This window comes from Lichenostomus cassidix, chromosome 4A (assembly GCF_008360975.1).
Source record: "Lichenostomus cassidix isolate B80296 chromosome 4A, HeHo_3.0, whole genome shotgun sequence".
NCBI lineage: Eukaryota > Metazoa > Chordata > Aves > Passeriformes > Meliphagidae > Lichenostomus > Lichenostomus cassidix.
This window is the reverse complement of record NC_139485.1, coordinates 3,632,879-3,771,042: the sequence shown is the minus strand read 5'-3', so window position 1 is coordinate 3,771,042 and position 138,164 is coordinate 3,632,879. Positions and strand designations below refer to the sequence as shown.

Here is a 138,164-nt window from a genome sequence, read left to right as displayed (position 1 = left end):
TGGTGACTTGGGAAGACAAACTTAGAATGTCCCACCTTCCCCCTCCCCCAGCTGTATGTGCTGAGGGTGATGCCATATGGTCTGGGATATCCCTGGGGTCAGCTGGGATCAGCTGTCCTGGCTGTGTCCCCCCAGCTCCCTGTGCCCCCCAAACCCCTCACTGGTGAGGGTGAGGAGCAGGAAAGGCCCTTGGCTGTGTGAGCTCTGCTCAGGGATAACTCAGACATCTCTGTGTTATCAGCCCTGTTCCTGCACAAAGCCAAACCCAGCCCCACACCAGCTGCTGGGAAGGAAATGAAGACTGCCTCAGCCAAGCCCAGCACGGTGATGTACAGAAAACAGACACTCAGGCGCTAGTGAGAGAAATGGGCTTTGCTGAATGAGGAGGTGGTGAGCAAAGGCCAGCTTTGATGCAAGCATCCATCAGCAGAGATCCGTGAGCCTATGGAAGCGTTCAACAGCCTGTGAACAGTTAGCAGGCTTCATATTCTCACCTCTCTGTGTCTGACATCAGCAGCGAGACAAAAATATATGCTCCTTACAGCAAGACATGGGTCTTCTGGCATTTCCTGAGCTTATTTGCTTCCCTCAGTGTGAGGAAATAACACACAAAGTAGTTCTGTGATGAAATGTTTCCTAAATGGATGTAGCTTGGCAAACTGCAGCTATTAATTTTCCTTAGATAAGCTGGTATCAGAATACTTGGGTTAGAAACCTGGCACTTCTCTTCAGCATCTTTGAAAGCTCTCTCAACGATGCCTGTGCCAGGAGTTGCTGCCAGAGTAGTTTGGGAGGATTAAGTTGTGTAGTGGATATAAACACCTATTGGAGGTGAGGAGGTCAGAAAGGCATCTTCAGAGATAAGGCTGTTTGGCAAAGCCTTCTCCTCCCAGAGCTCTCAGTGTCCACTGCCAGTACCATGCTGTGCCCCATGAAGTCCTGGGGCTGCAGCCAGCAGCCCTGGCAAGGCTCAGGGGGGACCCAGCCCGTCCTGCCCTTGACCCCAGCACTGCATGGGGCATAAGCAGGAGCAGGCAGTGCTGCAAAGAGCCAGGGAAGAGCAGCGCTGTGTTGCCCTCAGCTCATGCTGCTGAAAGCACTGGAGCTCTCTTCACCTCACTGCTGAGCTGGGAGCATAAGTGCTGTGTTTCCTGGGTGGCTTCCCTCTGCTTAGCAAAGATCTTCCATGGGAAAGGGCAGCTGCACTCAGGGACAGCTGAGGGTAAACTTGTCTTCTCACATAAGACTGGGATGCCTTTACACTGTGTTTTTCCCTGCTTATTTCTTTCTATTCCCCATGCAGATTTTACTCAGTATTGAAGTTGGGTGGATTAGCTGCATCTGCCTGTGACCTGTGTGGTAAAACAGATCTATTTTCAGCTGCAGAATCCCAAGGCAGAAATCAGCCCCTTGGGATGATGGTCACCCCAGAACATCTGGGAGACAGGACTCCCTGAGCTTCGGGAAGGAGGCCATAACCCTCAGCAAGACTCTTTGTGAGCAGGCCCAGGGGTGTCAGCTACAGGGACAGGTCTGCCCAGGCTTGTGGAAATTTATTGAGAGTTAGCAGGCTCCTGGCAGCTCCCTGCTCTGGGCTATGGGCACTTTGTGCTGGCACCCACTTTCTTCTTCCAGGGGCTTTGCCTTGCAGCAGGGAAGTCCTTCCCCTTGCTGAGTATGTCCCTGGACCCGAAGCCTGCTCTGCTTGCCTTGAAAACAAGGAGCTAATTGTTTTTACCCCCGATATCTCTTCCCCGCCGCCTCTCTGGGCAGCACGGAGGTGGAACGAGCCTTGCCCCGGCCAGCAGCCAGGCCTGGGGTGAAACATCCTGCCAGTTCACAGTCTGGAAACATCATGAAAACAGAGGGTGTTTGGGAAGGGCAGAAGGCTGAGGAGGAGGCATTCAGTCGTGGGAGGATCAGAGGCTCCCAGTGCTCTGTGAGATGTGTGCCTGGCTTCTGTGGCAGCAGGGAAAGAACCAGAGGCAAAGAGCAGCGCCCTCCTTCCTGTGAAAGTGTACTGGAATAGCTCAAAAGGCACAGGAGCATCACAGTGGTGGAGCCAGGGATAGCTGAGGTCAGCCCCTAGCTCTGTAATGCCCACAGTCTCTGGGCTTTTCTATGCTGTGAAAAATACTGAAAGCTGGAATTGCACCCACCCCCTCAAAAGGAAAGGGCTAAAAATTTGGCAAATGAAAATGGATCCATTGGAGAAATCTTGGGAACACCTGTCAGGTAGAGCTGGTGCTGTGGGACTTTGCTCCAGTGACCTGAGAAACCTAGAGAGACAGCTTTTCTGGGAAAGTGAGTTCGAGGTAATCATGCTGCTTCTGACGTGAGTCTTGTTCTGCTTTCAGCCTTTTTTAGCAGGCTGGACATCCCAGAAATAGAGGGTGTTGTAAGTTCTGTGAAAAAAGACACCTGACAATGAAAGATTAGGTTGCCAGTGTGGGAAAAACTTCATCCAAAACACACCCTGAAATCCTAAGCAGTGGCAAAAGGCAACCCCAGAGCCAGTGCAGCTCCCCTGGTTTCTTTGCTTCTGGGATGGCTTGTTTCTTCCAGACTCCTGGTGCTTAGCAGACAGCTTGGAAGGGCGCGGCTGTGCCTGGGATCTGAGAGTCTTCTAGGTATGAACCTTGGATAGCAACTGCCAAAATGTTGGTGCCTTCAAGCATGGAGATGACAGGACGGCAGATGGGACTGCTTGGGGTGACTCTGTACACTGGCTAAGGTGGTTGCAGCTCAGTTTGTCCATGTCAAGGTGTTTGGGATCCTATGGTCTTCCTCTCTTCTGTCCACTGTGGTGCTATGGAACCATCACTTGGCAGTGGAGCTGTTGAGGGTGCAGGACAATTTCTCTGCAATTCTCTAAACCAGTTCTCCAAAGCAGATTTTGGTGGTGGAGTATGTATTTCTGTAAAATCCCTGGAAGAGCTTACATGTACCACTATAAAAGTGTGTCTTGCTCACCAAATTGGTGTGGATTCTACTACAAAACCTGCTCTCGCTGCTGCAGATTGCATGTGCATGAGGTTTGCTGAGATCACTGACCTGAAGCTCCTCCAGTAGAGATTAGACTCAAATTATTATGGAACAATCTGATTGTGATGTTAATGTAATGCCTGGAAGATCAAAACTCCCTGTCCTCTCCACAGGCATCAGTTTTTCTAAGATAAACACCTTTTATAACCCCTCTGATAGATTTCTGAGCTGTTGTTCAAACAGGAAGGTGCTTTCTAGCAATCTCCTTCAGTGCACCTCTGTCCCCTGTGGTGTCATGGAGTTCATTCTGCCCTGTTTCCCTTATATCTTTCCTTAAAGACAAAAAGATCCTTTAAAGTGCCTTTAAACAGGTCTCCTCCGAGAGGCTGTGGAAAGCCAGCTTTTCCTCTGATGCAAGGTGTTTCTCCAAAGAGGAGCTCATTTTTCACCACCCCCCACCTCCATTGCAAGGTCTCCCATTAGGACCAGAAGCCTGTGTTGCCTTCCCTGACTCCAGACAGGGCCATCCCCATGGCTTCAGGAGGGCAGGAAGCCTTTGGAGGTAAAATGTGAGTGCAATTGCCAGCCGAGCACCCCAGCTGCCCAGAGGTGAAGCCATGAGGCTCTTTCCTGGGCTCATGTGGGTCTGGGGCAAAGCTGGGGCAGGAAGTGCCTCTCCCATTCCCACCAGTGTGTGACTTGAGCCCAGCCTGGGAGTCAGGATTTGAAGTGACTGACAGCAGCCCCTCTCCACAGCATATCCTCTGTGCTCCTGAAAAGGCTGCTGCAAAGCCATGGGCAATCTTCCATATCAGTCCTGGCTCACTGAGGGGCCAAGAGGCTCTAACACAGCGTGGGAGGCAGCTGGGAGTGTGCTCTAGCTGGGGAGAGGATGGAGGAATGTGTTGGCCCTTTCCAAGTGCCACGGCCCAGCAGGAACTTGGCCTGAATTTCCTTCCCTCTCCCATCTCTCCTATGTGAGCAATTCCTGGGGGCTGCGGGCAGAGATGGGCCCTGCCAGCGCATGGCCTGATACTCCCCATGGATTATTTGCTGCTGCTTCAGGTCAGCTCTGCTAGGCAGAGATGAGAAGCAGCTTGGGCATGCCAGAAGCTGAGCTCTGCTCGCCTGGAGGGCTCCAGGGAGGCGGGAGGTGTGTGATCCTGGTGGGTCTGGGGCTAACCTATGCCTTTTTCCCCTGGGCATCTCTGCATGAGAAGAGGCTCCACTTGCACTGGGTTCTGCTGGGCCAGAGGTGCTGTGGGGTAGTGCCTGGTGGGCAGGGGGTGGATACAAGGGCCTTGGAGATGGGCTGTGTTGCTCCCTCTTTGGAAGAAGAAGCCGTGACTTTTTGCATGTTTCTCGTGACCAGCTGCTGAGGTTGCAGCCCCTGACCCAGGGCTGTACTGAGCATTAATAACGCCTCTATCGCTTTTGAAGATAAGGGCACATTAGTACTTTATTGCTCCCTTTCTTCCATCAAGGCATCGTCCAGAGTGAGAAGGAAAGGACTCATTTCCTTATGACAGGGGATTAGTCACTCCAGCCTGGCCCTCCAGTGAGGGGCTGCAAGGCTCCCCACTCCACTCGAGATGGAGCAAGCTCTTCCCCATCGAGCCCTCTTCCTACTGCTGCTTTCACCCTGGCTGCATCCCACTCTTGTCCTGAACCTGGCTGTGCTCCCCTGTGCCTTTCCTGCAGGTAATCCTGGAGCACCCTCAGCTCTTCCTGTGCTGGTGAGGAGCCAGAGGCCATCTGAGGGTCTGGCTCTGTGCTGTGCTGGCTGGCTCAGCCCCATCCCTTTGCTCCCGCTTGCCATGGGCAAGTTGCCCCCCAGGACAGTCTAGGTTCCTGTTCTCTCTGTCCCTAGGCTGGGCCACATCCAGGCTGCCCTCAAGGACCTTGTTTATCGATAATGAGGAACGTGGCTATTGCGTGAGGCAGAGATAACCACTGCCACCCCAACCGTGCACACAGTGTCCTCCCCTCCCCTTCCCCATCCTTCCCAAGTGGAAAATTTGTGTCAACCTGCCTTGCCCTTTAGCCAGGTTTCACATCTTCGGGTGCATTCACATTGAAGGTCAGGAAAGCTGGAGGGGAGAAACATTCCCTCCCTGAGCCCAGGCACTGCATAATGCAGGGGCTCCCCTGGGGCAGAGCTGGTGGCACAGGGCCTGGGGAAAGGCTTGTCCCTGTTCCAGTGTGATGGGTGTTTCTGTACCCAAGCTCTGAGCTCTGCCTGCCTTTGCCTGTACCAGCTGCCTTTCTCCTTCTGGGGGAAGCTTCTGCTCCTTGAATTAAAGCATTAATAAAACCACCACCAATCAAGCTCTGAACTGAGGGTTTCAAATGCCCCTTTGTTTAATTAGCGCAGCCTCTGCCTGCAGACAGGGGTGGGAGGCGAGGGGCAAGGACCCAGTGCCCAGGAATTCCTCCTCTTTAAGGTGTGACCTTTTGTACCAACCATTTTCTCTCCCACTCTCTCCACCAGCTGCCAAGAAACAAAACGTTTATGGCCAAAGGACCCTCAGAACTTGCGGCATCTCCTGGGGGGCTGCAGCCAGCAGGTTAGGCCTCTTGCATGCCCCAGGCCTCTCATTTCCCCAGAGCAGGAATAAATAACTCAGCTGGTCCAGGGTTGAGGCTGTGCTTTGTCCCTCGGCCATGGAAATGGGGTCACTGGCCTTTGCCTCCCTGGTCCCCTCCAGCAAGTGTCACCCTGGGGATGGGTCCCCATGTGGCTCCTTGCTCTCTGAGGAGGGGAGAAAGCATGACCCAACGTTATCAGGAGCATGTTAACCCCATAGCAAACATGATTTCACTGGTGCAAGGGTGACAGCAGTGACGTTTGAGTGGGGAACATGGTGCCTTCCTCTCCAGGACCTAATCTAAATTGCTTTATGAGGCCTCCTGCCTCCTGCCTCCTGCAGGGACAGGAAGCCAGGGCAAGGGAGTCCCTGGGTGGCCCTGAGCTGTGGCACAGCAGAACAGGTGTTCCCTCATGTCAGGCAGGGGTACAGCAGATGGATTAAAATGTACTTGCTCCTTGTTGGGCTGGGAGGCTGGGCTGCTTGCACCTCCTCTCCTCCTGCCATGGCCTGATGCATGCCCAGCATCCCCCAGTGCCACCAGCAGCCTGTGTGAATGTCGTGCTGCTGCTCCTGTGCAGGGCTGCAGCCATGCAGCCTGTCCCTCCACAGCCTTGGCCCCTGCCTGCCCCTGCCTTGCAGCTTTCCAGTATCATTGGTGGCATTTTTCCTCCCAAAATAGCACCTTCAAGGACCTCAGGGCTCAGCACTTGCCTGTGAGACGTCTCTGCAGCTGCGTCAGGCTGCTCAGCCTCAACCATGGCCAGCAGCTGCCTCTTGGGACTATGTTTGCCCCGGGGGTGCCAGTGCTCGCTGGGATGGAGATGTGGGAATTCCAGGGCCCCCAGTGCCTGGCAACTTGGATGTGCCACTCTCAGGGGTAGTGAATCCCCCCGTCTCATCACACCTGCCCTCCTAGAAGCAAGAAGGGCTGGGGGGACAGAGGGAAGGTGTTACCAGCTATTAGCCCACAGGGAGCTCTGCTTGCCCCTGCTGGCACCCGGGCAGTAGCGGTGCGTGGCAACCTCCCAGCGTGGTGCCCGGGGACAAACTGTGCCAGGGAGTGGCCCTCCTCCCCCTCAGCAGTGCCCCTGCCTGCCTGGGCCCCGGGGGGCAAACCCATGAGCTGTGAGGGGGGGAAGGCAGGCCAGAGCAAGGGCCAGGGTCACCTTTCACACCTTGGCCCACACCACAGCCCCCCTTCTGTCCCCTACATGTCAGAGAAAAGCTCGGATACAGTCTGGCTAGAAAGACGTATTTATTGCGACATCGGTTTGCAACCAGCACTCAATGCTCCCAGCAGTGACTCCAGACCCACACACATACCCTTGACCCTGCTGGGATGCCTCCATGGCCAGTGGGCTGGTCCCTGGGGCCACAAGCCCACTCCCCCCATCCAGGTAGTTTCATTGGGGCTGCAGGCTGGGGTCCCGCTGTGCCAGGGGCTGCCTGCAAGCTGGCAGAATGGAGTAGGGAACAGAAGCAGGATTCAGGGTCCTTCATCAATGTAAGCCGCCAGCTGGGATCTCCAAGCAGTCACAAGGCTCTCAGAATCCCAGGGAGAGAGCTGGGTCAACCCCCCAAGCATGTGAGAGGGCTGAGCACGGGCAATGCCGCCGTGTCCTCTGCTCTTACCACGTTCCCTTGGTGCCAGCCCGGACGCCGTGGGGAGCCGGGAGAGGTGCCAGCCTGGTTCCCACCTGCAACCACTACACGTATCCCGTCAGGTTGTAGGAATTGACTTCACTCTTGGTCTTCTGCACCTGGCTGACAGAGGGCCGGGGGCTCTTGCTCGCCAGCAGCTGCGGCTGGTAGGCGCTGGAGTAGGCGGTCGATGGGTCCCGGGCAGGGCAGGAGGTGCAGAGAATGAAGCCGCCGATGAGAGAGAGGAGGGAAGAGATGATGCCCAGGTAAAGAGCCTCCCCGAGCTCGAACTTCATGCTGTCGGGGATGACGGGGTTGCGGAAATCCCGCAGCACCACGTGGATGTTCCACACCAGCGGGATGAAGCAGAGCAGCCCCCCGAGGACGAAGACCACGCCGCCCGCCACCGCCACCCGGTCCTTGCCCGGCGAGCCCTGGCTGAAGACGGTGCACCTCATGCCCACAACGGCGAGCAGGCAGGCGAGGGAGGACACGGCGCAGGAGCTCACCATGAGGGCTTGGGCCGCCTGGATGTCAGCGGGCAGGTTGAGCAGGGAGCTGTAGATGTCGCACTGGGTGATGCCCGTGCTGTAGGTGGCACACTCCATCCACAGCCCCTTGGTGAAGCTGACGGCTGTCACGATGCTGGAGCCGATGTAGGAGCTGGTCTTCCAGCTGGGCAGCAGCGTGGCCGTCAGCGTGCCGATGTAGCCCAGGAAGGCCAGGGTGTAGCCCAGCAGCTGGAGCCCCATGGACACCATGGTGGGGGCTGGCTGTCACCTATCCGAGGCTCGCAGCTCCTCGCCCAGGTCCCTCCCGTGTGCTCACGTTCCCATGGCCCTGCGAGAGGCTCCGCTCGCAGCGCTGCAGCTCCACCCCGCTCCCGAGGGTGCTGGTTTTGTGCGGGGTGGGAGCCGCGGGGAGGTTACCTGCGAGAGTGGAAAGCAATCCCTCCCCGATTAACGATTGACCCAAACCCGCGGAGGAGCGCCAAGTGCCCTTTCACCTCCGCTATCTCCCCGGCCAGGCTCCAGAGGCAGAGCAGCGCTGCCCAGGAAGGACGCCAAAGCCCTCCCCTGCACTGACGCCGCGGGCAGGGATGGAGAGCCGGCTGCTGGTGAGGGGAAAGTGCCTGCTGCCGTCCTGGAGGTCCCTTGTCTTCTGTGACACCCCGAGCTGAGGAAGCCAAAGAGCTATGGCTGCACTATGTTATTTGGGACCTGCTGGAGGAGATTTTAGTTGGTGAACCCGAAGCTCCCCCAGCTGAGGAAAGGGCATGGCACCTCCATCTGCATGGGGCTCATCACCTGCAGGCACCCACGACCCACCCTGAGCTGCTTAGGCTCCTTTGGGCACAATGGGATGTGCCCGCCTGAGGTTGAACCATGGATATCAGCCTTTCTGTGCTGCTAGGGACAACGATGGAGAGGGATGCATGTGACAGTGACACCTGCATCCCCAGGAGAGCCTGGAGGCCCACGGAAGGCAGAATGACATCAGGGCTGGCATCTCCTTCGGGATGCTTCCTGGAAGCACCCCAGCCAAGCAGGGTGACCTGTCCTGTGGAGGGGTGAGCAGTTCGGGGTGCAACTCCTGCTGGGTTTTTCTGCTGGTGCCACCTCCTGCCCACAGCCTTGCACACGGGCGGGGGGGTTGGCAGAGGTGGTGGAGAGGGTTGGTTTGTTTTCCCTCTGCTTTGTTTCAAAATTCCCCCTCCTGCAGTGCCTTGCGAAATCAGACTGAGCCCCGGCACCGCGGCCAGTGGCCTCCCTCACCCTGGGAACGCTCCTGGCTGAGCGCATTGCCACCACCCAGGGCCTCCCCCTGCTCCCATCCCCCCCGCTGCCACCTCAAACGCTTGGCACCAAAGTGTCCCAGCCTTCTGTCTCCTCTCCTGTGCCCTAACCAAGTCCTCCCACACCGTCTCAGTTACTGGAAAAGAAACACCTGGGGTGCTTAGGGTGCCAGCAGAAAAGCACGGGAGGGAGCCCTGTGGTACTTACAGAGGTGGCTGGACGTGCAGGGTGGGACCCAGGGTGGCTGCAGCCGGGGGTCACCCAGGACTGGAGGTGGCTGTTCAGGGCAGGGTAAGCAGCCAGGGACCCAGCCTAGGGGATCAGGGGCTGCAGTTGTTCAGCTGCAGCTTTGCACAATCCACCTGCAAATCTCCGCCTGGATCAGAGGCTTATTGCAGATCAGAATTAAACCCTTTGGGCGTCGGGAAGGACTGGGGAGCGGGGATGCCTTGCTTTGCTTGTTGTCTATGAATTATCAGGGTAGGTTCACCTAATTGGTTCAGGTTTGGGGCTTGCTGTCACCCTTCTGGGCAGCCTTAGTGGCTGGCAGGTGACTGTGCCACCATCCTTGTGTCTGCTCTGGGCTGGGCTGCCCATACTGGGTTTAAAGAGGCAGTGAAACACCAGCAGGTTGAGCTCCCCACTCCTCAGAGCCAGCCTGGGCTTTTGGTTTACTCTTCCTGGCCCTGCTTGTCCTCCACGGGGTTTGTTGTTGTAAGACTACTGGCCCAAATGAGGAGCAAATGGGGAAGGTAATGAGAGCTGTGCTGGCCCCGTGCCCCCTCCTGCTCACCGGCTGCCACAGATGGAGAGGGGCAGGGAGGGCCCCTGGTGACAAATTGTGCTTGGAGCAGGGTCTGGCCAGCGTTTGGACAGCGGTGTTTGGATGCTGATAGCAGAGCTACAGTATGGACCATTTGCTATTTTCTTTCCTTGTCCCAAACTGAAACTCTCCCAGGAGCAGGAGATGACCGGTCTGTCAGGGCACTTTGCCCAGAGAGCTCGAACATGAGCAGTGGGCAGGGATGGGATGGGTGGCAGTGCTGGGGACAGGAGAGGGGGCATCAGCCTTGCACCCTTGTATCAAGAAGTTTTTCTGCACCTTCTGGTGTGGTCTACATCTCAAAAACTCAAAGCAGAAGGCAGGGAGCACTGGCAAGTGCATGCTCTCCCATCTGTGGCAATGGGATCTGGCAGCTCCCTGGGGTGATAGCTGCCTGAGCAAGACAATTGCCTTGCGAGTGCCTGGGGTCCATCCCTGCCACGTGTCTTCGCTCCCTGTCCTCTCCTGAGCCTCTCTGGAGTCATCACCTGCCTCCTGGTCGCTCTGTGCTTGCCACCACTGTAGCCCATCACACTGACCCCATTCCAAGCCCACCACACTGTTCCCATGGCATGCACAATGTGCAGTCCCCTCTCAGGCACATTGCACGGTCCCAATCTCATACCCACCATGCTGTCCCACCACTCCCCATCCCTTCCCCATCTCCCCCCCTCCCTTATGCAAATAGCTACAAAGAGCACTTAATCATCCTTGTTAATTGTCTCTACCCTCCCCTGTTCCCCCCCGGGGATTTTCTCACAAATGGTGTCCAAATTTTCCCTTTTGTGTTTTGCTTTTCCACCAGAGATCGCAACCCCTCCGCCCGCAGCCTCCCCCCGGCCCTCTGTTTACACAACTGGGACAAATTTCACACCGCGGGGACGGCTGTCTCCACATCCCCAGCCCCTCGCTCCCCTGCCCCAAAGAATTTGTGAGTCACTGCCGAGGCAGAGCTATAAATGTGTCCCCACCAAGAATCTGCAGGGTCAGAAGGGACAGTGTTGCCTGCCACCATGCAAGCTGCTGCCTGTTGCCTGACTGCCCGCGGGCTCCGGGTGCCTGTGGCCAGTGCGTGCCCAGCTCAGGGGCTGGAGCAAGGAACAAGGTACTGGGTGCTGGGCAGACTGGGGGCAGCGGGGCGAGCAGGGGAATATGGAAGGTGGGATGGGGAGGCTCCAGCTGGGTTTGGGTGAAGGCTGCGGTGCTGGAGACCCCGCCGATGCCAGCGGCCATGGGTGGGACACGGGGTGCCGGCACCCGGGCAGGAGCTGGCCGGGCGGGCGAGGCTGTGGGGCTGCGGTGCGTATGGAACAAAGCAAAGGGAATCGGGCAAGGGTGAGGGGCTGTGCCGCTGAACCTCCTCTCTCACCTAGGGCCCTGCCTCTCTGGAGACCGTGGCTGCCCCGAGCCCAGGAGGGACCCGGGACACAGCGGGAGGAGATGGACCCTGTGAGTTTGGCACTCCCTACGGTGTCTGTCCCCACGCCCATGAAGCTGGGATCCCTCTTGACAGAACCCACCCTCTCGCCCCAGAGTCCTTTGCCCCGGCAGTGCTGTGCCCACCTTCCCTGGAGAATCACCTCCCGGGCAGGGCCAGGCTGAAGCCCCGGGGGGACACGGCCAGAGCAGCCCCCCCAGGAGAGTCTGAAAGGGTCGCCTGTTCCCAGGCCGGGCGGGCATTCCTCAGGGGGTTAGTGGGATGCCTGGGCACCAGCTCTTGAGCACGGGGGAGAGATTACACTGGCAGAAAGCCTCCGCTGTCGGGAGGCTGTGGGGTAGATGCCAGCTTCCTTGCGGCGTGTGAGTGCCTCAGCTCGGGGGCAGGGGAGGGGGGATGCCGGGTCGGCGGGGCACAGCACAGGGCACCCTGCTGCCAGCCCTGTGCCCCGCGGGGAGGGGCGGCGGGAGCCCAGTACCACCCGGCTGTGTCTCCTCAGGCTCGGGCAGCGGAGAGGGACGGCGGTCCCGGCAAAGCGCTGGCGTTCTTCCAGCACCCGGTCAGGTAGGTGCCCTGGCGGCTGGGCCCGGGCGGGCGGGAGCGGCGGGCGGGCAGGGGCTCACCCCGGCTCTCCCCACACAGGCTCCTCTGGCCCAAGTCCAAGGCCTTCGACCACCTGTACAGCGTGGGAGAGAAGCTGCTGGAGAACTTCCCGGTGCAGGCCACCCTCTTCTTTTATGAGGACTCGGGCAGCGAGGAGGAGGAGGAGGAAGAAGAGCAAGATGATGAAGCGGAGGAGGCGGCAGGGGATGTTGCCGCGGGACACCAGCGGCATGCTGGCAGCCCCGGGCTCAACAGACCGGCGTGAGGCAGCAGGCGGGGCCAGGCAGACACCGCTGCGTGCGGCAGCGAGAGCAGACCCGCCCGGGGCTCCGGCCAACTCCCGGGGCCGCCCCTGGGGCCGCGCCCGCGCTCCGCGGGACCACGGCAGGGCTCCGGACTACGAATCCCAGCGGCCACTGCGGCACCGCCCGGCAGCCGCAGCCCGCTCTGATTGGCTGGCAGTGTGTCTCCAAGCCGGGGGCGGAGCGCTTGGCCCCGCCCATCTCCCTCCACGCGTTGCTATTGCAGGAGGAAGGCGGCGCGCGCGGGCTGCGGAGGCTCGCGATTGGTCGAGAGCAGGGAGGGGGCGTGTCGGGGGCGGTGCCTCCCTCCCCTGCCCGTCGGCGGGAGGGAGCGGCTGCGGCGGGCGCGGGGCCGCCATGAGGTACCGGCGGGACCGGGGTGCGGCAGCGGGGACGGGGGGGCGGGAAGCGGAGAGCTGTGGGACTGCGGCTGGGGGGCTGAAGCGGGAAGGAAGGGGCTGGGCCCGCGGAGGGGGAGCCGGCAGCCGTGGGGCTGGCGCGGTGTCTGAGCGCGCGGCGAAGAGCAGAGCGGCGGAGACGAGGGGGACGTGTCGGTGGGGCGGGTAGTAGGGCTGGACAGCCCCCGCGCAGCCGGGTGGGTGGGCTGGGGTACCGCTATGGGGTGACAAGTGAGCTGGGGGACCCCGCTGTGGGGTGACAGATGGGCTGGGGGCTCTGCCATGGGGAGGCATGTGAGCCGGAGGACCCTGCAATGGGGTGAACAGTGAGCTGGGGGACCCTGCTATAGGGTGACAGGTGAGCTGGGGGTCTTGGCTGTGGGGTGACAGGTAGGCTGGGGGGCTCCGCCATGGGGTGGCACTGAAAGCTGAGGGGGGACTGGAAAGCCCCCACACCCCTGGGCAGGTGGGCTGGGGGTCCCTGGGTAGGGTGACAGATGAGCTGGGGGGTCCCTGCTGTGGGGTGCCTCTGGAAGCTGAGCGCAGTGGGAATAATTTGGAGTTGGGTTTGGGCACAGAGGGGCCGGGCTGGGGGCTGCCGGAGCAGCGTGAGGACCGGCAGGGAGCAGGACAGGGAGAAGAATGAAGGCTGATTTGGGAGGGCGAGGCTTCCTGCGGGGATCCCGCGGTCCCTGTCGAGCGTAGCCGGTGTAGCCTCTTCTCGCTGTGGATCTTGGCACGGAAAACCCCCACTATTGCTGGGATCCAGCTGAGCCGCTGGCACCGCGGCTACGTGATGCTGGCACAGTCAGCATCCTCCCTGCGCGCCGTGGCGCGTCACTGGGGCTGTGGATCCCCTCGACCCCTACCTGTGCTCCCCCAGCCTCTTGGGGAGGTGCCACCTCCCATTGCGGCCCCCCAGGTCCCCTCAGGGTCTGCGGGGAGCCGGCCCCACGCACGCCGTGTTTTCCCGGCACGATTTCCTCTGGCATCAGTGACGGGAGCGGGGGCGGAGATGGGGGGAGCCTGGGGGAGACACAAATGTGCGACTGCAGCATCCTCACTCCCAGGGCTGCATCCCCCGCTCCTCCTCACGGTTGCCTTAGCAACCTCCTATCGATGGGGTATTTATAGAGGATGGGAAGCTGGAGAGGGGGGCTCGGGAATGGGTGGGCGTCTGCTAGGTCAGCCTCCAGCTTCAGGCTTCTCTCAGCCTGTGTAGGGGCAGGAGGGATGCTGCTCCCCTTGGCGTCAGCGTGTGCGGGGCTCCAGCTTTTCTTGCTCACTGGAGCTGGGGGAGGCGGCCAGGAATTTGCATGTGGAAATAAAAATAAGCATCTGGGGCGTCTGCCCTTCTCACCGGCATTGCTCATGCTTCTAGGCTTATGTGCACCTCCCCGATTGTGGCACTGGGTGCATTGACACAGATACTTGGAAGAAAGTAAAAGACTGTGAATTAAATTAAACATTACATTTGTTGCCTGGTGTATGATGCGGGAATATCTGTATTTCTGTGTCTTTGTTCTCCTGTCCATTAGAGGGAGAGAATGCCTGTAACAACGAGGGTTTGTGTGGAAACTGGCATGTTCTCTGTGCTGTGCTTTCTTTTATCCTGGGGCTTTGGGTCTCTTTGTGAAAACTGATGACAGCAGAAGTGGGTCAGGTGGTCCCTGCTCAGAGCCTGTGGGGGAATGCAATGATTCAGAGCCCTCTCACATCCCCCAGAAGGGCCCAGAGAAGTGGGGTTGGCCTGTGGGGCACAGGAGGCAGCAGATCCCTCCTGTGTACTTCTGGTGCTCTGCTGCCTTCCCTCACTCTTGCTTCAGCTCCAGACTGAGGTTTGCAATCTGAGCATCGCAAACTGTTGGGAAGGAGTTTCTTTTTCCCTCTGGACACAGCTCGAGGCTTACTTGCCCTCTTGCCACTTGTGGTGTAGGAACCTTGGAAAGCACGGGAAACCTGATATCAGCAGGGAGAAGTGCTCCATTTACTGGCAGGTAGCTTTTGTGAGGCGTGCTGGTGTGCAGCATCAGCCCTTCTGTGTGCTCGAGTGCCTGCCTGTGAAAGGAGAAATGTGTTTCCAGCCCCGCTGACCCTGTGAGTGGCTCTGTGCTGTCCCTGACCTCACTCCAGCAGAGCAGATTCAAGTGCTTTTGGAATAACTGGATATCTAAAGTCATGCACCTGAGACCAGTGTGTGGTTTCCTGTTGTTCCTGCTGTTTCTAACCATGCTTGCTCCTTCATCCACAATAAATCACTGTAGGAGCTGGGCAGTTCTGTCCCCTCTGTTTCCTAACAGAGTTGTGGCTTTGCCACAGGAAGTGTCACATGCAGCAAATAGTCAGTCCAGGGTAGTCTGATCCATGGGGCATTGAGCACAGGGAGTAGATAAAGCATGGAAAACAAGCAGAAATCCTCTGCTTCTGCAGGGCTTTGTGTAACTTCTGTGGCATTTTGCTTAGTTTAGTTTTGCTTTTGAAGGGCAAAAGGTGCTTTTCCAGCTGGAGAGCTGTTGTCCTGCGTGTTCAGGGAGCTCTGTCACTCTTGCTGCTGCCCTTAGCTTGGCCCAACAACCAGATTGTGGGTAGGAGTTGCAGAAGTGAGAACTAGCACTGCTGTGAAGTTGCTCTAAAATAGGATGATTGCTTCACCTGTATCCATCAATCTCTTGTGGAGGGAAGAGCACCAGGCTGCTCCCAGCAGTCTCTGACACACAAGTTGTCTTGTCTGCTGGTGAGAAATGGGGTCTATCCTTCATCCAATTTTTTTCCCCTTCTTGCTTTGCTAGTCTGCAAGGGCTCTGCTCCTACCTGGGACCTGTGCCAGCACTCTGGGAGCTGAGGGTACCCTGAGCCCCTCCAGCCCCTCCATGCAGGCTAAGAGTGGGGAGGCAGCTGGAATCCTTGGCTCTCTGCAGGGGCACTGCTCGGCTGAGATCTGTCATGGGTCCACTACTCAGCAGCCTGCTTTCTGCATGAATCTGACCCTGGGTGACGGAGGTTTGGGCTTTGAGGGGTTGGAAATTCAAGCTGTCAGTGACTCTCCTGTTTTCTTCCCTGCAGGTAGGCAGGAGCCCCCCTTGGCCGAGTGAGGCAGCATGGCAAGTAAGTGCTCCCCAGGCAAGACGGAGAGGTGGTGGTGGTGTTGGAGGAGAGAAGGGGGATGTTTGACAGCCACCTCTCAAGAAAGGGGTGCCTGTGCTTTTTGGGGGGTGTTACCCTCTGTGGGGAGCAGCTGCCATCAGCTGTTAGCCCTGGGTGAGGTCTGGCCTGACTTGTGCTTCTCTCTCCCCTCTGCAAGGTGGGAGTCGAGAGGAGGTGCTGAAGGTCTGACCTCTCCGGGACTACCTGGAGGCTGCAGGATTTCTGTCTTTGTGTGGTGCTTGCTGTGCAGGACAGGCCTCCCCAGGGCTCTCTGGGCTGCCTGTCTGTGCTGACATCTCCCATCAACAGTGCTCCTCATGGCCCACAGCTGGCACCCTGCCAGTGCCCATCTTAGGGGCCATACTGCCCTGTGGGGCTGTGGTGGCACTGGGGCTCTGTGTTCTGTGGACAAACAGCTCCTGAGCTCAGCCCCACCCAAGCAGTGCTGGGCCAGCACTGAAGATGGGCTGAGACTGGTGAGGGTGCAGAGGGGTGTGTGTTCTGTCTCAAGCCTCCCTCCTCGCTCTCCTGGGCAGCCTGCACGGAGGCTGCATGCCCTGGTGCGATGGGAGCGGCAGGAGTGAATGGGGAGATGCAGTGATCTGTCTGAGATCTCGGGATTTGCTCGGAATGTTGCCGGAGCCAGCTGTGAAGGTGGAGGCAGTAGCCACGCTGGGGAGGAGGAGGACCCCAGGGATGACAGGTATGCCTTGTTTCATTATCTGTGCTGTGCTCGGTGTGGGAGGGAGCAGAGATCTCCAGGCAGTGTTTTTAAAAGGCAGCTTTAATCTTCACTTAATGAGGAGGGTGTCCAGCTGGGTCCCTGCCTTCCTCCACTGCTGCCTTTTCTCCTTCCCAGAGCTCAGGTGCTGGCTCACCAGTGTTTCCTGGAGATGGAGGGTGTTCCCTGTGGTGGCAGTGTCCCCTGCCAAGCAGTCCCCTTCATAGTGACCCTGATGTGCAGGAGGGGGATGTGGCAATGGACAGGCTCTCCACCCCATCTGCCCTGGCAGCCCTGGCTGTCCCTCTGCAGGCACAGCCACAGTCCTTCCCAGAGAAGCAGCCCCAGGGTGTCCCCCAAGCAGAGCAGCTGAGATGGGTGGTGTCCACCAGGGGCCAGCAGCACCCCAGGAAACCCAGCAGGGATTTCCCTTCCTCCTGCTTCCCCTGCCTAAAGCTCTGATCTTTCCTGAGCACCGGTTCTCCAGCTGGTGTGGGGAGGCTTGGAGAGGCATGGGGGATCAGCACTGAGGCTGCTGGGCCTTGGGAGGTCCCCTCGGCCCTGTGGTCTGGGGACAGGACCTGCTGGGCTGTCTGCTCTTCATGTCAGCTGGGGACTCAGCTGGAGATGAGATGCTCAGTTCCTGAAGGCCACCGGTTTTCCTGCTCTGGTCCCAAGCCACTGGGAGCTCTTTGCACTTTCAGGGGAGGGAGCAATGACTTAGTTTCTGCTCTCCTGACATTTCTATGTCCCTGAGGGAAATTGCATGTGGGAAGAGACACAGACCCCTGTCACAGCATGCTTGCAGTTGGGACAGTGCTTGTGATACCTGCCTGCCTGTGTGTCTGTTTTTATTTCCTACCATAGTGGTCAGCTCAGCATGGCAAAGCAGGGAAGGGGTCGAGTGACTGCTTTCTGCAGGGATTGAAAACTCTGACAGTGAGATCTGCAGCCAAGCTTGTTGCTCCAAGATGTGCTGAGGAAGTTGAAATCTGAGTCTCAGGCTCAAGTGCCGAGGAGGGGAGAGTTGATACCATGGCCTGATCAAGGTGGGAGGCAAAGAAGGTGAGGCCAGACTTCTTCAGCAAAGTATGGGACGTTTGCAGAATGAATGGTGTCTTTGTAAAATTTCATCTCCTTCTGGAAAGGCTCAAGAGAAGGTCAGCCTGTTCTCTCTCCAGCCAGGATAGCCCTCCTCAACTGTGAAAACCAAGGCAAGCTGATCCCTGCCCTTCTGCAAGATGCCTTCTGTGCTTCTTAAAAATGCTTTTCCGGTTGTCCTTGTAAAAAAAAAAAAAAATGGTTTGCATAATAAAGTCGATTCTGAGGGAAGATCTGTGACTCACATCATTCATGCTGCTCTTCATTCACACCTCAGTGGTTCAGCCCTCTGCAAATGCTCTCACAGAAGCAAGGCATTAATAAATCACGAGGGGAAAATGCACCTACACAGCCACAAAAGGAGCTCAGTGCTTCCAAGCCAGGATGGTGTAGCTCAGTAGTAGTTGTTTTTTTACACCATGATCTTGTCCCTGTCAATATTTCCAAATACTCTCACAGGTATCTTGCTGTATTGTTTTAGCAGCAGGATACATGGAAGGTAAAGCCAAAGGAAACTTGCCTTTCTCCCTGGCAAAAGGCTCCTAAGGAAAGAAGTTTGTGGCTTTTCACTGATTGCTTTGCTTGATCTTCACCAAGCTCCTTGTGAAGCCAGTATTTTGTTAGTGCCAAGCTGGTCAGATGGGAGATTCTGTCCCCCTGCCTCCTTTGGTGCTGCTGCTGTGTGAATGGGTTCACCTCGTTGATCCTAAGGAAGACAGCCTGAGGGTGAAGGAGGTAAATAGGTTTCTGTGGATCACCCAGCTGAACTGATTCATCTCCCCAGGGGAAGCAGCAGGATTTTGTGGCTTGGTGGGAAGAGCTGGAACCAGCCTACAGCTGAGTGTGTTGAGCTGCATTGTGGAAACACTCATTCATGAAATGCATGTTTGGATCCTGGAAGGATCATGTTTTCTGTGAAGTTTCTGCTCTCTGAGCAACAGCTTCCTTGCCTCCTGTGCTGCTGCAGGTGCTGGCAGGTGCTTGCCTCCTGTGCCATGGAGGTGTCCATCCTGCAGGGAGAGGCTTTGATGCCTCTCTTGCAGGCAGGAAGGTGCTGTTCCTGCTCCCTTTGGCTTCAGGACTGCACGCTCTGGAGACTTGAGGAGTCTCCCAGGCTTTGGGAGCAGAGGAAAGTTTGTGAGACCTCTGCATCAAAACACGGTGGGGATGAGAATGGGATACCATGTGAGGAGAGGTTGCTCAGGCCTCATGACCCCTTGTGCTGCCCCTGTTTTGGGGATGTTTGCCCTGTGCTTGGGAGAAGACACAGTGGTTTCTCTAGGGCTGAACAGAGTCCTGGACTCCACCTGAACTTGCATGACCCCTCAGCAGGTGGCAGCAGGGACACCAGCAGGCTGTTGTGTGTTGAACTGTGTGCTGTGAGTCCCTCTCGGTGCTGGCCCTGTGTCTTGGCAGAGCTCAGTGTCCCAGCCCTGTGGGGTCTTGCTCTCCTGGTGGCATCTCCCTTGCCCTGCAGCAAAGGGGCAGAAAGGTGGAATCCATCAAGGGCAGGAGGCTGAATACAAGTATTTTTTGAGCCTCCTGTCTCTTCCTCAGTTGCCCTGTGTGGCTGCAGCTGCTTTCAATGTCTCTTGCACCTCAGTCCTGATGGAAGGGGTCCTGGTGCCATATGTCTCTGGGCAGACCCTAAGAGTCCTATGCCTCTCTGGGTGTCCTACCCGCTGTCCTACCTGTTTGTAGCCCTGGGTTTTGGTGTTGGGGGTGCATGTAGCACCAGGAAGCCAGGTGGGAAAGCCTGGCTGGGCAGAGGCCAGGTATGGCGTTGTCCCTGCTCAGCATGCCTCTGCCTTGTGTGTTGCAGTGTTCTTGGGGGCCAGGAATGCCCACTCGCTCCTGAAACGCTTTCCCAGAGCCAATGGCTTCCTGGAGGAGATCCGGCAGGGCACCATCGAGCGGGAGTGCATCGAGGAGGTCTGCAGCTATGAGGAGGTCAAGGAGGTGTTTGAGAACAAGGAGAAGACGGTGCGTTTGCCCTGCCCTGCTCCCCAGTGCTCGTGTGAGGGCTCATGCCTCAGCAAGCTGCAGACAGAAGGAAAGCACAGGGGGAACAGCTTCTCCTGTTCCCTTTGTCCTCTTCTGTCTGCAGGCAGCATGTTGTGGCCTCACTTCCCAGCATGGCTTTCCCTTCCCAGGCAATGGTCTCACCTTGGTTTTTCCAGCACACCCTGCCCACAGCTGCAGGTCGAGCTGGTGCTCCCATGGCATGTGTGGCAAATCTGTGGTGTTGCACAAGATGCCAGTTTGGGGTTGGTGTGGACTAAATTTTTCTCTGCTTGGTGTGGGGGCTCTTGAGGGACAGTCCCATGACCTTTTGTGTTTGTTCCCACAGTGCCTCAGGTGAAAGGGGTGGGGGACATCCAAAAAGCTGCCCCTTTTATGTGCCTGGGGAGGGCAGTGATTATTGCTGGTGGTGGTCAGGGGGTACTTCTCCCACCTGCAGCATGTGATGGCTGTTTCTCTGTTCCTGCCGCAGATGGAGTTTTGGAAAGGCTACACCAGCTCTGTGTACTCTGTCAAGGACCCCGGGCACAGCACGGAGCGCTCTGACGCTATGTACGTGGTGGTGCCCCTCTTGGGAGTGGCTCTTCTCATAGTCATCGCCCTCTTCATCATCTGGAGGTGCCAGCTGCAAAAGGCCACCCGCCACCGCCCTTCGTACGCCCAGAACCGTTACCTGGCCAGCCGGACGGGCCGCAGCCTCCCCAGGGTCATGGTGTACCGGGAGCGCTCACAGAGCCAAGGGGAGACCCAGTACCAGCGGGAAGCCAGCAACCGGGGGGCTGGGGATGGCAGAGCTGGGGGCACCCCCCAGCCAGACAGCACCCTCTGCCCACCAGAGCATTCTGTGTCTGTCCTCTCCAGACTGTCCAGTGCCACCCCCCCACCTTCCTACGAGGAGGTGACGGGCCACCCGGAGAGCAGCAGCGGCGAGGAGACCAGCGTCTCCTACAATGACCCTCCGCCCAAGTACGAGGAGATTGTGGCCACGGCCCCTGCCACAGGCAAATAGCGGGTCTGCCTCCCTCCTGCCTCTTCACTCACTCACACTCACCCACCCACCCTCCCTTCGCCGTGCCTGGGACTCCTTTCAGGTGTCCGTCGGGCCCTCGTCTCACCTGTACAATCTGGTGCCATCACACAATAGCCTTACCCTCCTAACCAAAAATAGCTGTCCCCAGGTGGGGTGAGGCAGGGCTGTGGGATGGCTCTGAAGCCCACCAGCCCTCTCCTGCCCCTCACTCCCCACTCACGTAAGTGCTGTAGCAGCCAGAGCAGAGCAGCAGCTTGTTCCTGGCTCAGCGTGGGGGTCTCCCCATGGTGCATTTGATCTCCTCACTTCCCCCCCAAACAGGCATAACATTTCCCATGATTAGAGCAGCCTCACTGCCTCTCTGGGCTGCTGCTCAGCCTCACCCCATGTCCTCACCAGGCCCTGTTCTGCTGTTCTGATCAGGAGTTGGGGACGCAGGATTGGTGTGGCAAATTGTTGTCCACGCCTGCAGTTGGTGGGACCAGCTCAGTGTTTGGGGAGATGGTGCTTCCCCCGTGTGGATTTGTTGCCAAGTGAGAGTGGGGAGCCTGCTCCACGCTGTGGTGCCTGTAGCAATATTTGCTGTGTGGAGATCGGGGAGGTGCTCTCTGATCTCCTAGATCCCTTTGGAAAGGGAGAAAGGGCTTGTGGTGGTCTTGTACCTGAGGTAAGTGACTTTGGAGCCACAGGGCTTTTCCCGGATGCTCTCTGCTTTCCCCCCGTGGGTGCTGAGCAGCTGGAGGTCTGGCTGCTGGAGAGCTGGTCAAGGGGGTCATTTCTGAGCCCCAGGTAAATGTGGTCTCATGGCTTTAAGTGGTGGGGATCCTCCTCTCTCCTGGAGCGTGGCCTGACTGGTCCCAGAGGTGAGAGCCTGCAGACAGGCCAAACCTCCCCTCTCCCTACCCCAAACCTCTCTGCCCTGCCTGGCCCCTCCCTCTGGGGCTCTGTCCTTCAGAGCAGGTAAAGTGGAAGGCAATACCCCACTCTCCTGGCCCCTCGGGTGGCCTGAGTGTTTGGTGTCCAGGGCTGTGGCATGGAAGTCCTGCTGACAGGGTGGGAGCCACAAGACTATGCCTTGACAGTCAGGAGCAGGGCCAAGCCCTGGTCGGGTGGTTGTTGTCCCAGGGCAGGGCAGAGTCAGGTGCTTTGCTGTGGGATCAGAGTGTACCCTTTTCCTGGGCAACTGCCTTTGGGGTGCAGGCAACAAGACTGCCCTTCCCCAGTCATGTCTGATGGATTAAAACAGGGGCTGTGCTCACCACCCCACCAGAAGCAGCCCAGAAACTCCCAGCACTGCCACCACCCGGTGTTCACCCAGCACCAGTCTCTCCACCAGCACTAAGGCTATTGTCCATCCATCAGTGGCCTGCATCCCGCTTGGCCCCAGAGATGCTCTCACAGCTGGTGGCCTCAGCCCAGAGCTGAGGCTTGCCCAGCATGGCTCTTCCTGGGGCAGGACATGCTGGCACCTTATCTGTCACCTCCCCAGCCCTGGCAAGTTGGGGTTGTGGGGAGATCTGGCAGTGAGTGTCAGGGCCAGAGCCTGGAGAGCACCAGAGGGAGACACAGGGGTGCTCCGCATCCTCTGCCTTTGATGCTCAGTCATTATCCCTGCAGTTTGTATTCTGTAAAACTTGGTATATTTCTGTGCAAAAAAAAAAAAAAAAAAGGTATTTATTAAAAAACCCTCACTGTCTGAGTGGCACAGGGTGGCTTTTTCCCAAAAAGGGTGTTGTGGGTGACAATGACACCAATAGCCCCTGCCACAGCTGCAGGATTCTCCCCAGTGAGGATGGGAGCATCTGGGAGTGAGCCTCACACATCCAGCTGGAGCCTTGAACTTCACCTGGGCATGTGCTGTACCCTCTGCAAGAGCTGAAGAGTGTCCTGTGAGCCCCATCCAGTCAGCAGGTGAGGTGCAGAAAGGTCTTCCGAAGGTCTTTGAGGGGATTGAGGTGCACACGTTGTCCTGCTGTCCTCTGCGTGCTCCTAAACCCCTTAGATAATCCCCTTTAAATAGCAAGAGCAGGGCAGCGGGGGATTTATTTTAAGTCCTTTCAAACCCAGATTTTACGGTCAGGTCTTGGACCCTGTCCCCATTCAGAAGTGTTTAAAACTGCCGTTAATCCCAAAGGGATCATTTTATCGCTGCGGAGGGGCAGAGATTAGCCGTGGCACGGAGCGCCCCGGGGCTGTGCCGGGCAGGGGGCTGCGGGGAGCGGGGTTTGCCCGCAAACGTCCCGGGATGGGGGCATGGGCAAGGTCCTGGGTTTGCTCCCTCTGCTCCAGCTCACGGCTGAGCAGGGCTGGGGACAGCGCGGCTCCCGGGAGAGGTGACACCGGCATGAGTCGCAGCGCGTTAATTACCGACTGCGGCTTTAAGCGAGGAGGGACCGGCTGGCTGCCGGGGCGGGCTGGATACCGGGGGGGCGGGCTGGGTACCGGGGGGGCCGGGCTGGGTACCGGGGGCAGGGCTAATTACCGGGGGCAGGGCTAATTACCGGGGGGCTGGATTGCCCCGGCCGGCACCGCCCCCGTCCCGGCAGCGGGCGCGGCTGTTTACAAGTCCGACAAGTTGCGTCGGTCTGCGAAAAAAAGTAAGTGTCCCTCCCTCGATCCGCACTGTCCCTTTGTCCGGCCGCACCGCCGGGCCGGGGCTCTGCTGGCAGCGCGAGCCGCTGCTGTCCCCCGGGGCAGGGCGGGATGTCCCCTCGGGAGGGCGTGGGACCTCTCTTCGCCCGCCGTGTCCCCTCAGCACCCGCGGGGACCAGCTGCCCGGAGCCATGCCGGGGGCAGCGGGCTCACCCCGAGCCGGGTGAGGAGCCCCTTCCCCTCCCGGTGAGCGCATCCCGAGCCGAAGGGCAGAGCTGGGAACGAGCCCACTGCTCCTTCCAGCACCTCACCCCGAGAGGCGAACGGGGGGTGCTGGACCGGGCTGATCCCCCGCCTGCCTTGTTTGGTGTGTCCTGGGCTGGAGAGGGGCAGAGAGAGGAAGACTGTGGAGTTTCCCTCCCCAGGGCAGGTTTTCCTGGCTTGCAGGACTTAAACCTACTCTGGCTTAGTGAGCCGGAAATTCCCTGTCACTGCAAATCCAAGGAGAAGTGCCAAAGCAGAGGCTGAGCCTCTCCAGGCGAGTGGGGGGTGCTTGGCAAGAGTTCGAAAAAGCCCTAAAGAAAGTTAAAGGAGGAAATCCAGCCACTTAAGCATTTTGTTCTTATGAGTTTTGACAGCTGTTTTTTTTTCCTTTCTTAATAGCTTAGTATCTCAGAGCCTGCTTCTCACTCCTTCCCATCCCTCTGTTCCTTGGGAGCTGCAGTGGTTTCACAGGTGATTAGAAAATGAACCGATCTGCCCTCTCCAGATTTACTGTTATTATTATATGCTGCCTTCCCAGAGAACAGGCTGAGAATGCAACACGGGGTTTTGGCTCCTCTGAAGCACCAAAAATGTGAAGCAAAAGCTGGTGGTCTCCATGGCTGTGGATCATGGGCTGGGTGTCTCATTCAGGTTTCTCCTGGGGGACTGACACCCTTTGGGACCATCCCAGGAATTTCTGTCCTTTTTCTGAGCAGGGGGTGGTTCCTGCAAAAATCCACTTTCTTTGAGGTTTTTGGGGACAAGCAGGTGCATGTTTATTGTGAGACCCATGGATTGGGGCTGGGCAGGGTGGTGGGGATGGTGTGGGTCCCCAGCAGTGCCTCCAGGACAGACCTGATGCAGGGACAGGGATGCAGTGTCTGCAAGGCTGGAAGCAGGGAATCATCACTGCTGATGCTGGGCTAATCCTGTGTAATTAAAAGGTTTTTAATGACAGAGGAGGAGGGAGCAGCACGAGGTGAGTGATCACTGGCAGTGCAGGTTATGGCAGGTGCAGAGCTGGTTCTGCCACCCTGCTGTACCTGCTGTCTCAAGGCCTGGCTGCTGCAGGGACAGGTCCTGAGATCCTTTCCCAGGGATTTCCTTCTGCTCCTCTGCCCTGGGTGAAATCCTAAAGGATTGCAGGGGGCTAGGGAAGGTGAGAGGGTCCAAAGTGCCCTGAGGAGCAGCAGCAAGGGGGGTGGTGGGCAGCCCTGGCTGCTGCTGGCCCCTCTTAGTGTGGAGATTTTTTTCTAGAAGCAAAGAAGGACCTTTTGGGGCATGGTGAGCTCAAAAGGTAGCAGCAAGGTGGGTGCAGGGATGCTATGCATACATTTCTGGAGTGTCTTGGCAGTGCTGGGGTCTGGCAGCCTCAGCAGCTTTCACTTGGGGTTTTCTCCTGGGCTGCAGCTTTTTGGGAAAGAATGAAGGGTGCTTATATTGGAAGCCAGGAAGATGTCTTTTGGGGCTCCTCTCCCAAAAGTGTACATTGATTGCCCTCTGCCTGCATTGCTCAGTGAAGGTCTTGGGGCACTGTGGCCCCAGAGTACTTCTCAAAGCCCTCGACAAAGAGGAAACTGAGGCACGGGACCATTGTGAATCCTGAGAGCTGCAAAGCCCCCAGCAGTGTCTGTGTCCCATGTCCTGGTGCCAGGCTGCTCCCAACAGCTGTGAGAACTGGGGGCTGTGTCCCTCCGTGGTGGTGCTGGTCACCTCCTGGAAGAAAGCTGAGTTGGGGGCTCTGCTCTGAGCTGAGGAAGGTAATGGGTGCTTTTCCTTCACCTCTGGGAGGGTGATTCAGCACCTGGCAGCTCTGCTCAGGGCAGAGTCCATTCTTGCCTGGTGTGGGTCACCTGAGGAGATCATGGATCCTGGGGGGAATGGGATATGGCCCTGGGGATACTGCAGTGAACATCCTTGTGGAGAAAAACTGACCACTAAAGCCTTTCCTGTGGTCGCCAGCAAGCCCATCACCAACATGTGTGTTTTGCTTTTAGAAAACCTCATTTTTCCTCAGAGGTGTATGTGAACACAAAAATGTGATCCCAGCCCTCCAAAAAAATGTTACTTCTGGATGGAAAAGAATTATTTTTCACTAGTTTTTAGGTCACACTGAGCAGTGTGCTGAGCTCTTTCCTTGCTCTCAGTTGAGGCAGTAGGTGCTAAGATCAGATGTGGTTCCCAGGACACCTGCAGTCTTGTCCCTGCCAGCTGAGCACTGTGGCAGACAAGTTCTCCCAGACAACTCCTGTGTGTGTCTTTTGGGTAGTTTCTGCCTGTATTTTAGCTGTCTTACAGCACCTCATGTTGTCCCTGTGCAGGTGCTGGTTTGGAAGAGCTGCCACTGTTGCCACTTTTCATATTTCTTTCCTTCTGTGTGAAACCCCAGGGTGCTCAGGACCTCTGAGAACATCTGCAGAGATGTGGCCGCTCTGGGGACTGGACCTGAACCGAGTCCGCTGTGACCTGCTCTTCACAGAAGCCATCAACCAAAGGATGCAGGTTCCCAACAGGCTGAAGGTGGCAGAGAGCTGCAGCCCTGGGGACAGGAGGCCAGTGACAGAGGATGTCCCTGCATCCTTTCGGATGCACATCCCTGATAGGATTTCTCTTGCAGGTAAAGCCCTGGGTTGTGTTTTGGGGTGGCTGAAGGTTGGTGGGGCATGACAACATCTAAGGGAATAGGATGCCTCGATAAAGCCCCCGGTTATTTTCTTTGCTAGATGAGAGGGTGGGGGTAGATAATGTAGTCAGCTTTCTTCAGGAATGGAGGACAGGGAGGTGGATGGCTTGGGGAGAGGTGGGCAAAGGTCATCAGCAGAAGTCAGGAGGGGTCTTAGTTCCAAAAGATGAGGGGCAAAATGTGGAAGCATCTCCCTCCACATCTGTTAGAGTTCCCCCTTGGCCTTTGGTAGGGTCCCTGCTTTGGGATGCAGGACATTTGGCCCTGTCTTTGACAAACCTTGCTGTCCTGAAGCCATGGGTCTGCCTCTCTGGGCTGCCCAAAAAACCCAGGCCATGGTGTTTGTACATCTGGCCCTAGACACAGGCTTGACTGCCCTGTGGCTGCACCTCTCTTCTCTCCTGAGGCCATTCAAATCGGCTTAATTCTTCCCTCTCTCCTTCTGTAGAGATACCAGACACCAGTTTGAGGCCAGTCCTGTTGACCCAGCCAAGGAAAGTCCCCTCTGTGGTGGTGCACGTGTCCCCAGACCCCTGTGAGGACCTCCCCTTCCTGCCCTCAGCCAGCAGAGCCAGTACCCAGAGACGCAAGCGATCGGTACTGTACGGGCAGGGACGGGGGTGCCTGTGGTGGGGAACGGGATCAGTCCCAGATTTGGGGTTCCCCAGATGGCTGTTACAACCCCAAGCCAGGATTCATCTTCCAGGAGGCCCTAGGAGTGAGGGGGTAGGGGTGGTGGGATCTCTTTCTGTCCCATAACCAGAGCACACCTGTGTGCTGGGATGTTGAATAAGCCAGATCTGCTGCTGCATTTTGAGAGCAGGGGGTAGGGTAAGGTAGGTGCAGTCCAACCACAGGCTGCTGCTGCTACTTTTAAAGTCCCTTTTCAACCTGTTTTTCTTCTTGATGAAGTATGAGGCAGAGCTGGTTCATCCCTGCAGTGTAAAGGGTTCTGGGGTCAGAGCCAAAAGCAGATTTTAACCTTGTGTGAAACTCTTTCAAAGAGAGGTCCCAGGCATGGGCAGGCAAAAACCTGGTATGGTTGCTGGAGCTGCTGTTCTGCCTCCTCAAGTGCATTAACCACCCTGAAATTCCAGAGCTGATCCTGGATGGGTTAGGTTCAGGGTTTTTGATCTGGGTAGAGTTCAGATCAGCAGGCTCATGCTCTGTCTGCTCTGAGCATGTCTCCCCACCTGCACCAGCATCAGTTCACCAGGCTGGGGCTGCTGTAGTGCTCCCACCACTGAGTACTCTCCCCGTGCTGATGGGCCCCTGGCCCTGCAGCCCACACAGGGCACCAGGCTGGGCTCAGCTCTGTGCTAACCAGCTTGTGTTTGATTCCCACAGGGCCATCACAGCAGCAGGTCCCGGCGGGAGAGGACCCCGAGTGACTGTGCCCAGCTGGCCTTGCCCAGCCCAGGACAGCACCATGAGGGGTGAGCCCAGGCCCAGAGACACCTGGGGTGGGTGGGGATCAGCATCTCCTCTCACTGGCCTGTTTTGGAGCTCTCTGGTGTTGGGGGATCCAAATCAGAGGAAGGCAATGCCTGGCAAGTCCTACACATCCATGAGAGGAGCATGGCCTTTAGTGTCTGAGATGTTTGTGCTGAGCAGATTTGAAGGCAGCTGTGTTGGTCCCCAGGCTCTGCTCGTGACCTTGGGCTCCAGAGTCTCTGCAGTGGGGAAGTTGTCTCTGATCTAATCCTGGAGCAGGGACCACTGTCCCACTAGAAGTCCAGAGTTGTCCTGGGTGGCAGGACAGCAGCATGGCACATAGCCATGGTTGGTGTTGGAGGAATCAGGCAGCTGCCTCTGAGTATGGGGGCTGCTGGAGAGGGTTCTTGGGGTCTGGATGCCAATGGCATTGCCCAGAGATACTTGGAGCTGCTGAAGGGGTGAAGGGCAGTGCCTAATGCCAGGCTGTGCCCTGCTGTGCGAGGCCAGGGAGTAACAGGCTTGATTCTGTGTGTACCCAGGCTGGACTCGTGTCCCCTGCCCGCTCCCAGTGCCCCACTCCCCCTCCTCATGGAGGCAGGCAGGATCTACTCCATGCAGAACATCTTCCAGACCGTGTGCCTCCTGGGCCAGGTGCTCTTCCACCGTGTCCAGGACTCCCTGCGAGACCCAGCGCCGCCCAGGTGACTTCAGCTTGTCCTGAGCCAGCTCTCTGTCACTCTGCAAGGACTGGCCTGTGCCTGCTGAGGCATGAGCCAGGCACAAGCTCTGTAAGCTGTGGGCTGCAGGATGGGCCTGCATGGTTGCCTTGGACTTCCTTTCTCATCTGTGCTGTCTGCCAGCTCTGGGTGCCAGGCCTTGGTGCACCTCACTAACCCAGCCAGGCTTGAGTCTGCTGCTCAGCTTAACACCAATCCACTGGCCACTCTGAGTGACCCAGTGCTGCCTGGGACATTGCTGGGGCTTCACTTCCAAGCAAGGACTAATTCTTCTGTATGCTTTGATAGCTTGTTGGACAGGGGTGTGTGAAGGGAGTCAAAATCCAGAGCAGACAGCCTGACCCAGGTCTTGTCCCTTGTCCCTCCTGCAGCCTCCCAGTACCTTTGGCCATGTCTTGGTGACTCTTAATTAGCCTTTCCATGAGCTGGTTGCACCCTGTTGCTCATCCCACAGCCAGTGCCCCTGGCCAGGGTGTAGGGTGCCTTTGTGCCGGGTGTGCAGTGGCCTCAGTCCCTCCAGATGTGCTGGAGGAGCCATCTCCACCACCCTTCTCTGTGCCACTGCAGTAAATTCTGTTTATTCCTAGACATCCTTGCAGCCTTAAGGTGTCCCCACTGCTCTAAGGCTGCTCAGAACCTGGAGGAACATCTAAATACTTCTCATTCTCCTTGAGCAAAGCCTGCAGGCAGAAAGGGAGGAGAGCGAGCATCCATCATCACATCCATCATCAGTGGCACATCCTGCCTTCCCTCCCCAGCTGGCTGCAGCTTGCTGGGGATGCAGAGCAATGTCTCTGCTTTTAAAAACAGTTGGCTGAGGCTGTCTTCAAGCATCATTTTAATTTCTTAATGACCAAGAGATCTGGATAGTGGCGACATAAGACCTTCTCCCTCCTCCCTCCAGCAGTGGAGGACATTCAGGCCATGATAGCCTGCAGAGCTGCTGTAATGCAGTGGGATGACTCTGGGGCCTCTCCCCAGGTCTTGATCTCCCTTTGAAACCAGGCACCCTTAAACACCTCTTTTAGTGCTTTGCATCCCTTCAGATGCAGACAGCATCTCTTCAGTAAGATACCTTTGTACCCCTGTGCAACAATAAAATAATCAAAAAAGACAGTGCTGACTTGTTTGTCCTGAAATTTTGGTAAAGAAAAGTCTGGTCTCAGACAGAGACTGGAATATCTGGCTGACAGTGACCTCTTGAAGGGTATGAGTCATCAGAAGATAATTTCTGGTCTCTACTCTAAAGGGTGTTCACCTGTATCAACTGGGATTTTGAGTCAAAAGCTGCAGGATGTGTCCTTTTTCATGGTTCTCTACTGGGAAAAATTGCATTTTCTTTCTGTTGTGACTGTCATTTTACACTGCAGCAACATTTTGTGGAGGTATTATCTCACAAGTGGAGTTTCAGATGGACATTCAGTGAATCTCCACGTGCTTGTCTGGCTTGTCTTCGGCAAGATCAACATCATGTTGCAAACAGGAATAAACACCCTCTCGTCTCCAGGGTCACCAAGGAGTGGGGTTAGGTGCTTGTTAACCCCTGTGGGATCTGTGTGTGCCTGTGTGAGTTATTGGTGTGCACAGGGGAGTTTTGGTTGTAGAGGAGCTGATTTTGGGCTAGCCTGTGATGGCAGGAATTTTTATTTTTCTCACTGTGGATCTACTTTGTGACTCAGTGCTGTGGCCCTTGCAGTGAGGCTGTGCCTCCAGGGACTGCCCTGGAGATCAGTGCTCTGCCAGTGCAGCAGCTAATCCCAGTGGGGGCCCCTGTGTTTCCAGGAAGGGAAGAAAGTGGTGAACGCTTGGGTCGCTTGTTTATGTTTCAAATTGCAGGTAAAATTTGCTACAGGAGCAAAAAGTGATAGCTCCCTCCAGCTGATGGCAGCTTCCCACCTGTGGGATCCTCACCAGCTGATGTAAATGAGATCATCCCTCCATATCTGCACTGGTCCTGTGATACTCATTTACCTGACTGCCTCTAAAGATGATTTATCCAACCCTCAGTGAATTCCTGGGACTACAGAGCATGGATGCTTAGCAGATATGTTTTCTCCCTGTTGCACCACTAAAGAAATACAAGCATGTGTTTCCCCTGGTACCTATCTTGGCATGTGCTGTCTGTTTGTCCTGATCCCTTTGGGCGCATGCTGGAGGGGTACAAATGTGCATGGTGTGGTTAAGAAAAGATGGGTGGATGCTGTGCAGGGGCTCTTTGCTTTCTCCTGATGCTACACCCAGGCAGCCCAGCCTGGGGACATCCTCTGCCTGCACGGCTCAGCTCCCTGTGGCTGTGCTGCGTTTCTGGGGAGTCAGCTGCATCCTCAAGCACTGCTTGTCCACCTACATCTCTGCTTTCCTTTCCCAGCTCCCAAGAGTCCATCCCAGCTGCAGAGAGCACCCTGGAGGAGGCTGGAGTTACAGAGGTGGCAGCCATGAGAAGGCAGGTGAGATGTTTCCTGGGAATGCCACAGGAGGGTGGGTGAGGAGACTCCAGGGGTCCTGCTGGGCTGGTGCTGTCAGGCTGGTCCTGCCTGGTGGAGGAGCAGGAGAGGACTTCCATGGGTGTTGATCCATCGGGCTCCTACCCCAAGGGGCTGCAGGACACAGGCAGACCCCTCTGTCTGGTGGCAGTGAGAGGCTCAGATACTCTCTGATGGGAAGAGCATTTTCCTGAAGCATCTGCTGCACACCTGAGGTGTTGCTGCCAATCCTCCCACACAAAGGTAGCTGCAGCTTTAGAAAAGGACCTGAAGGAGGCAGCAGCTCTCATCCCTCCATCCCATCCTGGGGTGCTTCTGGGGTGCTGGCAGTGTCCTGTGCTTTGCTGCAGGGCTGACAGTGCCCCACTGCTTCCCTTGCAGCTGGCGAGGATCTCGGGGAGGCTGCGTGTGCTGGAGGAGCAGTGCCATGCCTGGAGGCAGAAGGAGGCCCTGATGTACTCTGTGATGATCTCTGCTTGCCTCATCAACACGTGGCTCTGGCTCAGAAGATGACTGCCTGTGCCCAACCTCCCCTGCTCACCCTGGCAGGGAGGGTGAGGGCAGGGAGAGCAGTACTTGCCAGCAGTGAAACTCTTTCTTCTTGACTAGGACTGCTTTTTGCACTGTGGGCCCTCAAGAATCTGTGTCCTTCAGGCCTTGATGGCAGTGAAGGTGTGAGAAGCTGCTGTGAAGAGCTGAGGTCTCCTGAGAATGTGGTGGCTGACATGTGAGGTGGCTGTTCTGTGCAATTGCCCTCAGGCTGCCAGAGGAGATGCAAACCCAAGGTGCTGGGTGTTTGTGGATGTGGGGTCCTGTTAAAGTCAGAGCCTGTGGTGGGCCCAGTCCCCTGGCCACATCCCACCCTGGAGAACTCAACTCTGACCCCATAAGAGCTCTCAGCTGACTGCTGGGGTCTGCTCCTCATCTTCTGTAGAGTGACTGAGTGTTTCTAAACTTCTGGTGGGTTTTCTTTTCTCCCTTGTGCAACTGCTGTTTGGTGGAGGTGGTACTGCCATGTCTCCTGTGCCACAGCCTCTCTTTCAGGAATGGATCTGGAAGGGCCAGGAGCTCCCATCCCTGCAGCTGCTGCTGTGCCACCACCCCTGTCAGCTCCCATCTTGCTGGAGGCAGCTCAGCAGCAGCTTGGCAGATACTCAGATGCAAAGTGACTGTAAGAGCCTTGCTGACATCTGGGCTTATCCAGGAGCTTGGTTCTTTCCCAGAGGGATTTACACGGGAAACCTCCCCATGATGACAGTCTGGTTTATAAAACCTCATACCAACAGTGATAGCACCAAACAGGTCAGGGAAAATAGATATTTGTTAGGCTCCCAGTGCCAGAGGGGAGTATTGCTACCAGGTCTTGCTGCCAAGCTGTAACTTCAGCGATGGTGCAAGAACACAGGTGAGGGAAATTCCTGACCCAGATGCTCTTTAGCTGTAAATAAGCTCAGTTCAACAGCTTTTCTGTTTGTTTCCTTCTCTAGAGTTTAGGAACACTTGATTCTGAGGTGACTTTGAGATGTTTTTGGTGGTTCATCCAGCACATCTGCTGGAGTTGTACCTGCAGACCCTGGGGGCAGGTTTTGGCAAGGCTTAACAGGACCTCTCTGTGCCACCTAAACCTAATTATAGCTGGATCTACATGTCATCCAGATGTCCCAATTGCTTATTTACAGACGTCAGGGCTTGGGTGTTTTCTGCTTGACACCGCATCAAGCGTCCGTGACTGTAAATCTGGCAGCTGGACAGTGACTAATAAATAACTGTCCCAAAGTAATTGCAGGTCTGAACCTGTGGCTGATTGCTGAGCTGAGGAGAGCGCTGGGATTTATTGCAGACGAGAGGCAGGATGGTGTGGTGGGCTCGGTGTGCTGTGCTGTGGCAGGGGGGATGTGCAGGACAGGTGGCTCCTGTGGCTTGTGGCTCAGGGATGTGGTCAGGGTCACCAGAGCACCTTATGTAAGTGTTATGTGTAAGGGGGTGTGAGTGGTGCCAGGAAACGAGAGAAATTGTCTGTTTTCCCTCTTTTGAGAGGTGTTAACATGCTTTGGAGGAAGCTTGTGTTTGGGGTTTATTTTAAGCTGTGTTTTAGGGTGAGAAGGGATGACTTTGGGAGGGCACGCCACCTTCGAAGTGTGGCTTGAAGATGTTTGGAGGAGAGGTGGTCAAACTGTATGTGTTCTTGTGGGCAAATTACTGGGCAGGTTGTGGAAGATACAATGTGACTTCTATGTCAGGCATAAATTCTGGTGTAAATCTGGAAACACTGACCACAAAACACATATTTTAATAAACTCTGTGTGTTCTAGACGTGTTTCTTTTCTTTGGAGTCTGATTCTGATGTCCCAGTAGATGGGAACAGGTAAGGTTTATTCCCTTGACAGCAGGACTGAGCTGCTGCTGGATGTCTCAGCATCCAGCTGAGGGGGGTCTGGAGGAGGAGAAGAGCTTTTGGTTAATGCTGTCGCTGTTGGAGCGTGATGCTTTTATTTCCTTTTTCTCTTCCTTGCCTCCTCCTCCTGGCTGCTTTGTCCCAGGGCAGCGCACGTGGCAGGGCTGGGTATCCCCAAGGGCCACAAGGACGTGCACAGCAAATAAAGTGTCTTGTTCATGATGGTGCTCCAGGGAGCTCCGAGGGAGCAGCTCCTGGAGCTCCTGTGTTCCTTTTGAAGGCAGCTGCAGGCAGGGAGCAAAAGCAGAGTTGGAAGGGGGATGTGTTGCTGCCAGTGCTGCTGATGAGCTGTCAGCAGTGTGGGGTCTGTGATGTGGGGACAAAAGCAGGGTGACAAGTCCTGTACTGCTGGGTGCTCACCCAGGAACCACCCAACACTGCCTGTGGCCCCAGACAAGGCTGAAAATTCTGTTTCTTCCTTTGGACTCCCTGCTGTCTGGGTGCTCAGAGAGATCAGAACAAGTGGAATTTAAGGCTTTGAAGGGGAAAGTAAAAGGTAAACCTTTGATAGCAAAGATAAAAGAGACTCCCAGTGCTGGTGCTTTCAGATCAGCTCTGCACAAAGTGCAGGACTCGATGTGCTCCTCAGGGATGGATCCAGCCTCAGCCACTGCAAGTGGTGAAAAGCTGACCCCTTCCTCATTGCCTTGGGGATGCAGATTTTTACTAACTGATTATTAGAATGACTTCCCGAGCAAAATAAGAGGGCAGAAACTGGGGAAAGGTGCATTTCATGATCACCTTCAAACTCTGCAGCTATCTTTTGTGGGACTCCAGAGCAGCACTTTCGATCTCCTGCTCCATGAGCATGAGAAGAGGTAAGTGGATGTGAGGGTGCTAAAATGTGCCTACTTCTTCCAATTTTCCATCCTAGCAGTAGCTGTGGCACAGCCTCCGAAGCAGGGAAATAATCACCATATTTATTTTTCCCCAGGGCAGGGGGCTGGGAGGGGAGTGGGAGCAGAAGCCTGGGGAGCAATCGAGGTGCATCCCTGGTGTGGCAGGACCTGAGCCCATCTGGGGGGTGCTGGCTGTGCCTGTCCATGGGTGGACAGTGACCCTTCGGGGATTCAGTGCCCACTGGACACAGAGCTGCTCAGGATGGCTGCAATCAGGCACTGCCCGGGAGGGGTCTGGGGTCCCTCCAGCCCCCGAGGATGTGGTGGGTAGGGGGAGAAGGGAACATGTGGTTAGGGAAATGGAGCATCCCAGAGCAGCACATTTCCCTCCTCCCCTTTCATCCCCAACCACAAAGCCGGCTGCTGGCAGCTCCTCTGGAGTGCCCCTTGCCGCTCAGGGCATCGAGGATGCTCGGGGGACGGGCGTGCGGGGCGGTGACAGACACACGGGTGTGTGCAGTGTCCCTGCTGTCACCACCGGGCTGCTGCCGCTTGTGCTGCCCTGGCTCTGTGCTTTAAAAGCCGGAGCGCTCCGGGGGCAGCCCGGGAGGCTCCCGGGGCAGGGATGCTCCCCAGCCAGCCCTGCCAGCCCGCCTGAGGCAGCAGCACAGAGCTCAAGGCTTCGGGGGACGCCGGGCTCGTAAGTGGACGCTGGTGGCTAGTCGGCAGTGGCACTGCTGCCCCAGGGAGAGGTGGAAAGGAGGGGCAGGGAGGGAAAAGGGGGGCAGTAGGAAAGGGAGGGGTAGGCAAGGAAAGGAAAGGCAAGGTAGGGGTGGGATAGGCGAGGAAGGGGTAGAAAAGGAAGGACAAGGCAATCCAAAGGAAGGCAAAGGACGAGGAGGCAGGCAAAGCAAGGGAGGGGTAAGAAGGACAAGGCAAGGGGAGGGGTAGGTAAGGCAAGGCAGGGGAAGGCAAGCGAGATAAAGGAGAGGTTGGACTGGGAAGGGCAAGGCAAGGGAGGGGCAGGGAAATGTAGGGAAAGGGAGGAATACACAAGGCAAGGAACGGGAAGGGGAGGGGCAGGCAAGGCCAGACAACAGAGGGCAAATACGGTAGGAAAGGAAAAGGAGAGGTAGGGAAGGGAAAGAATAAGAGCTCTTCCTTTGGCAATGGATGAGGAGCCTGAATGATGAGAAGAACATCTTTCACTGGCCACAGGCAGATGTGGGATCTCTTGGAGAGAACAAAACGCCCTGCAGGACTCTTCTTGCATCACCAGCCATGGCTGGTGGTGGGAAACACGGGGTGGGCACATGCCATGGTATTTGACCCTCTCTTCCCACTCTGTGCTGGATTTCGGTGTTCAAACCATGTGATGTGTCCTGTGCTTTTTGCAGGTCCCTGGGGCAGGGTGTGTGCCCGTGCTCTCCTCACACTGAGGATGCCAGCCAAGAGCAATGGTCTGCACAGCTCCCCAGCCAGCCACCAGCCCGAGGGGGACATGGAGGGGACAGGGCTCAGCACCAGGAGGTCAGGCTGGTCCCTCCTTTGGACGAGGGAGGCAGTGGTGGGGCACAGGAGAGGAAGGCCTGGTGTGGGCAGGGCTGTGATGCCCAAGCTCTGCTGCCAGCTTCCTCCAGTTCTCCTGGCTGTGGCAGTGCCATGGTGGCACAGTGTGGGTGTGATCCCCCTTTTCCTCCCCCACAGGACCTGCTCGACCCAGGATGACACCTCCTCAGAGCTGCAGAGAGGAGCCAGCCCAGATGGGGAGGAGCAGAGAGGTGACCCTGCTTTCCAAGGCCAGGGAGCCTTGGCCAGGTACCTGTGTGTGCCACTGGCATGGGGCGAGCCTGAGCCTCTTGTGCCTGACTTTGACACTGGGCCCTCCTGTGGGGTCAGGATCCCCTCCTGCTGGGTGGCATTCAGGGGATGCAGGGATGAGAATCTGTGAATGCTGTTTTTTCTGGCCCAGTGCCCATGGAGAGGGTTGTGGTAGGGGATGGCTTCACCCCCACGGGGGCCTCAGGAGGGCTCAGGGCTCATTTCCCTGCAGGCAGACTCCCTCTGCCCTAGTCACCCACGGATTCCTCCTATTCCTGTGGGAATAACATCAGGATTGAGGGAGAAGCTGTGGAACTCTGTCAGAGTGATCTCTTTTGCGTGTATATTTTTGGTCCCACATCATCACTACAAGCAGTAATAAATATTAGGACTTGAGAGGGAGCTGTGAGAGTTTTCCTCTTGGCTGTAGCTCCCCTGATGACTCTGAAGCTTTCACTTTCTCCCTGCTCTATATACAACTCCTGCCTCTGCCTCTCCCTGTCCAGGATAGTCCGGCTGGTGCTGGTGCTGAGGGACTGGGCCAACAAGAGCCTGCACGAGGAGCAGCAGAGGCCAGACCCCTTCCTGGAGCGTTTCCAGGGCCCTGAGCTCCTGACTGTGGCTGCAGGTGCTGGCGGTCAACTTGAGGATGAAGAGACTGAGGAGCTAAACAAAAAGTAAGGTCTCTTTCCTCTTGTCCCAGCCACACTTGGCTGGGGATCAGCTGTGCATGGAGCCAGTGGGATGGCTGATGGGGATGGGAGAGAGGGATGTGGAAGGCAGTGTGGGAAGGGTCCTTGCTGCCCTCTCCAGCCCTGTCTGGGCAGCCAGCCTGGCTTTGCTGGGCTGTTTTGCTGGCAGGACCTGGTGGTCTCTGTCCCTGTGGGAAACACCTGGCCTGTCCCTCAGCATTGGGGTCTTTTCTCTCTTGGTCCGTGCCCTGTTGGGAAACACATTTTGCACGGCTTAGGACAGCTAAAACACCTCCCCAGGTTCACACCACTCCCACACTAAGGTTGTGTTTGGAGCCAGCCCTGGGTCTGTAATGAGACCAATAAATGATCATTAAAATCCACATTCAACATATAATTTTCACTTACAATTACAAAAAACCCCAAAAGAACAACTAAAGTAAACAGAAAGAAAAGAACAAAATAGTTCCCCTATATCAAATCCACAAATAACATCACAACACAAGACAAAAAGACAAATTATACAAAATCCACCCCTTGGTCCTTCACTACAACTACAACACAAATTTTCAACTATCATTCTACATAAAAAGATGATGTAATACTTGTTTTGCCCATTATTTCTCCCAATTAGTATTGGAAGATATTGGGAGTACTGTGCATACAAGGGGCTGGACAAAACAAGGGATGCAGGACTCTACCCAGCAGCCACAGCATCCCACCCAGGAGCCACAAACATGGGATTTGCCATCCTCATTCATCATCTGCATGATGAAGGGAGATGAAGAGAGTGTGTTTGCTGCCTATGCCCCCACAAAGAGCAGCTTTGTGAAAGGCTCTTTTAAATCCAGCCCTTTCATCTCCTCAGCTCACACTCCTGGTGAGAAGCAATAACCTGGCTTTTCTTCTGCCGGCTAATTAGAGGGCAAAGCTCACAGACTACTCTGGACCCTTCCATTATACATGGTAATTAAAACACTGAGAAATAATTGTTTTCTGTAGGAGAAAAATAATCTGAGCCTTGTATCTGGGCCTTTACTAGTAATGGAAGTAAAAACTGTTCTGCCCTGTGAGGTTAAGGGGAACTTGCTCATGAATAGAAGGAGCTGAAGAGTTCTGTGAAATGGCTGCTCAGTGCCAGTGGGTCCTGAGGATCCAGTGGGAACTTCTGTGATTTTCTAAGTCCTCAGCTCCACAGGTAAGAAGATCCCCAATCTGGTAACTCCAAATGTGAGCTGCTGCTCATGGCTGTGACAGGCTCCAGGCCCAAGTGCAAAGCCTTTAGGAAGATGCAAATAATTATTCCCTCTTCCTGGGTTTACTCAGAGCCTTGGTTTTCCAGTCCTGGCCCCACTGCCAGCATGATGTCAGTGACTCTGGCCACCTGTCATGGCAGCTCCGTGATTTAAAGCTGAAATTACCAACATCATTAACAACATTATTGAGGTTATTAGTGTTTGTGGGTGCTACAACTACCCGGGCTGGCTGCTGGTGGGTCAGAGTTTTCCCTGTGGCAGTGCTGTATGTCCTAGGGAGCAGTCCCTTTCTCAAAAAACAAATGTTCAAGTTGCACTTTCTGGTCTAAAAACCTGCCCTTTTAATGGGGAGGCTGGACCACCACGTGTCTGTGGGTGCACACAGAGTAAACATGAAGGAGTGGGGCTGGCTTTGTGCCATCCCCACACTCCAGGCACTGCCTGTGCTCCGGAAAAGGAGACTTCCAGGCAGGGGTTCTGCCTTTGAAGCTGCTAGAAATAACGGGGTGGGCATGGGGAATCCATTGGCAAGTGGGTTGTGTTTTTTCCTATCACTGGAGGGAGTTTTGCATGTTCAAAAGCTGGAAGGGAGGGAAGGAGGGATAGGGTGTTTTAGCCTATCAGGCTGCAGCAGCTAAGCCTATCAGCCCAACCACAGAGTTTCTCTTCCCCAGCTTCTCCAGTGAATCTGGCAACTGGAGCATACACTTCTTATCTCAGAGTCCCAAGACGAGTGGGATCAAACACTTGGGAGCAGTTCAAAGGCTGGACCCTGGGCTGTGCACGCTGCAGGAGGCACAGTGAAGGCAGCCTTGCCATGCCAGCTGCCCCCAGGGCCACTGCTCTGAGGCTTGGGCAGCCCTTCCTGGTGCTGCCACTGATCTGCAGCACACTTTCCTTCCTGCTCCAATTAATCTTCTCTTCAGATCTGTCTGGCACCAGTCCCTACCTGGTTCAGGGAGAAGCAATGCCATGTCACATCACCAGAACTTTTCTGATCATCCCCTTCCATACATCTGTTCCTGGCTCTGCCTCTGGGGTGCTGTGTCATGTGGGCCACCTGCTTTGCCTTGCCATCCTACAGTTTCCTCTTCTGCTACATTCTGAGCTCAGTTTTAGGCATAAAGGAACTTACACAGTGCTGGGATTCAGCACTGCTGGGATTGGCTTTATCTTACAGACTGGCACCCAAGCTGCAGCTCTGTCTGAGCCAGTGCAGTGCAAAGGATGAAGGATGTGGCTCAGATGGTTCCTTCCAACCCTGAAGGGGCAGTGTGTGTTTTCCACACACACTGCCAGCTCTGGCTTTTCTCTCTGCTTCCAGGTGGAAATGGCTGTTCTTTGTGGTGGACCCTGCAGGGGACTGGTATTACCACTGGTTGGCTGTGATTGCAGTTCCTGTCCTCTATAACTGGTGCTTGCTCGTAGCCAGGTGAGCTGGGAGGCTGTGGGGTCCCTGGCTGCCTTCTGTGATTCTCCTCATCCCCTGCTTGTTGTGGCTCAACCAGCATTGAGCTGACACTGATGGTGCTGGGGCTGGTGGCCACCACAGGGAAAGGGACTCTCCACTGTCACTGTGAGTTCCATGGTGCAAAGGCAGAGCATCTATCCTCTGGCCCAGGTGGAAAGGACCATGATTTCAGGATAAAACCACAAGGTGCATTTGGGAGGTTGTTCAAGATATTGCTTTGCCTGCATCAAGGGAGGACAGATTTTTCAGAGAAGGGGGTTTGAATTCCTAGAAGAGGAGTGGCCAGTGGCCAAGCTCTGTTGCAGAGGTTGGTGCCTCAGGATCAGCCTACATTCAGCTGTAATAGTTAGAGAAGATGTGGGGATTTGTGCTCTCACACCTTGTTTGATGACCTTCCTCCAGGGCTTGTTTCACTGACCTGCAGAAGACCTATTTTGTCCTGTGGCTGGTGTTAGATTACATCTCAGATGCTCTCTACCTTGGGGACACGGTGATCCGCCTGCACACAGGTGAGCAGGAGCAGCATCCTGGCTTTCCTTTAATCCCTTAAAAGTGGACATGAGCTGCAAGGGACAGGCCTAACCCACAGTTCCATTAGAAGGAGGGTTTTGTCTACCTCGGTGTTCACTAGTACGAAGCAGTCACCAGAGAAAGAATCTAATTAGAAGATCTGAGAGACGGAGTGAGTTTCAATATGAAAGATTAATCATCCCAGCTTTCAACTTCACCTTTGAATAATTGTACAAAATTACCTGCATTACTATTAGTATTCGGGCATGGTTGAAGGTCTGTATCTCTGATTTTGCATCAGTTCAGCTAATGAATTATCTACATGGAAAAATGGTAGAATTTAATGTTCTCAGAAGGCAGCACTTGGCTGTACGTTTTCTGTCAGAACTGCAATAATTCATGACCTGGAGGATGGAAAGCTTTGTGTCCCTGTTTCTTCGTGGCAACAGACTAAATCTCTGAGTTATATTTTAGGTGGCTTTTGCCAGATGAAGGGCTTGAGTGAAAACAAAAGCTTGTTTACTGAGTAGAGCAGGTGGAACTGGTAATATTTGGATGACCCTGTGTATTTATACACACAAATCCATGGCACACCACAAACTGTTGCTGAGGTGCTTACAAAACCTACAGAGGAGTCACATATAAACCAGGATAACCCTGTAATTTGCTTCTCTTTAGGATTCTTGGAACAGGGCCTCCTGGTTAAGGACCTGAAGAAGTTACGGGATAACTACATCCACACCCTGCAGTTCAAGCTGGATGTTCTCTCCACGCTGCCCACAGACCTGGCCTATTTTGCAGTGGGGTTGCACTGCCCCGAGCTGCGTTTCAACAGGCTGCTGCGCTTCTCCCGCATGTTCGAGTTCTTTGACAGGACCGAGACCAGAACCAGCCACCCCAACATCTTCCGCATCAGCAACTTGGTTCTTTACATCCTGGTCATCATCCACTGGAATGCCTGCATTTATTATGCCATCTCCAAGGCCATAGGCTTCGGGGAGGACAGCTGGGTGTATCCCAATGTCACAGACCCTGAGTATGGGCATCTGACCCGGGAGTATGTCTACTGTCTTTACTGGTCTACGCTGACTCTGACCACCATTGGGGAGACCCCTCCCCCTGAGCGGGATGAAGAGTATCTCTTTGTGATCTTCGATTTCCTCATCGGTGTCCTCATCTTCGCCACCATCGTGGGAAACGTGGGGTCCATGATATCCAACATGAATGCCACCAGGGCGGAGTTCCAGGCCAAAATTGATGCCATCAAACACTACATGCAGTTCCGCAAGGTGAGCAAAGACTTGGAAACCAAAGTCATCAAGTGGTTCGACTACCTGTGGACCAACAAGAAGGCAGTAGATGAACGGGAAGTCCTCAAGAATCTCCCTGATAAGTTAAGGGCAGAGATTGCCATCAACGTTCACCTGGAGACACTGAAGAAGGTGAGGATTTTCCAGAATTGTGAGGCAGGGCTGCTGGTGGAGCTGGTGCTGAAGCTTCGCCCTCAGGTGTTCAGCCCGGGGGATTACGTGTGCCGGAAAGGGGACATTGGGAAGGAGATGTACATCATCAAGGAGGGCAAGCTGGCCGTGGTGGCGGAGGATGGAGTGACACAGTACGCTTTGCTCACTGCAGGGGGCTGCTTTGGTGAGATCAGCATCCTCAACATCAAAGGGAGCAAAATGGGCAACCGGCGCACAGCCAGCATCCGCAGCTTGGGCTACTCTGATCTCTTCTGCCTGTCAAAGGAAGATCTGATGGAAGCAGTCACAGAGTATCCTGATGCCAAAAAGATCTTGGAGGAGCGTGGCCGGGAGATCTTGATTAAGGAAGGGCTGCTGGATGAGTCAGCTGCAGAGGAAAGCACAGAAGGGAAGAGCATGGAGGAGAGGCTGGACAGGGTGGCCTCAAACCTGGACACGCTGCACACCCGCTTTGGCCAGCTCCTGGCAGAGCACAACGATGCTCAGATGAAGCTCAAGCAGCGCATCACTGCTCTGGAGTCCAAGATGAGGCAGGAGGAACTGGAGGATTTCTTCTCTGATAGCTCAGACAGTCTGTTTGAGGATGAGGAGAAAGTTTCAGCTGGTGGGATACCATGAAGGGGAGCAGAGATCAGCTGGGTGATGTCTGACCTTGTGCTGAGACAGTGTTTGCTGTTTCACAAGGCAGACCCTGTGGCTGCCTTGCCAGGGCCTTTTCCCAGGTCCTTAGCATTGCTGCTGGCACTGCCTTGATGGCAGCTCCTGAAATGGCTCCAAATCAGGGGATTGTCCCGGCTCCTCCTCCAACCTGTCCCTTTTCTCATTGCCTTTTGGGTTCAGCCTTTGTAACTCACCTCAGGTAGTCAGTCCCCAGTGAGTGTCTGCAAATGCCCTGTCTGCACCTAGAGACTCTTTCCCCACAAGATCCCAAAACTCAGCTAGCACAGGCTGAACTGTGCCTCTGCCATCTGCAAACGGAGGGGCTTGTCTGCATCACTGCCACTGCCCTCCCACTGTGGGAGCAGCGTGGCTCCCGTTTGGGCTGGGGATGTCTGGAAAGCCAAGTGCAATTCAGGGGTACAGCGCCAGCAGTGCTATGAGCAGGAGTAAGACAGAGCCTCTCTCCTCTATCTAATGACAGCCAGATGTGCCAGGAGAGGTTTGACTGAAATGACATGTTTTTAAGGAACAAAGCCGTGGTGGGAGCCAACTGTGCCCATATTTGCTTTGCTGTGGGTAGCTCAGAGAGAGCGCAGAACACATTTATTTTCTTAGGCAGGGGGTTTTCTTGTTCTCAGTGGGAGTTTCGGGGCTTTGCAGGCTGCAAAGGCCCCTGCCTTCTGGAGGAGAGATGAGTGGCAGAGCCACAGGGACACGTGTGAGGGTGGAAACGTGGTACCACTGCGAGTGCTGGCAAAGCTCTGCCAGGCTGTGCTGCAGCCCTGGGGGCTCCACGGTGGGAGCAGCCTGATGGGGAGGGGACAGGGCAGTAACAGTCCCCAAATCCCTGCAAGCAGCAGTGTCACCATGCCTCAGGGTACAGGGTGGGTGCTGGGAGAGGAGTATGACACCTCATTTCTTGGTTCTGACCCATGTGTTGGCACCCATGGGGTGGGCTTGGGCTGGTTTCCAAGCAGGAGAATGTTTGGTGAAAAAGAGAATTCATGTTCTGGGTCAAACTGAGCCAAGCGTTTGGCTAAAACGATAGGTTGACATGGGGAAATATCAACCCAGAAATGTTCATAGTGGAAAACTGAGGATATTTTCTTTGTTCTTCCCCTTGAAAGTAAAAGTGCCTCTCTGTGTTTCATATGAATGTTTTCCATTAAAAAAGAATGGCCTTGCTTTTTGGGATTGTGGGAGTAGGAATGGTTGCACTATCAAAATTAGAATCTGGGGTAACAGTAAGTTTTGTGATCTCTGAATTAAATTGCAGATCTTCTGGCTTTGGTTCTTTTTCCTTTTATGATCAAGATGCTCTTGGCTGACGTCGGTGTGGTTGCAGTTCTGCTACTCCTTATAACGCCACGAGTCCCAGCTCTCAGATTCCCCATTTCCCTGTGAATTATCGCTCCTGGATTTGCTGCTTACAAAGCCCTCCCGTTCTCCCCCGCACCGCCCGTGTGTCCCGCACCGCCCGTGTGTCCCGCACCGCCCGTGTGTCCCGCAGCGCCTGTACTCCCGCACCGCCCGTTCTCCCGTACCGCCCGTGTGTCCCGCAGCGCCTGTACTCCCGCACCGCCCCTGTCCCGCACCGCCCCTGTCCCGCACCGCCGTGTCCCGCACCGCCCGTGTGTCCCGCACCGCCCCTGTGTCCCGCACCTCCCCTGTCCCGCACCTCCCCTGTCCCGCACCGCCCGTGTCCCGCACCTCCCCTGTCCCGCACCGCCCCTGTCCCGCACCGCCGTGTCCCGCTCCCCAGCCCAGCGCTGCAGGGTGGGTGCGGGTGCGGCGGGCAGGCGGCAGAGGGCGCTGTGGCCCGCGGAACCGCCGCGCCCGCGCGGGACCCTCCGGGCAGGCGGGACCCTCTGTGTGGGCGAGGAGACTCTGTGGTGCGGGCGATGGGACTCTCTGTGCGGGACCCTCCTGGTGGGCGAGGGGACCCTCCGGGCCGGAGCCTCCGTGCGGGGACCCTGTGTGCGGGACTCTCCTTGTGGGCGAAGAGACCCTGTGTGCGGGACCCTCCGTGCGAACTAGGGGACCTTCTGTGCGGGGCCCTCCTTGCGGGCAGGGCGACCAGCCAGGCGGGAGTCTCTTTGCAGACGGGACTCTCCTGGCGGACGAGGGGACTCTCCTTGCGGGCGAGGGCACCTTCTCCGCGGGACCCTCCGTGCGGGCTCGCGGCCCCAGCCCTTGGCAACGCCACCCGAGTGTTCCCCGATGCCTGCCCCGCCCCGAGCCGCGCCCAGCACGGCGGGCTCTGCTCCCCTGCCTGTGCCCTGCCCAGCCCTGCCCCGGGCCGGGAGCTGCGGGCAGCTGAGGGAGGTCTGCCTCCCAGCCGGGGATGGGGAGAAAAACCAATCTAACCCCCTCCCTCCCCCAGTGTTAATCCGAGATAATAATGCACTCGGGAAATTTTAAGCCTTCAGACAAATGACCCCAGGGGATGGCTTTGTGAATTCAGAGCAGATCCCGCTTGTTTCCTCAAGGCGGCAAGCCAGGAAATCATAGATTGATGAACCGCTTGACGGGCCTGCTAATGAAATTAGCAGCAGCTCCGTGTTTTTTTTCAGCGAGCAGGACAGGCAGATGTTGGAGGGAAGCACACAATGGCACAGCTGCACTTGCAGGCTGCCTGAATTCCCGGCAGAGCGGACACGGGGCTCAGCACATCCAGCTGTGGCTATTGCCCCTTTTACGGGTGGTTGCCCCACTGAGGCTCTCCTGGAGATGGGGAGCACAGAGCTGCTAAAGGCATCCAGATGGAAAACCCCACTGAAAGGGTCTGCTCAGCGCCCTGCAGAGACATGCCCATGTGCCACGATGCATTGAACTGCCTTGTCCATCTATTATTAATTGTTTCCTTCTTTTAGCTCTCTCATTGCCAAAGATAGCTTCTGTTTGACAGGGGCTTTTCTCAGTTGTTTGTTGAGCATGGGAGACATCAAATATGGAGCAAATATATTGACTTTGGGAGAGCTCCTACAAGGGGGAAACATGTACTTCACCAGGCAGCCACCCATCAGACCAGGGAAGCCTCCTGACATCTGCAGCAGATGTTTCCTGCTATCCCAGGATGCATCTTCAGACCTTGCCTAACTGTACCAGAGCTGCAGGAAAAGGACTGTGATGCTCAGGTGAATTAACCATGACTGCATTGTGTGATACTGGGTTTCCCTCCCCTCTGAGCATCACTTCCAGGAATGAAATGATCGTCACTGGATGATACCCAGAAAAAGCTCTCTCATCGACCTCTGGGAAGTGCAAGTACCTATTTCACAGCTGGGGAAAATGGAGACAGCCTGCCAGGACACAATGGTGATAACTGCTGCCTCCCGGCTGCCTGCTTTTTGTTTTGCTTAAGATGTTCGTGAGGAGGCCATTTTGGTGGCAGTGAGTGAGCCCCAAAATAACCTCCTCTTAGGCTGTGGGCAGCAGGGCTGGAGACTGCAGCACGGGAGACCATCTGGCTTTGCCCATTCTCCAGAGGTAAGTAAGGTCAGAAAGCTGCAAGCAAGGTTTGTATGAGTTTGGACCAGTGGATTTAGGCATTGCAGAGAGGGCCTGGCTTTGAGCCCAGAGTCTGGCATGAAGCCTGAAGCACAGCAGGCTCAGCCTGGTGAGAAGATCTGTGTGCCAGGGGAGTGGTGCGAAGCCCAGGGGCAAGCTCCAGCCTTGCTCTGTCCTCCTGACCACACTGTGTCTCTCCTGTGGGCTGGCTGGACCAAAGTCAAAATTAAGAAAGTTTGGAGGCAACTCCTGGCTCTCCAGCATGGGCCTCTCTTGGAGCTCCCCAGATAGCTTTTCCTCCCCCAGCTCCTGCCTCCTCTGCACCCAGGGGAACCAGGGCTGCTGCTGCTGCTGGTGCTGGTGCTGCTATCCCAGGAGTGAGGCACTGAATGCAGAGGGCTGCTGCAAGCGAGATTCCACCCATTCTCCAGGGGCTGGGATGTGGAGGTGGTGTAGAAGGTCACCAGCCTCCCATGCAGCTGTTTCCTGGAGGGGGAAGTATCTTGCTCACGCTCCTTTGGATCCAGTGGCTCTGAAATCAAAGCACTGCCTGCTTCTCCTGCAGGTTGGAGCGAGGTTCCAAGGAAAAGGCTCTGCACTCAGCTTGTTCTCATGCTCCATGGGTGATGCTCTTGGGAAATGGCTGGAGCAGGAGCCACTGCCAGAGGGGTTTTGGTGGTGCTGGGCAATGTGTGTTTTCTTTGCAGCCCCTGGTGAGTGTTAGAGGGGCTTTGGAGGGGAAGGTTGGTGCTGAGCACCCAAAATGTCCCGTTTTTGTCCTGTGCAGCTGAAGCCCTCTATCACCCCATCTTCATGTGGGGTCCCAGTGTGGTGTGGGGACTGTCACCATCCCCACAAGCACATCTCCCAGCTGTGAGGAGCAGAACCACAGGGGATGAATGCTGCATCCCTCTTGTGGGTGGCAGGAGACTGCAGACCAGCACATCATGCAGGTCCAGGTCAGCCTGTCTGTGAGCTCCCATGCTGCTAGTCTGGCTTGCTCCCCTTCTTCTCTCCTGTTCAAAATACCAGGATGCTGCCTCTTTCTTGGGTAAACAAACAGGAGTACTCAATCCTTCCTGAATCCAAGCATGTGTTGCCATGACAGCAGCTCAGGGTGATGGGTGAGCAGGAGGTGAAGCCATCTCAACCATCTCCCTTGGAGGGATGGACTGAAGATCTTGGGATGCTTTCCCAGCACCCCTTCTGTCCCTGACCCACCAGTCTGGGGCTTCTGGGGGGTAAAGACTTCCTTGTCCCATCATGGGCCTCTCCCTGGTGCCCTCCTCAGCCCAGCCCTGCATATTCCTAAACATTGCCTTTTGGTCTCGGCCACACGTCACGTTACATCTTCTGGTCTAGAGAGTGGAGGGGAAGTACAGCAGAGGATTTAGGTTTATCCTTCTAGGAGCCAGATAAAGTCTGTCACAGCCAGTGAATCCCTCTGCCTGCTTGCCTGGATGGATTACCTGCAGCTGTAGCAGGATCTTTGATCTCCTCCAGCGTGTGGTGTGGGATGGGGGCAGGGGGTGCTGAGAAGTGGCCACTGGCCCTCTCTGTGTCTGGCTGTGCTCTAGGAAGCTCTGCCTGGGTGCTGGGCGAGGTGGGATGGTCTGCAATGGCTCGGGTGGGGCAGGCTGCTCGCTGGGGAATGCAGGAGAGGAAGGAAGCAGAGAAGAAGCCTGCAGCCTGGAGCTCAGGGGAAGCCATGATTACACCCCAGGCAGAGGGTGGAGATCCCCTCAGGGTCCATGCTCATGATGTGGGTGCAAACCTCGCTGAGGAGGCTGCCAGGGCAGTTTTGAAAGTCAGAAAGTACTTTGTCACTTCTCTGAGAAGCTTTTGGAGCATATTCAGAGCAGAAGTCCTTTCCTGCAGGTTCCTCTTTGCTTCTGAGTCCTCAAATGGGGATCATTCTCTTGGGGACTCTGCTCCCTTTGTTCTCCAGGCCATAGTGGCATCTGCTTGGTGTGTGAGGTCAGAGGGACAGGGACCAAGCTTTCAGTCACAGTTTCTGACTCTTTTATGATCCCATGAGGACAGCTGTCAGTAGCTAGGCAAGACAGAGGGATGAGGAGATGATGGGATGGGAAATGCAGAGCAAGAGAGCGACAGTTTCTTACCCGATGCGTGGCTGTGGATGTTTCTCAGTCTATTCCCAGCCCTGTCTCTGGCACAGCACTGTCTAGATGCTCTCCACTTGGCTTGTCTCTTGAGATGCAAAGTTTTTACCCTTGTGGGAAGTGAGGATTCAGCAGCTGCTTTCCCCTCCAGACAGACCCACACTGGTCTGGCTTAGGCAATGCCAGCTCCTGTCTTTCCCTGAGCATTGTCATCTTCATAAAATCGTAGAATGGCCTGGGTTGGAAAGGACCTTAAAGATTATCCAATTCCAACCCTGCTGTTGTATACAGGTTGCTTAGAGCTCCATCTGACCTGGCCTTGGACACTTCAGAGAAGCCACAGCTTCTCTGGGCCACCTGTGCCTCACCACCCTCACAGAAAGAATTTCTTCCTCACAGCCAATCTAAACCTACCCAGTCTCAATCCATTCCCATCAGCTCTCTATGAGAGATACCTGCCCACAGCAGACATCAGAGACCTTGCTGATGTCCCCATCTTTCCCTCTCCCATTCCCAGGTGAGCGATAGGCACTGACTTCAGTTTAAAAACCATCCTGTGCAATGGTGTGCAGAGCAGATGAGCTGGAGGTTGTCTGTATTTGCTGACCCCAGGCACCCTGTGAGTCCTGCACGTACTTGAGTCACAAAGACAAACATCTCCCGTGTGTTTGCTCCGCTGATGTGAAGGTCAGAGGGTTCTGCAGGCAGTGACCTTTGAGAGCCTCACTGCAGAAACACATCCTGGCTGTGCCTTTCCCCCATTTCAGGGTGGTTGTCTGCCTGCTGTGAGGCAGCCTTAAAAATACATGGGGCATGTCAAACGAGGCTTCACACAGAGCTGAGGTAATGGGAATATTGGAGATCTCTCAGGTAGAGAAAACACCAAGTGTCTTAGGGATGGTGCCTTGTAGGAGAGGATTGGGAATACAGATTAGTACAAGGGTTCACTTGACTGCAGCACTTCAGTCTTGCTGCCCCTTGTTCTCTTCCAGCCTCTACATCCCTCCTTCCCCACCCTGACTTGGTCCAGCTAGTTTTGAATGCCACATGAATCGATACTTTTAATTAGCTGCCATTTCTCATTTATTCCTTATTGCTTGGATAAGCAAATTACAAGTGAGCATGCTGCAGTGAACTGTTACCGTGGGTGGGCTGTGAGCACAGGCTGTTTTTTGCCCCTGGAAGCCCTGGGATGCTGCCAGGCACTGGGACAGGGGCTGAGGGGAGTTGCAAGGAAGGGCATGCAGAGGAGATGGAGAAATGCCTGGCTTATTTCAGCTGCTGGGGGAAGCTGGGCAAGGTCTCTGCTTGAGCTGAGGGACCTGGGGCTAACCAGCTCTCTGCCAGGTGGCCAAGCTCCTCTGTATCCTCCCTTCATGGTGGGAAAAGCCTCCACACTGAGAAGGTACAGCTGGCATGGGCACACAGATGGGCTTTGCCAGCCCCACACTGGGGCAGAATTTGCGGGCTGTCAGGCCCATGCCAGCCTTTAGGATGGTGTCTGTCACATCTGTCCCCAGAATCATCCTGGGGAAGGCTGCAGCAGGTGAAGCAAGCAGGGATGGACCCTGTGTGAGGTTGGTGTGGGGCTGAGCTCTTGTGGTCAGATATCCTGAACTCTTGTGGTCTGATATCCTGAACTCATTCACTCTGGGGGCAGGGCTGGAGGTGTTGTCTACCAAAAGCCAAATACACCTCCTTGCCAAGCCCAAAATGTATTGTTTTTCTAATTAAAAGTTTTAACAATATAACCAAAAATGCAATGAACAGTTGTTGTTATTATTAGTCGAGTTAAAATGCTACTAACACTGACAGCCTATTGATTGTGCAATCAATACCTAACAAATGCCATCAGCAGTGCTGCAGTTCAAGCTGCTGTGCAAGTCAGAGCCAGGATTTCCCCTGTGCCCCTGGCACTGGGCTCCCCCAGGTGCCTCAGGGTGCAGGCAGTGGGGGCAAAGAGCCACCACCCTCCTCAGCTCTTTGCCAGGAGCACTGTGCCATTCACCAGAGGGTTTTCCTCCTTCCCTGGGGGTTGGTTTTCTGTATTTTCCAGCAGGCCTTATGCTCAGCTTGCTCTTCACTGGTCTGCAAGTTCATGGGGCATCTGACCTGACTAAACCCTGCACACCCATGGGCAGCTCCTGCCTGATGCTCCTGCTACCCCTGAGGGGGTTTTGCTCAGCTCACAAATTTGCATTGCCATCCCTGAGATGTGGAGGGTCCCACATCATGTGTGCCCACATCTTCAAGACTCAGGCTCGTAATACTGCCTCTGCAGCTTATTCTGGGACCTCAGGGAGTTCACCCTACCTCAGCTTTTTAAATCATTTGTTTATATCATGGTGATGAACAACTATATGGTGCTAAACTCCACAGTGAGCCTTCTCTGCTCCCTGACACTCCCTCGTCCCTCCTACCCAGTCTCTGGTCCCCCAGGTCCAGGTTGCTCTCCTGAGATATCCCTGGGCCACCCCTTGCACCCTCAGTGAAATGAATTTGGGCTGCTGTGAGCCTAGGCATGCTTCCCTTCCAGCAGCTCAACAAAAGGGAAGTGTAAATGATTACTCTTAACTGTGCTTGCTGACACAACTCTTCTAGGAGCTGATGCTGCCACATGCACAGTTTCTGGTCTGGGTCATCCAGCTGCAGTCCCTGCTCAGGTACTGTCCTCTAGGACTGGCAGGAGGAGAATGAGTTCCTCATGGAGCTTTTTTACCATGCTCAGGGCTGGAGGAGGACCCCACACCCTGTGACAGGGCACTCCTGCCAGTTTTACAGCCAGCTGGTGACACAGAGACATGTCCTGCTCCAGACAAGGCTTCAGGAGCCCTGCCATCTCCTGGTGCTTTCCCCTGCCTGCTCACCTGGGACACAGATAGTCTTTCTCATCTTCAAGCTGTTGTGATCTCTGTGTATCTCACCATTATCTGGCTGCTCCTAAATTTGGGACTGTCCTGTACCCTCTTACCTGGATAATGTCTGCTTTGAACTTTCCTGCCTTTCCCTGGCAGTAACATGGATTGTGAGACTTCTCCTGTGCCAAGTTCTGCCTTGTGCTGGTGCTCCCTGGTTTCTGATAGTGTGCTAGCCTTGAAGGGAAAACTCCATTAGGGGAATTAAAAATGTTGAATGTAAAACCTTGAATGTAGCTGGGAGGCAAAATGTGGTCTGACAGATCCTCTGGCTTGTCAGAGCCCCTGACTGATGGGCGCCAGTGGGCTGCTGTCTGTGAAAATGACCTTTAGGGAAAGACAAATTGAGACAAAATGTCTCATGAAAAAAACAACCAAACCAGCAGTTTGTGGAAATCTTTCTACTGCAAAGCAATGGCAAAGGTTCCCTGTGAGCTGGCCTTGGCTTGATTGCTTTCTGTCAGACACAGAGAGCGTTCTGGGAGAGCTCTGACTGACAGACCCATTCGCATGGAATAGTTGGCTGTTATTCCTTTTCCCTTCTCCAGCCTGGGTCTCTACCAGGAGGATGGTGAGGCTCTGCTGCTGGCAGACTCAGGCTGAGGTGTTTCCTACTTGCTCAGGTTGTGTTGTCTCCTGAGCCCAGAGAATTTCTCAGCTGCCACCTCCAAACCCAGCTCTGGCCTGGACTAGGAATGCTCCAGTGTCCCCAGAGCTGCTGATGGAGTTTTGTGCACTGACCCACTGGACTCTCCCTCTGGCTCCAGCACAGCATGTTCTGCACTGCTTTCTGCCCTGGCAGCTCATGACTTTGCCATGCAGCAAATGAACTGTATTGATGTCGCTAGTGTTCTCTGTAAATTCAGAGGTATTAGCAGATCAACATTTGATGAGGCTAATTGAGGCTGAGTAACTTCCCTTTCCCTTTCCCTTTCCCTTTCCCTTTCCCTTTCCCTTTCCCTTTCCCTTTCCCTTTCCCCCTCTTCACCTTCCCCTTCCCTTCCCAGTGTGGATGAGCATTTGGGTGTGGATGAGCATTTAGGTCCCTAAAACACCCTGTCCCCAAAGGCTGTCCTCTGCTCTCCTGCTGGTCACAAACCAGCTGTGGCCCATGCTGGAGCAGCTTCTCAACCAAACAAGCCAGCCTGGCTCCTCTCACCCTGTGCTGGTGCTGGAGATGTGAGATATGAGGAGATATGAGGAGAAGGATCTGGTGAGTGCCTGGCTCCTGCTGGAGGTGCTGGGAGTGCTGTGTACCTGCTGAAACCTGGCTGGAGCATCCCTGCAGGACAGGGACTGAGTCACCATGACCAGTCTGGCCTCAGTTTTTCTGCCCAGGAGCCTGTCAGAGAGCACCAAGCAGGGCAGTGGGTAAGCTCCTGCGTGGAAGTGCAAACATGCACCCTCAAATCCCTACAGCTTGCAAGGAGCATGCATGGGAGTAATTGGAATCGTTGGTTTTGAAGCCCTGGACTGCAGTTTTACACTGGAGTACCCAGAGCCAGGGCATCCCATCCACTTTTTTCTGATATTCCCAAGAACCCATCAGGACTTCTTAAATGGATGTGCCCTTGCAGCCTCATTGTTATTGTCCTTTTCCTGTAAAAACAGTTTCCATCTGAATTGCTGGGACTACAATGTGGAGACAGTTTTTACTGGGGGCATGAATCTTCTTCAGCCTCCCTCTGCCATGAATGGTTGTTTCCTCATCTCTCTCTTTTGTGGCTATGTCAGAAGGACAAAAAATGGTTTTTGCCTCAGTGTCTTTGCATGTTGCTTGACCAAGCAGGGGCAAGAAATGGAGAGAGGAGCTTTTCTGCCCCTGAGCTGCCATAGGCCATGAGGTGCAGCCCGAAATTTCTATTGCACAAGGCTGCTGTGACTCAGGACACACCTGCAGGGCTATTCCCTCCTGGTTGCCATCCAACAGGACAGTCTTCAGTGTGACCCTAAGCTTTTCTGGACAGCATTGCCATGTATCTCTGTTCCCACTGAGAGGGGTATCAGCCCCCTTGGCCATACTGCCATGGAACTGCATCTTCCCCTTTCAGAATTTATCACTGCTTCACGCTGTGCTCCTTGGTGGGGTCAGGGTTTGGGATTTTCTGAGGCCTCTGTCTCATTCAGAGAGGGCACAGGGTTTTTCAGGTAGTTTTCCAGGTGATTCCATGCTCTGGATGTATTGCCTGGAGGGCAGGGTGCTTTATAGTTACAAACCATCCTTAGGAAAGCTCCGTTTCCCTTTGTGAGGGTCTCAGCCCAGCTGAGCCCAGCTGTCTGGACAGTCTGGGCATGCATCAGCTCAAATCCTCTGAAAAGTGGCTGTCTGCTGAGTAGGGAGGGACTCTATTTCCTTGCTCTGAGACAGAAAGTCCTTCTCCTTCACCTTGTTCTGCTTGCCACAGCATGGCACACATTAAGGATAATGAGTTAACCAGCCAGGGTAAGTGAGAGGGCTTTGTTCTTGCTCTCTCTTTCCCCAAGTTCACCTTTCGAGACATGAAAGGTGAAAACAAAACAGGAGCAGCTCGGAGGGCACACCTTCATCCTCCCCCTTCCCTCAGTCTTTTTTTTTCCCTCCATTCATCTGCTTTTCCCTGTTCCTTGCTCTGCTGTGATCCGGCAGCCAGTGTGGAGAACTGAGGCTGCTGACACGGATGCCCTTATCTCCAAGGGTATGGCTGGTGTTTGGGATTCAGAGGCAGCGTTAGGACAGACTTCTGACTAATCTCCTCAGATAAGGTGTGTCACAGCAGGAGTTGCAGGGCAGAAGGTCTGACACCACAGCTCGGTTTCTATTTAACTGCCTCCCAGGAGCAGTCAAGGGGATGTTCCAGTCTGCCAAAGGGGGTTTCTTCTGGACAGAAAGCAGCTCTGTTTGCCAGGCTGCTCATCTCCCAGCTGGGTGGGCACTGCAGGCTGCCCAGCAGTTCCCTGCCTCGTGTCCCTCCTCACCAGGGAAGGGCAAACGTGGAGAAAAGGGGCTGAGATGAGCTGCACATTGTAAACCAGGACAGGCGTCCTGCAGTAAATCGAGTGACAGGCAGGAATAAGCACAAAAGAATGAGATGGATAGATAGGAACGAAGGATCAATAAACCAAGACTAAAGATAGCAAGAGAGATGCATGGAGGGCTGTTGACAGAGAAATAGATGTTGCAGCCAGAAAGATCCTCGAATAAGAGAAACGTCAGATGGAGAGCTGAAGCTCAGAGAAGGGTCATTTTAAGTGCACTTCACTGCTGGGCCAGGATTAGCCCAGCCAATGTGTTTTAATGCTTCTGTTTTTCTCTCCTGGTTTGCAGCCCCCTGAGTGGTGGGATGGGAGCAGCTCCACTCATGCCAGTGAACTCAGACCTCCCTGTTAGAGTCAGCTCACTGCAAATTTTGGAATAATCCTTTCTCAGGCACCAGCGTAGCTAGGGAAAGGCTACTTGGATTAATCTCATGGAGCCAGGCTGCAAAACTGCTGCTCTTACAGTCTCTTGATCAAATCTGTGTGCTCTGTACCCATATCCTGGATTTAAATCAGCTTAGCTGTAATTGAGACCAGCTTCTCTCTCGACCCTGCCACTGCCAGCTATAAGGAGTGGCAGTTTTGGAAAAGGAAGGAGGTGTAGAAAAGCAGTGCTGGGATGCTGAGGTACTGGGTGTCCTGGAGGAGCCAGCCTGACAGAGATGTAATTTGGAGATGTCTTTGGTGTGGTAAGGAGTAACAGCTTCCAGGTGTTGATCCCTGGCATCTTGACTTGCTGCACTAAACCTGGATTTGTTTTTCACTAATGTGACCAGTGAGCTTGATACAGAGTCCCTGTGGTGTCCTGTAATACCTGTCATGAGAACCTGCTCCCCACATTTCCAGCACACCTCTCTGCCTAAAAGCCTGCTGAGTTTGAGAAAGCCTCATATTCTGGAATTGCTTTATGTCTTAAGGGCTGGTCTGAGAAATGAGCAGAAGAGTTCTGCAGCTTCATAGCAGCTGTTAATTTCCTCTTGTTTTATTAATTAGGCAAGCTACTCCCCATCTCCCTCCTTCTTTGCAGGCATTTGGTTAAAACCTGTGAAGCCACTGAAGGCAGAGAAGTCCACCCTTGCTCTTCACAGTCCTGGGAGGCCCAGGCAGAGTTGGCATCCCCCTCTGAGGTCACTGTCCTGGAGCCCTGCAGCCCAGCTGGCATCTCTGAAAAGCAAGGAGGACTTGCAGGGGTTCATCCTCCCCAAATCTGACGTGAAAACACATATCCAGACACGAATCCAGAGCCTGAGGGAGTGATTTATCCGAGGATGGCTCAGCTACCACCTCCAGGAAGGTGCTCAGTGGAAGGAGCAGGGGATGGGAAGAGCTGCAAGGGGGGAATGAATGAGCCTGTTCTCCCTGGGAGCTTCCTCCCTCCCCAGGCACCTCCAGTTTATCACAGCACAGCCCTTCCCCAGGGAAGTGTCCATGCCCAGGGCACTTTGTTCGACAGCCTCGCAGTGCTCAGCGTGCTGGAGCCATTTATCAGCCCCAATGCATATTTAATGGTGAGCAGGGGTGGAGTGGTGTTTGCTGACAGGCGAGCTGGGGAGCTCTGCCACGGCCCTTAACGGTCCTGCATTAATTATGACAGGATAAATAATTCACAGGGCTAATAACAAAGGCTTGTTTTTAATGGTTATGGAAATCCCAGCTTGCTCCTTGAAGCGGGGGTGAGAAAGCAATGTCTGGCTCTGCCTCTGAGCCAAGGGGACAGCAGAGCACGGGGCTGTGCTGGTGACATTTGGGGGATCTGTACCCCTTGTTCTTACCCAAGGATGTAAGAACTCTTGCCAGCACCTGCCAGTGTGTGTGGAAAGCCTGGGGGATGAGAGGGTGAGGCAGCAGCTTCTCCTGTGGGTCAGGCACCTGTTTTGCTGCTGCTCACGTTGAGGAGCAGTTTGGCAGGCACTTCCTTCCCCAGTGCTCCCTTCACACCCCGCTCAGGCCCAGGACTGAACGTCTCCTCCTCCCCTCCATCACCCTGCTCCTGCTTCCCCTCCCTTCTCCCACTTGGTGCCAAAGCTTGCCTGGTCCTGCCTCTCCTTTTCACCTTGCCAGGCAGGAAGTGTGAGGACCCTGAGTTCTGCAAGGCCATCAATCCCACAGGAATCCTCCTCTGGGAGAGACAGCTCCCACTCAGCCCCTGCCTGGCAGCCCTGGGGTTTGTCCTGCCTGGATCTTCTCTGCCTACCCTTCAGGCCAATCATTTCTCCCTTCCTTCTTCCCATAACTTGCTCATTTACTTCCTGAGACATAAATATGGATGTTTTCATGTGCCACTATTGTCCTTCAGCTTAAATAGCTTTCCCCCCCCTCCCTGGTGTTTGGCCTCCAGGTGTATTTATAGAGAAAAAAGTCACATCACTGCCAGTTCGCTTTATCAAGGCTGAGCAAGCTCTGTTCTCCTACAACACTTTTATACCATGGGTCCTCCCTCCACCAGCTCACTCAGGTGCCCTTCTCTGCTTATTTTTAACCTTCTTGAGGGTGCAGAGCCTTCTGATGAGTGACCCTGGGCAGACAATTTCACTTTTCCTGCCTTGGCTTCCCTACCTATAAAAAGACAGTGCCCCATCCTGTGGCATGGGGTGAGCCAGGTGCTATAGGGGATCCAGGAGCTTTCTCTTTCCCAGCCCAAGTCCTTCATGTGGGCTCATTTCAGTACTCTGTGCATTCACATCTCAATAGAAACACAAACAGCAGAGATATGGGACACCAGCCCTGTCCCAGATGATGGCAGGCAGCTCAGAATAGGCGAGCAATCCAAATGAGCATCCAGAGCAGGCTGGATGGTGGTAACACACCCACACATCACCAGACATCTCCTGCCAGGAGCCTAAAACCAAGGGGAAAAGTCATGACAAAAATGTTTTCTAGTGAAAACAACAGCAGCTGGGGACTTGTGTGATGTCACCATCTGTTGAGGCTGAAGGGGTTCCTTGGGTGTCTAAGAGGACATTTTGACCCCATAGACATTTCTCTCTCCAGGCATCCCATCACACTCATAGTTTATCAAAGCTTTCCTGGACTCACTGATTTAAATAATTTTTTCCTTGGCTCTTCCCCATGGATGAAGCCTTGCTGGGCAGTGCAAGCAGCTGTTCCTAACCCCACGCTCCTGAGCCTGAGCCCTGCATGTTGTGCCCCTCATTCCCCTCCCAGTGGGCTCCAAGCTGCCCTGGGCTCTTGGCTGTGCAGCTCCATCTGCTCCTGCTGCCTGCTGGCCCCAGACCAGCTTCAGTGCCACCAGCACGAGGTCACAAATGCAGACACTGGGATGGGTCACAAACCTGCCCTGCAGGAAGCTCTGCTGGCACCTTCCCCCCAACCTCATTCTTCCCATTTCAGGACCCACTTCTGGCTGGTTTTGGCTTCTCCCACTGCCCATGTGGTCCTGCTTTGGTCACCATCTCCCACGGAGCACCAGCACTGTCATCAGAGAGGGGAAAATACTCTATTCCCTGTGCCTTTCTCTTTCAAGACAGTTATCACATTAGCCTGGGAGGATAAACCCAGTGTGTTTTAGCCCTTTTTCTTTTGTGTCCATGCTGTTGATCATCCTTTCTTGCCACTCCTGCCTCGCAGACCCATCGACTGAGATGGCACGAGGAACAGAGTGCCTCTAAAAATGGATAAATAAACACCCTCAGACTGTTCCCATCCAAGACACGAGACATTTCAGAGGAGTCCAGGACAGCCTCAAGCACTGACTGTTGCCACAGGAGAGTGCAGCAGATTTCACCTAGAAAGTGGCTGTTTCAAGAGAGGAGTGCAGCACCGCTCAGAAGTGCTTATGTCTGAGGAGCTGATGTTTACACAGGGGAATAGCAACCCTCACCTTGCTGTTAGAGCACAAAACAAATGTTTGCCCAGGTAAGTGCAGATCCCAGGCTCAGGTTTGCTCTGGGTGTGTAGCTGTGAAGCACACACACAGGGAGGCACTGTCTGAGCGAGTGTTGCAGGTTCATTGTCCTGCTCTGAGAGCAAACCAGCAGCTTGAGAGCTGCTCCCAGTCTGTCACTGGAACAGGACTGGCTCTGGGCAGCTGCAGCCACAACCAAAGCTGGGCTGGGAGAGGCAGGACTTAATCTCATTTCTCAAGAATTGAAAGCCATAGGGTGTACACTGGTGAAAAACTGCTTTTAATGCTCTTATTAGACAAATTCTCTCTCCCTCTCTTGTTCTTGTTCCTAGAGGACTTGGTGAAGAAAATTTCTGACAGATTTTGTCTCCACTCCTATTGAATCAAATGAATACATTTTCACATCACCAAATACCCATCACATTTGCCCAAGCCTTTGGAGAAAGTTTTGGGGCTGGCACCTGGGCTTAAGCATTGTGGGAATGTGGCAGCTCAGTCCTCTTTATGCTCACCACTGGTGAGACATGGCCGCAAGTGCTCTGATAGTTCAAAAAGAGATATCCCTGTCTTCCCTGCCTGGTCACACATCACAGTTCAGATCCTGCACTTGCCGTGGCACAGAGCTGCTCTGGTGACAGAGAGCTTCTCCCGTGGTACTGGGGGGAGAAAAAAGGAAGAGATTGGAAGGTGGGGTGGCTCCTGGTGGGCTGGTGGATGTGTGGGGTGAGGCCAGGACCCCCAGCAGTGAGGCTGTGTCCCAGGGAGATGCTCTGCTGCTGATGGAAGGGCTCATGCTGGGAGTGCTGTGACAGGGTGGACAGATTCCCCTGTGGCCACTGTTGGAGTTTCAGAGCAAGCATTTCTAGAGATCAGATAATAGGAAAAAATTTTTCCCTGTGAGAGTGGTGAGGCCCTGGCACAGTTGCCCAGAGAAGCTGTGGCTGCCCCATGATCCCTGGATCAGGTTGGACAGGGCTTGGAGCAACCTGGGATAGTGGAAGGTGTTCCTGCCCATGACAGAGGTGGGACAAGATGAACTTTGAGGTCTCTTCCAACCCAAACCATTCTGTGACTCTATGATTTTAGACTGTTAACAGGAAAGCAATCAGCTCTTTTCTGTCACGGGAGATAACAGGAACAAAAGGTACCAAACAGCTCCATGAGGACTGGATGGTGTTGTAAGGCAGCCTGGCATCTCCTTGGACCTAAATGTGGCAATCACTGAGGTCTCTGGGAAGCAGCACCTTCCAGGGACTGAAAGCCTGGCTCCACCCTGCCAGAAGCCTCTCTCCCTCGTGGCAGTGCCTGGGAGGCATGTGGGCAGCCAGGTCAGTGTGTGTGGGCTTTTGTTGCAGCACACATTGGGAACTGTGGGGATCAGCCTCTTGCCAGACGGCTCTGAGGAGGGCTGCTGTTGTGCTTCCTGTGCTGGAGCCCGTGGGCTGGCGAGGAGGAGGCAAACCAAAATATTTATACCACAAAATGTGCACTTTTTTTTGCGCTGAAGCTTGGGCAGCGTCCCAGCCCCTCCATATGGGCTTGTAGACATTGCTTACCTGATTTCTTTCTCTCTTGGGGACAGATGATGAGGCTGCTTGGTGGCACAGGGGGAGGCAGGCAGCTCTCATGGCCTCCATCTGTGGGTGCAGGGGCTGTGACTGCTCCTCCCTCGTGCCCCTGTGTCCCTGGCTGGAGCCTTCCTTACCTGCAGGAGGTGGCAGTGACCCGTGTCCCCAGGCTCGAGGAGAAGCCCCTGGGTTGCTCTGTTGCTGGCTGAGTTCACATTCCCAAGGCCCTGGCTGTGAAAACTCAACCCACTGGGCATATCTGCTGGTCTATGAGCTGTGCAAGGACCTGAGGGCTGGGCTGGAAGTGAGGGCACGTGGGGAGAGCTGTCATGGGTGCCTGGCACTTGGCCACTGTCCAAACCATGACATTTTTGGTGGAGAATGCGGGCAGTCATGAGGACTTTCAGATAAGGATGCTAACTAGGAGAAATAATGGGCAAAACAAGTATTAAGCTATGTTTTTAAAGTAGAATGATGGGGAAGTATTTGTGTCGTAATTGTAGAGATGGTTCTAGGGGTGGATTTTGTGTAATTTGTCCTTTCTGTTCTGTATTGTGATGATGTTATTCTGGATCTGGTGTGGGAAACTTTTTACTTTTCTACCTGTTTAGTTTAGTTGGGTTTTTTTCACTGTTTTAGGTTAAGACTGTGTGTTGAATGTTGATTTTAATGATAATGTGTGTGTGCCCTCAGCTTGGGCTCTGCTCAGTGGGACCTGTGTGATGCAGACACAGATGAGATACTCAGAGGGTGGGCAGAGGTTCTGTACATGTGGTGCTGGGAAGGAAAGGACTTCCTCAGGATCTGGGCCTCTCCAGCTCTGGGATGCTGCTGTGGGGCTGTGTCCTATTTCCTTGGCTGGGACAAGGGGCACTGCAGTGTCTTTAGTCAAAGCTGAGGGAGATGCATGGGCAGGACCAGCGCGGTGCCCTCGGTACCTGAGCCTTTGGGTGCATCCTGCAGCAGGCAGTCAGCACCCTGACCCTCCCTGGGCTTTGGGAGAGATGCTGGGCCTCTTTGCAGTGCCTCTGGTGTTATTTAACCTCCCTGGCCTGGCGCTGGAAGGCATCCCCTGCCCACGGAGCAGCCGCCAGAGTGGGAGCTCATTTTGTGATTACGCTGCGGAACGGTGGCGTTAAATCTTCCAGCCTGTCCACTGGAGACGGTGCCTCTCATCCTCTCCCTGACAAGATTTAAGATGGTCACGGATAACTGGCTTTCATTATGGCTGTGCTCATAAATCCTTCTGTTATCCCCTTTTGGGCAGGCTCCTGCTGTCCCCCTTGCAGTGGCCACTTTCTGGTTCCAGTGCTGGGTGATGTCCCCCTGCTCCCCTCGTCCCTGGTCCCTGCACATCCCTGCTGACCCCACTCCCCTGTGCCACTCACTGTTGTGTCCTTGGTACCTCTTCTCTTCTGGTTCTCCTGCAATAGGGTCAAACTCACAGTGCTGGCTGGGCAGTTTTCCCTGTTGATCCTTGTATGGTTTCCCATGGTTCCTCCACCCTTCCACCTGACGTCCAAAGCCAAGGAATTCCCTGGTCTCACAGCTCCCATCCTGCTGGGGCTGTTTAGCTAGGCAGGCCATGATTCAGCCCTTTGTCACGCCTTGGGGTTTTGAATGACATCTGTTACTTTCTTTTAATTCCCACCTCACTTTTGACATGGTTTTGGCTCTGGCTGCCCAGTGGTATTGATTAGACTTCTTATGGATTGAGTGCTTTTTTCTGTCTTTACTTCTCATGCTAGACATATTTCTATGGTACAAGAGGTATGCAATTAAAACAAACTGAAAAAGAAAAAGGAAGCAAGGAAGAGAAAATGGGAGGGAGAGAAAGAGAGAAAGAGAGAGAGAGAAAGAGAGAGAGAGAGAGAGAGAGAGAAAGAAAGAAAGGAAGGAAGGAAGGAAGGAAGGAAGGAAGGAAGGAAGGAAGGAAGGAAGGAAGGAAGGAAGGAAGGAAGGAAGGAAGGAAGGAAGAAAGAAAGAAAGAAAGAAAGAAAGAAAGAAAGAAAGAAAGAAAGAAAGAAAGAAAGAAAGAAAGAAAGGCCTCCACATAAAACCAGACCTCATGTCCTGCTCCTCTTAATTGCCTGTGAGAAGAGATAGCAAATAAAAATTCTTCAAGGCTTCTTATTTCATTTTAAAGAGCATTGCATTTTACAGACCTCTGGCCCTAAACACAGGCTGATGAAGGTTTCATTTGGGTATATAGAGAAGACCACAATGGTTTCATCATCCCCTGAGAGCATGGTGACCCCACTCCTTTCTTTTCTCTAGGAAGGGGAGTAGTACGGATTAGTGATGGGAGTTTTACTGCCACAGGCACTGGCTGTGTGCAAAGGATATTACAGATTTGTGTAGTGCAAGACTGGTTTCAGTTTCTAGGCCTTGGGATTAAAGGCAGCAGTAATATCCTTGCAGCCCTTCCAAGAGCCTGCATTTGCTCCTCCATCCCAGGACCTGCCAGATTTAAAAGAGGGTGTGAAGGAGGCACTGAAGTAGGGGAAATGCAGGTTTCTATGGCCAATACTTTGGAATACTGCCCTGGGAGTGAGACCAGCCCTGGGAGAATGTGTGGATGCCCAAAATGCAACTGAGGAGGAGCCCATGAAGGCTGCTGAGCATCAGATTTGCTGCCTGCAGGTGAGGAAATCCCAGGAGCTGCTGTGGGGCAGACCCCCTCCCTGGCCTCGATGGAAACAGAGTCTCATCCACTGGGCTCACAGCCACTGCTGCCCAAATATTTGCATTCCGGGTATGGAAACAGGCCAGGCAAATTTGGGTTGGCCCGAGCAGCTCTCTGTAGTGGCCAAACAGCCCCAGGAGATGGAGCAGGGCTTGCTCACCATCTGTCTGAGCTGGTGGCAGGGCTGTGATGCCAGAGCCAAAGGGAGCTGAGCTTTGTGCCTGCTTTGGGGCACAAAGGCTGTGTCCCCCACCCCCAGGCAGCTGTGCCAGGCCACCAGGCAGCAGGGACACCCCATCCCACCACCTGCAGCACAGGTAGAGCCAATAGCCCCTGGCAGTGCTGCTGTCCCTGGCCACAGCCAGCTGGGCAGGGGGCTGGTGGGGATGCCAGGCTGGAAATGGAGAGGAGTCCTGTGTTCTGTGGGTGCCAGTTTGGAAGGAAAGCACTGATCCCGGGCCAGTTTTCCAGTCCATTTGGTTTCTCTGTGGCTTGATGGGGACATTAAATGGCAGGTGTCATGTGCCAAGCTTGGGCATCTCATGCCTGCGTGGAGTGGCCTGTGATGAGCAGTTCTCAGGCATGGGCACAGGGAGAACCATGAGCAGAGCTGCCTGTGGTTGTAGAAAGGAGTCTTCCTGCAGTGACAGAGCCAGTGCTCCCTGCAGGAACTCATGGTCCAGTCCTTCCCCAGCCCTGGGCTTGAGACAGAGGGTTTGATTTGTGGACTGCAGCAGTCAGGGAATAAAATGCTTCTGCAGCCAGGCTGTGCCTTGCTGAGCTCCAGGTGAGCCATCCCCTGTGGCTGCACATCCCCAGGGTGATGGTGAATATCCCAGGGACAGCAGAGCAAGGGCTCTGCTCTGCCCCAGTCCAGCCCCAGCATCTGTCTGCTCCCAGCCATTGAACTTTAAACAAGGTATGTTTTTCCCCTACACTTGCCTGTTCATTGACTAGATTTCAAATAAGATCACCACAGGTCTTAAGCAGAGTTTCCTAAATTAATCTCCTGAACATAATCATCAGAGAAAGCCTTGTTTCTGCAAGGCTGTACCTTACACTCGTTAGGAGGTGAGTGGCAGCAGCTGTCACTGAATAATCGTTCTCATTAACTCATCTTTGTACCTTTCCTTTGCCTGATGAAATCCTCTCTCCAAAACACAGCCTGGAGGGCTGCTCAAAAACAAAGCAGACAAACAGGGAGAGACAGGGCCAGGGAGGCTCAAAACTCATCCACCTCCTCCCATAGAAAAAAATGTAGAGGGAGAACATGCCCCAGGATCCTGTTTCCTGCTGGGCCTCATAGGAGGGACCATGCACAAGCTCCTGGGCATGGCCAAGGTCACCGTATTTCCCATCCCTTCATCCTTCCCCCTCCTGCGAGTGGCTCCAGCAGGGACCTCATTAGCACTGCCCCTGCACTGGCCTTGCTTCCAGCCCCGTGAGGTCTGTGGGGACAGCGCTGGCACAGAAGCTGTGAGGTGACGGTGGCTGTCCCCCTCTGCCAGTCCTCAGCTTTCCAGAGAAGCAAGATCCCATCAGGACACGAACAGCTCTCTGCCTCATCCTGCTCTTCCCACAGCATTTCTCCAGCACACTGACCAGTTGTGACTTTTATTTGACCAATGGTGTGGCACTGACAAGGAGCATACGGCCAGGGCCGTGCAGCAGGGGTAGCCATAGATTATCCCTAATTGCCCAGGACAGATGGAGTGACCTTCAGAGAGCACAGCCATGAATCTTCACACAATGCACTGAGTGCCACATGGATTTACTGTCCACTAGCGTTAAAGCTCCACCAACCCTCTGCTGCTCTTGCAAGAGAAGAAGAAGGGCTAGAAAGATCTGCTGTGCAAAGCCCTGATTTACAGATGTCCCCCAGCCACAAGGCATGAGCACACCAGAGCTCTCAGGCATGTTTTCACTTTCAAGCTGTTCACAGCTAATGGACAAGAGGGAGAGCAGACAGATGGACACAGAACAGCAATGTTTTCTATAGCCTTCTCTGGAGAAGGTAAATCTTCTCTGTTATACCAGGAGCATCGTTAAAGAGCTCTAGAGGAACCTGTTATTTTTTTTTTGGTGGAGTTGATGCCTTTATAATTCAGCTTGGGTGAAGGCAGAACACCTTCCAAATAGTCATAGGAAGTTGAACAGGAAGATCTGTGGAGCCTTGGGTTGTTAAGGAGAAAATATCCTACAAACCTTGCAGTGCTCCATCACTGAGGCAGCAGGGACCAGCTGAGCTGGGAGCAAGTGCCACCTCCAGAGCCACCTGAAGGATCCCAGATTCCCTGCTGTCACTAAAACAGGATGCTGTGCTCCTGCCAGGACAGAGGGAGATGGCCCAGCATCTGCCTTTCCCTAACCTCACCCTCCATGGGGCTGGGAGTGGTGAGCAAAGCTGCCTATCAGTCTGGCTGCAGGGAGAGGGATGAGAAATCAAATGTGTAGGGTCTTTCTGCATGGTTTCCACTTCTGCAGTGCCAGTAGTCACTGAGCACACGTTGCTGATCTGGGAGGATTCCTATCAGATGCTTGGTCACTCTGAATCAGCAAGGCAGTGTTGATATGTACCCACTGCAGCCTGGCCCCTCCTGCAGACTCTTGGTTGTGCTCAGTACCAGCTAAGAGCCAAGATACAAATAAAAAAGAGAAGGAAAAAACAACCAAACGGAAAAGCTTTGCCACCCAAGAGCAGCTCTGTGAATATCAGCCAGTTTCTTTGTGGGCAAAGCCAGAAGCCCAGCCAGGGTTTGTATGACTAGTTCAGCATTTCTGATGAAGAGCCAGGGTGTTTTTATCCCTTAGAACCTGGGAAAGGCATCTCACAGGGCTGCTAGGCCAGAACAGTGGGTGACAAGAGGGGACAGTGTGTTGACAAGGGACAAACCAGCGTCTTAGCTGCAGTTGGAGGATGACAATCTCACTGGGAGCTGTGTGTGCATGAGGTTTCCTCACTCCTGCACTGCTGTGTCTCAATGTTCATCTCTCCTCTGCTCTTTCTTGGGGCAGGAACAGACCCCATGGAATAGGAGAGAGAAGCTCTGGCCCTGCAATGTCAGTGCACTGCCAAAACACATCTCCTGAGGAGGGGAGGCAAAGTTTCCAGAGCACTGCTGGCTTTGCTTGTGGGCAGAGCAAGCTTCTGCCTGGCAGCTCCATCGTTTGCCATCTGCAGAGGGTTGGGGAAGGAGAGGAGATGGGGAGTGACAGCTCGACCCTCTGGGTGGTATCTCCACAAAGAAGGCAACCACAGACAGGAAAGGAAACCTTGGGGTCATCTGCAGTGCTGGAGGCTCTTCTCATGGCAGGAGGTCACCTCCCAACTCACTCCCACCTAGGGCTGTCCCACAAATTGCCTCAGGATGCATGCAGAAGTGTTAGGGGGTGATTTTGATGGCCACTGAAGCAGTGTTTCAACTGATGCACCCACATGTGCCCTGTGGACTCGCCTGCTCAATCCTACATTCCCAGGGCGCCCATTCCCACTGCAGCTCAACGGGGCCCCATTTTCCATGATCTTTGCTGCAGCAGGCTCACTGCTGGGCTGCTTTCCTGCCCTTCCTGAGCTGATCTTCCTCCCTGGCTCAGCATCCACCATGGTCTTTCCCATCCCGAGGACAAGGAGCAGTAAAGGAGCACAGTGCCTTGGGATAACACATAAAGGCTGCACTGCCCTCGACAATGGCATACAAAGATGCTTTTGGGCACAGTTGTGCTGATTTGTGTTTGCTCTGCATCCTCTCTAGAAAAAAACCCAAAGCTCTACTGTGGGCCTGAGCAGCTGGTCTGAAAGGATTAATCTAACAGCAGCTTCCACCTTGTGGTTTCTTAAAGATCAGGTTGGTACCATCAAGAGATGAGTGCAGGAAACATCTCCTCCTAAAGCAGAGGCATCTACAGCCAGGGATCTGGACTGCCCTGACAGCCTGGATCACCTTCAGGGGCAAAGGGAGCTCTGCTGACTGCTGTCCCCAGGCAGGCAGGGCTGCAGAGGCCTCTGGCATGTGGACACAGGATCCAGACTGAGGCACTAGTGGTTCTTTTCTCCCTCTGTCACATCTCTCCCAGGTCCCAGTTAGCTGCCAGGCACAGCTCGGCCTTTGCAAACTGATTTAGTGCTGCTGTACCTAAGGAGATCCACCTAAGAAACCCAAACCATGGTGCTCTGTTTGGACATCACTGCTCATCCTGCCCATCCTCAAATCCCAGCCTAAATCCTCCTTGGCTTTTGAAATCCAGCTCTGTGTCACCAGGCCTCCTTTCCCACCATCCCTGCTCTGCTGCCCATGGAATTGTGCACAGAGGAGGACCACAAGCCCCTTTGTGAGGAGGGAGAGTGGCACCTTCAAAAGGCCAAATTTTGGGTTCTTCTGCCAATTTCTCCCCTTCCAGTACTTTCAGCAGTGGCTGCTGCTTATGTATTTTTTTCCCAGGCTTTCCATGGGTTTATACAAACTTAATATTGTAAGTATGAATTAAACTGGGGACTTCTGGGTTAAATCCTTTGAGTGGTTGTTATTTTACTTGTTCCACTTGGGATTTCTGGAAGAATGCAGTACTCACCACACATTTAAATTACAAGAAAGTGCAGGAAACATTGCAATCTTTTCTACCTCAATTTCATTAACCTCTTTGCTCTCTGAAGGACTGGCAGCCCCATAGGAGAGCAGATTTTCCCAGTACAGGGTCCTTTTTTCATGCTTGTCAGGAAGTCCCACCAAAATTCAGAGGCTGACTGCTTTTACTTTTAATGGCCTAAATATTTATATATAATTTTTTATTAATATTGGTGGGCCTGGCCACCTTTTCAGTCATTTCTTCCACTTTCAATTGACCCTTGGTTTCCTCCTTGATCTTGCTAAGGAGCTTCCCAGTTCAAGACAGACAAGAAATTGTTGGAGAAGGTCAATCCTTGTATTTCAGGCTTTCCTGAAGAGTCTCCCTACTGAGCAAGCATAGCAGGGGAAGGCTGGGAAGGAGGGTGCAGCATATCTAAGCATATTTCTATTCTATTTCTATTATATTTTCTAAGTGGGTTTCTATTTTGGTGGGGATGGAAGTTCACTGGGGGTGATGACTGATTGGGAATTATGCTACACCTTCACTTATCTGCCATCTTTTTCAAAACACACCTAAGAAATACCAAACTCAGCAGTCTTGGCCGAAACAACTAGCCCTTTAAGCAGTCAGTTATTAATCCTTAATCACCTGCAGCTTGTCATGAGCCTCACAACTGCTTCCATTACTGGAGGGGAATGAGGCAGCCCTAGCCACAGCTGCTGCACCCTGATGAATTTGAGAGGATCGTGCTTCACAGCAGAGTTAAAAGGGAAATATTGATAACCCAAACTATTCTGGGAATAGCACAATGGGTGCAGCCCAATGACTCCCAGGCCCCTTGTGCTGTGGAGTTTCTCCAGGGCTGGCAAAGAGGGGTGATGCCCAGGCTCTGAGATCTCTCTGGGCTGGGAAAAGTGCAAAGTTTGGCTTCTCCTGCTCCTGCCCACTGCTCTGTTCCTCACACATGTGGGATGGCTCTGCTGCTGCCTTTCCCAGGGGCTCACCCACACACGGCTTGGCACGTCCTCTCCGATACAGAGGGAAGGATGGAGGAGCAGGGGGAGGTGAGAGAGGAGGGGAGCTTGAGAAGTTTTTCAATCTGGAAAATTATTCTAAAGCCAGAAAATGGAAAGCTAAAATCCCCCACTGGGAAACCCCTTGGAGGATATCATAAAATGAGGCTGAGTAGTTCCTTTGGATCCTGAGGAATTTAACACAGATTTGTCATCTAGCTGTCAAACCCACTAGAAATGTCTCACTCTCTATTAATAGTTTCATAGATTTGAGAGATTTTCCAGCTCAAAAGACCATTCTGTTCATCACTTCTTGCATAAAATTGGCTATTCCTGTATTAAGCCCATCCACCCTGGTCAAACATAAGCTTATCTTTCCAAAAAATCTCCTCTGAGATTTAAGCACTTCCAGGCACAGAGAATCCATCATGCACCTGGTGAATTCTTGCAGAAGCTAATTGCTCCCACAATTAACCATGTCTTTCTGAACATACCCAGCCTTCCAGCCAGTGCCTTTGATCCTGCAGGGGCTCAGTGGAGTTGAAGAGCTCTTAATCATGAGGTTCCCCCTCTAGGGATTTCTGCACCTCAGCGGCTCTTAGTCTGTGTCCTGCTGACCTGTGGGACTTCCCTCAAGGTTGCAGCAAGGAACCTGGCAGCAGCTGCAGTGTCAGGAGGCTTCAATCAATTGCACATGGGTCACCACCAGAAAAACAGCAGAAGAAAGAGCCAAAACTGTTGATTTGTGAGTCTTTGGAGGGTTAGAAGTGGGCTGCAGTTGTTGCAGTGTCTGCACTCGTGTGGGGAGCTGCTGCTGGAGGTGACGCAGTGCTGGAGTGCTCCTCCTTGCTGTTTCCCAGAGAACAAGACACAGAGAGTTGTGCCAAAGCTCATAATTAAGGGCCAATAAAACCTTCCCTTTGCTGCCATGGCTTCTCCAGGGGGCTTGTTACAGCTGCATCCCAGGAAGCTGATTTAGAAGTATTATTGGGACTGGGACATTTTTATGAGGTGCTGCTTTCACACCCCACTGCTTGGGAAGCCCAGGCTGCCTTAATTAAAGACTTGGAGGGACACAGCTCCAGCTGCTGGGCTAACCAACACCCATGACCCAACTCCCAAAGTGGGATGGATGCTGCTCTGGGAGCCCCTGGGGCCCAAGGGTAGGGCTGGTGCCTGTGGAGGGGAAGAAGAACACATTTGTAGTGCAGAATTATTTTTCAGGCCTCATTTTCCCCAAGGCTCTGGAGCATTGTGCTGGTTCTCCCTGGGGATAATGTGTCAGGAGACAAATCTCTCTCCTGCACTGGCCTGTGCTGCACAGAGACTGTCCTTGGAGAATAAGTGGATTGGATGGATGACTACAGCAAAAGTGAGACCCAACAGGAAATGAATTCAGCTATGGGCTGGAGTGGAGCTGCTCAGCCTTTTGGTTGGATGTATCAGCTGTATTTCCTTCAAATTAAAACACATCCCACTCTGCCATACCTCTGTCTGTTCTGCCAGTGGAATGCTGGAACCCACAGAAATCTGGGCATGGCCTGTAATTAATACATGATAACGGAATCTGTTAATTTGGTTAAATTTCTTGAGACAAGCAGCCCAGGCAGACATGTCCAATGAACAGCTGATGACAGAAATTTCTATTTTTCAAAAAGAGAAGCAAACCTGATCAGTCCTTTCTGATGGAAAACTTCATGAATTGTACAATTTCCAAATGCTCTTTAGTCATTAACCCTAATTGCTGGAGCTAGTTACACACAAATTTACATTTGCAACGGGGGCAGCAGGAAATCTCGATATTTAAAGAAATATATAGAAGTGTCAATTTTACCAGCTCTTCTTCTCGCCACTGAAAGCTGTGTGATCTGAAAGGCACAAAGTCCAGTGTGTGACATGATGGCTTCTAACTGCCAAGCAGGTATGAGCTGCAGAGCTTGGCTTCAGTAATGAAACATCTTCTTTTAGTGCATTAAGAGCAGGTTAGAGGTGATGTGATAATGGTCTGGAAGTGCCTGCATCCAGGGGCAGCTTCGGAGAGGCTCTTTAATCTCTCAGACAAGAGCATCGTGAGACTGAAGAGTTAGCCAGGAAGAAAGGTTAAAGGTATGGCATGCAGTGCGAGTTTAATTACCCAGAGGAGCAGTTCCCCGAGGGTGATGTGTGCTGCTTTCAGCCAGGCTGATTTTGGAGGAGTGACGCAGAAGCAAGGTAGGGATCCTGCAGGGAGCCCCGGGAAGCAGCTCTCCGTGAGCCATCAGGGTTTATCTGGGAGCTCATCTCCATTCCCAGCCTTCCAGGTGGCACTGGCTAGCTGTATATTTGCCCTAGGGTTCTGGAAAACGTCTTTATTTTCAGCTTGCCAGGTGATGTGTGGTTCAAACGGTTCCTGGGAATTTATGATAGCCTGGGAAGAGCTGGTGAGTCAGGAGGCAGGCAGTCATTAATTCCCAGTAATGCCTCAGACTGAGTTCATTACTGTTACCAGAAGATGAAATGATGTGAATAGTAGATTTATTTATTTTTCTGAGGCTGGTGCAGTTTGCTTTTGGAAGACACTGCGCTCTGGGGAAAAGCAGCGCCAGTGCATTGGCAAGGGAGGAACCTGAATCCTCTTGCAGCAGTTTGTTCAACGCAGAAATGTTCACTGTGTGTTTGAAACAAGAGGTTGTATCAAGGTCACTCCACTGAGACTCAGCTTTGCAATCTCTGAAAGGAGAGCTCTTGCTCTCGCTGTCCTCAGAGATCTTTTTTTACTCCCCTCCTCACGTAAAGGGCAGGGCTTGCAAGCTCTGGCAGGAGGAATAAAAGGTTTTCAGAATGGGCACTCTCACAAAGTGTCCTGCTATAAAGAGCTGCTCTCTGTCAGAAACTGAATCTGTTCCAGAAAGTATCTCTGTCTTTCTCACACACTCCCTCCAGGTTGAGCCCTTGCCTCTGCTTTGTTGCCAAGGGAGGACTTTGTGGTTGCAGAGGTGATTCAGGTCTGTTCTTCTGGCACCAGACCCTCGGGGTGCCAAGGAGGAAATGGAGAACTAATCCATTTGAAAATCTTTTAGCAGCTTACATTAACATTAATCTGGCAGTTGCCATAAAACCTTCAGGAGCTGTTCTCACTGAGAGCTTCCCTCCTCTTTTTTAACATCCCATGGAGGATGCACGGACAGTGAGACCAGCACTGTGTCCCACTGCCCTTCCAAGCCAAGCAGGACTGGCAGCACTGTTTAGTTCCTCTGCTCCCTGTGCTGTCCTGCTGGGCTCAGAAAGTCAATCTTGGGCTGAATTTCATTCCATTCCAGCAACCTAATGCAGGCAGAGTATATCATGGTCACCCTGCTGTTCCCAGTTAGGGCTCTGTTGATGCCACAAGAAGGGAAGCAGCCTGGGATGGGTTGAGCCCAGGAGTGCAGTGGTGTTGTTCTCACAGTGACAGAGCCCCTGGATTAATTCAAGCACTGCCAGCACTGAAGGAGACACAAAAGCACCCATCCATGCTGCAGGCGGAGCAAATAAAGAAACTGATTGCTGGAAAGTTTTATGAGGATAATAAACAGCATCATAATAAATGGCCATGAATATTTCATGGCGAGTGTAGTGCTGATATGATGTGCCATAGACGAGTGATGGGGTTTTTCAACATTCGGATGCAAATGGGGAATGTGTTCTATATTTTGCAGGTTTCTCCCCAGACACGCTGTGTTTTCTAAAAATCAGATTGACTGGGAGCGTTTGATATGAGAAACAACTTCAGGGCTCTGGTTAGAGTCAAAGAAAAGCACAGGCAGTATCAGAGGATTGTCGGTGCTGAAGATGAAAAAATCCCACGCAGATCAAGCAGCCCCTAAACATCGGGGGAAGGTAGGTAGGAGTTACCAAAGGCAAATCACGCTCTGTGCTATCCTTGGAGCTGGGAGCTGAGCTCCCCACCCAACAGCAGCAGCCCCTCTGTGCTGGGGACAGCACAGCCCTGCGAGAAGAGATCAAAGTGAGGGGACACTCCCTCACTGCTTGGGGGCAGAGGCTTGAGCTTGCCTGGGGCAGACAGAGAAAGAATCCCTGTTCTGGGGGGGACCTGGGATTTTTGAGTTCCTCCCAAACTTGCATATGGGGTTTTCTTTGATGGAGCCCTTTGTTCAAAGGCATGGGAGGATCCCTGGACTGCTGCCTTCACCTGAGCAGGTTCCTCTGCAGGGACACTCCACCCAGGGGCACGGGGCAATACCCTCTGTGTCCTGGGAGCAACTCCCTCACCTCCCACCTGAGCTGGTCCCGTACTTTGTCACACAGCCAGAGGAATTTCTTGAGGTTTGTCTCCTGCTCTCTGCTGGCATATCCTCCTGCCTGAGCATGAGCAGGGTCCAGGGCCCAGTGCTGGTGCACAGCCCCTTGTTAGCCCAACATCTGTGGGCCATCACCCTCAGGAACACACACAGATGAGCACACACAAGGGCTGGCAGCTGCCAAGGCCAAGCACCACTCTGTGCCCAGAGAAGCACTGAGAGCCCCCTGCTTTCTTCCTGCAGCTCTCTCCAGCCTCTGCTGGTACACCCTGGCCTGCTGCTCTTCTCAAAGCACCTTTTATACTTGTCCTGTCTCCTTCTCTTTTAATTAATTCTGGCAGGCCCTGAGACATCTATCAAAATGCATATTCACAAGTTTGGATGTTGTGGGGACAGTTTCTAACCAGCCATGTGCCTCCTGTCCTGCTTGGCACAGGTGGCAAAGCCAGGGTGTGAAAGGAGAGGTGGAAATACAGGAAAGCAGACTTTGCAGGTGCCTGTCTGGGCAGAGGAACAGGTATGAAGCTGAAGGAGACACCCTGCAGGCTTGGGCTCTGATCCATGGGATAAACTTTGCTGTTTTCACCCATTGCTGCAACTTTCTGCTTCTGTTTTCCCATTTCTGCAGGAGGGTGAGGAGCACACCCATCCTCCTGAGTGAAGGAAGCATTGCTGAGTAGGACCTGCAGATATGCCCCTCAGAACAGTACGATCCAACAAATTATGAGCCACTGTCACTTCCAAAGTTGCTTTGCTACCCAACATAGGCTGGGAACTATCCTGGTAAGTTTTCTGAGGAAATCAGTGTAAATACCCCACCAGGGACTATTTCTCCTGTTTGTTTCAGAAGTTCGCAGTGAACCCACAGTGTTTCCTTTGGATTTCTCACTTTGCTCCTCCTTGAGGTGCTGATGAAGGTGGCACCAGTGACACTTACCGTGGCTCCTTGTTCCCAAAATGGTTGCTCTGTGTTTTTGCCCTCTGTGCTGCATTGCTGGCCCTGGATGACCCAGGCCCTTGATAATCACAGCCTTTTCAAGGGCTTGTTCCAATTTCCTGACCCCTGCAATGAAGATCACTCCTAACCACCCTGGTGGGGACTCAGCAGGACACGCAGATGTGGAAGCTGCTCAGGAGGGTACTTCTGCAGAGCCCTGTTTTCACCAACACAGCCCCCAAATGTGTTTGGCCAGCTGGCATCTGGGCCCATCAAATGGCAAGTGCCTTTTCAGAAAATTTAAAAAAATTAGGAAAAAAGGGAAAAAATAGAAACTAGACCAAAATGCCCTTGTTTTAAAGTCTGCACCTGAGTGATGCTGTGAGCTAATTTTTCCCAAAATGGGTGTTGTCAGCTGATGAAAACTCTTCCACAAAGCATGTTAAGCTCGCTTGCTGGATCAGAAGTATTTCTTCTTGGAGAGTGCTGATGAGATTGTGCCTTGATCAGCCAAAGTGGGGCTGATTTGAATGTGCTTCACTACAAAGCAGTCATTACATTTCTCTTTAGGATTCAAACGAACATTTCCTCCATATTTCAGCTGCGCTGAACTGGCTTTGCAAGGACCCCTCCAGGCATTTGCTTAGGAACTGGTGAAATTACCCTGCCTAATGGCCTCCAGAAGTTGAGTTACCCAAGCATAAACGGTGCCACGGAGATCCCAGGAGCTGTGTGAAACAAACGGCACATTGGCTTCTGTGCCAGTCTCAAGGTAGCAGCTGAAGCATAAACTGGGGATGGAAAAGGATATGCTCACACACTTTGTTGTTTTGTTTTGGGCTCTTTTTGTCCATTAATTTGACACTCCTTCTCCTGGAAAGTGCGTGGGTGGGAGAAACAGCATCTACCCGTTTGTTCCATCTGCTCTGCAGATGCATCTTCTGGCAGGAAGGCTGGGGCTGCCTTCAGCAAGTGCCATCCTGAGGGACCAAGGGCAGTGGCCAGGGACCAGCAGTGTGTGCCAGTGTGAAGACCCTCCTGCCACCTCTGTGACTGCAGAAGAGCCTCAGCTCTTCTCCTTGCTTGCAGCAGACAGGAGCAAATTGGCATTGCAGCCAGAAAGGGTGAATCCCACTGACCTGCTCTGTGAGGTGTTTCCTTCTTGGGAAAACCAGTGGGATTAAACTCACGGATATTGTCCATACAAATACCTGTCAGCTGGACTGGCAGTGTTTGGCTGTGACTCCTCCAAGCCCAGGGCAGGGGGAAGAGCTGCCTTTGGGTTGGCTCAGGTTTCCTCTCTCAGGGTTGAGTTTAGCTGCCATAAAGTGTAGTGATGCTGCCAGTGGGCAACATCAGTGCTCTCAGGGAGGAGGTGTGTACCAGTCTCACTGCTGAGAGCTGTTTATTTCTCAGACTGTCAGTTCCAGATCTGACAGGTGCTATCACACATGTGAAGGAGGAAGCATGAGGAAGTGTCATTAGAACAAGATCTGGCTGATTTGGGAGCTCCATCCCCAAACATCTGTATCTTGCTGCTGCATTAGTTTACTCAGACCACCCTGAGTTACTGCAGACCTCTGAGATTTACTCTCCTTATGTTCACCATGTAAAAGCACACATTTTTTACTTGTCATGTGTTAAGCATTAATGAAGTGCTTCTCTTCTAAAAGTGTTTTAAGATAGAATAATTAACAGGCAGGAAAACCAGCACCGGTGTGGAACCTTGTGAAGCTGTTTCCACTTCCCCTGGACCCTTCCTCTCTCTCATCCCATTTCTTCTGCTTTTCTTGCAGTTTATGAGCTGGTAAATCACATTCAAGTCCATGCTTCATATAAGTAGTGGTGTGTTCCTGTGGAATAAATGTGTGTGATGAGAAAGCCTTTAGCAAGGCCCACCCCTGTGTCCCCCCAGCCCTGGGAGCACTCAGCTCACAGGTTTATTATTTATCCTGGTGAGCTGTCTTCAAAGCTGAGAACCTGGCTTCATGCATGTCCCTGAATTACTGCACCGAAGCTGTGAAAGGACCTGAGTTTCAGCACTGACTGATATGAATAGGTCTGCCTGCAGCTAAAAATAGCAAGCACGGGGCAGGCTTCCAGGCAGAGCTGTAGTAAATTCTAATATAAGGTGGCTCGGCAGCAGTTCCTGTGGCAAAGCTTGCTCCCAGGCAGTGGGGAAGGCTGTGGCATGTGCTCAAGCCAATATTAGATGACAGAATTTCTTTACAGGAACCAACTCGTGAGGTACAAAGACCAATACTGAATTTTAAAGTTTTCTTTTCCCTAGTGTGGGGCTGCCCTGCTCTGCAGGAATGACTCCTTGGCTCCGTGCCTCAGTTTCCCCTCTGCAAGGGGTTCTGGGTGCTGCAGGAGATGCATTTTAGCTGCACGGTTTTCTGGCTCTCTCTGCAGCAGGGGAAGCTGCAGCACCAGGGCAGATCTGCAGCCCCCAGCCCCGTGAGCCTGTGCTGCTCTACTGCCACCCCTTGTGCTCTCATTCCTCCTCCTCCACTGAACTGTTTGCTCATTCCTCACTGCCAAGGCCAGCAGGAAGATACACTTTCTCAGCTCTGCTGCCCGGCTGGCTCTCTGTGGCCTCGCTGGCAATCAAGTGTTTCCTTCCTCACAGGACCGTGGCTTTTGGAATTCTCTGCATCTCCCTCATCACGGGAAGCTATTTCTCTGTTCATTAGGGCTTATCTGCTGTGAAAATCTGCTCCCCCAGTGTCCTCGTACCATCAGTCATGACAATGGCTCATCACAGCCGCGCCGTCTCAGTGAGTGGCTCATTGTCCCCCGTGCTGGAGCATATGCTCGGCTGCCTTCCCGCCGCCCCACACACGAGCCTCTGCTCGAGGAGCAGCTGTGGAAAGGCTTAGCGGATCTCCCGAGGGTCAGCCGAGTGTAACATCCATAAGGAAGAGCATTAGGCTCTGTGTGGCAAGAGGAGGCAGTGGGAGCATCGCCCAGGAGCAGCGGTGCAGAAATGCCCCTGGGGTGGAGGGCAGCAGCAGGGCAGCAGGACAGGGCTCAGGGAGGGCTCGGCTCCTGCCGGGCTCAGCTGTGTGTTTGTACCGAATGAGAGTGCTGTGATCTTTTCATCCTGGGCAGAACGGTGCTCCTGAATCCACCTGAGTGACCCCTCGGGGTAGGACGTGGCTGCTCGGGAGCTGGGGGAACCTTTCAGGTGGAAGATATCTTGGGGCTGCTGCAGTGACCACAGAGTGACCCATAGGGCTGGGACCTGCATCTGCAGGGGTGCTGAGCTCCTCCATCAGCATGAGGATGAGTGTGAACGAGTGCTGTGCATGGGGAAAGGAGCAGACTCTCTTCCCCTGGGTGTGTGACTTCGGAGAGGAAGGAAGTCAAGTGTGTGCCCCAGGCTACTTCATCCCGACTTTCCCCACCTGGGAACTGGGGAAAGCATCCTTGTGTCATGCTGCTGGGGTCCCCTGGGCCTGATGATACTGCAGGAGGGGTACCAGGCTGGCCTGGTCTGTCTCATCCTCATCCTGCCACCTCCCTGGGGAGGAAAACAGCAGAGCTTAGCCTTTATTTCAAGGCAGAGCTCAGCAGGAGCACAGAATCCAGTTTTTTTTTTTTTGGCAAATAGATTGCACAGGACAGTCTGTCATCATTTTCTTGTTCTGCCCTCTCCCTCCGCATGTAAACTTTGTCTGGCTGTAGCAAGGAAAATGTCCCTGGGGGTTTTTAGGTGATGAAGTTGCTGGCTCAGGGCTGGTTGGAACTCTTGCCTCAGCCTGTCTGTGTTGTGGGAGTGAGCAACCCCAGATGCTGTGGATTTTGGGGGCATGTGGGGGGAGGAAAGGTCTGCCTTTCTTGGGATGGGTACCCTCCACCTTGGCACTCCTCTTCCCCTGGTTTCTGTTCTGTCTCCAGAGAGCTTCTGGGGAGACCCAGGACTGTTGCTTTCCCAGTGCAAACAGAGGGCTTGCTGGGTAAGCACAAAACCCTCCTGTCACTTGGTGCTGTGGTCATGGTCCAGCATTTGATGCTGTCTCTGCTGCAAACATTTGGAAGGCAGCACAGAGATTTACGTAGCTAAATCTGCTGATCAGAACTCCATAAACTAACCACCAGCTCAGATCCACCTGAGTGATCCCTGGCTCTTCTCCTGTGACAAAATTGGCAGTCAGTAGGGTGGCAGATTCAATTACTGGCTGTTTAGGGAGGCATGGAATTAGACCTTCTCCAGGACTTTTTGAGGACTGAGTGTTCAAAAATTGGTGTAATTGGAGCAAAGATAGAGGAACTGTAAAACTGCATGAGGGGGAACTGAAAAATGGTAAAGAAAAGGGAATAATATGCAAGCTGTTGTAAATGTGTTTGGAAGCAGCATGGCATTGTAAGGAATACAAAGAAAAGGAAATGAGAATGTTACAAGATGAGGTTGAACAAAGAAAGCGACAAGAAATGCTATTATATCTCTGAATAGAACAATTGCAGAAACAACTGGGGTGGGGGGAAGGAAAAATGAAAAAAGTAGAGGACAAACTAGAATTTATGATGAATTGGATCCCTGATCCCACAGGCCCCATAAAGATCCATTAGTTAATTGCATCCCCAGAAGATTGAGATGGAGATATATGGAGAGACCCTGACCAGGAATTTAGGGTTGAGGGTAGTGAAGAGAATGAATTAGATGAATTGTAGTTTAAGGTGGCCCCTCTTATTAAAACTGAAGCATCCATTTGGCCCCAAGGGGGTAAGCAAAGAAATACCACCAGAATCATTCTGTGGGTCCCTCTTCAACTGGATAATTTGCAAGAAAAACAGGCCAGAAGCCTGGCAAGAGTGGAACTGAATATTTGTAGTGTGTCTCTTATGGGGGAGATCATGTTAAAGGTTAAGCAGATGACTTTTGGGGAGCAGGGTATTTTTAACAAGAGAACCAGGTTCTAACCATGAATCACATTCCATCACACGCTGAGCAGCTTCTTGTGCAAGGAAACAGACCCTTGGGAATGAGGAGAAGCCACTGCTACCCCTATATATTCATTAAGCAACTTTTTACCCTGTCTCAGCTCCCACAGACCCCCAGGCCTTGAAGCCACTGAAAGGGGGAACCCCAAATCTTTTAAAACTCTGTCCCGTTATGAAAAGAGATCAACCAAAAGACAGAAGTGAAGCTAAACATCACATTAATGTTGGGTGGATACTCCCTGTCCACTCAAGAAGGGGTAGCCAGTTTGGAGTCTCCCTGCTGAGACTTATTTCCCTTTCCAGGAGCCACACTGGGTTATAACAAAATACCAAAACCCAGCAACGTGAACCAGATTTAGTTTATCCATCAACAAGGCTGATGCATGGAGTGAAAACCCCCAGGTCTTTTGTTTGTACAAATCAATATTGTAATGGTTGTAATCATGTTTAAGCCTGAGTGCACTGCAATGACAACCACCAACAAAGCAAGCTATAATCATACAAATTTAGGCGTCCCACCCATTACCATGGATCTGGCAGAGGGAAATGTAAGGACAATCCCCGAAAAATGAAGTGGAAATGTACTTGCTTAGTGTTCAACATGGTTCCTTTGAAAAGGGGTATAGATCTAACCAGGCTGGTGGCTGTTCAGTGAGTGTTACATCAGAAGAACATATGGAAAGAGAAATAGTATGAGATATAATTGATCTATTTATCTTGGAGATCTAATTCAATTTAAACTAGGATTGTTTATATCAGCACAGCAAAAACTACCTTAACCCCCACAATGTATCCCTCTACCTCTTAGACTCTGTTGGAACCTTAACCCCCAGAATTCTGAAATTGGGTCCTAATTAGTATTATTTACTTGGTATTAAATAGACAGGTCAGCAACCAGTGCTACTTAATCCACTATGGAGCCTCAGGCCAGTGGAACTATCACTGCAGGTTAATATCTCTGCACTTAAACCTCCCTGCTTATCATTCCTAAATACATCCATACAGAGCTGTTCACAGGGTTGGACAGGTGAACCCCCACCTCTCCAAAATGAGCCAGAAGAGGTGTGACTGGCATCTCAGGAACAGGATTAGGAGTATTAAATAAACAGCACAGACCCTGAAGTTTTGGCAAATAAATTAAGCTGGGCAACAAGTGATTTGTACAAGCAAGAACACCTGTTAAAATCTTCTTTGTTGGCATTAGGGACTAGTCAATGGCTCTTGACTGGTGTATTGTCTAAATGGCAAAGAGTAAAGGAAAAGGATCCCCACCTAATTGTGAATGCACTTGGCATCACTCAGAATAATGTTTCCATAGCTCTCAGCTGTTTCCAAGCTCAGTTAGAGGTGCAATCCACTACAGCAGTAACTATAAGGGAAGGTATGAGGGCACCTTTCCCACTGAGATTCAAAAGGTCATTGGAGAAATAATTTCAATTTTATAAGTATTTTAAAAAAATCTTTATTTTAATTTGAAAAGTATTTCCTATCTCGGTGGTACCTAGTAAACTTCACTTATGACTCCACCAGCAGCAGGGCCACAGCTTTTGTCTTAACCATACACAATATTTAATGGTTGGACTCAATGATCTTTGAGGTGTTTTCCAACCTAAATGATTCTATAAACCAAATCATTGCACTGGGGTCAAATCAGCATGGAATTGTACTCTATCCATTAGAACCTGGAGCATGGGCCCAGCAAAATGGGAACAAATGGCAAACTGTCACTGCTGACACATGTGTTGTGCAGAAACAACAAGGATTTATTTGTGAATGTAGTACTGTTAAGACCCAAGACATTTGTCTTGACACTGAACAAAATGTTTGTCATTTTGAAATACTTCCCAGAGAGACCCCTGAGACTGTACTTGGATGTGTCAGGAATGGATGTGTTTGCATGAGAGCACTTTGTGATTCTCTCTTTATAGGAAATATGCACAATCCCTCAAATAGCTGTGTTTGTAATTTTATTAAAATCATGGGATGCAACTTTAATTATTCAGCTCCTGTCACAGCTCACTATGTTCCAGCCAGAGTGAAGAAAGAAGGAAAACATCACTGGTGAGAAAATCTGCCCAGGTGGTCACCAACAGCCACTGGAGCAATGAATTAGATGTTATATCTAATTGTAGTCTTGTTAATCATTACAGTTTTGTGTTCATTGCTATACCTTTGTTTATATGTCAAATTACAGTGCTTATATTAAAGTATAAGAGCTATTAGTGAACATGTGGGTATTAAGGGATCAACAAATCTGACATATTATCTTATTTACCAGCCTATTACCCACTCAGTAAATTAACTTCTAGCTCAGATCTTCCTCAGTGATCCCTGACTCTTCTCCTGCAATATTGGGGGCAAAATTCATTGCCTTAAAGGTGCACTGTGGGATTTTAAGTCATCTTTTCTCCTGTTCTGCTCCATTTCACCCCCCCTTGCTGAGATTCTGCATCCTCTGTTGGTTCATCTCACTTTCCAGCTTGCCATGAGTGGGATGGGGTAGGTCTGTGTTTAGTGGCTTTGGGGTGAGTGTTAGCTCACATCCAGCTGAGAGGGGACACTGAGAGGTCTCCAACATTAAACCAGTGCAGGAATTGGGATTACACTTGTTCTAACTGGTGCCTTCAAGGTCTGGAATGGGATAGGGGGAATGGGCTATGAGGTGGAGAGCCACTTACAGATGTGCTAGGGGAAGAGATGCTGTGGTGACTGTGGTTTGCAACTGGGTTAGGGCATGAGCTGGCAGTGCAGAGCACAAAAAAGAGCCCAAAGTCACCTGGGTGTCCCATCCCTACCCAGAGGTAGCCCAGGCAGGCTGCAGGAGGTGCTGCATCTTTAATGTGTCTCTACCCAATCTTCCAGGAGCACTTTACAGAAGAACAAACCTCATCCCATTAAAATTAAAGAACTTTGAGTCCCTTAGTCCTTCTGGTGGCATTGAAGCCTTCTGCCTGTATTGTCAGTTCAAAGCAGAGCTGCCGTTCTGGGGCTTAGAAGAGGCATCCAAGGGACACTCATGAAGCATGTAGGGAGAAAAGCAAGATTTAAACAGCTGCAAAGATAACCCAGGGCTGGGAGCTGAGTCCTGCTGCCTGTGTGTGTAGATCAGCATTGGATTAGACAGTGGCCTGGCTTGTTTGCCTCTCTGATGATGCCAGATGACTGCTTGGCCCACTGCATCATCTGGAGAAAAACAGCTGAACAAATGGAGATGTGCAGGTGATCTGCAGTTCAGGGACTTTTTTTCTGTCTTGTGGGTTTTGGGGTTTTTTTTTTTGTTTTTCACTGCTGAGCTCTGAGGGGATTTGGGTATTTGACTCTCCCCAGCCTACTGGCCTTGGCAAGAAGGTTTTAACTTCTCAACACTGGATAAGATAACTGTGAGAGTGTAAATGTTTCAGGCTAGACAAGGAGCTGATCTATTACTCAACAGAGCCACAGAGAAGCTGGAAATGGGATGTGATTTGTACTCAGGGCCAGTGCTGACTTGCTGGGATGAATTCTGTTCAAGGCATCACCTGGCAGTGCAGCCTTCCTTCCCCTTTGCTTCCAGTGGGATCCCCACTGCTGATCCCCCTATTTTCTTCTCCCTGCCCACACAGGATTAGCCAGCCCAGATATAATCTCTTCATCCCTACTGAACTGCTGAGAAATCCTGTGCCAGCTGTTTTTGAGAAGGGAAAAAAAAAAAAAAAAGCTCTTTTCTAATTTACAAAACTTAGAGAGGGAGAGGGAGCGAACGTGGGGTGTGGAGAAACCAGGGAGAATAATTGGGCAATTCCCAGCATCCTCGATGGCAGCTCTTAAGCAATTACGGGGACTCAGCAGCACCCTTATCACAGCACGTTCTGGGAGATTAACCGTCTGCTCAGCTGGCAATTAGAGCTGGGGAAATGGGAAGCTGCCACTTAGCTCCGACTTTGTAGCGGCTGTTTGCACTTCTCCGAGTCAGGCTCCGGGCACTGCAGGGAGGGTGTGAGGAGCTGTGGGGAGGATGAAGCATGAGCTGCCTTCCCCGTGCTGGGAGAGAGGCTTGTGGACAGGGTGGGTGTGAGGGAATAAAGGCTCTGCTCTGGTTTCTTTCGTAGTTCCTTTTCCTGTCAAACTGCACAGCACAGGCTGCTCCCTGCTCCCTGTGTTTCATCCTGATCTAAATTTCCCTCCATCCTTGTTTGCAGCTTCGGGGAACTTTGCTTGCTGATGCCATCTGTGAAAGCACCAGTGCTGTGTGTTTATGTGCCACCATCATCTGAATGGGAAAAATGCTGAGCTGAGAGATAGATTTGTGTCTCTGCCTGGGCCATGGACCTCCTGTGAGAGCCTGCTCAGGTCAGCAGGGTGCACTTGGTGGTGTCTTTGATACTGAAGAGGTTTATGAACGTTCCTACCTTTTGTGCTGTGGTGCATCAGAGGACCTGAATAATAAAATATCTTTTTGCTTTAGTTGCTTTGGTGACTGATGGTGCTTTGTGTGAGACTGAGAGGGTGAGAGGGTGGCAAGCTCTCCTGTCTGGCCTCCACAGAGCTCTGTGCACTCAGGCAGCACAGGGACACTTGCCCAGCTCCTTTGGCAGGGTTCAGAGTCTCAAATAATGACACGGTAAGGAAAGGACTGGAATGTGGAGGCAAAGACAGGTCCCTGCTGGTCCCTTCAGCCCTGTTTGCATCCTCCAGACACACAGAGACTCGGCATGGCCCGGGTTGGTCAGCCTGTGCTGCGGGATGGGCAGCCACCCCTGTCCTGCCCAGCAGGTCTCCTGCTCCTGGGGACAGCCACCTGCTTTTCCATGGCTCTAGCCCTGCAGATGTGAAGGGCTGTGGCACCTGCCCACTGTGGCTGTGCTGGCCACCGGCATGCTGGTCACCAGGGAGCCCCAGGGGGAGTGGGTGCCACCAGGTGCCTCTCTCCTGTGGGCTCAGCAGGAACCTCACGCGTTGGAATTAGTTTCAGGTTGGCTTTTTTTTCCCCCTTGCCGATTTATCTCTCGAGTTTTCTAGGCCAGCTGTCCTCCTTTGTTATCCTCACGCTACCTATTTATCTCGTCTGCCCCCTCTCCTCCCCGCTTGCCTGGCCGTGGCTGAGCTCCTGCCCGCCAGCAAAAACAAGGCACAGTGGCGGAGCGTGACAGATCCCGCTGGAATCACATCATCCCGACAGCCGGGGCCGACTCAGCAGAGCCGCTGTCCCCTCAGCCAGCCCAGCACCTTGGACAGCTCTGCCTGCGCCGTTCCGCTCCGCCAGGAGCACCCAAAGGTGCGGGGAGGAGGGCAGAGCCATCAGCTCCACTGTGCGGTGTGCTCGGCACAGCTCCTGCTCAGCCCTCTGCTCTTGATGCCTTTAGCTTCTATTTTTCGTGGATCTGGAGTTTTGGTGTGTAGCTCTAGACTCCACATGAAGTGCTAAAAACCTCTATTTCCCAGCATTTTAGACAAAACAATTCCTCTCGGTTGGAAAATCCAGGGACACTTTGCTGCCTTGGAGCCCCAAAATGTGTAAACAGCAGTGCATTGGGGGGAGCAAGCTTGGGGTGGTTTACATCATCAGCTGGAGGTGTAATTGGATCATTAAGGCCTGATATGTTAATAGACAGAACTTATAAAATATGAAAAACTCATGACTCACTGTCCATTTTGGGTGTAGTCTCTCGAGTAGGCTTTGTCTGCCCAAAATACACCTTAAATGCCATTAATAAATTAACCTAATTTTATTCTCCTCTGTCTGGCCTCTGTTTCAGGTAACCTTGTCTCAGGCATCACTGAGCACCACACTACTTGGACAACCCCAGAGCAGTGCTGGACCCAACAGACACTGCAGATCATCCTTCCTGAAGGTCCTTGGCTGTGGTCACTGGGCCTCCACACATGGCCTTGGTGGTGACAGAACAACCTGTTTGCTCCAAACATTAATAATAATAATAACAACAACAACAACAACCATATCATTCTGCAGTTTTGCCTTCTGTTCTGAGCATCATGTGCTCAGAGAGACCAGCTGGAGGGTTGGGATGGAGGAGATGAAAGTCCTGAGCAAGAGTGGCTGTGGATACAAGGCAGAGACCTGGGTTGGTATCTGGCCAACAGTTAGCAACAACAAAAAAACCCAACAAAACCAAAAAACCCCTCCAAAACCCAATAAAAACAAAAAACAAAAAACCCCAAACCAAACCAAAACAAAGAAAAAATCCCCTCCAAAAACCAACAAAAAGCAAATAAAAACCCAAACCAAAAACCCACAAAAAACCAAAAAAGCCAAAAAAACCCCCCAAATGAATAAACCCTAAAACCAACAAAACAAAACAAAAAAATCACCGCCAACAACAAAAAGAAAAAAAACCAAACCCAAAAACCAGCCAAACAAAAATTCACAAAAAAACCCAAAAGAACCCAAAATAAGTAGTGTACCTGCAGGTATTGTGAACACAGCCTTTGCAGCACCCTGCTTTAATTTACCTCTTGCCTCCCCTTCTGCTCTCCAGCCTCTTCTTCACCCTCCAGCCACAGGGCCCAGCCCTGAAGGAGCCAGATGGAGCCTTCAGTCAGAGGAGGACAATGGCAGTAGGTGTAGGAAACCCTGCACCAAAATATCCTGTGTATAATTTTATTCCCTCTTATCCCACATGCCAGCTCTATCCCACAGCAGAGCTCTCATCTGAAATCAGACATGCTGAGCAGAAATAGCCCGATGCTTCAGAGATGTGCTTTGAGAGCCTGGAGAGAAACTAACCCTTCATTGCCCACAGCTGTAGGACACAGATGTGCCTCAGCCTGGCCTTTTCCAGATCCATGTTGTGCCTGTTTGAGAGTTTCTGGGGAGCTTCAGGCTTGCATGTGTGTTGTCAGCCAAGACAGCAGCACAGGCAAGGTCCCAGGGAAGGGCCAGAGGGCTGATGTAGGTGAGACATTGCAGTACAGCTGATTTACAAGCTCCAGGCCTCTGGGGCAAGGCTGTGCAAAGCCACAGCTCTGCCTCCAGATGTGCAGAACATCACCAACCCCTCTGGCAAGGGGAGCAGGAATGAAACTGAGATTGAACTATACTTCCTGCTCCGTCATTCTGGCACTGTCAAACCTTGTCACGATCCTCCTGGCAAGCTTTTGGGGTAAAGGCAAGCAAAAGCAAGGAGTCAAATTTCTTTGAACTTCTGGAAGCAACAGCAAGGTGGCAGAGCCTTTGATGCCTTGTTCAGCTCAGCAGACAGAGATGTTCCAAAGGGCTGTGACTCAGCACAGCTGGAGTGCTTTGTGAGGCACCTGTGGAGTGCTCAGTGTGGCCCTCGATGGAGAGCACAAAGGGCTGTGTGCAGTGTCCCTCCTGCCTGCAGACTTAGGGAGGTAAAAGAGGTTTAATCAGCGTGAATCCCACTGGAAAAAAAAGTCAACAAAAGCTGTCTGGCAAAGGCCCTGGCTGGTGGTTTGAAAATGCCTGTGCCTGTCTTGGATGGGCAGAAGGATGCTTCTCCTGAAGCATTTGGAGATATGAATTGTCTATCAGTGAAAGGACAGACCGAGCCAAAAAAATCTGGAGGGGAAGCCGAGCTCGTTCTGCTGTGCTTTAATCTGCAGGGCTGGTAGAAGTAAAGAACATGGCAACTGCTCCTACCTCCCAAACTAGAATTAAATTTGGATTCTGGAGGGAGAGAGAAAGAGAGCTGGAGAGGGACTTTGGACAAGGAATAACCTCAACCTGAAGGAGAGTAGATTTAGGTCAGATATTGGGAAGAAATCATTCCCTGTGAGGGTGCTGAGGCCCTGGCACAGCTGCCCAGAGAAGCTGTGGCTGCCCCTGGATCCCTGGAAGTGTCCAAGGCCAGGCTGGACAGGGCTTGGAGCAGCCTGGGATAGTGGAAGGTGTCCCTGCCATGGCAGGGGAGTTAAACCAGATGGTCTCTAAGGTTCTTTCACACCCAAACCATTCTGTGATTCTATAAATCCTTGAGTTAAACAGTGCAACTGCAGTGTACCATTCTAGTGGGCAAATTATCCAGTGCTCTTGTGGGATCTGCTCTTATCTGGGATGCTGCACAGGAAAGGCAAAAGCTCAGGAGAAATAAGTCAATGGAAAGTGTCTCATGCAGTGCAGAAAGCAGGACCTGCATCTTTTTATTGATGGAGGAAGATGCCTCCATCTCTGTCCTCAGGGCCCAATTCCATCTCCAGATAGCAGGCTGAGTGCACCCATGAAGACATCATTTTTCAGGACCCTTGCACATGATGGGCTGGGAAAACGATTATTTTTAAGACAGCCAAACTTTTGTAGAGAGAGACAGCAAATTTTATATTAGCAAGAGACTGCAGAAGCTGCGGGTGACTGCCCTGTTTGATGCTATTGTGCTGGGCTCGGGGTTGAAAGGGGCTGGTAACCTCCAGAAGGATTAGAGAGAACATGGAAAGGAAAGCCCTGAATTTGGATTAAAGATGTTTAAAAGTCTCTTGTATCAGCAAGCTCTTTTCTCCGTGAGAGATTAGGAGTGCAGCTTCTCTCGACAGTTCTGTTAATCTGGTCTCCATGGAAACAGGATGATGTTAGTGGTGACACACTCCCCTAAATGGCTTCTCAGCAGCCCTGTGAAGGGGGGAGACTGGCTTTGGTTTGTCACCCAAAGCTGGTGAGTTTGTCCCCTGTCAGGCCCTGACAGCTGCTGCTGGGGGATTTTTTGCTGCTCATTTTGCTGGTGGGCCCTGCAGCAGTGCCCCCGTGCCGCAGAGATTTTGGGGGAGAATTCACAGGCCCAAACCTCTACACTGAACTCAAGCAGCCCAGAAAAAGCCACAAACTTTCACACCACCACGTTTTTGCTGGTGCTTCTGAACAGGACAGGCTGGAGCTGTTTTGCAGATGTCTCCCACCCTCCTACACTGCCCAGTGTGTGACCGAGTGACCTCCCTCCTTGTTGTGAGGCAACGTCCAGGAGGTCTCTGGGGTCTGCTGCACTGACCACTCTTGAGCTAATAGCAAGAAGTTGGGAAATTTGCCTTGTCTTAAAGCAAACCCAGCCTCTCAATGCCCAGCCAACAGCAAACACTGAGGCAGAGCTGGTGCAGCTTTGCTTCGTGCCTGACTGTGCAGGGGACAGAAGAAATGTCTGTCCCGGGGATTCGCCTCAAAATGCAATGTGGATGTGCTAATGTGGCCATCCAGGCTGGGGGTGAAACGGTGGGTGGCTTGTAAACGTTCCCTGCATCTTTCTAAATCCCTTTTCATCCTGAGTCACACGCAGAAGAGCGTGGGTGAGTGCGAGTAGGCAGAGGGAGAGGGGTGGTAGGGCTGCATGAATTTGGATATGCACATCAGCTATCAAACACAGTGCAGAATTGCTGTGAAAGCAATGAAAAAAGATAAATTTCATGTCACAGTCTTCAGATGATGAGCTACTGCTGTTACTGCTTTCTGTGTTAGTGGAGTTAAAGTGGGACTCGCTGGTTGAGATTAGCGAGGAGTCTTCTCTCCTCTTCCCAACTCTTCCCTCTTTTTCTCCCCACTGCTCCATGGTTGCATATCCCAGTGGATCTCAGCCCGGTGTGTGGGACTGCTGCTGCCTCTAGTCCTTTCAGATCAGTCATGGGCTTGGCTAAAGAAAGTTGAAACAAAGAACACAGAATGTAGATGACCTTTATGTCCCTCTGACTCCAGTTCAGGCTTCAAAAACCTTTTATGCCACCAGCTAATTCCATCTAGACCTGGAACTGCGTACTTAAAAACATCATGAAACTGAAGAGTTGAGGGAGAGACTTTATCAGTAGTCTTGTTGGCCTCACTGTGAGCTCAACCCTAAATCAGAGATTTGCATCCCAGAACCTCCACAGCAATCCAAGCTTCCCTCACAGAGCAGCTCGCTGTCTTTCCTGGGTCCACCTGGAATTGCACCAGAACAAGTCCCTGGGTGTTCCCTCTAAATCCCATTGCTTTTTCAGCCCATGTGACACTTTTCACAGAAAACATGCCTAGTCCAAACAGCCACTTCAGATTTAATCTATGAATGATGACTTGAATTAAAAACCAGCTACAGCAGCCCAGTGTCACTAACACCACCCTGCTCTGGCTTTTGTGAGTGACAGGGCTCTGCACACCTGCCCAGGTGGCCCTTTCCCAGCTGGAGAGCCCTGTGGAGGGTCCTGCAGCCTCCTGTATCATTTATGGAGTCATTCTATTCCAGAAAGGAGGCAGCAGCTCCTGTGTGGGCTATACCTCAGCAGTCCTAATTTGTCCCAGTTTATAAATAAGATGCTTTTCCTGGCCTGCCAGGTCTCAGTGACATCTCCAAGGCAAGCTGTGATCTCTGTGGCCTGTGAATCATCTCTGATAATGGAGATCCTGCTGCCTGACTTCTACTTTTGCCAGCTCTACAGCACTGGAATTTGTGGATGCACCCAGAGAGAGCTCCCTGGCACTATGGCAAGGGAAATGATCTCTTCCCTGTGGAGCACAGCCCTGGTGGAGATTACCTGAGAGGGATGCTCTTCAGGCCAGAACAAGGTGGTACAGTTCACCTTTGCTTTCCCTGAGAGGTATTCCTTCCTCCCTGACACAACCTGGGGAAGATTGAGCCTTTTCCTTCCTCTCCCTTCACACTCCTGTCTTCTCCTAGCACCAAGGCCACATTAAGTCTGAATTTTCCCCTCTCTTGCCCTTGGAACTGTTCAATGCCTGGCTCATGTGCAATAGCCTCCAGCAAAAAGGGAAAAACTTTGGGTCTCAGCATCTACTGCTGCTTCTCCCTCTGGAGCATCAACATCTTGGCCTCCATCCCTGGAAAATTTCTCTGCTTGGTTCAGAACCCAAGTAAGCCCTCATCCTGCTCCATTGTCTTCTTTGTGGCCACAAGAGCTTTGCCCTTTGTCCGAGTGAAGATGGCATCCAAATCTGTGGGATTTAGTGATGGACATGAGCTGTGTCTCGGAGGGGAGAGCATTTGCTGGGAGCAGCACCCAGGTGGTGATGCTGGAGTCACTGGCTGGTGGGTGAAGTGTCTCGGGTGCTCTGCCTGCCTCATCTCCCCCCGTCTGGCACAGCTGACAGGGTGTTGTTTCCTCACTCTGCATCTCCTTTGCAGCCAGGATAACACCTTGTGGGGGTGAGGGTGGATGTTCCCTGGCATTTGTCATCGGCTCGCCCGCCAGCACCCTGGGGAGGCCTATAAATAAGCGAGGGGCTGTGATTCAGCAGCCACTGGAGGAGAGGCAGCTGCCACTGTGTCCATTTCATGAGCACTTCAAAAGCCTCAAGTCTTTATTTGATTGGTGGTTTTGCATTAAATGTGCAAGAGGCCCCTCCTCGAGTGGAGCAGGGGAAGGCAACCTGCTGTGCCTCTGGGAAGAGGGGAAGGATGGTGTAGAAGGAACCACAATGCAGCCCCAGGAGTGATTGCAGGCTCCACCACAGCACCCTCCTTCCTCATTGATGTACACCTGCTGTTATGTTTCTTTCCCCTCCTGTTTGCTCTGCTGGGTTTTCCTGATTCCTGTTATTGCTGGGCACTAAAAGGAATGGCTCAGGCCAGGCGTGTGGGGAAGCAGCCAGGTGTGTGGCTGTGTTATCGAGGTAGCAACGCTTTTGCATCTCAGAATCACTGATGGGACTAATGTGAGTGAGTGAGTGATGGAGCAAAAAGCACAACTGTGTTCACCTCGAGGCTCTGAGCAGCAAAATTGCAGCTTGGATTTAGGTTCAGATCACCGAGCTCAGCTTTGCTCATTTAATTCCCCCAGTGCTTTGGGATGGTGTTGGCAGTCATGGCTTTGTGGGGCCGTGTAGGGCTGCATCTGCTGGCACATGCTGAGCTCAGGGTCCTTTTGTGTGTGTAGGAGCTTCTGGATGAAAATACAGAACTGAAGCAGCTCTATTTTCTGTGGGGTTTCCATGGTCTGCCCTCTGCTGAAATAGCCTTAGTGGAGGCCTTGGCTTTGTGTCTGTTTGGCAGGGAGGGTGTTTGTCTGTCCCTTGTGTCAGGGAGGCTTAAAACGTGCTGAGCAGGGCTGTCCATTTCCACCCTGATGTTTTGTGGGAGGGGGAATCACTTGGTCCACAGGGTGGTGAGCAGCAAGCAGAGGAGCATGTGTGCCCCAGGAGATCCTACAGACTCCATGTGCACCCAACACAGCAACGCTGAGCTCTGCTGCTCCTCAAAACCACCTGAACATCAGTCCTGTGATGTCTTTGCAGCTTGGTGAGTGACAGTTCCCTCCGTGCCCTGGATGAGAACGTGGAAACAGCCACAGAGGCACCACAGGCTTCTTCTGAAGCACAGCCAGGGTGGAGGGAAGATCCCTCAGCCAGGTCACCCTGCAGCTCTCCCTGTTTCTAATGAAGCCTCATTCCTGATGGCCACTCAGCCCTTCTGCTTTCAAGTCAACAAATTAAAAAGAGAAGAAAAAAAAGGTAAAAAGCAAAGAGGAGGAGAAAAAGACAGAATGATATATTTTTGTTCACTCTCCCTCTCCTTCTTCATTCCTTTGAACCATTTTTAACCCAAGCTAATTCAGCTGGAAATATTAATAACCCAATAAGGACGCCACCTCCTTGTAATGAAGTGTAAAGGTCACTTCTGCTCAAATCACACAACTCTTTCATTTTGTTCTCTGCAAGGAACAGCTCCTCTCTTTAATTATTCAGTTTGCTTTTATATTGCAGCCGCTGCTCCCTTGTCTCTAATCTCTGACACTTCCCCATTACGCAAGGCCCCAGGAGGCTGGGCAGTGTCACCTGCTGGGTCACCACCAGGGCCTGGCTGGTGTGAGCAGCAGTTGGGATTTGCCTGGTGGGGGGAAGGAGAGGCTGGATGTGCAGAAGAAATGCTGATTCTTGGGTTGCAGAGTTATTTCTTTGATGGTGTGAGTCGGCTGGTGTTTCTTCAGGGTGTGGGCATTGCAAAATGTGTTATTTTTTGGCTGAGTTATATCCTTATGCATGAGGTGCCAGTGGGTGAGATGGGTAGGAGAGGGGCTGGAGGGAATTTGGGGCATTCCAGTCCTCTGGGCTCACCTGATGGATGGATGGAGGTGGAATGGGAAATGACCTCTGTCTGGTCACTCCTCACTAGATTAACTTTAAGGTCCCACCCAACCCAAATAATTCTGTGATTCCATGATTTCAGTGGCTGAGGTGATTATTGCACTAATTATTACTGCAGCATCCAAAATAATTAATAACCATAATTAATTGTATGGACCCAAGAGAGCAGAAACAACTTCTGTGGTGGCTGTAACCCCTCCCTCCCTTGAGCACTGCTCACTCCAGAACCTCTCTGCAGTGTTTTATCTCCCTGAATGTTTAAATGACTGGAGCAGTTTGGGGTTTCCTCTGTTTCCCCATGGGACTCCTCACTCTCTGCTCTAATTATAACACCACAGCAGCTGTTAATGCCCACAAACAAACACAGGTCCTCAGTAGCTGCAATGAGTTAAGGTTTATATAATCATGTGAAGATTTGAGAGCTGAAAAGCCTTTCACTGTGCACTGCATGAATCATTTAAAAGGAGCCTGACTGATGATTTTTGCATGTGTGTGTGGTTATTTTCTTTTTTCCCCTCTCCCCGTGGAGTCCAGCTGTTGCTGGCTGTACATGGGGTGCTCAGCACCACCCAAGCCATTGGTAAAGCCATGTGTGAAATCTCATGTTCCCATTAATCTGGTGGATGCCTTCATGCAAGTCATGGGCTGTGCTGGTAGAAAAGAAACATTGCAGGAGCTCTGATGAGGATTTGGAGAAGTTTTGTGTGTTAATGGTAACTCATGTTCCATGGTAGAACATGGCAGGAGTAGTCTCTCACTGGAAGGACAGAACTGACATGGTCATTTCCTGATTAAATCTGGCTAATGAGGCACAGACTCATGGGAAGTCTAATCAAGAACATGGCACTGATTAGCTCTTTGGCCAAGCATGCAGATATCCTTTTCCAAGCTGTGCCAGTGCCAGGGGTTTGCCCTCCCATTGTCCCTCTTGGACATGCTGGTGGAGCAGTGGCATCAGGGTTAAGTCAAGTGACCAATTAAACTTTGAAGCTGTTTTCTCTGAGGTTGCCTGAACACTGGGCAGCCAATCCTTCACACAGCTGACACCAAAACAAAGCTGTTGGCCATAAGTTGTGTACCAGCAGCATCCTTTACTCCCTTCCTTCTCCAGTCAATCATCAACAGCAGTGAGCACAGACCACACTTGGGCACAGTTTGCTCTGTGTGGAGCTACAAATGTAGCTTGGTTCCATCTGCCAGGCTTATATGACCTCATATCTATAAAACCTGATCTTAAACATTCATCTGAAAACCTCACATGGACATAAAATCCGGAGTTCAAAAGCTGCAACTTTTCAGACACGGGGGAGAGAAAAAATAGCTGTGAGGTTTTAGGTTAAAATGCAGAAACACTGGACTGTAGTTTTGCAGATGAGATTTCCATGCTACCACCAGCAGTGGCGGGTGCAGTTCAGCAACTCTGCTGCCACCATCCTCATTCTAAGCCCCTGAGCATGGCTCAAGGTAATGAGATTTAGGCATGTGAAACGTCCTAGAAGAGCTAAGGAGAGATAATCAGGGCTAGTGAGCTGACAATGGCGGAAAAGGCTGAAAGGGTGGGGAGCTATGCACCAGGTGGCTGAAATTCCACTGTCCAGAGTCAACGTTAAGGCAAATCAAGTCTGCTGGCTGAAGATGTGGACTGTGTTAATAATGAAGACATCTGAATAGAAACAGAAGCTGAGAATACAAGGGGACTTGTCTATAGGCAGCAATGCTGTGGGTGATTCACGCCCCAGACCTGTTAATTTAAAAGCATCTCTGCAGATCCCAGCAGGTGTTCATCAGTAACCTCACGTGCTGGAGCCTTCTGGCCCCAACCAAAGGCACTGCAATTAAGGAAAAAACTGTCAGCCTTTCCTCCTGGCTTTCCTTTACCCCCCAGCTGCCTGGTGCAGAGCTGTCCTGCCCTGTGGTGGATGCTCTGTGCTGCACAGGGTCAGCCCTCTCCTGGGTGCAACCACTGAGCTCTGGCTTAGCTGTCTGTAACCCGGGGAACAGATGGCACCACCTGACAAATGCACCTTTCCCCCCATTTCCCTGCTCCTTTCCGCTGCAAATTGAGGCCTTAAAAAGGATTGATGGTGCTAACAACAACCTCATCCAGGAGGACTTCTGGAGGGATTAATGACTAGTCGCTGGGGAAGGGTTTAACAGTCCAAAGAGATCAGCAGTCTCAAGCCAGTTTATTAATCAGCAGGGACTAAGGCCATTACCACTTAAAGGCTCAGCCTGGGGGGGGAGAGGAGGTGAGGGGTGGCAGTGATCCATCTCTGCAGAGAAGCAAACCAGAGAAAGTGAGGAGATCCCTGGAATCCAGGACACAAACTCCCTCATCTTGGTATGGGGTGGACTCAGAATTAGCAAAGAGGAAAGGGAGTGATGGGCTTGTTTAATTTACATCTGATACACTGCAACCCATCTCATGCTCTCCTGGCTGCAGCAGCTCCTGAACAAGCCCATGGGCTTCCAGCCAGCTTTGTCTCTAGCTGTGGCTACTAGGCATCCCTAAACCCTGTGCTGTGGTCTGGGCTGTTGAGGACTACTGTTGTGAGAGGAAATTTATTTCTAACACCTTGTTCAGAGATCAGTTTTCTGCCCTGGAGCATTATTATTTTTATCACAGCAAGTCAAAGTGCAGAAGCTATTCTTATCCATATAAATGTCCAATCCTACTCTGATTCCTTGCAAGCTGTTGCATGTGCTTTGATTACTTTTCCCAGTTATGGCTAAAATAAAATTTGCAGTATAATAATCTTCCTGAGATGAGGAGCTGAGGCAGGGAGCAGGTCCTGCTGTGGACCCTCTCCCTTTTCAGGGTGCAGGAAAAGGCAGGCTGTGTCCTGGCTGCCCTGGTTTGTATGGAGGAGAGTGCTATTCTAATGTTATTTCCTCTTCACTTGAGACCCTTTAGGTTTTCAGGGTGTCTGAGTGCAGCAAAGGTGTAATGTCATTTCCTGGGGGCCTGTGTGGGAGAACAGTAGGATTTCTGGGGAAGCAGACCTACCCCCAGGAACTGGAGGTCTCTGGAGCAATTTTCAGCTGCCTCCTTGCAGTGGGACTGTGTGAGGCCAGGCTTGGGTCTGGGAAATGTTACAGCAAGCTGCTATGGGTGGCTTGGGGTCAGGAGGCTTTTTAATTGCTTGAAAGTGAGGTCCTTGTGCTTTATCCTCACAGAGGTTGTTTTAGGCCACCAACAAAGGATCTGATCTTCTGAGGAGAGCTCTGGCTTTGCTCTAGAATCTGATCACAGTGAGAAGCTGTTTCTGTTCCGATACATTTTTAGATGGCCGAAAATCTATATTATTTTTGGATTTTTTTTTTCTTTTTTCTTTCCCCTCTGTGCTTGTTCCACCCAAAGCCATGAACTACATGTGAGGGCAGGTGACTTACCTGCATTCATCAGCTGCCTTTTGGAATAAAACCTCTTCTAAAATAGTATCCTGCTTTGCTTCCTTCTTCCTGTATCAGCCAAATGGATTTCTGCTCCCCTTGGAATCCTATTCCTGGAGAGCCTGGAGCTCTGGCTGGCCCAAGATGCTAAAAGCCAGCATGCTCCACCTACTCCAGAGCTCCAGCACTCTGGCTCTGTCCTCCTGACTTGGTAATTTGAAAATTCACCAAGATAAACCCCCTGGAGAGGAACTGGGACAATCAGCAGGTGAAAGCAAGAGGCACTTGGTGTCAAAAAGTGGTTTTTTTTGTGTGTGTGGCTTAGGGAGCAAACAGGGTGAGCAACCTCCTGCATCTTTGGATGGTTTTTGCACATCACTTAATATAAATTTTCTGGTTTGCAAGGGCAGGAGCCTCAATGTAAGGAATCACAGGGCAGCAAGGAGGTGGCAGACACCAGGGATGAGCTGAGTTCAGAGTGTTCCCTTTCCAGAGTGCCATGCCAAAGCCTCACTGCTTTCCATCCCTCTTTTCACGAGTGGGATGGTGTATGTGGACTTAGTTTTCTGCACTTTTGGATCCCAAGAGTTCTAAACTAGGTATTTCTATTGCTTTAGCTAATGAAAGATGGGGATGGTTTCAACCTGCCAAGTTTTCTCCAAATATATACATATATCCTGGTACTGAATTTAAATTCAGGTCCTAAACACTGTGGGAATGTTGGCTATCTATAGGTCCACATGGAATGGTGACCCTGTAACCCCTAAACCCAGCAACATTTATTAATGGCTTATCTGAAGTCTCTGTAGCAAACATTTCAGTCTCTTCAGCCAGGGAGAAGTGGGTTACTTTGTGAATATCAATGCAGATCAAATAAAACTTATCTCAAGGACAAATGTCTTTGTTCTGGAAATTTGGCCAAAGAAATCAGAAATGGCTCTTTAAAATACAGCAGCCTAGAGCAAGTTTTTATCTTCCTTTCTGAGCAGTGAAAGTTGATGATCAAGCCATAATTTGAAATATGTAGTAGGATACAGCAAAACCAATGCCACTGAAATTGCCTTGCAGTCTGGACACATGGATCTGAAGAGCTGACAAAAACATTTTCTTTGTTCTACAGACATGAGACCATTTTCCTTTCTTGTATATGTAGCACCCCTGGATTGTTTTGCACTGATCACAGCTGCTGTGGTGCTGTCTTTGATGAACCCACTTGTTTGGTTTTTGGGGCGTTTTTTGTTGGTTTGGTGTCCCTTTTTTGAAGGTTTGGGTGGGTAGGGTCTTATTGGGCACAATAGGAAAAGGCTAGTTAATTTATGTCATGCATTTGGCAGATCTGGGCCATCAACCTCAGCAGAGCATGTGCAAGATGACTGAAGCAGAGTCATACAGAGACCCAAATGACGTTTTCTTCCTTTACTTATGTGAAATGAAAGCAAAAAAAGAGCAGGAATAGGTACCTTCTGGTCCCAGGCTCCATGGAACCATCCTGGAGCTGTCAGCAATGCTGCAAAGGGAGAGGAGAAGGAGGGAAGATGATGACTCACGAGAAGTTTCCCTGTCTGCTATGATTTTGCTTTGTCGCTTTGTGTTCTCTGGATGACTTAGGGAGAGATGCTTTTCCCTCATCTCTAATTTGCTGCCAGATGAATATATTGAGTAGCAGGGTATTGAGAAATCATGGGAAACTAATGAGAAATGCCTGAATGAGCTCGGCATGTTCCTCCACTCAGCTCTTAGGCTTTAATATCCCAGTGGTGCTGGGCAGAGGGGGAACAGGAGTGCTGCAGCTCCTTTTGCTCTTTGGTTTAGTGCCAAAAAGGCACAAGGGGTAATGGTTTTAAACTAAGAGGTGGTGAGCTCAGACTAGATACAAGGACAGCATTTTTTACAACGAGGGTGGTGAAACACTGGCACAGGTTGCTGAGGTAGAAGCCCCTGAAAACATCCCAAGTCAGGTGCTGAGGCTCTGTGCATCCTGATCTAGAGGAATGTTTCCCTTCTCATTGCAGGGAGGTTGGACTAGAAGGAATTTAAAGATTCCTCCTAACCCAACCTGTTCTTCAATTCTGTGATTCTACCTGTTTGGCCAATGTATGTTCTTACTCAGAAATTCAGTCACCTAGAATCGGTAGTGTACCTGTCATTTTGAGGTGTGATAGTTCTGGCTTACTAAAAATTCTTACTACAGCTTTTTCTTCTTACACATTGTCTCAGCTTCCTTCCCTGAGCTTCTGATCTCTGTTGGATGCTGCAGGAGCCTGGCTGTGACAGAAGGGCTGCTTGGTGAAGGGTGTTCCTCATGGAATGTCCTCATGGCAAGGACCAGAGCAGCTACTGACCATTTTCAAGATGCTGACTGTAAACTCTTGGGCAGGGATTCCTGTCTTTCTGGCCTAGTGAGTTTCTGCTGCTGTATATAGTCTTTGAGGCTACTGGGAGTTTCTGTGGATAAACCAGAAGGAGAGTATAGGCCTCTTTTTGCCTTAAAATGTATTCCAGAGCTGCCTGAACCTGGTCCCACTGCCAGTGTGGCAAAGGACATTTTCCTTTGTGATGGGCATGGCTGCCAGCAGCCCTGAACTGCATGATCTTGAAAAACAGATTGCAGTGTGAAGGACTGAATTGCTTCCATGGGTTTTTTTTTGAGCAGACCTAATGTTATTTCTCCAGGAAGAGTGAGGTATACCAGGAAACTGGTACTCCACTCCCAGATGGGAAGCTCTGCCTTCAGCTCATCTCTGAATCAGGTAGTGTTTTACCCCGAGGAGATGGAAACACCCAGAGAAGCAGAATAATGTGAGGGAGACATCTGTGTTTCACCACACATTTGGCAAGGGAAGGTGTCAGCAAAGGCTCCTGAGGAGGTTTGTCAGGGTCAGTAACACTCGAGAGATGCAAATCAGCCCAATGGCAGCCTGGCAATGACTCAGCCTTCCCCTGCAGCCTGTTTTGCCCATGTGTGTGAATGAGGCTGCTGCAAAGATGGGTTTCATTTTTACAGAGTTGTCGCCTTCCTTGGACCCTTCCTGCAGCAGACTGGTGAAAGGCAGGAACCTTATGGCAGCTGAATAAAAGCCATATCCCAGCAGCTGTGAAACACAAGGTCCTGCCCTGGTTTTCCAAGGAGTCCACGTCTGGCCTTGAAAGAACACAGTGACACCCACGGCTGCCACCTCCTGTCCACAGTGCCAGCTCTCTCCTGGAGCCCTTCAGACATTCATCACCCCAGAACCTCACCCAGGAGCACCCAGCACATGCACTGTGGGTTTCCCACTGTGTGCAAGAGGGGTCTGTGCCCCTTGAACCCAGCAAAGGGTGGTGTGAGCCTAGGAGAGGAGCTGCAGTGCCAGGCTAGGACCCTTCCTTCCCTCAGAGATGGCTCTGCCATCTGATTTCAGAGTTGTCTGCCTTGCCATGAGCTATCCTGTGCCCTTGTTAAGGAGGTAGTCGAGAGCCTTGATTTCTCTCAGGTAAATGGCTCAGCTCAGAGCACTGGGGCTTGATGTTCCTGAAGCTGCTAATCCTAATTAACAGGCTTTCTGGGTCCCTTTTACACCACTCAGCAGCCCAAGTGGGCTTTAAAGTGAATGGAAATTACCCCATGGAGCGTTTTCTCTGGAGATGTTGCTATGCCGACCTGCTCAGAGCAGCTATTGAGGCTTCTCTTCCATCCTGCATTGGTCATGCTGTCAGATGGGCTCAGGTGGTGCCACAACTGGGGCTGGGACAGATAGGGCCCAGGAGATATTATTTACTTTTTTGGGAGATGTGAGTAGAAGGGGAAAAAACAAGTACACAGGGGTAAAATCATGTCAAGCAGCAATATAAAGAATCAGCGACAATAACAAAAAAATCAACTTGAAAGACCTGAGACTCCTTCTGGCAGGAAATTGAGTCAATTTTCTCTTGCACAATCCTTAAAAAAAATTAAGGAAAACCCCCAAAACCAAACAACTTAACCAAACCAAACCAACCAAACAAAAAAAGACGCAAAAATGCAATTTTTCCTTTTTTCTAATTTATTTGTAATATTTTTTAATTGAAGGTTTGCAGGCAATAGGGCATTTTCTGCTAGTTACCTGGGTTTCCTCACCCAGTCTGATGGGAACACTGGGAGCCAAGCCTTGTTCCACCCCAGTCCTTCAGAGCAGGTACCTCCTGTCCCTCATGGGCTGCCAGAAATTATGTGCTGCTTTTGGGTGGAGGAGCCATTTCTCCATGAGGGGAGGCAGCTCGAGGGTTTGTGTGTCCCCTCTTGCCCTGGGGCACACAGCTTGAAACATTTTTGGCCACTCTCATTCTCCTTAAAGTCAATCTTCCCAAAGCCTACAAATCTGAGGCATGAAGAGGAAGATAAATTATAATGAATGTATATTAGGAATATAAAAAGGAACGACTTAATATAACTTTCTCGTCTCATCCCCACCCTTCCCCTTCATGACCTCATGTTTTTAACATTTTGGGAACTGTTAAATCTTGGATTTAAATCCGAGATTTAAATCTTGCCTCTGCCCCAAGAAACCAGCACCTTCCCTCTCTGTGCCTCAGTGACAAATATCACCTCCTCCATTGGCACTCAAAAGTGGGGCAAGAAAAGGGAATAAAATGACTAAAATGTTGAAGTGTCACAGATGTGGCTGTGGGGGTCTAGGGTGGCTCTTGAGTGAGGCCTTCTCCAGAGCTGGGGTTGTCCTTTTGGTTATGATCACTCCAAAAGTCACCAGCAAGAGTGGGGATATAGAAAGGGAACAGAAAGGCTGAAATAAAGTCCACCAAATAGTACTGCTAAATGCCCTTCACCCCAAAACACTTGGGGAAATATCAGTTGTTTTATTCACAATGGCAACAGACTGAGGGGAATGAGAAAGGGTTTCTCTTGCATTACAAATAATGGCTTTAAATGGCTGAGACTGCTTCTGAGAAGTGCTGGTTGGAAGCAACTTCTGCCTTTCTTAAAAAAAAAAACCCAAACTCAAAAATATCCACCACCATTCCCAAAAATATCAGAATGACATTTTTCCCTACTTTCCAACAAGATAGTTTTCTCTGGGGAAATAAATGAAACAGCTCCAGTAACCCCATCAGGAGGGGGACAGGGGACAATTTTTAACCTTCTTACAAGGTGTAGGTAGACAGTGGTGAGGATGGTCAGTATAATGTTGTTTATTATGTATAATAAGGAGCATCCAGAAATCTCAGTTAAGGACTAAGCCCTGGTGTGCCAGTCCCTGTACAAACACAGTAACACAGTCCCTGCCCTGAAGAGCATACAGGCTAAAAATGGTTCCTTATGCGGCATAATTTGGAGGCGAAGAATAGGAATTGGAGGCAGAGAAATGAAAAATCAACCTTTTTCCTGATTCCCTTTTCTATTCCAAACAAAAGCCACAAGATATAAACGCTGAGATCATAATTTCCAGTCCCCACCATTAGGTAGTAGGATAGGAGAGTGATAGAACCATAGAATCATTTAGGTTGGAAAAGACCTTTTAAGATCATCGAGTCCAAATGTAAATTTTACACTGCCAAGTGCTCCACTAAACCATCTCCCCCACATCTTTCAAACACCTCCAGGGATGGTGACTCCACCACTTCCCTGGGCAGCCTGTTCCACAGCCTGTTCCACAGCCTGACACCTTCCAGTGAAGAAATTTTCCCCAAAATCCAACCTGGCAAAACTTGAGCCTGTTTCCTCTTATCCTGTTCCTTGTTATCTGGGAGAAGAGACTGACCCACCCCTCATCACACCCTCCTCTCAGGGAGTTGTGGAGAGTGAGCAGGTCCCCCCTGAGCCTCCTTTTCTCCAGGCTGAGCTCCTTTCCCATCTCCCTCAGCTGCTCCTCATCAGGCTTGTGCTCCAGACCCTTCCCCAGCTCCGTTGCCTGCTCTGGACACACTCCAGCCCCTCAAAGTCTTTCTTGCCCAAAACTGACCCCAGGATTCGAGGTGTGGCCTCACCAGTGCCCAGCACAGAAGGATGGTCACTGCCCTGGTTCTGCTGGCTTGTGATGTGCTAGTCTTTGAGGGGTGGGACTGGGACTTGCCTGTGAGGCTGAAAGATGAAGCTGCTCCACCAAATTCCTGGGGAGAGTGGTGAAACCTCCATGAGAGGAGGAGGCAGCACAGCCACCCAGGTGTTTGAAGCCACCCAAGTGTCTTGCAGCAGCCCTGATGCTTCTGTCCTTCCTGTGCAGAGCAGACAGAGCTCAGCCCCAGGTTTTGGTCTGTCTTACGCCAGCCTAGGAGGGCACAGAGCACCTCAGCTCCCTGGGCCATGCTGAGCAGGACAACTCATGGCTACTGGATGTCTCTGTGGCCTGGGCTCCCTCCTGATAGCTGGAAAACCTTTCTTCAGGGAAATGGTGCTTTGCAAAGTAATTCCAAAAGAATGGCAGGTTTTTCTTTTTGGCTTTTCTTAGCTTTCCTTTTTTTTTTTTTTTTTTTTTTTGAGATACTATAGAAACTTAAAAACATGATTGAATTTGTGCATGCCTTTATTTATTGTGCTATGTATGATGGGCACAGATTTCCCTAAGCCAAAAAGCCCCCTCCCTCCTCCTTCCCCAGCCTTAGTAATCAGCTTCCTTGTGCTCCAGCCCACGCTAGACTATTTTCCTCTGTCAAATCCTCCATCATTGGTTAAGTTACCTAGGTGTGTGTTGGCTTTATCTTTTTCTGGTGAAATCTTATAATCTTTCAAGTCTTACCTTGTCCGAGCCCCTGTCATCCTCTCATGATTTTGTACACCCTGTTTCTCTCCTGGCTGATTTTGTAAAAGGTCTAATTTCAACAAGTTGCTGCTCTCAGGGCTGAAGTCTATTCTCCAGTGCCCGTGATAATCATATGTGTTCACCAAGAGCTTCGAAGCTACAGCAAATTGCAGCTGTTTGGGCGCCTTTGCACAGGGCTGTTAAATTTTCCTTTCCACCCTCCCCTTCTCAGCTGCTCCCCTTCCACATTTTGCTCCCTGTGTTCAGTGCAGCCTCCACTGCCTGCACACCTTTCAAGCCACCATCCTGGTGAGGAGATATTTGGCACTGGCCCTGGTTTGCCACCGGGGCGTCCCCTCCCACACAGCCCCCGACAGCTGCCTTCCCGAATGCGAGGACGTGCTTCGCTCAGAGGCTGTGGTGTGAGCCAGATTTAATCTAGGATGCTCTTCCCTTTTGGCTCCCCTCAGAGATCACAGGACCCTGTTTAATCCAGCTCCCTGTCGGTGTAGGGCTGAGTCATAGGAGGTTTTTCTGTCGCTACATCTAATAACACTTTGCTACCGGGAGCAGAACATCAACCAGCTTGGCTGGGAGTCGGCACTGTCACCCAGCAGCTTCCCTTGTCTGCAAGTTGTTTTGATTCTTTTCTTAGACTTCTCCTTCTCTGTGTCTTTCTCTCTAAAACATTAATTTCCTCTAATTAGAGCCTCCTTAACAATTCTTTTTCTCCCCCCTCTCCTCAGTTAATTTCCTCTAATTAGAACCTCCTTAATAATTCTTTTGCTAAATCAATTTCCTCAGTTAGAACCGCCCGCCAGAATTTCTCTCCGTCCTTTCAAAAGCTGTCGGAGTAGCTAAGGAAATTATGCTTCTGAGTAACCTTTATCTTTTCCTTGGTATTTTAAAAGAAGAACTGTAACAGGTTAGACAGGCACAATTTCCCCTTTCAGAGCTCTGCTGGTCTGACCCCATTAGGTTATACTTAGCTGTGTGTTGTACTGTGTATTGTACTATACTTAATAAGATGCTCTAGCTGTTCATCTGGAACTCAGGTAAGGCTGTATTTGTGAATGAATTAAACATGACACTTCATTATTCAGATCAGATTTAACAGTGTCAAAATCCGTCTTTAAACCAGATCAAATTGCTCTCCAAGAATATGTAAAACCTCCTGCCCCATTAGCTGTCCTGTGAGCCAGCCTTTCCTAACTTTTCCTCTGCAGCCATGCCGGCTTTCTTCCCCTGACAAGCCTTTTCAGTTCTAATTTTTTTCTAAAACATGCTGTTTTCTAAAAAAATAATCTTCTTTGTTTCTAATTTACACAGTAAGTAACTACTAATGGCCCACTGCTTTTCACAATCATGCTGAGGGCCACATCAGCAGTTGGCATAAATGGGGAGGCAGCCAGTTGACACATTATAGACCTTGGGCCTGAATTTCCTCTTCTTCATTAAGCAGTTTCTCCCCAGTTGACAATATGTTATGCATTTCTCTAACCCATTAAGATGGAACCATCTCACTACGTTGATCCTTCTTAGAATCCATCAAGGACAACTCACTGCACTTCCTAGTTTTGTGAGGAAACAGGCCAAGTACTGATGGCAACAGGGAGTGGTCATCCAGTTAGAGTGAAAACTGTTGTTTTATGCAGTTATGGAGCAAATGAAGAAGGGAACCCATCTGAGCTGCAGGAATGCACTGGCAGCTGTGTGTTCCCTTTCCTAGACCCTTCCCTCAGGCTGGCACCAGCTACCAAGCACAGATCTGATGGTTTCAACAAGTGTCACCATGTGGGACAGTGCTGCACCTCTGTGACTCAGACAGGCCAAAGAAAACTACCTCACAGCAGGCTCAGGGCACTTCTTCTGGCCTTTCTCACAAGGATTCCTCCCTCTTTTGGCTGTGCCCAACTGCAGAGCCTGCTCCAAGTCCTGGTCACACAGCAGAAATGTCACCGTGGGCCCTGAAGAGTCTGCTCCAGCAAAGCAGGTGGGCCCTTCCAACTTGTGAAGTGCTTTTTACCAGCGTCTGATGGGAATCAGCAGCGCCTCGGTGGGTGGATGTCCTGGAGTGATCCGTGAGGAATGCTTCATAGATACTCTGCGGGGAGCTGGGGGAGGCTTGCAGCAGCTCCATCCTCGGCAGTGCCTCCATCAAATGTCTGGGCAGGTCCAAAACATTTCAGCCAAGCCCAGCAATGGTGGGAAAGGTGCACTGCTATCCCTTTCCACGCTATTTCCTTCTGACCCTTCCAAGCTTCTAGCACCCCACAAGGTCTGTTCTGGTGGAAGGAGTGCAAAAGGCATAAGATGTACTTTATTTCCTTTGCACTCTTAATACTTCTGCCAAAAACTCCATTTGCCATCACTTCCCTTGAAATTTCAGAGTAGGATTGGATGGAAAAATGAAAAGCATTAAGGTTTTTGTTTTTGACAAAATCCCTAATGCTCGAGATGGGAATAGGATGTTTTTGGGTAATCTTACAAGGAGTACAATGCTGGTGGTGTTGGAGAGGGGGTAGTCTAGGGAAGGGTAGATTCTCTAAAAAGATATGTTAGAAGGCTAAAAAAAAGCTGTTTGGTTCTTCTCAGAAGAGATGAGAGAGTGGGAAGAGGGAATCACCAGGTAGGGTTGTTGAGACTGACAGCTGAGTACAACAGAGGAGATGCTGTTCTCTATGCTCCTTGAGAAGCCCCTCTTGCCGGTGCCCAGTCCATTCCAGCTGAGAAGGGCTAGAGATAGAGATAGGCAATCCAGTAGACGATGTTGAAGAGCAGGAAGGCGGTGGGGAAGAAGACGCGGGAGTAGGAGTCCAGGCGGGATATGTGGATGCGCACCCTGCCCTCCCGCCACATGCCCGTCTGACAGTCCTCGATGCAGCAGAAAAACCTCTCGCATTCCTTTCCTTCCAGGCACGGCGAGCCGGGGTCGTCATCCTCATCCTCCTCGATCTCTGGGGGCCAGTGCATGATGTGGTTGATGTTGATGGCGGTGAAGGTTGGCATGACCTGCGCACCGGCAGGTGGCTGTGAGGGGGAGAGGTGGGTGAGTGGGTTAAAGGGGAGGAAAAGGCAACAAAACATGTTCTAGACACCACCTCCCACCCAGCTGGCAACAGATCAGATCATCATGGGTGCAGTTCAACGGAGAGGGATGACTGATCATCCCCAGTCTCTGCACCTGGCTGTGAATCACCACTTTTGCATACCAGGGGAACTGGCAGCTCCCTGCGTGACTGTGAGTGTCCTTCCTGGCACCCCAGGGCTCAGCCCTACTCAGCAAAGGTCTGATTGCTCTGATTCCCCGTCTGTGCCAATAATAGTCAGTGCAGAAACACGACTTGTTCGATCTGTTCTGGCCTCTTCCCTCACTGCCCTGAGCTCAGCTCTCCATGGAGACACAGCACACAGCCCAGAGGTGTCTGCTGGTTGCTGCCAGTTACTGGAGAAAAGCTGGGAAAAGGCTGCGTGTGGCTCTTCTTGGCCCATCATGAGCCTCATGGAAGAGCTCTGTCCACCCTGGGATATGAGGGATATGAGAGATGTGCTGGGAAATGAGGCTGGGACAGAAGAGGTATCATTTTCTGTTTCAGTTCTTGTGCCAGAAGTACCTGCCGTGAGCTTGGGCAGATCTCATTACAGAGGCTGAGGATGAAGAGAATGATGACCACCCTGGGTTCACTATCCCCACACCCAGGAGGTTTTCTGATGGACAGACCACAAAAGAAAGTCGGTTTCTGCATCTGATACAGGTGTCTTGAAGTGGCCATTTACATTCAGTCATGTGAGTCATCCTAAACTGTTCTGATAAGCTCTCCAGCAATTCTGATGAGAGCACAGGGTGCCTGACTCTGACAGGGGCTTCCTTGTTTTAAGAGCTTTTTCTGGCTGTGTCTCACCCCTCAGACCCAGCACACAGAGAGATCTGAAGACTCAATGAACACAGTATGGGTCAGGCACTAAACCACATCAGCAGTTTCCAGTGCAGGCCCAGCAAGGATATTTTTAAATATCTTGGGGTTGTACCAGCACCCCCATCTGCTGGCCCCTTGGACCTACCAGCCTGGCTTTCCTGTGGCTGTGCTCCAGTGGTTTCTTGTTTCCCACCAGGTAGTTGAGCGTGGCATACTCCATGAGAGCAGCAAAGACGAAGATGAAGCACACAGAGACAAAGAGATCCATGGCTGTGATGTAGGAAACCCGGGGGAGGTGCTTGCGGGAGATGGTGCTCAGGGTGGTCATGGTGAGCACAGTCGTGATACCTGAGAGAGGAAAGAGCTGGCTAAAACACTGACAGGGAGCATTTCTGTCTTCAACACACACCCAGCCCTCAAAACACCCCCATTTTCCCTCTACTGTGGCTTTCTGGTCCCATTTTCACTCTGCTCAGCCAGACTCTGGTCTTGAGGAGCCTTCTGACAATGCTCTGAAAAAGAGAGATGTTCAAAGCTTGGGCATCAGACAGGACATTGATGTGGACTGGTAAAGGAGTGGGAAACTCAGACTCTACATGAGGCTGGGTTGGTCAGGCAGGGCTTGCCCTCAGTGCAGCCATGCTGGCTGTGTTGAATCACCTTCTGTCCTCCATGTGCCTCAGCACAGCTTCTAGAAGGATCTGCTCCATGATCACAGAGGCACAGAGGGGAGGCTGACAGGTCTGTAGCTCCTGGTGTCCTCCTTTCTACCCTTTGAAAAAAATGGTGCAATATTTCCCTTTTTCTGGTCTCGTGGAGAGTGGCTTGGAAACCACATCAGCCATCCTCTGGGATGCACCTTGTCAGGTTCTATGGACTTATGTATGTTCAGGTTCTTCAGGTGGTTTCAAACCTGATTTTCTCTTGCAGTGAGGGAGACTTTGCTACTCCAGTCCCTGTCTTGCAGTCCATCCACTGTGGAGATGTGGGGAGAGAGGCTGCCAGTAAAGGCTGAGGCAAAAATGTACCTCAACCTCATTGTCATCCATTGTTACCAGTTTCCCACTTAAATTCAACTTTCTTTGACCTTCCCTTTCTGGCTGACAAACCTGGAGAAGCCCCTGTTAATATCCTTTGCATCCCTAACCCCATCCCTACACAGCTGGGCAGTGTCCCTATGCTCTTCCCAGGATACCTGTCTGTGCTTCCACTGCCTGGGCACCTCCTTCTTGCCCTTCAGTCTGACCAGAAGCTCTCGACTCATCCATGATGGTCTCTTGCCTTCCCTTCCTGATTTCCTACACCTGGATATTTAGAGCCCTTGTGCTCTCTGGAAAATGTCCTGAAAGATCTGCCAGTGCTGTTCTGCTCCCTGCTCAATAGGCTTCCCTGTAGTAGACACCAATCCCAAGGTTCCCTGTATTTCCTTGGTCTGATGCCTACCCGTGGTTCAACCTGCTCCTGGCTATTTTTCAGAGGCAACTCTTCACCATCTATCCATTCCTTGCTGCAGAGGGCAACTGTGTGGGAGGTGATAAGGAATTTCTTTTGACTGAAGTGGGGCTGGGAACTGTTTTTGCAGAAGCAGCAATGCTCACGTTTCTGCTTCCAGAGATGAAGTGTCAGGAGCCAGCAAAGGATCTCCTGCAGGAGTTGGTATCCTGATCTCATCCCCTGGTTTTTAGAATGTAGGGAACAAGTAGGAAGCCCACCTATTTCTCCTTCTCTAGCATCCAAATCCACCTGCCACCCTTTCCTGGGGTCACCCCCGTGGCAGAAGATGCTCATGTTTTCCTGCTGTACTTGCATTAGCAGATGTGATGTGACTTCCCGTATTTCCGAAGTGCCTGTGGAACTGGTCCAATTTACATCTCCCTAATGTAGGCTGGCAGGCTCGAAATGTGCTGGGGATCATTTGTATTAAGTACAACAGGGGCTGTGGAGAGAATAAATTATTCTTCATGTGCTGAGGTCCCTTCCCATAGAGAGGGGCCCCTCTCCTGGGGAAACTTGCCTTTGTTTTTTGAGACAGTCACTAGAGCTCTGCACAACATTTTCCTCTTGCTGTTCATTCCTTTACCAGCCACAGACCCTGGCACACCCTCACCTTCATTGGACATGACACCCTCCTCCTCCTCCTCCTCCTCCTCCTCCTCCTCTCCATGGGCACCAAAGAAATTAATTTTGATTGGGAGGTGGGGAGACATGGCCACCATGGATGGGCACTGAATAGCTGATGGCCCTTCCTCTCCTCTCCATCCCCACAGAGACCTGCAGGCAGGGCTGGGAATGCTACCTCCAATTAAAGGGAAAGTCAGCAGGGCTGATAGGAAGGACAGCACTGGGAATCAGAGCTTGCTGCAAAATGCAGATACAGCCAAAGTGTATTAAAGCCTCACAAAGATCTCCCCAGCCCCTATCAGAGCAACATTCAGTCAACAGGAGCTTTTTTCCCTGCCTCAAAGAGCCACTGCAGTTTGCCGAGAAAATCTAAACAATAGGCAGAGCTGTTGCCACTCTCTAGGTCCTGTGGGGTGACTGACAGAAAAAGGTTGTACCTACAAGGTTTCGACCTCCTGCCAGAGCCTGGGGCTCTGTAGATACAGCCAAGCAACTGTGCCCATTAACCCTACAACCTTCGTGTCACCAGCTCTACACAGAGGCCTTGAGAAGTCACAAGGAAATGTGGAAAATATTTTCGTGACAGGAGCCCTTTGGGCAGCACTGCAGTGCCACAGCCCAGCCCCTCCCTGTCTCTTTTGGTGCATGAGAATACCCCATTGCCAGCTTGGGAAAGGCTGAGCTTGGGTTTCAGATCAAGACATGAGGGTGAGGTGCTCTCCTGAGATAATCCAGCAGCCCAAGCCAGCACAGATGGAGATTTGGTTGAGCTGTGGAGAGTGTTACACACGGGAAGCTAAAGGAGTGGAGTATTCTCTGGTAAGCTCAAAAATGCCAGAAAATGGCAAAGTGCATCAGGAGATTTTGTACTCCAACACTGCCAGTCTGCTTGCCTAGCAGAGTTTGACAAGCATCAGACATGCATCATCCTGTCTCTTACCCAGAGATGTCCTGGCTGGCGTAGAGTCTCTCTTGATCCAGAAGGAAACCCAGGAAAGAACAACAGTCAGGATGCAGGGAATGTAGGTCTGAATGGCAAAGTAACCCATCCGTCTGCTTAGGTCAAAAGAAACTGTCATCACCATGTACTCCCCTAGGAAAAAGCAACAGAGACATTGGAATCATAGCAAGGGGCTGCCTAAAATCAGCAAAGTTTCAGAATTCAGAGTTTCTGATGAGGTTTTCCTGTTGTTTTAACTGCCTGGCCATCTGGTGTTGTAGCTGCCCAGATTGTTAGCTTCACGTGGCTGGCTGAGTAGGTTTGGTGACTTGCTGGTTTTGTGGCTAATGGACTCTGTAGCTACCTGGCTGGCTCTGTAGCTCTCCTGCTTGATGTCTTTGTGACTAATTTAAGAGCTGGCTTTGTGGTGGCCCAACTGGCTGTTTGCCTGGCTGTCCATATGGCCACCAGGCTGCATTAGTACTGGCCTGGCTAAGGACACTCAAAAGCACACAGTTTGGAGAAGTTTCAGGGAAGAAACTGTAGGGAGCATTTATCTTCAGCTGATTGCTGCAAAGGTTTCTTTTCTACAGCAGCTCTTTGGCTGTAAGGCTGCGTGGCCTGGCTTGCTAACGAACTACCTGAGCTGTGACAAAGGAGGTGTCCTTCAATCGCTTCCACTGAGCGTCTGGTTCTGCCTCTGGAAAAGGCATGTGGTGCTGTACATCCTAATTGCTCATTTGGCAACTTACAGTGGAGGTTTTCTCCTTTTTCAGAGGCTCACAGTGAGTATTGGAAGAAAGCCACCTGACAGCTCTGGGGTTAACATGGAGCTTGCAAGCAATTACCAAAAAAAGAGAATCACAAACATCAGAGAGCCAGTGGTGCATTCAAGACACTTTCACTTCTTGTCCCAGTTTGTGCTGCCTTTCTACCCTGGCTGCCACTGCTGAGAGCAGCAGCTTCCTGTGAGCTCACCCCACCTTCAGGAATCCATAAGCTTCCCTCAGTTGTCTGTGGGAAGGAAAGGGCATGTGAGCTGTTATAGGGAGGAGGAGCTGAAAGGCTTCCATTACTTAGTTTCTTCACACTTGCAGCCTTGCCCCTGCCTCCTGAAGGACAGTTCAGGTATTCACCAGCCTGACATGAGTTTGCAGAAGGAAAGACTGAGACCTGCAAGTTCTGATTTCTCCACCCCTGTTCCAATCCTAAGCATTACCTGGAGGTCACACAGCACATACTGCAGCAAGAGGGGATCTAAGCTCCCTCTCCTCTCCCTCCTGACCTTTCAGTTAGGCACAGCTCTAGTCACATCCGCATTGTCATCCCACAGTTCACAGATGTCAGTGTTTCTGGCCTCTCCCTGCTTTGTCTTCCCCTCAGCCTTTATCTCCACCACTTCTGCTCCCTTTAGCCAAGGTCCATCCCTTCATTGTCAGGTTTCTGTGTGCTGTTGTTACCTTCCTTCCCCAGCCCTTTGCCTCCCACCAGCTCCCCAGCACTGGTGCTCCTGTGAGGCCTCTCTGTGCCTCACCTGCCCCAGTCCTGAGCACTTCTGAGGTGTTCCTCAGCCCCGTGAAGTCGAACTGGTAGAGCCTCCAGGTGCGCTGGTCAGACACCTCGATGGAGTAGCGTCTCCAGCGATAGATGATCTCCTCCCGAGGGTATCCATCTGGGAAAAGGGGCAAGGATATCAGTGGAAGGCTGTGCCATGTACCCCCACCTCAGCCACCAGTCTGACTGCAAAAGCACTGGCATCTCACCAGGGCTGTTCTCTAAACATGAACCCCTCAGGCAGGTGTTTCTGATGCCTTTGGTTTGGATTCCCTGAGGCATTCCCACGTGGAATGGGAGTAGGGACTGCGTCTCCCTTCGTGGGCTGCTTCAGATCCTGGGCATGGGGAAAGAGCACTGCCAGGAACAGAGCCTTGCTAAGGACTGCACTGGTGGGAATGAGACGTGGGTTGGTCCAAGAGAACTCTGCTGGTTTGAGGAAGAACTTTTTTGGGGGTGGCAAAGCAATGGAGCAATCTGCTCAGGGAGGTTGTGGAGTCTCCCTCCCACAATTCTGGGGTTCTGGGAATACAAAGCAGCCAGCACGGTTCTGGCTGCTCTGTGTGCTCCCTGTACCCCTCACCCTGGGAGCTGAGCTATGGAAAAGAAGGGTTGCACTCTCCATGGAGAAGAAGACCTGGCCCTGCAGGCTGCAGCATGGCTTCTCCTGCCTCTGGCTTTCTTTTCAAGAAACAAGATTACCATGAAGCAGGGACCTGGGAGAAAGTTCCTCAGAGGAGGATGGAATAAGAGCTTGGCAGCTAACTAACAATGTGTCTCTAATTATCAAGCATGTATGGCATGCACCATTAATTAGCAAAGAATGAGGGATGGTGGGAGATGAGGGCATGAGATCTCCTCAGCAGGCTGCCTCCCTCTGAAGCACCTCAGAGCTCTGTGAGCTGCATCTCTTCAGAGGCAGGGGAAGCAGGAGAGGAGAACCCGAGCTCAGATGATTAAATCAGATTTTCCACCCACACACAAGGACAGGGATCTCTTGGTGCAGAAAGGCTCCCTGCAAAATTACCATAGGAGATGTGATAACATCAGCAGCCCTCTCTGCTGAAAAGTGTGGATGAGTGGTGACTGAGAGGGGAGGTTTGAGTAACGCTCCTTTGGTGCAGAAAGTATCCAGACCTCAGTCTGGCTGAGGTCTGGAAATCCTCAGAGAGTGGGAGAAGGGGCAAGATGCAAACCAGGATGAGAACCATTTGTCCACCAGAATATATCCATGTTCTGTCCAGAGTGACACAAGGTCAGTGAAATAATCTCCTCCAGTTATCCACCCAAATTAAGGAGAAACTCAAAGATGCTGTGAGCCTGTCCCTGAAAACCCCTGCTAGCTCAGGAGCAGGAGGATGCTTTAGGGCAGGAAGGGTAATGGCTCAGGAAGGGTGCCGTAGAAATTAGGTGAAAAAATGTAGCAAAAAGGGAGGATGGTTTCCCCAGAAAAGCATTACTCCACTGAGGGTTCTCTGCTTGCCTTCCAAAGCTATTTTAAAAATATGTATACTCACAACTGGAAAAAACCAAAGGGCAGGAGTGAGTGTCCATTGGGAAATTCTGCAGCTGGAGCAGACATTCAGCCTCGATTGTCAGCCTGAGACAGGAGGAGAGAGAAAGAGATTTTGTGCTAGTGAAGATAGTTTGATTCCAACAGCAATGTGACAGAGGCATTATCACTTCCTTGAGAACTAATTTGTTGAAGATCAGTCTGTTTGCAAGAACATTCCAAACCAAAAATATATGTTTGGATATTTTCAAGGTGAAGAAAACCAGCTAGGTTTTGCCTTCACAAAGCCCTTCTCTTTAGTCAACTTTTCAGATTCATTTGTGGAAGTGAGACTTTATGAGAACAAAAAGCCAAATGTTTATTAACAGAATAAAACAGCTGGACTGACCAACACAACATTTTAAAGGATTTTGGTTTAGGAAACCATTTGCCCACCTCCTTGTCCCCTCCCCTCAGCAGAGATACAGAGCCTGCTGGATGTACCTGAGAGTGTAGAGCACTTTTCCGTCATTCCAGATGCGGAGGAGCTGATTGGGAGTGGTTATCCAGTGGGAATCAGCCCTCTTGGAGTTCCTAAAGAAGGTGTCAGGGATCCAGATGCGGCTCACCATGTTGGTGTTCAGTGTCAGTGCTTTCAAGGTGCTGTTGAACCGCAGGCGCCGGTCGTACCACGTCTGAGCAAAGAAGATGTCAATGGTGTATTCCTGGGAAACACAATGAAGAATAGGACTTTCTGAGAGGGATTCAGGCCAAGCAGAACCTGCTCCTCTGGCCTGCAGGCTGCTGTTTTGGAGTCACAGCCTGAACATTTATTTTTCAGTCTGGGAGCAGGTGTTGGTGACCACTGATGCCTTTCCAGGCTCACCTTTAGCTCAGGGTCAGGACATCCATGGCATATTTAGGAAGAGCCAAAGGCTGTGTGTTCACTGCTGAGCTGAGCCTGGCCCTTGCCTGGAAAACCAGGACCACACAAACAAGACCTCGGGCTTGCCTTTTGCAACTCCATACTCTTTTAAAGCACAGGCATGAAGGGGCAGGGTGGACATTGGTCAAATCCAGCCCTAAGTTCAGCTACACCTTGCAAACACAGGCAGGGGAAGCTGCTCACCAGCTTGGCAGAGAAGGCAAGCAGACAGCTCTTTCTGTTGTTTATTAGGACAGAGCCCAGCCCTGTTCCACACACCTAATTTGTACACACAGCAATAATAGCGCTGTGCATAAATCTGGTGAGAATCCACCCCTTGCTGCAAGACTTAATGTCCAGTTACTGGTTCATCTGAAAACTCAGCACTCTGGGTCCCATGGCAGATACCCCTTGCTGGAGATTTGAAAAGAACACTGGGGCTGCATGGTCCCAGCTCTGGGTGCAACTGAGTCTTCTGCCTACAGAAGAGAGACTTTCCAGCATAATAAGGGCCTTTGGTTTTGGTAAGAGAATGTGTCCTAGCTCACGGATAACTGGCAGTTCTGGGAGGCAGCTCCTGCCTGGGTTGGACTGGCAGTAGCCCACACCATTAGCCCACCACTCTGCTGCTTTCTGCTTCAAGTCAATTTGCTCCTTAAACTCCTTTTCAGCCTGCCTGAGAAGGTGCTAATTAATGCCATGCAGGAATAAGTCTGGCACTCAGCAGCTGTCTGAACCAGACCCCAAATCCAGTTCCCCCAGTGCATGCTACAGTCAGTCACCTGCTCCTGATAGCTTTGGTCCTTTTCACTCCTGTTGAACCCGCATGATCCCCGCTGTCTCCCTCTCTCTTGTGTGCAGAGATGAAGAAAGTCTGACTTTGCCATCCCTCCCTCTCATTCTCCTCCTCCCTCTATTGATTTATCTCAGTGGAATTTTTATGACTGCAGCACATCCTCCCTGCACTGCCCTCGCTGCTGTTCCTAGCCAGCTCCTCCAGCCATGCTGTTCAAATAGCTGCAGCTCCCAGTGCCCTCCCTCGGACACCATGTCCTGCCAGGGGTGGGCACAGCAGGGCAGAGCTTCATCTTTGTCACCCTCGCTGCCCTGGCAGCCACAGCCAGGAGTGATGGGTCCCAAATATGACCCTTGGATGGGAATGAGATCATGAGGGAAGAGCCGAGTCACGGATGCTTCACCCTGATTTGACACAGGGGTGAGCAGAGGTGACAGGGACAGGGTCCTAATGGATCTCTGAGTGGGGAAAACAGGGACAGGTGCAGCGTGTTCAAAGGGGTGGCTTTGCCTCGACAGCTCATTCAAAACTGACATGAGGAGACTCAGAGCTAGGGCAGCAGCAGCCCTCACAGCCAAGTGCACAGGTATGGCCACTGCCCAAACCAGGGGCTTGGGAGAGCCCATCCCAGCACCTGAATGTTCTGGATCACACTGGGTACTGCTGGGATATAGGGTATGTGGTGATGCAGACATGGATCAGGCTGTGAAACTGAGAAATTAAAGAAGCATTGGCACAGTGTTGGGGCCAAAATAGCACAATATTTGACATATTCTCCCCCACCACTGCACAACCCATTTGAGTTCATATGAGTTTACATTGCTCCTCCTAAGCAATATCTCTGGTGTAGGAGAATGCAACAAAAAAAGCATGGATAAATTCACGTTAGATGCCACTATCAGTGTTTAACTCCCAACTGGAGTTACTGGTGACATCTCACTTCTGGGCTGGCTGCTCACTTATGTCCTGCTGTACAGTTCAGCACTCAAGTCTGGGATAATCAATGCTAACACTCGGGAAGAGTGGAGGGTCAGCTATCCCTGGGGTTTAGCATTTGTCGTCAGGCTCAGATTTTCAGGAGGGATCAGCATTAAAGAGCTCCTCTTGTGCCATTCATAGCCAGCCTTTGCAAAAGGTGTGGTGCACAAGTCATTCAGCCCTTCTGAAGAATCTGAGCTGTTATTGTCACTGTCCTGTGGTTTGATCTAATTTCAGGGGCTATTATTAGCACAGCTATTCACGAGGCAGAACTTAGTAGCTGAGCTGGCTCCCTTGCCTCTCCGTAGGGAGCCCGTTGGGAAGTTTTGGCATTTACAAATGTATTTTCTTTCGGAATTGTCTGAGGCAAGATTTATACAAAAGTGCCCTGGCCTTTGGGAGGACTTTTACCCTTTCAATTTCCTCCCCCATCCTGCTGAGTGAGTGAGCAGCTGTGTGTGGCTGAGCTGCTGAGTGGGGTTAGACCACAATAGCTCCTGAAGTTCTCAGCGCCTGTTCCCATCAGGAATCCCCACTTTGATGCTGAGGAGCCTTGCATGGCTGGGGCTCTGCACTGATCAGCTGTGGGACAGTGCTCAGACCTTTCTCTGGGCATTATTGAGATCCCACTTAGATGCAGGCACCTGCCAAAATGATTCAAACAGGAGATGTTTGACCATGGGTGTCCTACAGCACTTAGAGAGGGGTAGGGACTTCTACAGGAAGATCTCAATATAAAGCAGTCCAGGTTGTCTTCTGGAAATCCCTCTTACTCTTTCTGACCTTGAAAGAGTCCCCTGACCAAGGCTGAATAGCTGAAGTTTGGCAGGATGAGCTCAGCCCCTAAAACTCAGGGTGCTGTTTCTTGATCTCCTGCACCCCTGTACTTTTCCTCTGCCCCTGACTCATTCGCAGCCATCAGAAAGAGACTTCTCAATGCCTCGATTTCCCCGTGTGGAAAAGGGTTATTGTAAAATACGCCTCCACCATTACTGTACCATCTGCTGTGCAGCACATGGAGGTTGTTAACTTCTCTGTGAAAGCACAGGCATTTTTAGTGTTGTTAACAGAAGGAGCTAACGAAATAAGGAGGAATTGCTTTAACAGTTTGGCCACACCATTTGGATCACACGTGGGGTAGCACACACATGTTGGCATGCATGCAATATGACACCAATTTTCAGTCATGAAATAATAAATCGAACTCCCCATCAGGCAAACCCTGAGGGCTGCCTGCCCTAAATACCATCACGTGAGTTTATCCCGTGCTAAGGGATGCCCTGCAGCATTGCCTCTGCTGCCTGAGTGTACTGATGTCCAACCCAGGCTTTCAGCATGTCCCTGCTGGCCCTTGGTCACTGTCATCACCTGGCACTGCAGCACATCCCTCATCAGCCCTGGTTTTCCTCATGTAGGCACCACAAATGTTGGTGGAAACTCAGTTTCAGAGAACAGCGTGATCTGGAAACATTTAATGGAAAGAATTGTGTTCTGTAAAAGAACGTTTGTGAGAAAATAAAAGGATGGGGAGCAGACAGGGGCATTTCATAGTGGAAGGGAAAAAATAACAACGAAAAGATTTTACTGCACTCTCAAACCCTTTCATTTTTAAAAAGTGAACAAGTCTGCTGTTTGAAAAGTCATTTCTAAGAAAATGCCAAACCTTTTCAGTCCAAAAGAAAAGAGACTTGTTCAGAAATCAGCCTGTCCCCAGTACAGGAGAGCTGGGAGCTGGCCTTGTGTGATACCCCAAGGCCTCTGCTGCTCTGCCCTCACAGATGGGGAATCAGCCCATATTTCCAGTCAGATTTGGCTTTAGGAACTCTGCTCTAGATCAAGTTCCACCCTGGTTCAGAGCAGATACAAGTTAGGGCTACTAGGTTTCAGACTAACAGCTGAAACTCACAGGGTTTGCGTGAGGCTTGAAATTAAGTGTGTGTTTTCAGGTTCCCTTACACACCAAATAAACACCTCTTGGCCCTGCCAAAATATCCTTTTCCAATGGCTTTAATCAAGTTTGCATGTTCAGTTCAGCTGACCCCACTCAAGGGTGCAATTAGTGGGATCTGGAGGGGCTGGGACCCTGTGGTTCCTCTGTTCCATCTCTGAGCTTCTTTCTCCAGGAGCTCAGCTTTCTGCCAATTCCAAAGAGAGGAGCAAAGCCATGAGATGAATATGTCTCAGATGGATTCTTAAACTGGGATAAAACAAATTATTTAAATGTGTTTTTTGCAACTTCACTTGTATTCAACAGCAGCAAGAAAACCTCTGAACAGAGGGGTCAGAGACTTGGAAACATTGTTCCGCAATTTTCCTCTGCTAGAGAGATAGTTTAGTCCCTGCCAACTCAGAACACTCTGTGAATCTGCGAAAAATCCTAAATAACAGTGGGACTGAGAGACTAATATCCTAGACAATCACTTTCTAGCTTTCATTGTTCTGATATTTGCTTTTACTCATAGAGCTCCCTTCCCTCTTCACCTCCAAGCAAATCCCTCACTGCAGTCCAATAAAGCAGGCTGCTTTCCTGGGAAGCAGGGACAGCATTTCAGGTGGTCTGATGTGGAGATGATGTGTCCATGCTGTCAATCACAGAGCCAAGCAGAGCAAATATTACAGGCAAACTCTTAGGGATGCTGCAATCCAGGAAAATCTCAAAAGTTCTTGGCTGGAGGAGACCCAGGAATGGGATATTTTTCTTGCAAGGGCTGATAGATCGCTCTGTGCAGGTCGAGGCAAGACAGAAAGCCTCTCCTCAGTCTCCCTCTTCTGCAAAACAGGGTCAGACAGCTGTGCTCAGCATCTCCACATCCCCACAGCCCTGCCCAGGTGAGAATTTTCCTCTCCACAGCACCCCACTCACCCTCCCAGCCTGCAAACATCTCAGACAAACCCTGCATCTGTCTCCATGTCCCAGGGAATGCATTCACCAGTGGGAAAAAGTCTTCAAGACTAAATAACCTAAATAAAATAACTGTATTTTAGAATAATCCTGACATCTGAATGCAGGGCTTCTTTTCCCCACAGCTTGTGGGCAGGAATGTGCTTCTAAGCATGACATGTGAGCACTCTCTGAAGGGGACAGGTACCAGCAGCACGGGCTGGGCCTGACACCAACCACTTCAGGCAGTTTCAGGCTTCTCCCAGTTCTCCCATTAGTGATGTGAGACACCTAATTTGTGGCCACCTCCATGTCCCTGCTCTGGGCAAGTTCTGTCTCTCTGACACAGAGCGAAAGAATGAGAATGTAAGTTTAATTCTGTTTTCAAGGTCCTCCTCCCCCCAAATCAGACCCCAGAGAGATTTCTGGACATGATGTTGGAGTGACTTGGGGAGCTCTCAAGGATAGCAGGAGCAGAGCTGTGATGATCTGTGCTTTCAAGGTGACACACTGAACTTCCCATCTGTTTCACTTCTGCAGCAGCACCGGCAGCGCTGTCCTTGCCTGAATGTCTTTCGCCTCTGTCCAGGGAATCTCAGTTGAAACAGTGTTCTTTTTATAATACAAACGTGCTATTAAAAACCATCTCCATGTCCTGTGCTCATGCCAGGAGCTGTCAAACAAGTCATGCTATAAATGCTGCTCTGTCGATCGCAAACTCCCCCAGTCACGGCTTGCTCACCCCTGGAGCCTGCAGATGGGAACTGGACAGGAACAGACTTTCAAAGCTGTGCTGGCTCCTGAGATCCCTCCCTGCCTGTTCCCCACACCTCTGCTCCCATGGATGTGCAAGTGGGGACATCTAAAATGCAGGTTTTACATTCCTGAGAGCCAACCACCCCAGACTGTTCCTTTCTCCCCATATCCTTTCTCCAGATGTTGCCTTGTCCTGCCCTGCACTGACATCTCCTCCCATGCAGCCCTAGGGTGGCTGTTCCTCTTTCCACGGCAGCTCTCCCTGTGAGCCCAAGGGGCACAGACCCACACGTGTGTGCTTTAGCATCTGTTAACAGCCATTACCCAGAGGAGCAGGGAAAGTCCTTGAGGCGAGACATGACATCAGCCAGACTCTGCTTTGCAGAAGCACAAGTCTGTCTGCACTGTCCCTGATGAGGTTATTACTGAAAAGGCAGAGATGTGGACACACGGTGCTCTATGCAGATGGGGCAGAATTAATTAAAGGGGGAGGTACTGAACACTTCACTGAAGTATTATGCAAAGCACCTCAGGGAAGGAGCCAACTCCTTTAGCTTGGTTTTTTTCTCCTCTCTCAGGACAGGACATGCCCTGGGTGCAAACTCACATGGAAGCACCTTCTGATGCAAACAAAGATGCAGTGCAGTTACCATAATCTCTGGAAAATACCTGGGCTGCTTGCACAACAAAGCCACATTTGCCCAAAGTCTTGTCTTCGTGTCACACCTTAAGCTAAATGCTTAAACGTTCCCTGCGATGTTGGGGTTGAACAACCTTGTGCAGGAAGAAGAAAGCAGGTGGGGAAAGAGAAGAGGTGAGGACAGAAGCATTCAGGATAACTGGGAGAGAATACTTGGCACTTTGGGCAGGTGATCTTGTTCGTTTGTCCTTCTGGCTCATGGAGTGTTTGAGGAGACCAAAGGAAATATCCTTTGGAAGGGCTGGAAGACAGACCTTCTCACTGCATACAATTAACTCCCCAGGATCACTCCTCCAGAGCAGCTTGACAAGATTCAGATGAGAAGCTGGAATTTCTTAAATTGCATGGCCCATTCCCGTGCCACCCACTGTGACTAAAATGAAACACTGGGATGGGCAGTCCAATACTGCCCAGGACTGGGGAAGCAGCTGCTGCAGCCCTGCTCTGTGAGAACCACTCAGTACCAACAAGCACTGAGCTCTGTCAAACCACCTCTGCTGGCAGTTGAGAGGATGGAGGAGCCAGCAGGGCCTGGAACTGGGTCTGGAAGTGCACCCAAGTCCCTGGGATGACACCCATTTTGTGGAAATCCCTGCACTGACAAGCAGGAAAACCACCTGAATAAGTCCCTTTCTAATAAGTCCCTTTCACCCCCAAAGTGAAAAAAAGGCATTCAAAACAACTGAGAAAGTTCTAGTTTCACGAAAAATGAGCAGTCTGTGCCCTCTGCAGAGATCCTCACTCCTGACCCTGTTCTCTCCTGGCCCCAGGTGAAGGAGGAGATAGGAACAGTGTATTCTGCTTCAGCAACTCTTTCAAGGAAATCTGTTTCATGTTGTCTCTCATGCCCCCTTGCTGTGCTTAGCACCTCTCTTCCTGCCCTGCCAATTCCTTGATGTTCCTTCTCTCTGCCTCATTTTGTTTTCCCTTTCGAAGCTTTTCTTTTCAAGCCACCACACAATCACAGCCCAGCCCTAATGAGATTTCAAGGGAGCACCAGAATGTGAAAAGCAGCTGGGAGAAACTAATCAGGTTACAGAAAAAAGAACAATTCCTCTCCGTCTCCCCTGTTGGGTAATGAGAGGGCAAAGCAGCAGGAGTGCAGTTGCAGGAGGGTTACCAGGCCAGCTGATTCTCCCTTCCAGAGAAACATCCACATTTCAGGAGGTCCTTTGGCAGTCAGGTCACCAACCACCAGACAAGCAGGAGCTGCTGAGCTCTCACTCACTCAGCGGGCTGCTCACTGCCCATGGCACCTGGCTGGTGCAAAGGACTCTCCTCAGAAGCAAGGGATTGGTATTCCCAGGCTTTTATTTCCAACTCCCAACTGTTCTGTGTAGTCTCTGCCTACTGTGGATGCCTTCTTTGAGGCTCAACTGCTGGACCTTCCCCAGCTCCCCTCGATGACTTTAGAACATCTTTGAGAAGAGGGCAAAGAGATGAAGGCTCAGTTTTCTACACAGTGGTGTAAGAAATACACTGACAGAGCTTGTATACGCCACAATCATACACTGAAAGAAGCCAAACAATTTTGGCTCTTAAGATTAATCCAAAATTCCCAGGAGCTGGACATCTTTAGCTGCTCCTTACCAAATCCCAGCACTTGGACTTAGCTTTGGCTTTTTGGGAGAGCAGCAATACTGAGGTATTTTCATCTCCCCTGTTGCTAATCCAGAGAGAGGAGCAAGGTTCCATTGTGCCTTCTCACAAGGTGCAGATTCATGTGACAAACAAAGGCTGCAAGCTCTGCACAGGTATGTCAGTCCACCACTGCCAGATTGTGGAAGGAGATGGTTTATCTTGAATGTTACAGCTCTCTCTGCCTTCAGCTTTTCTTTTCAAGAACCACATGAAGCGAAGATCAGCCAGTTATCATCTTAACCTCCCCTCTGTGGCTATGGGAACAACCAACCTAACTCCCACAAGTTTTTCCCACTTCTCTACCCCACTGCTCTGCTTGCTCTCCGTGTCTTCATTGCACTGCCAAGGTGGCTTTGGGCATCTGTGGAGGAAAATGACAGACTAAGGGCCACAGTCTGGTGTGGGAGGCGTCACAAGTGGCAAAGCTGCAGGGAGAGAGAAGCTGATTGAGGGGAACTGTCAGAAACAAAGCTCCCAACATTTGCAGAGTCCCTGACCTCCCCTGTTCCACATGGAGACAAGGTGTTCCCCACCCACCATCCCAAATGTTTTGGTTCTCACCTCCCACCTGCATCTGCCTGGGGGGAGCCTCTGCCACCACCTGCAATTCCCCTGCTGAGCAAAGCTGAGCAGGTGGTTGAAGCCACTCCACTCCTGGCCAGCTGCAGGTCAGGCAACAAACACACAAATCCTCACCACAAAGCGCTCTGGAGGTGGAGATAGGCAGAAAAGGATTTTGCCAGGGTCCCCAGCCATCATACATCACACCAGATGGCCAAGAAAGAAAGCCCAAGACCCCTGATCAGGCTTCTTCCCCCACCCACAGTGCCCCAAGCAGCCAGCATGATCCCTCTGGGGCTCTGAAGAGCTGGGAGTTGGGAACTGGGAGTTGCTGGGGTGGCCAGTAGCACTGGTGTGAAATGGCTGCAGTGTCCACCTGCCCACTCGCTGACCAGAAGGGCATATCTCCTATAAGAGGCACCAAGTGAGACATGGAGAAGATGTGAGAGGTTGCAGGGAGAAGCAAAGCCACAGGAAAGCTCACGCTGGCTGCTTGCTTCCAATTTGGACCATGGGCAATTAAATCCTTCCTGTGCATGGAGATGGGATGCAAAAATCAGAATATTCTGCCTTTAGCACTGAGGCATGAAGAGGTCCTTGAAGCATACTGATTGTGGTCACCCACAACCACTGAATTCAGAGAAATGGTCTCCATTTTCTAACACATTTATAGCAGGCAGATTTCACAACAGCCTTTTATGGGAAATGGTAGGATGGCTTCATCTGGGAATGCAGGAAATAAATAGAACTGATTTCTACTGGAAAAAAAATACGAAGTTTTGCTGAAAATAAATTAAAATTGTCAAACCCTAAAATGAATTACCTCAACCTTATAATTTCATTCAAAATCTTCTTTTTCTTCAGTAAGCTAACAAAATATTTCGTTTTACCCTTATCTAGTTGATGCACTTCATTTTGACGTTTATTTTCAAATACTCATTTTCGTGCTTTACTCTTAGGACAGAATTTATCACCATATGAAGAGCAAATCAAAACAATCTGATGAAACAAAATGTAAATGTTTTGATTGTCCCTGAACCCATTTCTCCTCGGAAATGCTGAAGAATTCTGGCTATTTGTCCCAAGTGGGAAGGGAGAATGAGTCCACCTCCCCTATGATGCTGTTGTTTGCCCTTGACCAGAAACCCTGGCCTCTGACCAGCTCTTTGACTTGGTTCTCACACACCTGAAATATCCCATCCTCTCCTTCAGAGACATCTAAAGCCTTCAGTTCAGATAAATCAACTCTGCCTTAAAAATAAATCAACCCACCGAGTGACAACTATTGGTACAGCTCAGAGCCCATATCTCTCAAATTTGACACAGCAGTGCTCTCCCTTTGACTTGGAAGAATCAATTTAATGAGGGTCAGAGCACAGATCAGTACCTGAGCCACACACAGGCTTCCATGAGCTGTCCATGAGCACACCCTGGGGACCTGCAGGGCAGCTCCTTTAGGGGATTGTGATGGACCCAGATGTGCTTTGCATCCTCACCAGTGTGATGGGCAAAGCTGCAGTCCCACCATGTAGCCTCTGGATCACAGCAAAACCTCTCTTGATGCCCTGCCAGACTGAGAGCCAGCTGCTCTGGGGCAGGGCAGAGCCATCCCTCCAGCCTGGGCCAGACCCCAGAAAGGAGACTGCCCAGGTCACTGGAAAACTCTCATTGTGCCCCATTAACAAGCAGGAAGCCCCATTGCTGACAAAAACCTCTGGAAAGGGGGGCCAGGTGCTGCTGCTGTGGCCCCACACTGTGTTGGAAAGGTTTTCCGAGGGTAAGGGTGAGGAATTAACAAGCTGCAATGCTCTCAGGTCAGGTCCAGTGAGCACAGGAGCTCCTTGGGAAGCACCTGCTGGAAGCATCCTTCCCAGGCTGCCTGCAAAAGTTCAGAGCAAACAAATCCCGCCTGCATTCAGCCCAGCTGAAGAAATGCTGGAGTTCTCTCCAAAGGCTGGCACAAAATGAATGAGGGATTGAGTCATTCCTGCCAGCAGAAGGGCGGAAATGGGATCCGTGAAGGAATTTACAAGAGCCGCTTACTTCATTATGGATGTTGATTTATCCCGCGTTGCCCGAGGGCCAGAGGCTGCCCGAACTGCGGGCTGGGGGAGGCACCTGTGTGCCAGGACTGCTGCAGTTTAAGAAACCTTTAAGTACAGCCACATTCCCCATTTAGCACCAGGCTGCGAGTACAGATGTTAATTAACTTTAAGGCTTTGCTCTCCAGAAATGTCTCTGAGGAAAAGCACTTTCCTTGCCCCCAGGAGGCTACTGTCCAGATTTTCATTTTTTATTTAGCTCCAAATTTTAGATGCAAACCCCCAGCTTTTCACTGATAACAGGCTCCTTGAGTTTTCTGCACAGCCTGTAAATAAAATACCAACATGGATGTCACACAGAAAATATCTGGAGGGGATTAGTGTATGTTCTGGATAATAAAAGGAGCTGGCTGAATAATTCATAGTGAATAAATCAGCTCTTTTCCGTTTTGGAAGCAAACTTTGACACTTCTGGAAGCTCTTGGGATATGTTTAGGATGGGAACAACTTATTTATTTCATTAGCCCTTTTGTTGCAGCCCATGGTTTCTCCCACAAGTCATACGTGATGTGTGTGATTCCTCCGTGGCCTCGGGGGATTTTTCATCAGGAAGGACAAACTTTTCATGAGGAGAGCCGCTGCCCTGACCTCACTGCTATGTGAACACCAGCATGAGGGGCACTGACTGCTCCTGAACATCAAGGAATCAGGAGATGTGAGCTCTCTCTGAGCACATGAATGTTTGTGAAGACGTAAGAAATGCGGCACCAGCTCCGGCAGCACCGAGCCATCACTCAGGCATGGAAAATAACAGCCAGAAAAAGCACTGGGGCCGTGAGTGAGCAATACCCATTTCCCAACACTTTAAATTCCTGTGATATACGTTGTTATTGGGGACCAAAACCCAACCTGGCTCATTGCTTAAGTGTCCTGCAGAACGTCACCAGATTTATGTTGATGACCAACTCTCGCTGCACACGAGGCAGGCCAAGGAGAGTGTGCAATCCTCGGCAGAGCACTGCAGTGTGCTTTCAGCACTGCCATCCACCCTAAAGTGGGTGCATCTGGGCTGCTGCCTCCCAGACAGACGATTTGTGAAGGATTTTTAAGTCCTTTCAGTTGAGAAGTGCTGTGCAACTGCTGGAGTCTATTATTATCGGGAAAGAAGGGGGGAGGTAGCATATTTCCTTTACCTATAGGCTTATCTTGTGCTCCAGAGGAACACAGTCAAGCATTTTAAACAGCGTGCCATTTTCAATTCATTCCCTTCCTACTTATTCCAAAGCAGCCAAAGCTAAGTATAATCAAGACTTAAGTGTTCCTCAGAGCCAGACAATTATTACTGGTCTTGGTTTCCCCATCTAGTAGGAAGAAAGGAAGGAATTAAACCAAACCTTGCAGCAGGAGAGCGGGGCTGACACCCAGGGCTGTCACACCTAGTGCCTTCCAACAGGGCACAGCCACCACTGCTGGGGATGTGGCTGTGCTTGCACAGCCTCGGAGCTCTCCAGGAGGGTGGCTTAGCCCCGCAGAGCCCTGCTCCTGTCTCTGGGATCTCTGCCCTACTGCTGGGGCAGCTCAGCCGCTCACAAGCAGCTGCTGCCTCACTGCACTGCAATAAGGCAACATCGGCGGGGATTTCACCCCCAGAGCCACTATCCGGCAGCTCAGCTCCGAGCAGGGAGAAGCAATACTAGGAAGAGGGATCTGCAGACACCCACTGCCTCCCTGCCCCACTCAGCCATCTCCCCACGAGCAAAGATGAAGTGCCCGAGGTCCCCAAGCCCTCTGTCACCTTCCTAACCACTACCCCTTGTCAGCTTTAACTTTGAAAGCCAAGCCTCCCTCCCTGCCTCCTCGGGATTTACATGAAAGAAGTCAGTGGGGAGTTCTCTTCATTCATGCTGGGCTTATACTTCTAAATTATAAAGTGTGTCAAATGAGGATTTAATTTATATTTAACAAGACAATGTTTGTAAGTTAATTATTCATCAGCTGATAACGAATACACATTTCCTTCTTCCCTCCCTCCCCCCTTTTCACAGTTTTTTCACAAATGCACCCTACATGCAAATCTATTAAATGTTTTCTGCAGTACTCCAGATGTGGGAAAATATGTTCTTCACCCTCAATTTCGTGAGTGTGTTGCATGGTAACTAATGTAGCCAAGCAGAACATTATGAATTTAATAGTGTGCAGCTCCTCCTTCCTAGAGAGGGAAGGGGAAAACAGGCAGCACTTGTGTTTGGACATATCACCCTCTTCAGGTTCCAGCCCCCCACTCACAGGCAGAGATAGGAAAACAATTTGCTGTAATAATTGAGACAGGAGCTTAGCCTTATCCCCTGGAAATCACAGGCACTTCTGAGACAGCAGAATCTGGCCCCTGGTGAATGATGGAGGCCTGTTTTGCTCTTCCCATCTTTATTAACATGAGCTAATGAGATTGAGGTGGTGTACAACACCAGCAGAACAGCTGTCATCATGTTTTGCCACAAAATTTGGCACACAAGGGCATCTTCTCACACATGGCAAACAGGAGTCCTCAGCACCTAAACTAGCCCTTACTGCAGTGCCTCTGACCCCAGACACCTGGAGCAGGTAAGCAAGACAGTCCCTGATGACTGAAACATCTCCATCCACCTTGAGCAGGAGGTTACCACTGTGCCTGGGCCATGCTCTCAGTGTTTGGCTCCTCGAGCCTCACACTTGGTTTTGTGCAAGGAAAGAAGAAAAGGACATTCAGCTCTGACCTCTGGGAGGGATCTGAGAAGCTCTGGGCAGGACTTGCTCCATCCCTGAGCTCAGAACAGAAGCACTTTCCCCCCTCTCACCCGTGCTGTCCCTCATGGACACTTCAGGGACATCCTCAGGACTGAAAGACACTCAGCCCCAATAGCTGGCACCTGCTTTACTTCTACAGCATCATTTCCTGAGAGTTAAGCATCCCTAAAGGAAGGTGATCCAGAGCTCTAGGTGCCCTTGACACCAGTTAAAGCTATAATCTATAGCAATAAAGCCATTACAAAACAAAACCAGGAGCAAATCCCTCCAGCAAACAACCAGTCAGCAAAAAATTTGAACCCAAAGCCTCCTCTGCTGCAGCCCTCCCTGGCACCTCGGAGAACCAAGGTGGGTCTTCGCACCAGGCTGAGCTTCTGATAAGCCAAGGACACCTCAAAACTGTGTTAATGGGAATCTAATTGGACATCCAACTCCAGGACACAACTTGGAAAGCTGCAGCACTATGGGAAATAACTCATTTGGCTCGAGGGGCTGCTGGCCAGCTCTCAATAGCAGCCAGAGCTCTGGAGGGGCTCGTGGCCCAGTGCATCCCTCCCCTGATGGTGCAAACACAGCTTCCCACCACCCTGAGAAGCACCAAGTGCCCCAATCCCACCAGAGACTCATGAGGAAATCCCAGCCCATGCAGTGACTGGAACCAACAGCTGTGGGAACTGATGGTCCCGCTTTTCCCCCTCAGCCAAGCCCTGTCCCACTTCCTATTTAAGCATCTTCTAGCTCTGTTTCTGGTTACTGCCACATTTTGGCTTGGAGAGCATGCAGGGTCCTTTGCCCAGAGAGGAGAGAATGTAAAACCTGCTCAGCCCCTAAACAGGAAACAAAACTGTCATTCTGGTGTACAAAAGATATCAGGAAATCACTTTACATTTCTTCCCGCTCCCAACCTGCCCACCTTCTGCTGACTCCTGAATGTTAATGTTATTTATGACAAGTGATTGATGAGGGAGACGCAGAATTCACACCCAGCACGGGGCATTTTCAAATCACCTATTCATTTTTAAGGACCGGAATCAGTTTTGTATCCTGACATGATTTATCATTTGGAGGCTGGGCAGTGGCTGTGCAGGGCCAGCTTCCAATCCCTGACAGAGCATCACCAGCATGAAGACAGCAGGCAGTCATTAACCCTTTGAGGCTGAGCAGGAGACCAGTATTGAAATTAGATTGCACAAGTTGGAGCCTTCGACTCCAGCAGCATGTCAAGCCATGCTGGAGTCTTCAGCTGCAGATTTATAGGCCACACTGGTCCAAGCTAACAGCCACAGTAATGCTGCTATATCTCCTGAAAGCAGAACTTGGTTTTTTGTCTTCTACACAGTCTATGTGAGAGAGAAATATTTACGTAAGGTGCTGTCATGGCAATGCACCTAAAAGAGATCAATGGGACATTTCCCCTCCAGTGGACCTTCCAGCCTACACAAGCCTCTCTGTCTGTGGCAGAGTGAAATGTCACCATGGGCTCAAGAGAGATCTAGCTCTGAGACAAATTCCCTTCCGTTGGAAATGTGCATTTCCTCAGGTTGTGTCTGGGAAGAAGGCAAGATGAGGCACGAGGGATGGGCCTGGCAGCTGGGAGAGGGCAGAGGTTCTCAGGTTGGGAGAAACTGTATCAAGAGGGACAGAGTGGGAATGACATGTCCCCAGCAAAGACCATCTATCATGTGTTTGATGCCAGCCTGCCAGGGGCTGGCACGACCCACAGAGTGACTTAATTCACTGCATCAGCATGGAAAAGCAAACAAACACAAGTGGGTGAAGCAGCCAAGTCTAGAGGTGACACTGTGGCAGCTTTGTCACTGCCCTTTCCTCTTGATTTGGGAGACAATACAGCAGGATGGAGTCTCTCCCATCACCAGGGGGAAGTACTCAGAGTACAGACAGCAGAAATCTGAGGCTTTCAGACCTGGGTCTAGCTGCCCTCAGTACCTTTGATATCACCTCAGAATCTCATGGGAAAAGGTTTTAAAGTTCAAGGGCATCACAAATTCAAGCTTAGAAAGTTACCCAAGGGGACAAGGAAGGAGAGATGTCCATAGAGAGTCTACTTGGGGTGTCAGAGGGAGGTGTCTCCAGATCACAGATGACTGTTGGGACCCTGCAGAGACCCCTGGACTGGCAGCACCAAGGCACTTCAGAGAGACAGCACAGCCAGCTGCCACTTCTGCAACATTACCCTCAATTGTCCACACTGAGCAGTTTCCTCCCTGCCTGAGCAGCTCTTGACCATGCCATTCCCACAAACAGCAATCCCTCCCTTGGGTGGGAAGGCTGCAGGTGGGTAGATCAGCAGTTTCCCCAGCACAGCTCTGCAGATGTTGGCAATTCCACCTTCACACCCCTGTGTGCTGGGACCCCCGGGGGTCCTGTGCAGTTGTGGAGCAAAATGAAGAGCAAAACCTCCTGCTGACACTTAGAAAGAGCTAAACACATGGGTTCAGCTCTCCCACATGATTCCCTGGTTTCTAGTAAGGATTGAGTTCACACAACAGCTTTTCCCCTTGGTGGAGGTGGCTGTTGTCACTGCCTCGCATCTTGTTTTCCCCAAAATCCCAAAGATGCTGAACATGCCTGCAGCTCCTGTACCTGCAGCCATATATGGCTGGTATTAGCCCAGCAGATCCAAAATCCTGCAAGACTGGGATGGACGTACGAACGTTCTCACATCCCCATCACCATGGCATAAGCTGTGTTTCTTAGGAAACCAGCCTAGCAGCAGTATCCCTGCTTAGGAGGAGAGATGAACTCTGGATGCAGAGTGGATTTTAGAAACCACTCTCTGCCGCTGCCACCTGCACGGATCTGCAGTGCTGCTGTGACAGCGAGGGGAGCAGAGCTTCCAGCAGGGCTGCAAAGGGCTGAAGGGAGAGAGGAGTGAGGATGTGTTTTGTGGGGGTTTCCTAGCTCATCCTCAGGCAGTGCAGAGCATGTAGAGCAGCCCCCTATAAGCTGACCCTTGTGCTCTGCCTGCAGCACAGCAGTGCCTGGAGGGCTCAGTACACCCAGCCCCTGCACTGCTGCTCTTGTGTCACTTTGCCTTCACACCCCTGTGGGATGGAGGGGCTTGTGGCACGTGCTGGCAGCTGGGAGTGACATCCACACAGCTCGGGCTGTGCTTCTTCTCCTCAAGCCTGGCACGCTGGAACAATGCAAGGAAATTTTGAGCCTCGAGGTCATCCCTGCTGGGTCTCCTGATGGTGCCCTGATCGAGTGCCCAGCCAGGTGCCCATCTGGTGGCTCGTGAGCAGGAGCTGCTTGGGGGCACATCCTCAGTGGTGGCTGGCCAGAAGGGCTGCTTCAAATGCTCCTCGGAGTGGAACTGGTACTACAGCTACTGTACCATCCCTCCATTCCCAGAGGGGTCTGTTCCTTGGATATTTTGTACTTTGGAAACTAAAAATAACATGCCCATCCTGGGAACTTCATTTTTTTTTTTTTTTTCAGTTTAAGGGGGCTGGTTTTATTCCTGCTCTGTTTTGCATTGAGAGAAACAAGAAAAGCTAAATTGTCCTGGCTGTACTTCTCCTTTGTCCTCTCCACTCCACTGTCCAGTGGACTGGAGAAGTCTTTCAAAACCTGACAGTAGTCAGGTTTGGTCCTCGCTAGAAAAGAGAAAAAAGATGACTGCAGGGAAAATAATAATAGTAATAATAATAATAATAATAATAATAATGGAAGTTTTCTGTGAAAAATAAGTAGTCAACAGCTGCTCTCCAGATCAAAGACTGTCTCTGTTAAGTGTTTCCACAGCTCTTGGTACTGAGGTACTGCTGGGTCCTGTGCCATGAGGAGAAATTGTCACAGTTGTGGTGGCATCTCTCTAAGGTGTTATGCTATGAAGAAGCAACGTTGGAGCTGAGGCCTCTGCTTTCCCCTTGCCCAGCACCACAGGCCAGGCCAGGCCACCCAAGCTTCACGCTGCCATGGAAACCATCTCCAGGTACCTCTCCTGCTGGAACACGCTGCCCTGGTTCAACCCTGCCCCAAGTATCCTGCTGCCCACACACTTCCCAGGGAGGAGAGGGCAAAGCAGCAGGCAGAAGTGTCTGTGCACTCACTGCCAGCAGAGAGCAAAGAGCACCATCATCGCCCTCCCTGTGCTCTGCAGCATGGAAGGGTTGCTGAGCTCAAGTTAGGACCTTGCTCAGGGATAGCAGTCAACTCTGTCCAGCTCCAGCTCCCAGCAGGTCAGAGAGCCTCTTCCCAAGGGAAGAGAAACCTCCTCTCGTGCCAACACCACTCTCACAGCATGTCTGCCAGCATGACACAAGGTGCCAGCAGCGCTGGGCCAGCCCCTGTCACAGGGAGGGGACACCACGAGCCTGCAGCCACGCCAGCACTCACCATCTGGATGACAGACACCGGCCCGATGCTGTTCACGTAGATATCCACATCAATGAACGTGGGCTTGACTGGAAAGACAACAAAACAGGGACTGATAAGCTGGGCCCGGAGCATTTGCAGAGGGATGAAAACAAGGGGAACGTCTGGGATGGGCATGGCCTTATTGCAACAAAAATCCCAACCACAGCAGTCACCAAAGCATGGAAAACACAAGACAGAGCCAGACCAGGCCACCACTCATGGACACAGGGAGCTTCAGGGGACACTTACTGCCAATGTCAGGCCTCAGCTTGTTGTCATAGTTCTTGAGCAGCGAGTTGAGGATCTGTGTGGCATCAGTCTCCTGTGCCTTGGGGGTGAGGACCCAGGTTTTATTGATGCTGAGGTAATCGTAGTCGTATTCCTCTGTGCTCTCACACCTGGAGAGGAGATACAAAGGGCAGTGACATGGCTGTGGCAGCTCTCCAGCACTCCCTGGCAGCAGGGGAACAGCTGTGTTTCAGAGATACCCAAGGAGGAGGATGCAGTGCAGCTAAAAGGCAGAGCATGAGGAGCTCAGGGATCTTCTCTCAGCCACACTGCTGAGAAGACACAGCTCACCTGTCACCTTTGCTCACTTCAGGGTCACCAGACACACAGTGGCCTTGCCAGCAGTGGTAAAGACTAGCAGGCATGGGGTGCTCCACCTCCTCCTGAGTTCCCTTTGGAGCTCATCCCCGAGGTGTGGGAGCCAGGCCCTGCTCTCCCTGCCTCCCTGCTCATCCCACTCCTGCTGCCAGCAGCTCCTGCTCCCAGAGCTGCCTGTTAACCTCAGATACCTCCACCACTCTGCCTGCTGCTGACACCTGAGGCAGGCACTTTGAGGAAGGAGACAGACAAAACAGGGGTTTTGGGGAGCGAGGCATTTACAATAAAAGCATTTCGGAGAAAAGAGGTCCTAACACTGCCATGCAGGCATTGTGCACGTCTGACATGCCAGGAATCCAGCCATCTGCCCTGCACAGATCCTCAGAAATTAAAGCCTTATGCAAACTCCTCTGCCTCCAGGCCAAGACCTGCCACAACCCATTCCCTGCACTCGCCAGCCCTTCCTCCCCAGCCTTTGGCGTGAGCTCCCATTTAAAGATGTCCCATCTTCCCAATCTCCCAGTTCCAAGCCAGGCAAGGAAAGCTTGTATCCATCCTCCTCTGGACATGATCCACATAGCAACAGCTTCTCTCGCTGCCTTTCAAATCTGCCCTCTCTAAACCTCTCGCACTCCTCCCTTTTCCTAAAGGAGTTTTCCTAAACCGTCTAATTAGATTAGGTCCACATGGTCACCCGGGAAATTCTAACCACCTGCCGCTGCTCTGGGCAGCTCATTCACAAGATTGTCCCCAGAATGACACAGCCATATGCGGGAGAGGATGCCGAGTGCTCCCACCGCCGGCACACCCCCCTCGACGTCTGCCATGTCAGCGTGTCACCTGCTCCAGAGACAGCAAGGGTCTCGCAGCGGGAGCTGCCACCGCGGTGACACTTCCCAGCTGGAGCCTCGCAGCTCCGAGGTGCAATCGGGCACCACGGATCCACATCTCCCTCCAGCGCCTGGGGACGCACAGCCTGCCGGAGGCACTCCGAGTGGGAGAAAAAGCATTCAGTGGACAGGTTGCGGCCGCTTTATCAGCTGCTCCTCTTCCAAAAGCCCGGACAAAACTCGCTTTCACAATCACTTTAAAACTCTTAGCATCTCCGCAGCTCTCAGGCGCCGGGACGTGTCCCCCGCCAAGGGCTGGGCTGCGCGCAGCTGGCTGCCTGCCGCCGCACATTAGGTGTTGGTACATCAGCTCATTGTTTCCTGTCTGATTGCGCTGCACTTCCTAACGATGCTTAAGGAGCGTTGAGCAACGCTGTCAGGATGCGCTTCCCCATCCCAGCAGCGCCGAGCGCTCTCGCCGGGCTCTGCCTGTGGCGTTGCCTCCGAAACGCAGGCGAGCAGAGCTCTGCACCACCCGGCAGCTGCAGGAGGCACAGGGACCACCGGGAGTCCACCGGGAGCCCACCGGGGCTCAAATCGGGGGCTGGCCCCACTCCTGAGAGAAACAAAGAGGGACGTGTGCCCGCGGCGCAGCTCAGGGCAGGGGAAAGCAATTGGAACTGCTTTCCCTTGCTGCCAGCGCTTTGGCTGATGCGGGCTGCCTCTGGGAATGTGCCAACAGCCACACCGAAACCTGATCTCAGTGTTCCCTTGACCTTACTTGAAGTCACCTGTCAGCACTGAACTCTGCACATCCCCCTGCCCTGCCAAAAATCCTGTTCCCCCAGGACATAAGGCTACACCGAGTCTGAAACATCCCTTTTGGGGCTGTGCAAACCCAGGCTGCTTGCTCTGCTCTCAGCCTTCTGGTTTCCCCCCATTTAGTGTCACTGATTAGCACCCAAAGACTCGGGGTAGCATTTCCAGGAGTCACATCCCTATTACAGATGCAGGGACACTACCAAAAACATGCGTTTTGCTAATGCAGCTAATCCCGGCTGACTAAACCATACTAAGCCATCTTAGCATAAGGAAGCCAGCTTTTGCTGGAGAAAATATGCTTTTTCTGAGTGTCTGTGCACACACAGATACACACCAGCCCTTGCTGGTCAAGAGTGTGACTCTCATGCTGCCCTATGCAAGCCACTGCCTCCTCCCCAGTGTCTCTTCCTGGTGGCCCCACTTGAAATTGAGAAGGGAAGAGCCCAAGATCTATTGCAGAGGAGAGGTATTAAGGTGCCATGTGCATCCCCCTCCTCCCCTGCTAATGGAAATGTCACACTGCAGACCTGCAGAGATCCCCAACGTGCTGTGAACACTCGCTGGCCTGGGCTCCATCTCCAGGCACAAAGCGACTGGCTTGGTGACAGGGGACAGCCAGTTCTCATATGTCTCTGTGCAGCCAGGGGGAAAGGCAGAGTCACGTTTCCTCACCTCTGCTCGTTGAGATGTCAGAACACCCTCCTCAGAGCCCTCCTGCAGGGACCATGGGCTGGGACACAGCCAGAGTGTGGACAGGAGGTGGGCAGGGGGGTGACAGCAGGGCAGAACTGGGGGCGTTGCAAGGAAATCCCTGGTCTTGACAGATGCAGTTGGGGCCATGGCAGCTCCCGCTGGTGCCCAGAGCAGGAGGCTGGCACGGCAGGGAGGTGTCTTTTTGGATGTGCTCACACACACGGATGAGGTTGGACAATCCTCCCTGGGCAAGCCGTGGCATTACAGCAGGCCAGCGCCGTGCCTTGGCTCCCTAATGCCATTTTCCTCACCAGACACCTGTTTGGCTGAGGTTTCCAAACACACTGCTAGTGAAAGTCACCTGAAGAGCTGGCGGCTGGCTCCCTCCCCCAGTGCCCAAGCTGTCTGACAAGGTTTTCCCCTGGCAGGAGGAGGGGAAGAGCAACACGTGCCGCGAGCCCTTGAAGACAATTTTGCTCCTTGCCTGGTGGGGCAGCTGGTGGTGCCTGACTGGGATGCACACCCACTATTATTCACAAGCTGGTGGTGGCCCTGAGGCAGGAACCTCTCAGCACAGATGCAGATCCCGGGGCTGTATCCAGCCCTGCTGCAAACACAGCTGAAAGGCTTCCCTGCTCCCAAGGAAAAGAGAGCAGCAAAATGCAAGAACAACATTTCCCTTGGTTGAAAAGCACTGTGGTCAATTCTAATTACCACATGCTAATGTGTCCTTCTAGTCACCCATCCCAATGCCTCCTAGGGTTGTAGGCACAAGGATGTTCAGGCACATGCCTCTAAACTAGAAACAGGCTGAGGATTTAAGGACAGGGGGCTCTAACTGCCCCCTACCCATTTCACATGTCTTTCTACCTCTGACTACACACTCCATGAAGCCCCAGTGGCCAAGTCTGCACAGTTTCAGCCACTTGCCAAGCCCAGATTCTGGTGTGATGCTGTGCAGGGATCCTGCCTTCAGGGCTCAAAGTTGGGTGCCTTGGTCCAAGCTGAGGCAGTGCCCTGGGAAATGTTGGTGAAAAAGCCTCTGTGCTGGGGGGACCATGTGGGGAGTGCTGAGTCACCTGGCACAAAGCACCAGGGGAAAGGAAAGGTCTTGCTGCTTGTACCGTGAGAAGAGCTCACACATGCAGCACCTGGACATAGCTGCTCACCCCAGCACCAACCAGGAGGAGTGGGGAAGAGGAGACTCATCGTCCACGACTACCCCCAGGAAAGATGCAGGGAATGCAGAGCAAGACCCTGATATAACTTTCCCTTTTTCTTCTCTCACAGGATTCCTCTCCCACCCCATCATGCCCACCCCCCAACATCCACAGCCACTGCCCCTGGCACTGCAGGGCTCAGGGTAGAGGCAGACTTGAGGGACTGGGCAGAAGGCAAGCTGGGCCAGCCATGGAGTGAACTTCCTGCTCAAGGGTATGGGAATACATGATTTAATTGCTCTTCCACGTGATCTGCTGCTTACAACTCACCCTCTCAAAATGCAGGGCTCGTGGCAATGCACTTCAGGGACAGTGGGGCACAGGAACTGGGACCACCACGGATCCATCCCCCCCTCAGCCCTCCAATGCCCCCAGGCACCTGCATTGATCTTCTCCTGGGAGGTTTGGTGTCAGGGCAGGGGATAGACTGGGTGTCAGAGCATGAGCCGTGGGGCAGCTCTTGCTCCCCGACCCTGGGAAGGCCAAGCCACGGAGGACCACGGCAGGGATGGACTTTGTGCCCACACCCGGGCTCGGGAAGCATTGGCACGGCAGACCATTAGTGGCAGGAATCATGCTCCCTGTCCCTGACTGCATCTGTAATGGGATTTGATCGGCTTTAAGGCGGCTTATTCTGCCAATTAGCTTCAGCCAGTAAAATCCCTCTTCCCCCAAGCCCTGGGGGTAACAATCTGCTGACAACATGTTCTTTCCCCATCTAGCCATTAAACTCATCAGCAGGGATAGGAATTGTAAAAAAAAAAAAAAAAAAAAAAAGAAAAAAAAAGAAAAAAGAAACTTGAAAACCCCTTTTGCGTGGGCCCTTTCATCGCTGTTTACAAAAAAGCGCTACGAACGGCTGGCCCTGGAAAAGAACTGTCACCTGCCCGCCCCTGCCTCCGCTCGCCTCCTCGCCCAGCGCGCTGGGGGCATCGGGCTGGCATCGGGCTGGCATCGGGCTGGCATCGGGCTGGCATCGGGCTCCCAGCCGGCACCCAGAGCCGGCACCTGGGGCCAACCTGTGGAGCAAGGCAGGAGCCCGCGTTGCCCTCCCCCTGCCAGGCTGCTGCGCCCTTCGGGGGGCCAGGGCAGGGAGTGCAGGGAAGGGGACGCGAGCTCTTCCCACCCAGCCCGACTGCACGTGGAAATGCCCCGCTGATGGATGGAGCTCCCCGGAGGTGCCGAGCTCCCTCCGGTCCTGCTCCGGGCACCCCCGGCAGGGTCTGAGCCCCCGGCAGGATCAGCCAGCGAGGTGATGGCAGAGTGGGAAACGGGCTATCCTCTCGATTCCGGCATGCGAAGGGGGAGCTCGGGGTGCAAGGGACGTGCGGGCACTCGGTGCTGCCGCGACGGGACCCGCTCCTGCCTCGGGGCCGGGCGGCAGGAACGGCCGGAGGCACGGAGGTGCCCGAAGCCCCGCCGAAGCCGCGGTGGCGAGCGCGGGGAGAGGCGCCGCGACCCCGACCCCCTCCCCTCCCATCGCCCCGACGGGGAAACTGAGGCGGGGAGGGGGCGTCCCGGCGGGCGGGGGGCTCACCTGGCGCGCAGGACCGGCCCGAGGGCCAGGCAGAGCAGCAGCACCGTCCCGGGCATCTCTGCGAGGCGAGCGGCGGCCCCGGGGGGCGGCGGCGGCCGTGCTCCCGCCCGGCGGGGCTCAGCGCGGGGCCGGGCCGGGGGCGGCGACGGGGCCCCCCCGCTGCCCGCTGCGCCGCGCTCCGGCCCCGCCGCCGCCCCGCGCTCCGCGCCGCCGGCCGCGCACCGCAAAGTTGGGCATCTCTTCTCCGGTGCGCGGCGGGGAGGGGCGCGCAGCGGCTCCTGGCTCCCCGCGCAGGGCCGGCCTCCCCCGCACCCCCGGGGCTGAGCGCCGGCGGGGGGGCGCGCCGAGAGGCACCCGCGCATCTGCCGGAGCCGCGCTGCCGGGGAGCGAGCATCGTCAGCTGGTGCGAGGAGCTCTCGCTCCCCCTCTGCGTAACAAGGCGTTTGATTTCTCTTAATACTTGCCTTTTTTTTTTCTTTTTTTTTTTTTCCTTCTTCCCATGCACAACAGTTGGGGTGTTTGGCTAAAAAAAGAAAGAGTGGGTAATTATTGCTAAATTACGCAAGGCGTCAGGCCCCGCTGGGCTGAGCTGCCAGTGAGATGCAGCCGGGAGAGGGTCCTTTCCCACCTGTTGGGGCTGCTGTCCCGCAAAAAGAGCCAGGAGGGTGCGTGGGGAGGAGCTGTGGGACAGCTGGGGATCGCGGGTGGGCTGTGGGTTCCCAGCCTGTCGCTCTCTGCCTTCACGGCTTGCCAAGCTGCACTCGGGCATTTCTTTACCCTGCTGGCATCTGACTTGCAAACAGGAGTAACAGATTCCTTCTTGGTGAGCTTTGGGTGAGAGCTGCTGAGAATAAACTTTGTTAGACCCACACGAGGTACCAATAATGGTCCTTTGTCATCAGGTTACAGGCTGAGGTCACCAGAGAGGCCTGGTCCTGCATCCCCTGGAGCTCTGATAATAACGATGGCAAATCCACCTCCTCCAGATGGGAGTGGGAACATCCCTGGTTCTGAGAGCTGACTCTCTCGCTCCTGGACCTCTCACAGCTTTCCCCACACCAGCATGGCCAAATCGCTCCTCTGCTCCCCATCTGCAGCATGCTGGTGCTGCTTTGTTTGTTCAGGGCAGGGAGATTCCTTTTCCAGTCCCAGACCAGTCTCAGTGGGGATGGGGATGCCCCAGGAGCATAAGCAGGCAGCAACAGCAGCATTCCTACGTGGTTTTTCAAGGCTCTCTCCCTTGCTGATTCCTGCAGTGATCACCTGAAGCCCTCAAGTGTGAGATCTGAGCAGTCCCAAAGCCACAAGAGCCAGCTGCAGGCATCAGGGCTCTGAGATGGCATTTTGCTGGAACGAGGCAGCTGCAGATTATGTTGCCTTTACTTCATGCAAAGAAGCCAGCTCTGGATGGCAGAGTTTACAGGAAGCACATGTCAAAAGAGTAAATAATGAATATCAAAGAAGCAGTGAGAGTGGAAAGAGCTCTTTAAGCATCAAAGCAAGCCACTGAATTGTTCCAGAAGTTCTTCAGAGATCCAGATGAAGCTGAAGTTGGGAAAGGTGCAAGAATAGCTGCAGGGAAAATGTAGCTGTCAAGGGTTCTGGTCATGAGCAGACCGTGGAAAATCCAGGGGTTCATATATGTGCTCTCAGCTCCCCCTCAAGACGCAGGATGTGAAATGGTATGTGGGGAAATTCACAGGACTGATTTCTTTTGACTACCCCGTTCTGCTCCTGACAACTGAGAGGTCTGGGGAGGGCTGTGCTTGGAGCAGTGAAGACAGACTGGGAAATGTGAGGGAATCACAGTATCCTGTCATGATGCTCTTTTGGGGACACCTTCCAGGCAGTTTTCCACATCAGGAGCTTCCAAGCAGCTCTCTTCTCTGGTCTCCTTCATTTACAGGGGTTTCTTTTTGTAACTGGTGCTGAGTCTTTCCCTTGAACCAAGGATAGGGATGAAGCCTGTTGATGGTGTTGGAGAGCAAGGGCACTGCTTTTCAAGCAAACACCTTGTTTATCAGCAGCACAGGCTCAGCCGGGGAGAAACCCATTTCAAATTCATGGGGAATGGTTCTGACCAGGAAAACCACCCTCAGTCCAAATGCTGAGAAAGACAAAATGTCCTGCACTTGTGTCTTAGGAGGAAGCAGACCCTATTTTCCACTTTGAAGAGATATCTGTTTTGAGGTCTACCATCATAGGATTCCAAACTTAACAGGAGATTCAATGTTTTATTCAAGATGTTTTTTATCCCTTCTGGTATTTCTGTTTAACCAGCAAACTAATAAAACCTATTATTTACAGAGTCCTCATGAGCCCAGAGCCTGGGGGGCCAAGCTGCCACAGCAAATGAGGCTTTGGCTGTGCACTCCTCACTGCAGGATTTAGCTCGGGGAGACAAGGAGCCAATTCCAGCTCTGGCCCAAGGATCCCAAACCTTGTAAGGATGGCAGTGCTCTCAGAAGGATGAGGCTGGGCTCATCTGCAGCCCTTTCCAACCGCTCTGTGCTCTCTCAGAGCTCTTTTCAGGGTGTGTGCTGCCTGCTGCTGTGCTGGGGGTGCGTTTGTGGCTCAGGATGGAGCAGCAGGGGAAGGCAAGAGGCAAAGCTCTGCTGCCTCTTCCTGGTGCAAAGGGCTGGTCATGCCTTGTCTCAGGCAATGCCAGAGACAAGGAGAGTCCCTCTCCAAGGAGACTCTTCTTGCGGGCTACATCAGAGGGAAAACTGATACAAGTGGAGAAAAGTGTTATCCCAAGGTGTTCAGGAGCTCGTTTCCGAGAAAGCCTGTGCTCTCAGCATTTGCACAATCTCCCTCAGACTGATATGTCTCTCTCAAGGGTGGAGGAGCATCCACAGCAGCACGGGAGGACCCCAGGCAGAGACAGATCCCTCTGGGACTGCAGGAGCAGGTCAGATCTGAGAGCGCTGCGGGCAGAGCTGGGCACTCCAGGACAAGGAGCTGCCAGGGCATCGGCAGGCAGCAGTGCCAGGGCCATGCAGCAGACTGCTCTGAAGGGCTGCATGGAGGTGAACTTGCCCTCCCCTCCTCCCTCACTCTCCACGTCATATGGCTGAGGACAGAGCACAGTTAGAGCTGCTGTCCTTGGTGCTCTCTGTCCTCCTGGCAATGAACTGGTCCTGGAGCTGTCACCGAGCCAGCATATCTCCTGGGAGCAGCACAAGGTCTCAGGCCAAGCCCTCTCCCTGTCCCTAGGGCTGTGGGCTCTGGCAGGGGGCAGGGGTGGTCACTCTCCTGCCTCAGCACCCATAAGGATGAGTACTCTGACAGAGCTGGGTGAGAGTGGTGAAGGACAGCTGATGAGGAGCTGGTTACAGGCTGCCTTTGGAAAACTTGGGAGGATGAAAAACCCTATCTTGACTCTTCTCTGACTTGGGGCACGTCCTGCACAGTAGAAACATTTGTTTCCTCTAGCAGGGCATTTGTTCAACACAACCCAGGATTT

The 138,164-nt window shown here is 52.1% G+C and overlaps 5 protein-coding genes and 2 long non-coding RNA genes across 14 annotated transcripts; 5 read left to right on the top strand and 2 right to left on the bottom strand.

Moving 5' to 3' along the window:
- Nucleotides 1-6,814: 6,814 nt before the first annotated feature.
- Nucleotides 6,815-8,234, bottom strand: CLDN2 (claudin 2). The gene has a single exon (XM_085060114.1). It carries the CDS (start codon nt 7,976-7,978, stop codon nt 7,283-7,285), a length of 696 nt encoding a protein of 231 aa, XP_084916240.1. The 5' UTR covers nt 7,979-8,234; the 3' UTR covers nt 6,815-7,282.
- A 3,906-nt stretch (nt 8,235-12,140) lies between these two features.
- On the top strand, nt 12,141-22,291 carry PRRG3 (proline rich and Gla domain 3). 4 transcript variants are annotated; one of them, XM_085060113.1, is made up of 4 exons: nt 12,141-12,541; nt 15,641-15,682; nt 19,366-19,526; nt 20,038-22,291. In XM_085060113.1, the coding sequence occupies exons 2-4, from the start codon at nt 15,676-15,678 to the stop codon at nt 20,572-20,574; spliced, it is 705 nt and encodes a 234-aa protein (XP_084916239.1). In that variant the 5' UTR covers nt 12,141-12,541; nt 15,641-15,675; the 3' UTR covers nt 20,575-22,291. The 4 variants fall into 4 exon arrangements, 1 of the variants encoding a protein (XP_084916239.1); XR_014852181.1 differs by lacking the exons at nt 19,366-19,526; nt 20,038-22,291 and adding exons at nt 16,258-16,424; nt 17,310-17,774 and having other exon boundaries at nt 12,462-12,541; XR_014852182.1 differs by lacking the exons at nt 12,141-12,541; nt 19,366-19,526; nt 20,038-22,291 and adding exons at nt 12,812-14,018; nt 15,879-16,424; nt 17,310-17,774.
- Nucleotides 22,292-23,089: 798 nt separating this feature from the next.
- Nucleotides 23,090-33,102, top strand: LOC146437313 (mitochondrial fission factor homolog A-like). Of its 4 annotated transcripts, XM_085060110.1 has the most exons (8): nt 23,111-23,192; nt 23,851-23,922; nt 25,841-26,068; nt 26,583-26,731; nt 27,482-27,570; nt 28,111-28,272; nt 30,677-30,755; nt 31,173-33,102. In XM_085060110.1, exons 3-8 carry the CDS (start codon nt 25,873-25,875, stop codon nt 31,302-31,304), a joined length of 807 nt encoding a protein of 268 aa, XP_084916236.1. In that variant the 5' UTR covers nt 23,111-23,192; nt 23,851-23,922; nt 25,841-25,872; the 3' UTR covers nt 31,305-33,102. The 4 variants fall into 4 exon arrangements, with proteins under 4 accessions (XP_084916234.1, XP_084916238.1, XP_084916236.1 ...); XM_085060108.1 differs by lacking the exon at nt 23,851-23,922 and having other exon boundaries at nt 23,090-23,192; XM_085060112.1 differs by lacking the exon at nt 23,851-23,922 and having other exon boundaries at nt 23,093-23,192; nt 25,773-26,068.
- Nucleotides 33,103-35,488: 2,386 nt separating this feature from the next.
- Nucleotides 35,489-43,417, top strand: CNGA2 (cyclic nucleotide gated channel subunit alpha 2). Its single transcript, XM_085060115.1, has 6 exons — nt 35,489-35,615; nt 35,793-35,903; nt 36,413-36,583; nt 39,179-39,286; nt 39,728-39,834; nt 40,514-43,417. Exons 1-6 carry the CDS (start codon nt 35,527-35,529, stop codon nt 41,935-41,937), a joined length of 2,010 nt encoding a protein of 669 aa, XP_084916241.1. The 5' UTR covers nt 35,489-35,526; the 3' UTR covers nt 41,938-43,417.
- Nucleotides 43,418-44,395: 978 nt separating this feature from the next.
- On the top strand, nt 44,396-72,287 carry LOC146437311 (uncharacterized). Its single transcript, XR_014852329.1, has 3 exons — nt 44,396-45,468; nt 70,918-71,098; nt 72,149-72,287. It is a non-coding gene; the product is annotated as an uncharacterized LOC146437311 (long non-coding RNA).
- A 7,118-nt stretch (nt 72,288-79,405) lies between these two features.
- On the top strand, nt 79,406-83,262 carry LOC146437310 (uncharacterized). The gene is made up of 3 exons (XR_014852328.1): nt 79,406-79,465; nt 81,583-81,733; nt 83,140-83,262. It is a non-coding gene; the product is annotated as an uncharacterized LOC146437310 (long non-coding RNA).
- Nucleotides 83,263-97,807: 14,545 nt separating this feature from the next.
- LOC146437309 (gamma-aminobutyric acid receptor subunit gamma-4) lies at nt 97,808-134,842 on the bottom strand. 2 transcript variants are annotated; one of them, XR_014852180.1, is made up of 10 exons: nt 134,699-134,842; nt 129,240-129,388; nt 128,970-129,037; nt 111,048-111,268; nt 110,569-110,651; nt 109,032-109,169; nt 107,498-107,650; nt 104,582-104,784; nt 102,363-103,549; nt 97,808-98,143 (listed from the first exon to the last, which is right to left on the bottom strand). XR_014852180.1 is itself a non-coding variant. In XM_085060107.1 (9 exons), exons 1-9 carry the CDS (start codon nt 134,752-134,754, stop codon nt 103,256-103,258), a joined length of 1,365 nt encoding a protein of 454 aa, XP_084916233.1. In that variant the 5' UTR covers nt 134,755-134,842; the 3' UTR covers nt 98,957-103,255. The 2 variants fall into 2 exon arrangements, 1 of the variants encoding a protein (XP_084916233.1); XM_085060107.1 differs by lacking the exon at nt 97,808-98,143 and having other exon boundaries at nt 98,957-103,549.
- Nucleotides 134,843-138,164: the final 3,322 nt, after the last annotated feature.

Bases quoted from the DNA above. Each gene is read 5' to 3' on its own strand.
- LOC146437309 (XM_085060107.1), bottom strand. From the start codon at position 134,754: ATGCCCGGGACGGTGCTGCTGCTCTGCCTGGCCCTCGGGCCGGTCCTG. The intron at 129,389-134,698 runs GTGAGCCCCCCG...TCTCCTCTCCAG, and splicing joins GGGCCGGTCCTGCGCGCCAG to GTGTGAGAGCACAGAGGAAT. The intron at 110,652-111,047 runs GTACATCCAGCA...CTCCTGTCTCAG, and splicing joins AAAGTGCTCTACACTCTCAG to GCTGACAATCGAGGCTGAAT.
- PRRG3 (XM_085060113.1), top strand. The intron at 19,527-20,037 runs GTGCGTTTGCCC...TTCCTGCCGCAG, and splicing joins TTGAGAACAAGGAGAAGACG to ATGGAGTTTTGGAAAGGCTA.
- CNGA2 (XM_085060115.1), top strand. From the start codon at position 35,527: ATGCCAGCCAAGAGCAATGGTCTGCACAGCTCCCCAGCCAGCCACCAG. The intron at 35,616-35,792 runs GTCAGGCTGGTC...CCTCCCCCACAG, and splicing joins ACAGGGCTCAGCACCAGGAG to GACCTGCTCGACCCAGGATG. The intron at 39,287-39,727 runs GTGAGCTGGGAG...ACCTTCCTCCAG, and splicing joins TGGTGCTTGCTCGTAGCCAG to GGCTTGTTTCACTGACCTGC.
- LOC146437313 (XM_085060108.1), top strand. From the start codon at position 25,873: ATGTGGCCGCTCTGGGGACTGGACCTGAACCGAGTCCGCTGTGACCTG. The intron at 26,732-27,481 runs GTACTGTACGGG...TGATTCCCACAG, and splicing joins CCCAGAGACGCAAGCGATCG to GGCCATCACAGCAGCAGGTC. The intron at 27,571-28,110 runs GTGAGCCCAGGC...GTGTGTACCCAG, and splicing joins CCAGGACAGCACCATGAGGG to GCTGGACTCGTGTCCCCTGC.
- CLDN2 (XM_085060114.1), bottom strand. From the start codon at position 7,978: ATGGTGTCCATGGGGCTCCAGCTGCTGGGCTACACCCTGGCCTTCCTG.